We start from the raw sequence: 138,887 nt of genomic DNA on the forward strand, positions 1-138,887 counted from the left end.
GGAGGAGTTGAGCTGTGGCTTGAAGAATGAATAGGCATTTGCTAAGCAGAAAAAGGGAGCTGAGGCTTGGGATTCTAAGCAGAGGAAAGACCTTGGTAAAGGCATGAGGACGTCTGAGCCTATGGAAAATAGCTTATTGAGGCTGGAGCATGAGGTATTTGGAGGCAGAGAGGCTAAAGGTGAGGCTGAACAGGAAATGTTGTCCAATCACAGAGCATCCTGAAATCATGCTTAGAGGTCTGGACTTTATCCTCAAGGTTTTAAGGCACAAGTTAAGGACTTTAACCTAAAGAGGGAGAGGAACTGATTTGCATTTTAGGAAGAAAATTGATTTGAGGAAATGTAAACGATAGTTTGGAAGGGGCTGAGACTAGAAGCAGGGAGATCTATCAGGAGGCTACTGCAATAGTCCCAATAAGAGAAGACGATCATTTGAACTAAAGCAGTACAATGTACATAGAGGGAAGAGATCTGATGGGATAACTCTATAGGAGGGAAAATCAACAGGGCTTGGTGACTGATTACATGTAGAGAATGAGAGAAAGGGAGAAGTCTAAAATATTACAATTTTCATTATTTAGGAGTACAGATGTAGAAACTATAGAAGATTGGATTATATATGTATTAAGCCTGCACTATTCCGTGGAAATTTTTTTTTATTGGGGTATAGTTGATGTACAATATTATATAAGTTTCAGGTGTACAACATAGTGATTCACAATTTTTAACGGTTATATTCCATGTATAGTAATTATAAAACATTGGCTAAAATGTTGGAGAGGGTGTGGAGAAAAGGGAACCCTCCTGCACTGTTGGTGGGAATGTAAATTGGTACAGCCACTATGGAGAACAGTATGGAGGTTCCTTAAAAAACTAAAAGTAGAACTACCATACGACCCAGCAATCCCACTACTGGGCATATACCCTGAGAAAACCATAATTCAAAAAGAGTCATGTACCACAATGTTCATCGCAGCACTATTTACAATAGCCAGGACATGGAAGCAACCTAAGTGTCCATCGACAGAGGAATGGATAAAGAATATGTGGCACATATATACAATAGAATATTACTCAGCCATAAAAAGAAACCAAATTGAGTTATTTATAGTGAGGTGGATGGACCTAGAGTCTGTCATACAGAGTGAAATAAGTCAGAAACAGAAAGACAAATACCGTATGCTAACACATATATATGGAATCTAAAAAAAAAAAAAGGTTCTGAAGAACCTAGGGGCAGGACAGGAATAAAGACGCAGACATAGAGAATGGACTTGAGGACACAGGGAGGGGGAAGGGTAAGCTGGGACTAAGTGAGAGAGTGGCATGGACATATATACACTACCAAATGTAAAAGAGATAGCTAGTGGGAAGCAGCCACATAGCACAGGGAGACCATCTCGGTGCTTTGTGACCGCCTAGAGGGGTGGGATATGGAGGGTGGGAGGGAGACACAAGAGGGAGGAGATATGGGGATATATGTATACGTATAGCTGATTCACTTTGTTATACAACAGAAACTAACACAACAATGTAAAGCAATTATACTTCAATAAAGATGCTAAAAAAATAAATAATAGGACTTCCCTGGTGGCGCAGTGGTTAAGAATCCGCCTGCCAATGCAGCAGACACGGGTTCGAGCCCTGGTCCGGGAAGATCCCATATCGCAGAGCAGCTAAGCCTGTGAGCCACAACTACTGAGCCCGTGTGCCACAACTACTGAAGCCCGTGCGCCTAGAGCCCGTGCTCCGCAACAAGAGAAGCCACCGCAATGAGAAGCAAGGGCACCGCAACGAAGAGTAGCCCCAGCTCACCGCAACTAGGGAAAGCCCAGTCGGCGCGCAGCAACAAAGACCCAACGCAGCCAAAAATAAATTAATAAAATAAAATAAATAAATAAATAAATAAGAAAATAAAGTAACACTTTGGGGGAAAAAAACCCACAGAAAACATTGGCTATATTCCCTGTGTTACAATATATCCTTGTAGTTTATTTATTTATACATAGTAGTTTGTACCTCTTAATCCCCTACCCTTATTCTTGTCCCTCCCCAGTGATAACCACTAGTTTGTTCTCTGTATCTGTGAGTCTGTTTCTTTTTTGTTAAATTCAGTAGTTTGTTGTATTTTTTAGATTCCACACATAAGTGATATCATACAGTATTTGTCTTTCTCTGTCTGACTTATTTTACCTAGCATGATACCCTCCAAGTCCATCCATGTTGTTGCAAATGGCACAACTTCATTCTTTTTATGGCTGAGTGTTATTTCATTGTATATATGTACCACATCTTCTTTATCCATTCATCTGTTGATGGATACTTAGGTTGTTCCTGGAAATGCTTTTAAAAAGAAATTCCTGATGTTAAATTATTTCTTTATAATTAATCCCTTTCTTTATATAATAGCAAAGAATGTGTGGAAAAGCATTGTTAATTTATTTTTCCAGTTATTTGATTCCAGATAATATATATCAAATATGTTTAAATCCATGAATTCACAATGATGCCGAACAAGCAAAAAAAAAAAGACAGCAAAACAGTTAAACTTGAATCTGATCAAAAGTCCAGATTTAGGGACTTCCCTGGTGTCGCAGTGGTTAAGAATTCGCCTATCAATGCAGGGGACACGGGTCCGAGCCCTGGTCCAGGAAGATCCCACATGCCGCAGAGCAACTAAGGCCGCGGGCCACAGCTAGTGAGCCTGCGCTGTAGAGCCTGCAAACCACAACTACTGAGCCCACGAGCCACAGCTACTGAAGCCTGCTCGCCTAGAGCCCATGCTCCACAACAAGAGAAGCCACCGCAATGAGAAGCCTGCGCTCCGCAACGAGGAGTAGCCCCCACTCGCCGCAACTGGAGAAAGCCCACACGCAGCAACGAAGACCCAACGCAGACAAAAATTTTTAAAAAAATTTAAAAAAAAACCCATTCTTTTGCACACGATAGGACCCCTCTTCCTTTCAACTTTGCAGTTGGAATAAAGTCTAAATCTATAAAACAAGACACTCTCAATAAGCACAGTAAGTGTTTAGCAGCTGTGCACATTTAGGCAAAATCATTTCGTTTGTGGAATCTGGCTCTTTTCCCAGAAAACAATGTTTCCATTTCACAATGTAACAGAACAGGAAGAGTGTGAACTCTTGTTACATGTAGATTCCTTGTGCTCCACTCAGATTTCCACATTTCCATTGTGGTCTGGTGTGAGAGTCCAGCTGTGCGTTGGTGGAATGACTCATTTTTCCACCAAGATGCATATTTCTTTGAATCCCAGGGGCCATTGATTGGTGTGAAAGAGCAGTCAGCACAGACTTGGTTCCTGGATCCATCATATGACTTAAGAGATATGATTTAGTTTTTTTGCATGGGCTTAAATTGAAAGAGGCAATTCAACTATTCAGATAATTCATACTCCAAAACCTTTAGTGTTTACAAGTGGTTATTAAGAGCAGCTACTTGATACCACAAGGAAATATAAAGGAAACAGAGGCAAAATTATGTCCTTTGGGTGTTTAATAATCTGATCAAGGAAATAGATGCACAAGAAGTGTAAAGATTTCCAAATGCGTAGATGATATCCAGCACAAGTGTATGTAAAATATATCCATCAGTGTTTAGGAGCCCTAGAATAATAGAGTGATCAAAATGGAAAGAGGCTATCTGGAAACTTTTTTTCTGTAATTTACAAAAAAATTTTTTTTAATAAATAAACTAATTAATTAATTTTTGGCTGCACTGGGTCTTCATTGCTGCACGCAGACTTTTCTCTAGTTGCGACAAGCGGGGGCTACTCTTTGTTGCGGTGCACGGGCTTCTCATTGCGGTGGTTTCTCCTGTTGTGGAGCACGGGCTCTAGGCGCTCAGGCTTCAGCAGTTGTGGCTCGCGGGCTCTAGAGTGCAGGCTCAGTAGCTGTGGCACACAGGCTTAGTTGCCCCGCGGCATGTGGAATCTTCCCTGACGAGGGCTCTAACCCGTGTACCTTGCATTGGCAGGCGGATTCTTAACCACTGCACCACCAGGGAAGTCCTAAAAAATTTTTAAATTATTTAAAATTTACAGAAAAGTTTCTTTAAGTACAAAAAGATTATTTTTTTCTGAACCATTTGAGAGTAAATTGGCAGCCTGATGTTCCATCACCCCCCAAATACTTTAGTGTGAATTTTCTACAAACAAGGACATTCTGATACATAACCACAGTACAACCATCAAAATTAGGAAATTGATATTGATACACACCACCATCTTGTTTTCAGCAACCTATCAAATTTCATCATTTGTCCCAGTAGTGTCCTTTATAGCTTAATGATCCAATCTAAGATCACACTTTGAATTTAGTTGTCACATCTCTTTTGTCTCCTTCAATCACGAGAATAGTTCATCTTCTCCTTGACTTTCATAACATTGATGTTTTTGAAGATTACAGGACAATTATTTTGTACAAGATTATTCAGTTTGGGCTTTCTGATTTATTTTTCATGATTGGATTTAGGATTTTATCTTTGGCAGGAATAGCATGAAAGAGAGGCTGTGTTCTTTTCATTGTATCCTATCAGGTGGTACACAATTTTGATTTGCCTTTTGCTAGTACTGTTAACTTTGATCACTTAAGGTGATGTCTTTCAGACTTTTCCAGTATAAAGAAGTTACTCTTTTCTTCTTTGTCACGTGTATCTTGTAGCGTGGTATTTTGAGATTAAGTAAATATTCCATACTCCAATTTCTCAAATAGTACCAACTACCAGAACTCACCCAATATGAAATAGATAGTTTGGATAGCTCTGTAACTGTAAAGAAATTTATTTTGTAATTTAAAAGTCTAAAAAAAAAAAAAAAGGTAATATCCAGGTCCAGATGGTTTTAGTGGAGACTCTATCAAACATATAAAGAAGAATTAACACCAATTCTACATAATCTTTCCCAGAAAGTAGAAGAGAATCCTTCCCAACCCATTTTATGAGACCAGTATAACGCTGATATAGAAAACCAGACAGGGACTTCCCTGGTGGTCCAGTGGTTAAGAATCCCCCTTCCAATGCAGGGGACGCGAGTTCAATCCCTGGTCGGGGAAAAAGATCCCACATGCCGTGGGGTAGCCAAGCCCGCACGCCACAACTAGAGAGAAACCCACGCTCCACAATGAAGAGTAGCCCCCGCTCGCCGCAACTAGCGAAAGCCCACCTGCAGCAACGAAGACCCAACACAGTCAATAAATAAATTAATTTAAAAACATGCTGAGAGAGGAGTGGCCAAGATGGCAGAGTAGGAAGACCCTGAGTTCACCTCTTCTCATGGGTGGACCAAAATTATAAAGATTTACAGAACAACTATTGATGAGAAAGACCAGAAGACTAGTAGAAAAGATCTTCTACAATTAAAGATATAAAGAAAGAATCACAGTGAGACGGGTAGGAGGGGCAGAGACACAGTATAGTCAAGACCCATACACCTGGGTGGGTGACCCACAAACGGGAGGATAGTTACAATTGCAGAGGTTCTCTCCAAGGAGCGAGGGGCCCAGGCCCCACATTGTGCTCCCCAGTCCAGGGTTCCTGCACTGGGAAGATGAGCCCCTGGAACTTTTCGCTTTGAAGACCAACGGGGCTTACTTTTGGGAGAGCCAGAGGACTGTAGGAAATAGAGTCGCCACTCTTAAAGGGTGCACACAAAATCTTACACCCTCCAAGACACAGGGAAGAAGCAGTAATTTGAAAGGAGCCTGGGTCAGAACCACCTACTGATCCTGGAGAGCCTCCCAGAGAAGCAGGAGGCATCTGTAACTCACCCCATGGACATAGACACTGGCGGCAGCCGTTTGGGGAACTCATTCTCCCATGAGGACCCCAGTGCTGGCAAGATCCATTTTGGAATCCTCTCTCTAGCTTATTAGCACTAAAACCTCGACCCACCCATCAGTGTGTCCGCACCAGTACTGGGACAACTCAGACCAAACAGCTAGCCAGAAGAAGACATAGACCCACCCACCAGCAGGCCAGCTTCCTTAAGACCCTCTGACCCCCATATGCCCCAGAACCCAGCCCTGACCCCGGTGGGCCGGCACTAGCCCCAGGACCAGCCTCATCCACCAATGAGCAGGCATCAGCCCCAGGACCCCTGGGCCCTGGCCCCGCCCACCAGTGGGCCAACACCAACTCTGGGACCCACAGGACCCTGCAGTCAGAGACCCCAGGACAAGCTCCACACACCAGCAGGCTGGCAGTAGCCCAGTACCCCCGGGCTGATGCTCAAAGATGCTCAAATAACTCAGGAGGGGGACTTCCCTGATGGTCCAGTGGCTAAGACTCGGAGCTCCCAATGCAGGGGGCCCGGGTTTGATCCTGGGTCAGGGAACTAGATCCCACATGCATGCCGTAACTAAGAGTTCACATGCCACAACTAAAGATCCCACACTCAGCAACAAAGATCCCACGTGCTGCAGCTAAGACCTCGCACAGCCAAATAAATAAAACAAAACAAAACAAACTCAGGAGAAGTAAGGATGAACAGAGTGAGAAGTTAGAAATTTTTAACAAAGAGTTAGAAAATATAAAGACGAACCAAATAGAGATGAAGAAGATAATATAAAGAAGAACCAAATAGAGATGAAGAAAACAATAACTGAAATTTTAAAAATACGCCAGAAGGAATCAACAGTAGATTAGATGATACAGAGGAATGAATCAGCGAACTGGAAGACAGAGTACTGGAAGTCACTTAAACTGAACAGAAAAAAGAATTTTTAATAGATGAGGGCAGATTAAGAGATCTCTGGGACCATAGCAAGCCTACTAACATTCACATTATAGGAGTCCCAGAAAGAGAAGAGAGAGAGAAAGGGTCAGAGAACATATTTGTTCAACGTTACTAATCATCAGGGAAATGCAAAGCAAAACCACAATGAAATATCATGTCACACCTGTGAGAATGGCTATTATCAAAAAGGCAACAGATAACAAGTGTTGGTGAGGATGTGAAGAAAAGAGAACCCTCATGCACTGCTGGTGGAAATGTAAATGTAAATGCAACCACTATGGAAAACAGTATGGAGATTCCTCAAAAAGTTAAAAAATAGGGACTTCCCTGGCCGTCCAGTGGTTAAGACTCCACACTTCCACTGCAGGGGGCACAGGTTCAATCTCTGGTCAGGGAAATAAGATCCCACGTGCCGCGCAGTGCGGCCAAAAAAAAAAAAAAGGGACTACCACACAATCCAGCAATTCCTCTCCTGGATATTTATTTGAAAAAAATGAAAACACTAATTAGCAAAGATCACACCCCCTACATTCATTGTAGCATTATTTACAATAGCCAAGATATGGAAGTGCCCATCAATAGATGAATGGATAAAGAAGATGTGAGATATATATATATACGTCAATCATATATGTTATATCTATATAGATATATATAGATACATAGTTCAGCCATAAAAAAGAATGAAATCTTGCCAGTTTGCCACAGCATGGATGGACATAGAGGGTATTATGCAAGTGAAATAAGTCAGATAGAAAAAGACAAATACCGTATGATTTCACTGATATGTGGAATCTGAAAAACAAAACAAATGAACAAACATAATATAACGGAAGCAGAGTCACAGATACAGAGAACAAACAGGTGGTTTCCAGAGGGGAAGAGGGTATGGGGAGGAAAGAAATAGGTGAGGGAGATTAAGAGGAACAAACTTTCAGTTGCAAAATAAATGAGTCACGGGTATGAAATGTAGTGTGGGGAATATAGTCAATAATGATGTGATATCTTTGTATGGTGACAGATCCTAACTAGACTTATCGTGGTGATCATTTTGAAATATACTAAACTATTGAACCATTATGTTGTGTAACAGGAACTAACATAGTGTTGTAGGTCAGTTATATTTCAAAAACAAACAAACTTATAGAACCACAAAAATAATTTGTGGTTACCAGAGGTGGGGGGTGAAAGGAGGGGGAGTTGGATGAAGGCAGTCAAAAGTATAAACTTTCAGTTATAAGAAAAATAAGTGCTAGGGATGTAATGCACAACAGGATAAATATAGTTAACACTGCTGTATGCTATATATGAAAGTTGTTGAGAATATATCCTGAGTTCTCATCACAAGGAAAAAATTTTTTTCTATTTCTTTAATTTTGTATCTATATGAGATGTTCACTAAACTTATTGTGATAATCATTTCATGGTGTATGTAAGTCAAATCATCATGCTGTATACCTTAAAGTTATACAGTGCTGTATGTCAATTATATCTCAATAAAACTGTAAGGAAAAAGCATGTTGAGTTATGCTTATTTAATTTACTTTAATTTGTTCTTGTTTAATAAGCACGCTTAAAGCTATAATTATTTTTCTCGTTCTCTGAGTGCAACTTTAGTGATATCTCATGCAATTTCATATGTAGTGTTGTCATTATTGAAAGATTGATCTTTAACTCAGTCTTGAAGGAAACGATTTGCAGAGAAGTGGTGGAATCACTCCCAATGCAGGCAGAGAACAGACCAGGTTCATAGTCTGTTCACAGGCAAACACCTGCTCATCCTTTAAGACAACTCAAATTTCATCTCCTCTGTAAAGGTTTCAAAGCATACTTAGTGATACCTTTATCAGTGCATCCATAGGACTATCTATATATTACTAATAAAATCAGTATTGTATTATAGATTATGAGCTCCTTCAGGTTAGGGCCCTTGTCCAATTTCCTATATCTAGGCCTGGGTCATATCAAGCACAAAACCTTGTACTGAATGAAAGAATAGAAGAGAGGCATATAGAAGTTGACTGGAAAGCTCCTAAACTTCACTTACCTCGCAGATTTTACTCAAATGCAGTGTTGTCAATAGCTATTCATATTGCCAGAAAATTTTAAGGGCCCAAAGTATATTTTTTTAAACAGGAATAATTGTTCAGTTGTATTCAGAATCTCTAAAACTCTAAGCAAAAAGAAACTTGTAATGAAAATACAGCTCAAGGCAATATCCAACTGAAGCTTCCCTCTTGGATAACTTTCTGCTTCCCCTAAAAAAACTTTCTCCTCTGAAGATGACTCCCTTATACATCCTCCCTACAAGTTTCCTGCAGGCTCCCTTCCCCACCATTCTCCCTCCTTGAAAATACCACAAAAGCCTGGTAAGCTGCTTTTATAAAACAAAAACAACTGAAGGGTAAAGCATAGCGATCTCCAGCCTTAAATAAGTGCGTGATTGCAAATAACCTACACCAGTTTGTCACAAGTTAAGAAATTCCACAGTATGGAGGTTCCTTTAAAAACTAAAAGTAGAACTACCATACGACCCAGCAATCCCACTACTGGGCATATATCCTGAGAAAACCATAATTCAAAAAGAGTCATGTACCACAATGTTCATTGCAGCTCTATGTACAATAGCCAGGACATGGAAGCAACCTGTGTCCATCGACAGATGAATGGACAAAGAAGATGTAGCACATATATACAACGGAATATTACTCAGCCATAAAAAGAAAAGAAATTGAGTTATTTGTAGTGAGGTGGATGGAACTAGAGTCTGTCATATAGAGTGAAGTAAGTCAGAAAGAGAAAGACAAATACCGTATGCTAACACATATATATGGAATCTAAAAAAAAAAAAAAAAAAAAAAAGGTTCTGAAGAACCTAGGGGCAGGACAGGAATAAAGACGCAGATGTAGAGAATGGACTTGAGGACATGGGGAGGGGGAAGGGTAAACTGGGACGAACTGAGAGAGTGGCATGGACATATATACACTACCAAATGTAAAATAGATAGCGAGTGGGAAGCAGCCGCATAGCACAGGGAGACCAGCTTGGTGCTTTGTGACCACCTAGAGGGGTGGGAGAGGGAGGGTGGGAGGGAGACGCAAGAGGGAGGAGATATGGGGATATATGTATACGTATAGCTGATTCACTTTGTTATGCAGCAGAAACTAACACACCATTGTAAAGCAATTATACTCCAATAAAGATGTTAAAAAAATAAATTAAAAATAAATAAATAAATAAATAGAAAAGAAATTCCCAGTTTTGCTTTCTTTTAAAAATATTAAGTGTAGGGGCTTCCTGGTGGGGCAGTGGTTAAGACCCCGCCTGCCAATGCAGGGGACTCGGGTTCGAGCCCTGGTCCAGGAAGATCCCACATGCCACGGAGCAGCTAAGCCTGTGTGCCACAACTACTGAGCCTGCTCTCTAGAGCCCACGGCCACAACTGCTGAACCAGCATGCCACAACTACTGAAGTCAGTGTGCCTAGAGCCCGTGCTCTGCAACAGGAGAAGCCACCGCAATGAAGCCCGTGCACCCCAAGGAACAGTAGCCCCCGCGAGCCACAACTAGAGAAAGCCCACGTGCAGCAATGAAGACCCAATGCAGCCAAAAATAAATAAATAAATAAATTTATTTATTTTTAAAAATCTCATTTATAAAAAAATATATTAAGTGTATATTGAATGCCATGCACCAAGATAAGCAGTGGGAATACAAAAGTTCAAGGTGAATGTATCCCTTGACCATTAAATCAACCAGATTCAATGAACCTACTGGAATTTTCCCATGTATTTCTTTACTACAGATCTCACCTCCTATCTCCGAATCACTAGAAACTCAATACAGAAGCATTTGCTAGATTCTCCACTTCAGAAATCTTGAGCTAGTTTCTTGTTTACCTGGGCAAATACTTCAGGTCTAATGTCACAGAGAGGTGTCTCTACTCTCTGTCACTCAATCCTTCCCCTCCTTCCCATCTCCAGTTTTCTCAATTTGATTTCTTTAAGAAGCCTCTTTCCATGGCATTCTTAACTCCCACAAGTTAAGAAGCTTTTTGCCTCGTGTTGGTCACAAGAGTCTTAAGGGTTGCATAAAATGTCACATGCCTTAGGCTCATTCATATCCCCTTGTGGATGTAATCATTACCAGAGCTAAAGGAAGCTGACATTGCCTGAGCTTCAAAGGGAGCCTCAAGATCTACTATGAATAGATTTTTACTTAAAGACTTTTATTTGAAACATTGACAGGCTTTGCAAGTAAAAGCATAGTGTTATGTTGAGGAACTCAGAGTGAAACTGCAAAAGTAATTACATGTTTCTGTGGAGACAAAATGCTAATCAGTATTTCAAGAACAATGGTCATGGTCATGCCAGGTCACCTAAAGGTTGTGCAGGAGAAATCTCTCATCCAACACTCAAATCAGATCTTTGGTAGAATAGTTTAAGAATTAGAGTTCATTTTTATGTAAAAGGGAAAAACAAAAAAATTATTTGACTGGACACATACAATCATTACACTGCACTGCTGTCACCTCAATAAATACAGACAAGCAGAATTAACTTTTATTTATTTATTTTTATTTTTAATTTTTAAAATAAATTAATTTTATTTATTTATTTTTGGCTGTGTTGGGTCTTCATTGCTGCGCGCGGGCTTTCTCTAGTTGCAGCAAATGGGGGCTACTCTTTGTTGCGGTGCGCAGGCTTCTCATTGCAGTGGCTTCTCTTGTTGTGGAGCACGGGCTCTAGGCACGCGGGCTTCAGTAGCTGTGGCTCGCAGGCTCTAGAGCACAGGCTCAGTAGTAGTGGCACATGGGCTTCGTTGCTCCTCGGCATGTGGGATCTTCCTGGACCAGGGGTCGAACCTATGTCTCCTGCAATGGCAGGCGGACTCTTAACCACTGCGCCACCAGGGAAGCCCAGAATTAACTTTTAAATCAAAATTTTAGCTGCTAACTGCTTGCACTATTATGCAGAGCAAAATTTCCTTCCCCAAACTGGTAAGGCAAGTGTACTGGGTTGAATAGTGCTCCCCCCAAATTTATGTCCACCTGGAACAGGTGAATATGTCCTTATTTGGAAACAGTATATTTGCAGATGTGGCCAAGTTAAGATGAAGTCATACTGGATTAAGGTGGGCACTGATCCAATGACTGGTGTCCTTATCAGAAGAGGAAAATGTGGATGCAGATACAGACACACAGAAGGAAAAATGCCATGTGAAGATGAAGGCAGCCATTGGAGTGATGTATCCCTAAGCCAAAGAATGCCAAGAATTTTGGACAACCACCAGAAGCTAGGTAGAGGGAATGAAGGATTCTTCCCTAGGGCCTTTAGAAATATCATGGCCCTGTGGACACCTTGATTTCAGACTGCTGTCCTCCAGAACTATGAGAGAATAAATTTCTGTTGTTTTAGGCCACTCGGTTTGTGGTAATTTGTATGGCAGTTCTAGGAAATTAATACAGGAAGCATATGGCAGAAAGAGACACGAGCAAATATGTTTTTCAAAACACTTGGTTTAACTTTAACACTCCCATCTAGGAGCCTAAGTTGGATGAGCCACCGTGAGCTGACCTTTCACGGGTGGAAATTTAGACAATTGCTGTGCATTCATTCAAACTAAAAAAGGAAGGAAGAAAAAGGAGAAAAAACCATTTGTTTTAGTCATTTCACTACAGTGACAATTCTTGTAACTTTTTGAGACTCGGTTAGATCATTGCCTCTGTTCTCTCTTTTGTCTTGGTAGTAGAACTGATTTTTGTAACTATTGTTTAGACATTTTCACAGATGCTAAGAGATAGCTCAGTTTAGACACCCAGAATTGCATTAGTGGCTACGCCTCATATGGAATTTCTCACGTCTTCTAAGGCTGTGTGGTAACAACCTGTTTATACTGGATCTTGTTGGACATATGCTGTACTTGTTCAAATTACAGAAAGGCATAAGCACAACTTATTTCTTCCCTAGAGGAGCAAACAGGTAACTCTAGATAAAATCAACATAAATGCCTGATTATTCTGTATCAAAATATTTTAGTCAGTTTTGGGCTAAGTTGTTGTATTTGCTGACTGTGATGAAAACAACATCTGAATTTAGTTTGATATTAGTACTATTTCTGTTCTGTTAGCCTTTGCCTCCTCCTCTGAACAAACTTCTATTAATCCTTTAATACCCATCGCAAATGTCCTGTCTTCTTAAAGCCTCCTGCAAGGCCAAACAGGATTAATAACTCTTTTCTCTGGGCTTACATAGACTTCTACTTCAATTGCTGCTATATCATGTATGTTATATCACAGTTAGCTGTTTGTCTCTCTCTCCTGATAGACTGTGAGCTCCTTGCTCCTCTTTGCATTTCCAGTTTCTAACATTATGCCTGGTATAAAGTGTGCACTTAATAGATATTTGCTGAAGGAATGATGGATTTTTGATGACTAAAAGCTATTTATTAAAGTACCCATCATTGGGGAATTCCCTGGTGATCCAGTGGTTAAGACTTGGCACTTTCACTGCCGTGGATCTGGGTTCGATCCCTGATCGGGGAACTAAGATCCCGCATGCCACAGGGTGAGCCCCCCCCCCAAAAAAAAAGTACTCATCATTGAAGTTAGAGTATTTTCCTTATAGGAATGTTCCAACGTAGAATAACTTTGAGAACTGTACATGGAATACAAGCATCGGCACTATTAGTGTACTGAACTTCATGACTCTGCAAAGTTTTCACTGACTTCACACACAGTTTCTGATTCTAGCTTCTGCTTGGAACTTTTCCCTCATATCTCTGTTACAAGAATACAAGCATCTGTCACAAACTCTCTTCCCCACAGATAATGAAGTCCATAAAACGAAGGGGACAGAAAAAAGGCAGGATGTGATCATATTCCTTTTTGTCTGATAGCTGTGTTCTTTTGTTGATAGTAGATTTCTATTAGAAGGTCCCTGTTTCTTTCAGGATCATCTACCCATTCACCCATTCATTCAAGAAATGGTACTTACCATTGAATGAGTAGGCTCAGTGCTACGGGAGAAAAATCAGGTAGAAACTACTGTGTTTGGGGGAATCCCCTGGCAGTCCAGTGGTTAGGACTCCGCGCTTCTACTGCAGGGGGCACGGGTTTGATCCCTGGATGGGGAACTAAGATCCCGCATGCTGCAGGGCACGGCCAAAACAAAACAAAACCAAAAAAGCTCAGTGCTCTGTAGTGACCTAAAGGGAAGCAAACCCCAAACAGAGGGGATATATGTATACATATGGCTGATTCACTTTGCTGTACAGCAGAAACTGACACAGCAGTTAAAGCAACTATACTCCAATTTAAAAAAAAAAAAAGGAGAACACACTGCCACGAGGACCCCACTACTGACCCTGTGCAAACCTTCTAGGCCTCTGTACAAACCTCAGAAGACAGACTTAGGGCAGATTTATTTATTTATTTATTTATTTATTTATTTATTTAAATTTTTATTTATTTATTTTTATATTTATGGCTGTGCTGGGTCTTCGTTTCTGTGCGAGGGCTTTCTCCAGTTGCGGCAAGTGGGGGCCACTCTTCGCCGCGGTGCGCGCGGGCCTCCCACTGTCTCGGCCTCTCTTGTTGCGGAGCACAGGCTCCAGACGCGCAGGCTCAGTAATTGTGGCTCACGGGCCTACTTGCTCCGCAGCATGTGGGATCTTCCCAGACCAGGGCTCGAACCCGTGTGCCCTGCATTGGCAGGCAGACTCTCAACCACTGCGCCACCAGGGAAGCCCTAGGGCAGATTTATTTTTAAGCTTAATATCTATTCATACTTATTTAAAGTTTTATACTCTCTATACAAATTTTGTTCAAGAGAAAACTCAAGGGCTTCCCTGTGGCACAGTGCTTAAGAATCCACCTGCCAATGCAGGGGACACAGTTTTGAGCCCTGGTCCAGGAAGATCCCACATGCCGCGGAGCAACTAAGCCTGTGTGCCACAACTACTGAGCCTGTGCTCTAGACGTCGCAAGCCACAACTTCTGAGCCCGCGTGCCTAGAGTCCGTGCTCCGCAACAAGAGAAGCCACCGCAATGAGAAGCCTGCGCACCGCAACGAAGAGTAGCCCCCGCTCGCCGCAGCTATAGAAAGCCGCGCACAGCAACGAAGACCCAACGCAGCCAAAAATAAATAAATAAAATAAATAAATTAAAAAAAAAAAAAGAGAAAACTCAATACATAATGTTGACCAATTAGACATTCTTAGACAATTATTAGAAGAAAACATTAAACTGAAAGTGAAATTTTTACAAATTATAGAGTGGTTGCTTGATTTTTCACAATATAAATAGTAGAAATTGTTCTCAGAGATATTTTAATATCCAACTTGTGTTAATTTAGCTTGTGTTAAGTAAACAATGTTAGATAGAAAAAAAGAAAAAAAAGGATGGCTTAAGCTTGGAGCCTGGGTAACTAGGAAAACAATATGATGCCATTAGCAGGATTAAGGATCTCAGAGGAAGAGACAGTTTTTATTCAGTGAGAGCTCTAAGTCTTCAAAACTCGTGTCACCACCTCAATGTAAACTTTTCGGACATCCTCAGGTCCAATACTGAGATATAGTATTTCGTATCTCAACAATAATAATGATGATGATGATGGCTAACAGTTTTTGAATGCAGACTGAGTGCCAAGTATGTACTAAGTTCCTTTTCTTCCTTACAATAAACATATAAGGCAAGTACTATTATTAACCCTATTTTATAGAGGAGGAAACTAGGGCTTAGAGAGTCGTAAAGTGAGAGATATTAAATGACAGATCAAGATTTGAATTCAGGTTGGACTCAGAGACAGCACTCTTAACAAAGTCAGAGCAGTGCAATACTCAAGAGCACAAGAAATGGGGCCAAACTGGCTGAGTTTGAATCCTGCTTTGCTATTTATTAGCTGAGTGACTTTTGGCAAATTATTGTACCTCAATTTCACCATAACATCTGTTAAATGAAGACAATAATAGTGTCTGCCTCCTAGTATCGTTGTGAGGTTTAAATGAGTTCATATTTATAAAGCACTTAGAAAAGTGCCTGGCACGTGGGAAGTATTAATCTCATCTCACCTTTCTCTCTCTCTCTCTCTTATAATTGTTGGAACTTTATTTCTCACTGAGCTGTGAGCTCCTCTAGGATAGGAAGAGTGTCTGTTTCATTTTACTATCTCCAGCACCTAGCACCATGTCTCCGATATAGCAGACTGCCTCAGCAAACGTTGATTGCCTGAATGGCATTATTCAGGCAGCTTGAAATTCCATTTCTGAGCCTTGGAGGAATGAGGTGGATGGAAAAATAGGTATGTCTTACACATAGACATTTAAGCCTAACAATAGGCAAGACTTCCAAGGAAGAGAGCATGGAGGGAAAAGAAATAGAACACTGGAGAAAGATTGATGGCAGGAGATGAAAGGAGACAGAAAAGGAGCTCCGAGAGAATATACTTTCAAGGAAGCTGTGAAAAAAAGGTAATTCAAGGGAATTGATATGAGTCCAGATGAAAGGCTGTCTTAAAGGTAAGAGTATGAAAATTTGTGGTTAGCGAGCAGCTGACCCTGAGGTTAAAAAAATAACTTTTTTTAAAGTCTCAAAGGAAGGAAATGAGTCATTGTGTAATAGTTTATAAAACTTGGCAGGCTTTCAAATGTGGGTCCTTATCCGCCTTGCGGGGAAAGTTGAGAGAACTAGGGAGCAATTAAGCTCACAGGGAAAGGGAGGGCCTGGGGCTCTCCAAGGTGCTACTTCTCAACAAAATCGTAACGAAGTCGTTATATCTTCATTCACAATGTGAGATGAAAAATGCAAATTAAACGTTGGTATTTGCCCTTCATTATTTCCTTTAGGCTGGTAAAGCAAGATTAATGATGTTTTTGCCAGGTAGACATATCTCCGTCATTACATTTGAATCTCAATAGGGTTCCACCACCCACGAAGTATGAATAACCAGTTTTCTGAGTTTTCTAGATACGGTTCTGGTTATGACAAACAACTTGGGATCCCCACTCTTCCTTAAAAGAAGGGCAAGAAAAGGGAATCGACATCAATAGTTGAGAAAGGCGTTTTTATAAATAATAGGTAGACGTCACTTAACGCGTTTTTTAAAACTTATTCTTTTACAAATTTTGAGGAATAGAAAACTTTTAAGTGGTCAAATGGGCACACAGGAATCCATCAAACAAGATTCGAAATTAACTTTCACAACACCTGGTCTAATAAGGTTTCTGTCGAGGTCCGAACGCGGGTTGGAAAAGAATTTCCAGACACAAGGCAGACTGTAAAGAAGATAGAATTTATTAGAGGGAAGGGTCACTGCCAGAACAGCGGGCCAACTTCCTAATGGCCTGGGAGAGTCAAGCCCGAACATGTGCTATTGATCAGTTTTTATAGCCAGAAAACAAAGGAAATGGTCCGAGGTGAAAATTTCCTTTACTGATTGGTCAAGGCACATATACCTTCCTTCTTAAAGTGGGAGTGGGACAGGTCCTGTTGCCCAGGTGGGCATCGCCCAGGTGGTCTCACAAATTTCGTAACCATCGCAACATGGTGGGGAGGGCGATTAGGAGTCCGGTAGGGAGTGTAACGCTGAAACTTTTTCAGGCAGGGTCGTTCTTTGTCTTTGAAGCACCAGTTTCTCCCACTGTTAACTGGAGAAAAGTAGAACCTGGACAGTTGCTGGAAGGACTGAAGCAAATACCTTTTTAAAGAGGGGTTCTCTATTCTTAAATGAATGAGCCCCCTGATCAAGACTCCTCTACAGGATCTAGCACCTTTAGCAAGTCGCTCCCCACTCTAGGGCTCAAAATTTTTCGCCTGCATAATAAGGAAAAAGGATGTGTGTGTGCGTGCGCGCAGAATAGACTGGGGCTGGAAGCCCTTTAAAGCTCCGCTCGAGCTCTCCAGTCATTTCATGATAATCTCTCCTTCATGCTACTTCCCTCGAGGAGGAAGAAGTTGTGAATTAATTCCTTGGGTATGAAAATAAGGAAAGCAGGCAACCTGGCCTCAAGGATACATATTAGTGAGAAGGGATTCTGAAGGGCTCAAGGACTTAAGGCCTCGAGCACCTGCGCCGCCCGCCCCACACACCCGCCCTCCCGGGGCCGGCAGCCGAGGCTGCGGGAACAAGATGGCGTCAGCACGCAGGGTCTCGCCCACGCCCCCGCGACTCCGCAATGCGGCCTCCGGCCGAGGCCTCACCCCATTGGCCAACGGCAATGAGGTCATCGTGGGGGCGGAGGCCGGCGGCGGCGCGGGGGCGGGGCTTTGCGGACGCACGCACGTCGAGGTGCTGCGGCCGGGAGCTGCGGAGGCTGTGGGTTTGAGCTTCGGAGGCTGTGGGGTTGGTCTGCGGCGGCTGCATTGGCTGCGGCTGGCCCGCCCGCGGCTGGAGGTGAGCTGGGGCTGTAGGTACAGCGCGGCAGGGAGCGGCCTCCGAGGGGCACCGCAAACCCTTCTAACGGCCCCCTCGGTTGTCAAAGGAATTAGCAGGGGCTTCAGGTCTCAGAGGAAATGGGGGTTCCCCCCTCTTCGGGCACCCCTTCTCTGGGCAGAGAAACAGGAGGTTCACTCCCTTTTGGAGGCCCCGATCCCTTCCCCCATTTAAGTGGAAGGAGGAGGAACTGAAGGTTATTGGGTAGGCTGAAGAATTGGGGGGCTTCTTAAAGGGGCTCCCCATTTGAGGATTATCCCCTTTTATTCCCCACTCCAGGAGGTAGGTGTGCCTGGGCTCAGAGAATTCCTCCTTCTCACTAGGTAGACAGGAAATGAGGCAGGTGAATTTGAACACCTCGTTAGGAGGCGAGGACTGGATGACAGTCGTGAGGCAGGGCTCGGGAGCACCTTATTTGGACTCCTCTTGCGCAGGATTACTGTTTCTTCATATTTTTTTTGCGACCCCCACGCGCCCGAATTGATGTGGCCTTTTTAGTTTTCTCTTTGGTTCCAGTGGGATAGAGATGTTCTAGGGAGACTTGTAATCATTAAAGAACAGAAACAGGGAGGCAACTCATTGGAGGCTGTCATTATCGGCAGCCTGTGAACTATGCTGATCTGGCATAATTTTATGTGTTTAGAGGTTGTGGAATCTATTCTTGTTGAGGGTAGTGTGGGATCTGATAACAGCTGTTTTGGATGATTCAGGTGTAGGCAGTCTTAAAGTCAAGCTACATGATCTCTTGAGAAATTCTTGCTTATATCTGAATGCGTGGTTTTGCTGCCTTGAACGTCAAATGCACAAAGGTTTTGTCATTCACATTTCTCAAAATGTCTCCCAGGCTTCCGGAAGAATAGCTCTTCCTTTGATGCCAGTTTCACCTATCATTAGGGATGCCCTCATGATACTAAAAATACCGTACATTTTGTTGAGTTTAGATTCTGTACAGCCTGTGCCTTACAATAGCTGATTGAGAATAAATAATTGCAGTTTCAGGACCACTGATAGCGCCAATTGTCTTTCCTACCCGGTAACGGTAAGACCGACTGAAAAGGAAATCTTTATTGGCTCGTTCATGCGAAGCTTTAACAGATGGAAGAATGTAGTTAATCTTGAAGGTGGGGATAAGAAACAGAAAGCTGCGGAGGTCCAAAGCTTATTCTCTGCGACTTAAAATTGCTTTGTCATTACCATGTATTCCTGTCATGCTTGACTTGAAATTGAGCTTAATGTGTAAGCTGTTTCTGTGTTTTTCTGTTTTTGTTTTTTAAGTTAATGCTTATGTGTTTAGATTCTTTTGGGAGAAAATGGTGTTTTCTGAGGAGTTTGGAAAGTTAAACCCTTTAAGGTAGCCGTACCTTTAGGGCAGTGCTGGCTGTTAGAAATTAGCAGTAGAGGATAGAAAACTAGATGCAACGGAGACATGCTTTATGACAGGGTAACCGAGGTCTCTTCTGTTAGTTTCCTGACACAGGAAAAAAAAAAAATGTCAGCTGCCTCATAATATTGTGTCCAAGGTATTTAAAGAGCTGTTTCGGATTCCCAGTTCCTGTTTTTAATCTGAATACGTTCTTATGTATTGAGATGTCCCAAATTATTGTCATTCAATCCTGACGTAGACTGCAAAGGAAGTGACTGTTCATCAGACAGTCTTTGGGAGAAGATTCAGTAACAGCAGTTGCAATTTCTCCTTTCTGTCTTTCTAAGAAGGATGTCAAAACAGTTGTTAAAGACCTGTCAGCATGGAGTGGAGGAAATGAAATGCAAAACGGAAGAGGCTTCCTGGGGTGTTGTTTGCTCTCAGTCCTCTTGATAATTCCAAGGTCGTATAATTTTCTCTTTTTGCCTTAGGTTGGAGAGAAATCCAGGTACTCAGTTGACCGGTCCTTTCTGCTGCCATGGGGGAGCTTTTCCGGAGTGAGGAGATGACACTGGCCCAGCTTTTTCTACAGTCAGAAGCTGCTTATTGTTGTGTCAGTGAGTTAGGAGAACTCGGAAAGGTTCAGTTTCGTGATGTAAGTAGTTATGGGGCTGCTTTTTTTTTGTTTTGTTTTGTTTTTTATTTATTTTTGGCTGTGTTGGGTCTTCGTTTCTGTGCGAGGGCTTTCTCTAGTTTCGGCAAGCGGGGGCCACTCTTCATCGCGGTGCGCGGGCCTCTCACTATCGTGGCCTCTCTTGTTGCGGAGCACAGGCTCCAGACGCGCAGGCTCAGTAGTTGTGGCTCACGGGCCTAGTTGCTCCGCGGCATGTGGGATCTTCCCAGACCAGGGCTCGAACCCGTGTCCCCTGCATTAGCAGGCAGATTCTCAACCACTGCGCCACCAGGGAAGCCCTGGGGCTGCTTCTTGATTACCGCTGAACTCTATTTTTCCTGTCATGGCCAATTTGCCTTAAGACGAACGTTTTGCTTTTTATTTGCAAAAATAACATTATAGCACTGGCTTACTATTGGAAGAGTGTACATTTCAAGTTGTCTTTGTAGAGTTGAGAATGTTTTGTGCCAGTCCTTCCATACTTTCACTAGCTACCGCTTTGAGAATAATCTTAAGCATTCTCAAGGTAATTGCTTGGGATGCAGGTGGAGGACATCAAACTAACCTGTTCAAGGCTTGCAGTTTGCTTTTGGGCTCCTTGACACCCATAGTACGGTATTAAAAGAAAGTGTCATAGCTCTTTCACACAATAGGACATATTTATTACAAAATCTGAAGCATCCAGTTACAGATATATAGTATATAAGTAAGCATATACTGAATACCCATTGTTCTGAAGCATTATGCTGGGCACTGGGAGGAGATATCAAAAGAAAATGGACAGTCTAAGAATATAAAAAAAGTATGACCTATGGGGCTTGCAATCTGAAGTCACAATCTACGCTGCTGAAAGGAGGGGGCAGGTAACAATTCCTTGTTATGCAGTCTCAAAGCTCCATGTACCTCTCATTTATAGCATTCATCATAGTCGTGATTTTCCATTCATCAGTGTGACTGGCTGATTAAAGAATCGCTCTTCTACTGTGATCTAAGCACCAGGAAGACAGAGACATTCGTTATTATATCCTTAGTGCCCACATAAAAGATAATCAATATTTGTTGGAATGAATGGATGGATGAAAGAGGAGTGGTCAGAAAGAGGTGGAATTAATCAGTTTTAGCTTCCTGGAATTGGCAAGCTTTCAGGAAGTTCTCAGTCTGAGCCGAAATTGCACAAATATAATCCAGTGATGTGGTCTTATCCCTTATTCTCTTTGAACTCTTTTATATCAACTCTCTTCAAATGTCCTCCTCCCTGACTCTGGTTCCTTTTCTTACCTTTCTGAAAACTCATTGTTATCTTCCACCAACCTCTCTCTTATGTTCCTTACTCCTGCCATAGGTGGCAGTGTTCCCGAAACTCTTTTCTTTGCTCTCTCTGGTTAAGCTTCTCCGTACCCACATCTTCCCTATCACTTTTTTTTTTTTTTTTCTTTTGGTGTTCTCATCTGTCCTCAAATCTTCCATCTTTACTCAGCGAGTCCCAAAGCTGTGTCTCTGGTCCTGACCTCCCAAACACCATCCCTGAATTAACAACTCTCTAAGATTTCTGTCTAACACTACATTGTAAATTAACTGTACTTCAATTAAAAAAAATAAAATAAAATAGCTCAGAAGGCCTTTGTCCCCCCATCCCACCTCCCCCCGAAAAAGATTTTTGTCATCTCTGCTTCTCAAGCTGGTTATGTCTAAATCCCAGCACCTTGCCTTTTTAACAAACTATTTCTTCATCCTGACTTTCTAAAGATGAGCTAATGCATCAATATTCTTCCAGTTTTCTAGACTTGAAACCTAAATCAAACCAAAGTTACCCTTAATTTGCAATCCTTTATCTGGTACTATGGTGTCTCCCTACCTAACACCCATTGTGTCTCTTCAGTGTTCTTAACTTTTACTTATGCTGTATTTCAATCATACAAAACATTATAGGGACTAATACAATGAATATTTATTTTAGTTCCAGACCACTACAGTAAAGTGAGTATCTCAATAAAGCGAGTCACACAAATTTTTTGGTTTCCAGTGCATATAAAAGTTACGTTGGGAATTCCCTGGTGGTGCAGTGGTTAGGACTCCACGCTTTCACTGCCGAGGGCACAGGTTCAATCCCTGGTCGGGGAACTAAGATTCCCACAAGTTATGTTTATACTGTAGGCTATAGACTATACTATAGTCTATTAAGTGTGCAGTAGCATTATGTCTAAAAAAAAATGTACATATATTAATTAAAAAATAGTTTGTTGCTAAAAAATGCTAACCATCATCTGAGACTTCAGCAAGTCGTAATCTTTTTGCAATAAAAAGATCACTGATCACCGTATCAGATATAATACTGGAAAAGTTTGAAATACTCAGAGAATTACCAAAATGTGACACAGAGACACGAAGTGAGCAAATGCTGTTGGAATAATGGTGCTGATCAGCCCTTCCTCAGTGCAGGGTTGCCACAAACCTTCAATTTGTAAAACAAAGTGATAGCTGCAAAGTGCAGTAATGTGAAATACAGTAAAATGAGTTATGCCTGTAACTATGTTTCTACTATCTAATTAAGAGAAACATTCCACAAATAATTGAAAGCTCCTGTGTATCCTTCTTCCCTGACATTCATTTCTCTCTCCTCCCCCACAAAGGTAATCTCTACAATGATCTTTGCTTTTATCATTCCCTTGGTTTTTTTTTCCACTTTTGCTGTGTATGTATGTATGTATCACTAAATAATATATAGTATAATTTTATATGTTTTAAAACTATGTATATGGTTTCATGTTGTGTGTATCCTTCAGCAAGTACTTTTTAAATTTAATGTTTGTAAGATTTAACCATGTTGATACAGATAGTGCTAGTTCATTCCTTTAAATTGCTATATAGTTATTGTAAGAATATACAGTTTATCATTTTTTCCTTTTGATGAACATTTTGGTCGATTGCAATTCTTTGCTCTACAGTGGTGCAAGGAAGATTCATATATATGTCTTGTGGTATACATGTGTGATAGTTTCTCCAGGGCAGTGGTTCTCAAACTTTTTGGTCTAAGGACCTCTTTAGACTCTTAAAAAATTGAGGACCCCAGAGGGCTTTTATAAGAGTTACAGTTAGTGATATTATTGTACTGGAAATTAAAACTGAGAAATGTTTGAAGTATTTACTTATTAAATCATTTAAAAATTATAATAATAAACCCACTACGTGTTATCATAACATTTTTATGAAAAATAGGTATGTTTTCCAAAACAAAAAAATAGCTTCGAGAAGAGGGATATTGCTTTTACACTTTTGAAAATCTTTTAGTGTCTGAATTAGCAGAAAGCTGGATTCTCATTTGCTTCTGCAGTCAGTCTGCTGTGATGTATCTCATGAGCCTCTGGAAAGCTTCACTGAACACTCATGAGAGAATGAGAATGAAAAAGGCAAATGATGTCCTAGTGTTACAAGAAAATGGTATTGATCTCATGGACCTGCTGCTGCTCCAGGGATTATAACCAGGAGGCGCGTTGCTGAGCATCGTGTGCATCCCTAACCGTTAGATGTTATCCGAGTGAACTTCAGGGTGAACGCACCTGTTCGTGCTCCCATCGCTGGTTGAGAGTACCTGTCGTTCCACAATTGTGTCAACGCCTCTGTGCTCAGACAGAAAGAAATTTGCCAGTCTGATGGTTGCCAAGTGGTATCTTGTTGTTTTAATTTGCATTTTCTAGATTAGTACATTTAGTATCTTCTTATTTGTTTATCGGACATAATGGGTTTCATTTTCCATGAATGTCTGTCCATATTATCTGCCTGTTTTTCTATTGGGTTTGCATGTCTTCTGTATTGACTTGTAGGATTTTTTTTTCAAGTTCTTCATGTACTCTGGAAGCTAATCTTTTTTCTAATCCTCTACTGATAACTTCTTCCAGGCTGTGGCTTGTCTTTTCCCTCTGTTTTTGGTATATTTTGTCATATATATAAAGTTTATTTTTCTTTTTTTGTTATCAGTATTTTCTGTTTTCCTAAATTTTTTTTTTTAATTTATTTTTGGCTGCGCTGGGTCTTTGTTGCTGCGCACAGGCTTTCTCTAGTTGCGGCGAGCAGGGGCTACTCTTTGTTGCAGTACGCAGGCTTCTCATTGTGGTGGCTTCTCTTGGTGCAGGGCACAGGCTCTAGACGCACGGGCTTCAGTAGTTGCGGCATGTGGGCTCAGTAGTTGTGGCTCACAGGCTCTAGAGCGCAGGCTCAGTAGTTGGGGCTCATGGGCTTAGTTGCTCTGCGGCATGTGGGATCTTCCTGGACGAGGGATCGAACCCACGTCCCCTGCGTTGGCAGGTGGATTCTTCACCACTGTGCTACCAGGGAAGTCCCTCCTAAATTTTTATCTTAAAAAATTTCAAGCCTGAATACTCTAATGTAGATTCACCAGTTGTTAACATTTTGCTACATTTGATATAATCTTTTTTACTGCACTGTGAGAGAGTGAACTGTTTCTTTCAAATCCTTTCCCTTTTCTTTCTCTTATTTTACTGTATCCATTGGGACCTTTAATAACATAACTTTTTTTAAATTTATTTTTTAATATTTATTTATTTGTTTATTTTGTCTGTGCCAGGTCTCAGTTGTGGCATGCAGCGGGATCTTCCTTGTGGCCTGCGGGATTTTTAGTTGTGACATGTAGGCTCATAGTTGCAGCATGCAGCCTTCTTAGTTGCGGCATGCAGACTCTTAGTTGTGGCACGCATGCGGGATCCAGTTCCCCGACCAGGGATTGAACCTGGGCCCCCTGCATTGGGAGCTCGGAGTCCTACCCACTAGACCACCAGAGAAGTCCCAGTAACATAACGTGTTGATGAAGAGTAAGAGCAAGCTAATACTGGTTAGGATTGTGTTTAGCTGTATGTAACCGAAAACCCAAATGTTAGGGGTGTACTTTTCTCATGTAACATGAAGCCCAGCTTCACACTGTCATCAGTGTCCTAAGATCATTCTGTGTTTCTTTTTGGCCATCCTTGAGCATTTGGCTTTTGTCCTTATAGACGACCACCACAGCTCCCAGCATTTCTTCCATATTCTAGGCAGGAAGAAAGAAGTGCAAGGAGGAGGGGGAAGTACTTACATATGGAGGAAAGCAACTTTCCCAGAAACCCTCAGCAGACTTTGCTAATTTATCACTGGCCAAAATTATGGCATACTCTAGCTGCAAGGGAGTCTGGGAAATGTGGTGGTTTTCTTTTTTTTTCAGCTGAGCAGTTGCTTCCCTAAACAAAATTGGGATTATTGTTAATAAGGAAATAGGGCAAAATGCTTTGTATCTATCATGTAGTATGCCTGTCTTGCTTCTAACTTTAAGGGGAATCTTTTAAATTTTTTATAATTTAAATAAGACGTTTATTCTTAATTTTTTGGAAAATTCTATTAGATTATGCAGATTCCTTTCAATTTCTGATTTTCTGAAGTTACTGTCACAGATGGTTGTGGAATTCTATTGAATGTCTTTCCTTATTGAGGTTGCCATGTTTTTTTCTCCTTTAATCCGTTAATTTGGTGAATTACATAGCCATATTTTTTCCTACTAATTTTTTTTAACAGCTTTACTGAGATATAATTCACATACCATACAATTTATCCATTTAAAATGTACAATTTAATGACTTTTAGTATATTCACAGAATTGTACAACCATCACCACAATCAATTTTAGAACATTTTCATCACCCCAGTAAGAAACCCTGTAGCCATTAACAGTCACTCCCCATTTCCTCCCAACCCCACTCCCCACCCCCAGCCCCTGGTAACCACTAATCTTCATTGTTGCTTCTGTGGATTTGCCTATTCTTGGACATTTCATGTGAGTGGAGTCATACAATATGTAGTCTTTTGTGTCTGGCTTCTTTCATTTAACATAATGTTTTCAAGGTTCATCTATAATGTAGCATGTATCTGTACTTTTCTTTCTTTTTTTGTATCTTTTTTTAAGTATGAAAATATGCAGCATATTAAAATGAGTGGTTTCAGTATAAGAAGTGGTTTCAGTATAGAGCTAGTTGTTACTTATCTTCTATACAAAAGATATTGCCCTGGGTTTTAGAGAGACAAGACATGTTTCATTGCTCGACTTGTTCAAAATCTTCTGTGGCTTATCTGTCCCCTCATTCATTCTTCTCTTTGACATACTTCTTGTCTATTCTTCAGTCCCTTACTGTCTAACACGTAGGATCATAAGGACAATTTACATTTTTTGAATAGATGTCATGTTGAACATTTTACATTATTACTGCAGGCATTCCTACAGCAACCTGAGAAGTAGAACCTCCTTTTGAATAGTGGAACCTACCACTGTCATTTTACAGTTTAGGAACCTGCAGCACAGATGAAAATACCCCAGGGACACACAGATTTGAATCCAGGATTGTCTGATTCCACTGCCTATGTTTTTTTCAATTGAGATATACCAAAAAAGTCACCCTTTTACAGTGTACAGTTCAGTGGTATTTAGTGCATTCACATGGTTGTGTAACCATCACCACCATCTAATTCCGGAACATTTAATCGCCCCTGCAAAGAAACCCTGTACCCATAGCAGTCACTCCCCATCTCTCCCTCGCCCCAGCCCTTGGCAATCACTTAATCTACCGCTGTCTTTCTGGATTTCCCTATTCTGGATGGACATTATATATGAATGGAATCATATGATACATTGCCTTTTGTATCTTGCTTCTTTTGCTTAGCATATTGTTTTCAGGATTCATCCTGTTGTAGCATGTATCAGTGCTCACTCCATTTTATGGCTGAATATTTTCCATTGTACGTATATACCAACTTTTGTTTATTCATTCATTAGTTGCTGAACATATTTGAGTTGTTTTCACATTTTGGCTATTGTGAATAATGTTGCTATATAAACATTCATGTACAAGTATTTGTTTGAGTGCCTATTTTCACTTCTTTTTGGTATATACCCAAAGAAGTATATACCGGAGTATACCGGAGTATATATACTCCGGTACCCAGGAGTATGTACCCGGATTTGCTGGGTCATGTGGTAATTCTAACACTTTGAAAAACCTCCACACTGCTTTCCACAGCAGCCACACCACTTTACATTCCTACCAGTAATGTATGAGGGTTCCAGTTCCTTCACATCCTCACCAACACTTGTTATTTTCCTTTTTTTTTTTTTTTTTTTTTTTTATTACAGCCATCCTAATGGGTGTGAAGTGGTATCTCACAGTGGTTTTTATTTGCATTTCCCTCATGGCTAATGATGTGGAGTCTTTTTCATATCCTTACAGACCATTTGTATAGATTTTTTTAAATGTAAAATCATCCTTGTAAGCCTGGGAAACTCGGTCATGAGGTGTATTCAGAAGAATTTTAGGGTTCAATTTCCTAATAATTTTATTAGGATTTTTTCATTTATATTTATAAATGATATTGATCTGTAATTATCCTTTCTCAAACTATTCCTATCTTATTTTGGTATAAAGATTATACTGGCCAATCTCACTTATTGGTTGAGGAATGTTCCTTTCATTTGTCTCCTCATTGGAATAGTTTTTCTAAGCTTTGGGCTTATCTAGTCTTTGAAAGAACCTATCTTTAAACCTTCTAGGCCTGGTGTTTCTAGATGGGTATATTTTAACTGTTGAAATTTCTATCTGTAGTGAACTTTTTTTATTCTTATGTTTATTTGTGCCTTCTCTCAGTCTTATAAAAATTTGGTCCATTTTGTCTTTTCAAATAACCAGCTTTTAGGAAAAAATGATAACAAATAAAATGATAAAGAAGAATAAAAGAAAAAATCAGCTTTTGACTTTGTTTTCTTCAGGAACTTTTATTCATTTCTGCTCTTTTTTTTTTTTTTTTCTTTAAGTCTTTTTATTGAATTTGTTACAATATTGCTTCTGTTTTATGTTTTTTGGTTTTTTGGCCCAAGGCATGTGGGATCTTAGCTCCCCAACCAGGGATCAAATCTGCACCCCCTGCATTGGAAGGCGGAGTCTTAACCACTGGACCACCAGGGAAGTCCCAATTTCTGCTCTTTGTTGTTTTCTACTTCCTGTTATCTTTTTTTTAACTTCTTGAACACTTGACACATTAATTTTTTAGTCTTTTCTATTTGCATTTAAGTCTATAAAGTTCCCTTTAAATACCACTTTAACAGCATCCTACAAAGTTTGATCTTTACCATTTTCATTATCATTCCATTCTAAATATTTTAAGATATTTCAGGGAATTCCCTGGCAGTCCAGTGATTAGGACTGTGTGCTCTCACTGCCGAGGGCCTTGGTTTGATCCCCGGCTGGGGAACTGAGATCCCACAAGCCACGTGGCATGGCCACCGGAAAAAAAAAAAGAAGAGAGAGAGATTTTCATTATGACTTTTTCTTTGTGCTGTGAATTACTTAGGGCTATTTTAGAATTTCCAAATATGTTAAGTTGTATTTTTTTTTTTAATTAATTAATTAATTTTATGGCTGTGTTGGGTCTTCGCTTCTGTGCTAGGGCTCCCTCTAGTTGTGGCAAGCGGAGGCCACTCTTCATCGCGGTGCGCGGGCCTTTCACTATCGCGGCCTCTCTTGTTGCGGAGCACAGGCTCCAGACGCGCAGGCTCAGTAATTGTGGCTCACGGGCCCAGCTGCTCCGCGGCATGTGGGATCCTCCCAAACCAGGGCCCGAACCCGTGTCCCCTGCATTAGCAGGCAGACTCCCAACCACTGCGCCACCAGGGAAGTCCCTAAGTTGTATTTTTGATATGGATTTCTAACTTAATTGCATGATAGAGAACATTTTATGGTACCAATTCTGTACTGAGACTTGCTGTGTGACCTATTTTGTGGTCAGTTTTTATAAATGAACTCGTGAAGAGAGAACTGTTGGATGCAGTGTTAGAAAATGTGTGTGAGTGTTAGATTAAGCTGATTATGTTGTTCAAATGTTCTCTGTCCTTTATAATATTTGGCGGACTTGATGTATCAATAGCTTTAAAATTATATTAAAATTCCCTCTACGTAGACAGATTTGTCAGTTTTTTCTTGTAGTTCTGTTAATGTTTGTTTGAAATATTTTGAGAATGCCTTGCCCACATATTTCAGGACTCCTTACCCAAAGCAGGCCATGGTGTGGCTGCAGTTGAACCTTGACTCCTGCTTATGAAACCAGTAAAGTTACAATGAGTCTTGTGGCTACTTTCACTTCAGAATGTCTTGTTTATTGAAGTGGAAATTTCTGAATGAGAGGCTGAATACTGCCTGCTCAGTGAAAAAAAACAAAACAAAACAAAAACAAATAAGCATTTTATTAGGGACACACAAGTTTGGAATTGTTTCATTTTCCTGGGAATTGTTCTTATTATCATTATGTAGTGATTCTCTTAATCTCTAATAATGGTTTTTACCATAGATTCCATCTGTCTAATATTAATGTAATACATAATACCAATAATTTCCTTACTAGGTTCTCTGTTACCAGTCTCTCTCTCTCTCTTACAGTTCATTCTTTTTTTAAAAATTAATTAATTAATTAATTTATTTATGGCTGCATTGTGTTTTTTTTTTGAATTTTTAAATTTTATTTTATTTACTTTTTAAAAAATTTAGTTATTTTATTTATTTATTTTTGGCTGTGTTGGGTCCTCGTTGCTGCTCATGGGTTCTCCCCAGCTGCGGCGAGCGGGGGCCACTCCTCACCGCGGTGTGTGGGCCTCCCACTGCGGTGGCCTCTCCCGTTGCAGAGCACAGACTCTAGGCGTGTGGGCTCAGTAGTTGTGACACATGGGCTCAGCAGTTGTGGCTCACGGGCTCTAGAGCGCAGGCTCAGTAGTTGTGGCGCACGGGCTCAGCCACTCCGCAGCATGTGGGATCCTCCTGGACCAGGGCTTGAACCTGTGTCCCCTGCATTGGCAGGTGGACTCTCCACCACTGCGCCACCGGGGAAGCCCTATTTATTTTTTTATACAGCAGGTTCTTATTAGTCATCCATTTTATACACATCAGTGTATACATGTCAATCCCAATCTCCCAATTCATCCCACCACCACCACCATCACCCGCTGCTGCTTATCCCCCTTGGTGTCCATATGTTTGTTCTCTACTTCTGTGTCTCAATTTCTGCCCTGCAAACCAGTTCATCTGTACCATTTTTCTAGGTTCCACATATATGCGTTAATATGCGATATTTGTTTTTCTCTTTCTGACTTACTTCATTCTGTATGACAGTCTCTAGACTCATCCACGTCTCTACAAATGACCCAATTTCGTTCCTTTTTATGGCTGGGTAATATTCCATTGTATATATGTACCACATCTTCTTTATCCATTTGTGTGTCGATGGGCATTTAGGTTGCTCCACGACCTGGCTATTGTAAATAGTGCTGCAATGAACATTGGGGTGCATGTGTTTTTTTGAATTATGGTTTTCTCTGGGTATATGCCCAGTAGTGGGATTGCTGGGTCATATGGTAATTCTAATTCTAATTCTAATTCTTCATTGCTGCGCTCGGCTTTCTCTAGTTGCGGTGAGCGGGGGCTACTCTTTGTTGCTGTGCGTGGGCTTCTCATTGTGGTGGCTTCTCTTGCTGCAGAGCACAGGTTCAAGAGCGCAGGCTCAGTAGTTGTGGCTCACGGGCCCCAGAGCGCAGGCTCAGCAGTTGTGGCACACGGGCCCAGTTGCTCCGTGGCACGCAGGATCCTCCTGGACCAGGGCTCGAACCATGTCCCCTGCATTGGCAGGCGGATTCTCAACCACTGCGCCACCAGGGAAGTCCGGTAACCACTGTTTTGATTTCTACCATCATAGATTAGTTTTGCCTGTTTTTGAACTTTATGTAAATGAATGATACATTACAGACTCTTATGTCTGACTTCTTTCACTCAACCTTGTATTTTTGAGATTTAATCTCATTTTGTGCATATCTGTAGTTGATTCTTTTTTATTACTGAATAGCATTCTATGGTACGAACATATCACAGTATCTTTATCCAGTCTCCTGTTGATGGCATTTGGATCATTGCCAGTTTGGGTCGATTATGAATAAAGCTGCTGTAAACATTCTTTTACAAATTTCTGTGGACATGTTTTCATTCCTCTTAAGCGGGTGCCTAGCAGTAGAATGCTCAGTCATGAGGTAGGTAGATATATGTTTAACTGTATAGGAAACTGCCAACAATATTTTGCTTACTCTTTAATAACGTTTATCACAAAAGTTGTATTGATTGGTTTGTGTCTCTCTTCTGTGGGGCTGATAGCTCTTCAAAGCTAGGATATCTCGTATTCTTTATATTTATGCCAGTGCCTAATACAGTGTCTGGGACATATTTGGTGCTCCACAAATGTTGAGTAACTATAATTCTTTCTTTGTATTGCTTTTATGGAATTTATCACATGCTCTCTTATTGGTTGTATTCATCTTTCTTCTCTATTAGTTTGCAGGCTTCTTAATGAGTAGGAACTTGTTGTATTCTTATTTGCATTTCCCAGAATATCTGTCACATTGCTTTGAAAATTACTTGTGATGTATGATTGAATAAACCAGCCTATCTATCACCTAGAAGGTGAAGACCCTGGGGCAAAAGAACAAGAGAAGTTTGCCTTCTGTCTCTTCTGATTGGGAAGAAGGAGAGAAGGAAAACCAGGCAGAGCTTCTATTATATCCATTGCCCAAATGTGGGAGGTGGTTGTGCTCACTGAGACTTTTGGCCCGGGAAGAACATTTTGTGCCACTGTGCTTTGTCTAATTTGCCTCCATTCCAGGAATATGTTGCAGCAGTGAGGGAGGGGATTTTACTCTTCGTTGGTGTGACTGGTCCCAAAGCAGGTTGTGTGGATCAGTAGAAAGTTTTTATAAGTGTCGCATCATACATTGACAGTAAATTAGGTTTTCACTTTGCAGGATGTGTTGCTTATGAAAGAGGGGAAATGTAGTATTTGAATATTTGGTATTCTGTTCTTATTTTGCAGTTAAATCCAGATGTGAACGTTTTCCAGCGGAAATTTGTGAATGAAGTTAGAAGATGTGAAGAAATGGATCGAAAGCTTCGTATGTGCATTTTGGCCTTGTCTGATGTTCCTCTAGTGAGCCATTTGTCTTAAATTAGAGTCCTCTTAATAAAGGAAGAAAATACTACAGGAGGAAAAGAAGAGAGGAAAAATCTTGCAATCTGATGTAAAGATGAATTTCTTGTGCATGAGTAGACGTGTGGTGTTTGGGCTAGGTGGTGCTTAATAGAAACTTTGTTTGAGATGACAAGGCTGCAAGCTGAAAAATACTGGTTATTTTTTTATGGGAAGGGTTTTATGGCAGTACTACACTGTAGAATTCTGAGAGGTAGGACCCAGAGCACCATCAATTTTAGATCTCAGCATAGCCACCTTTTAATTTGAGCTATTTATGAGGGAAGAATCTAACATTTATTAAGGTCCTATTGAGCGTTAGGGTGTTCATATACTTTATTTTGTTCATTCCCCACAACATTCCTTCAAGATGGGTGATTTAGTACCCATATTTAGTAAACGAAGAAACCAAAGATCAGAGAGGTTAAGTGACTTGCCCAAGAACGTAAGCTGTCATGATGGGATCAGTGTTTGAATCCAGGTTGTCTGTCTTCAAAATCCAAGATCTTGCTACTATACTATGCCAGCTTTCAGTTAGCTGTTAGGTGAATTTAGTCCCCGTGCTAAAAACTAAGTCAGTAGTTATCACCTGGAACACTTTTCTCTTCTGGTGTTTTGGGGCCTTATTCTGTGCGTTGTTTTTTGTATTTTTTAAGTCAAAACTGACCTGTTTTCACATTTAATGAAACCCATGTAGGCTGGAGTTGTCTCACTAGTGTGCTAAGTTTCAAATATTCTACTGAATCGCACTCTTCTGTAGCTCTTCTCTGCCAACAGTATCTGTGACCAGAACCGTCATACAGTAGAAGTCACAAAGGGTAGAGAGCTGACACAGATGAGGACCAGTTTTAATATCAGAAGAGGGAAAGAAGACAGTAGTGGGATGATAAGCCCGTTTGGGGTAGCTATGCTTTAGAGAACCGTAGGGTAGGAGGAAGAGGAATGTGGAGAAAAAAGGATTTACACGGTCTGCCTTTTTTATGTAAAAGTGTCTTTCTTAGAACGAAGCTCTTTTTAGCCAGGTTTGGGGTCTTATTATTTTTTTCCTCAAGTATTGGCAATTCCAGACATGTGCAGCTAGACATGAATGTTTTGATTCTGTCGTTCTAGGATTTGTCGAGAAAGAGATAAGGAAAGCCAATATCCCAATTATGGACACTGGCGAAAACCCAGAGGTGCCCTTCCCCCGGGACATGATTGACTTAGAGGTAAACAGTTCTTCTGAGGAAGCCAGATAAGTTTCTTTCTATTTAAATGCATAAAGTAATTTCCTGAGTAGTTGGAGAGTAGAATAATTCTTGCTGTCCTTGTCTGTTGATTGCAACAGCATTGTCTATTGATTGCAAGTTTCTTGTGGATGGGATTAAAATGAATTTGCTTTTTTATGGTATAAAAAACACTGTGGTATCTCAAATACTATCGCATGCGACTAAATAAATGTTTATTGGCTTATTGAAACTTTATTGGATCAATGTTAATTTATCCAGTAATTTATTAATCTCATAGACTAAATGAATAGCCTTTCATTAACTTTTCAATAATTATTTTATCTATCCGAAGTCCCCTGAGGAATTTAACCAAGTGTACAACAGAATCTATAGACAAAGAAAGACGGTTTTAAGCAAAAAAGTTTTCATAAAGAAAATTGCCCTGGTAAAAACACAGTACAGTCGTCCCTCAGTATCTGAGGGGGATTGGTTCCAGGCCTTCCCTCGGATACCAGAATCTGCCGGTGCTCAAGTCCCTTATATAAAATAGCTGTAGTATTTGCATATAACCTATGCACATCCTCTCGTATACTTTAAATCATCTCTGGATTACTTATAATACCTAATACAATGTAAATGCTATGTAAGTAGTTGTAAATACAATGTAGATGCTGGGTAAAGAGTTGCTGGTGGGCAGCAGATTCAAGTTTTGCTCTTTGGAACCTTCTGGAAAATGTTTTTCCCCAAATATTTTCGAACCATGGTTAGTTGAATCCGCAGGTATGGAACCCAAGGATACGGAGGGCTGACTGTACTTGCTGTGTTGTTCAAAGATACCTTTGAACCGTCTGGGTGGCGAGCGTTCCCTGGGATGGATGAATTCATCTGTCTTTCAGAGCAAGCATTTTGAGCTTCCTTTGAGTAAATTGGTTTTTTTGTTGTTGTTGTTGTTTCTGTAGGCCAATTTTGAGAAGATTGAAAATGAACTGAAGGAAATCAACACAAACCAGGAAGCTCTGAAGAGAAATTTCCTGGAACTGACTGAATTAAAATTTATACTTCGCAAAACTCAGCAGTTTTTCGATGAGGTCAGACTATTGTTTCTTTTAATATTTGAGCAGCTGATATTACACCAGCACAAGTGGGCCATATTTTTATTCCAATAATTATTTTAATTTGCTAGTTTGAAAGCAATACCATTTCTGCACCCTGTTTTAGTTGAAGAAATGTCAGATTATGTTCCATTTTTCATGCAGTACACAGCCAGCCATGGTTTTGTATATTTTCGCATTTTCAGCAATTTTTCATCTCAAGATGGGGAAAGGAACCCTAAAGTAGTTGTATAAACATAGTTAGATGAAATTTTTACATTTTAAGGTAAGTATATGCTTAAAGTTGAAGCAACAGGAAACAGACATGAAATTATAACAAAGTTTTAATCTCCAGACCTTTTGTCGTTAAATTTTAATTTTTATCCTCTATGTTTGCTTGTCAACCTTTGAGCACATTTTTAAGTACTCCAGATTGCACATCACACTTAATTTTTCAAGAGCTTTTCTTTATGTTGTTTGGAAAATTGGTAGGATGCCTGTTTGAAATTCCTGGATTTTCATATAAACTCAACTTTATTACCTTGTAGGGAAAAAATGTTAATAAGTTCCTGGATTAAAAATGTAGGTGACTAAGTTGCCAGGTGACAGCTTGCTGAGGTGATCCCATGGAAAGGATTGGAATAAGGCTTTCAGAAGGCTTCCTTCTCCTAATTAAACCTGGGGAGGAGTCTTAGGTTTCAGCCTGGACGTGCTTTTTCTGATGGCCTAAAATATGGGTAACTCTCTTTTCAGTAGGCGTCTTTGCCACCAGATTAACAACATCAGACATTTCAGAGATTGTCCCAGTCACTCCTCAGTGTACCTTCCCCTAAGTTCTTTATTTCCTTTGCTCAACAACAACAAAAATTAGCAAAGCTTTTGAAAAATAGAAGGCCCATTTTAGTTAGCATCTTATATGTCCTCAGTTTTACTTTTAATTTCTGTCTTTTGAGGAAAGAATAACTCTCACTAGTTCTCTAGCCTGGAGCAGGGGGTTGCCAACGAGCAACGTCAGCCTCACCTGGGAACTTGTCAGAATGCAAATTTTCAGTCCTCACGGGAGACTTTTTCAATCAGAAACTCTGAGGGTGGTGCCCAGCGCAGCAATCTGTTTTCACAAGGTGATTCTGAAGCATGCTAGTGTGAGAACCAGGGGGCTAGAGAAAGTCAGCTGAAATGTGATACATTCCTTAGTAACTAAGGATTTGACTCAGAGAAGCCATGCTAATTAAAAGGCTCTGTTGGAGCCAGGGGAAGGAGAAAAGCTCATAGGAATTTAATTGCCCAGTCTTCCTGAGAATCAGGATCTGGCTACATACCAGGAGAGGGTTGGTGTGAATATTCAGTTTGCTCACTGAGTTGAGAATTTTGAGACTGATGGTAACTTCTTTCACCAGTCCCCGATATCACATTAAAGGGTGTGGGACAGTGTGATTAACTCTTTCCAGTTGTTTCAGGTCTTTTGCGACAGGCATGGCCACTTATGCCCAATGGTTTTGATGAACAAATAATCTGGAATTCCAGTGTACTCACTGTGAAAACATTATTGTGTTTATACTCATTAATTCACAGAGCATTTGAGGAGCACCTACTGTTTGTAAAGCATAAGATGGGTAAGACATGGTCCCTGTGTTCAAGGAATATGTCACTTACTCGTATCAGGAAACATCCCTGAACACAGTGCCTCCCTATGCTCACAGATGTGTGCTTTTCTATACGTGTCCGAGCTGCTGCCCACAGATCCAAAGTAAATCTGGCCTCAAGGTCAAAGCTCAGTTACTTTTATCATTATTTGGGACTTAATTCTTTTACCCTCTCCCCTCTTTCTTTCCCTTTTGATATAGCCTTTAGTTTACCGCCAGGTTTTTGCTGAGATGTATGAAAATGTTTTTCATAACCTCCTGAGTTTAAGGATTGGGATAGGCTTCCTAGTCTAGTTCATTCTGGTAGAAATTCTGAATAAAGACTGACAAATGGACTCCCTTAATGGAAATAGTTTTTTAAACTGTTAATTTTATAATTAAAAAAATAGTAAAGACAAAATAAGAGGATATATAAAATAGATAACTAATAAGGAACTACTGTATTGCACAGGGAACTCTTCTCAGTACTCTGTAATGACCTGTATGGGAAAAGAATCGTAAAAAGAGTGGATACATGTATGTGTATAACTGATACACTTTGCTGTACAGCAGAAACTAACACAACATTGTAAATCAACTATACTCCAATAAAAATTTTTTTAAAAAATAAGAGGAACCACTTGGAAAGATGATATAAGATTTTTAAATTGTAGCTATGGGTTTAGGAATTTTCTTTGTGATTAATAGGTCTAAACATGAAATACCCATCCTGAGAAGGCAGACATGACCTTCACGCCCTATCCATTTTGCATTGTTTTCCCCCTCCTACTCATGCAGAACATTTGTTTTTAATCTCTGGAAGTACTTTTGAGCACGAGGCCTTGGCTGTGAGCGGTTCTTCTGTTGCTTTCGTCATCAGTCCCTGCCACTCCCCTGTGAGGAGTCTTCTGGCAAGCACCACTCCTCCTCTTCTCTACTAGTGCCCAGTCAGTGTCTTGTCCGCTCTTACCATTAGCTCTTAGTCTCAGCCAGGTCCCTTTCACTAGCCCCTGCCCTGCTGTGGCCATACAGCAGTCTCAGCTGTCACTGCCATGATAGAAGACAAGGCCTCACAGAGTTAAGCACGTCTGCACATGCGAGTGCACGCTTTACTTAATGCAAGAGATAAGGAAACTTGGGACCCTCAAATCTCAGAGATGTAGAATTTCATGAGACTTTCTTCCATGCCTGAGATTATAATGTTTGCAAATGGCCTGAAACACTACCAATTTTAAACCCTTCTTTTTAATTTAATTTGGTGAATATGATCAGTAATTTACAATAATGAGTTAGCAGAAAATGGCTAAATCAGAAGATGATTCTTTGCATCTCCAGGCATAGGGGTTATGATTGGCCAAGTGTGTAGAAAGGGAGAAGTAAACATATATTGAATATTCTTATGATTTACAATGATTGCAAATTTGATTTAGCCATTTCTTATCCAGAGCATTTAAAATGACTTGTTAATGATTATCCTTTTCTCAGTCTTCTTGCTTATGAAGAACTGTAAGAGCTGGAGAGATTTCTCTGCATCTTTTACCATAAGCACCATAACATATGAGCGCGTAAAGAAGACTGGAAAAGTAATGGTTAATGGCATGCAGATCCCTGCCTTCCTTTCCTTCTGAGTTTTCCATCCATCTGCTTTCTTTACTTTTCTTTCCCATCTGCCATCCCCTTTGGGGCTTGAGTGAATACCTTAGGTGAAGAAATGTAATTTCTTTCTCAATGTAGATGGAAACGGAAGTGTTTTCTCTTGGTAATGTAGCTTGAACTGGATGTGCTGCTTATACTGAAGTGTAGAAATAGAACTACTGAAGTTCTGCTACTTCCTTTTTCAAGGCATGGTTTTAGTATTCTGATTGGGGGAAGGAGTAAATCAGAGGGCATAGCAAGTAATTTAGAAGAACCTTGGCAGTACTTTTATTAGAGAACCCAGATTAGTATTTAGATACTTGATGACATGGTTTTCAATATTGCTTTAAAGGCCCTCGGTTAGTGGTTGTGGACATCTAGTTTCTCATCAGGCACAATTATTTCATTTGAAAAATTTTAACTTCCCTCTCTAAGACTTAGGATTCTTAAGTATGAAATAGTGAAATTATTAATTAGAATATTATTGCAAATTTCTATTTAATTTTAATTCTGCTGGGTTTTTTTTGTTTTTTTGTTTTTTTAATTCCCAGAGAATTCTGGATATACTCTTTGGAGTAGTCTAGTTGCTAAACACTACTTGCTGTTCCATCAGTTTTCCCCTTTAGAGCACATATGTTTGCACCGAGTCTGATCTTTATGGTTTACGTAAACCAGGTCTTGTGAACCATATAGGGAAGTAGACAGGAGGCTTGTGGGTAGTAGTCAGTTTCACTGGTTTTTGGCAAGGGACATCCTAAGAGCGAGTTGAAATGCAGTAGTCACCTGGTTCCTCAAAACAAGTTGCCTGTGGCTTGCAGTCAGCTGATCTGATTTTAAGTAGAAACAAAAAGAGCCCCCTAAGCTTCCATTTGAGAGCAAGTGGTAACCTGTGCCCCCATTATCTCATCTTAAAGTTTTCCAAATCTCATGACAGTATTTCTCTGCACTTCTGGTGTACCCAGTGCCTATCCTTCCTTTTCTTTTTTTTTTTTTCCTTTTGGTTGTTGAGAGTAGATCCTGCTTCTAGAATTTACTTCCCAGACAATTGCTTTCACTTGTTTAGACTTTCAGACTTATCATCTGGTTTATACTCAGTTCCCCACCCCCCACCCTTTGACTTTACATTTATGGTCCTATGACTTCATCAAGAGGGGTTCCCACGTGGCATTTTTTTTGATAGTGGGGTTGACAGAAATAGAATCAAATTGAAATTTAGAGTGGAAATGATAGAGAAAAATTCTCCTGATTTTTTGTTTAGTTTTGCTTTTGAAAAGGAAGATTATTCTGGCTTACTTCTAGTCTTTGGTCAAACACGTAGTGCATGGATATTGAAGTTGGGGAGGTCAGTCAGTGAAGTCAGTTGGCCTTCATTTTTTAGGGTAGCTTCTCCTTCCTGATGAGAGGAAAGGTAAGATGGTAAGATGTATTATGAAGAGAGAGGCTAGGAAATGTAGACCTACATCTGAGAAGGTCCTGCTCCTCCTTCATTTTATTGTATAAACTGTCATGGTGGAAATCATTTTAAATCTAAACAATCAAACTAGTCCACATGCTCTATATTGGCTTATTATCTGTCACTTTTTCTTCACTTCACTTGATTTAGATTGTTGGCTTAAGCTGTGTTCTCAAGAATCCTTAAACTGTAAAGCCTACGTGAACTTTTTAATATTCCTAGATTCCTGGTCAGAAACTAGGACATTCAGATATGTTTTCACTTTTCCTTCCCTTTACTGATGCAATGGAGGCTCATGCCTGCCCAGCTGTTGTGCTTCTTATCGTTTTGGACAAAGAAATACTCTTTAAATCCCATGGTTTGGAGCATTTTTTACAGTGGTCATGCTGAAAGTTCTCATGTTCTGAATTTTTAAGAGCATGGAAAACTTAGAAATCTGGAGATGCCCCTTCTATCTTTCTCCTGTTCAAGACGGTGACAACGCCTTGCTTTCTTCCTTAGAAAGAGAGTCTCCATCTTTTGCATTCTTACCCAGAGAAAATTCTAGCTTGTAGCTGCCTGGAAAGTTGGTGTTGAATGTATCTGCAGAGCTGCCTTGTTTTTGCTCAAAAGGAAGAAACACTTCAGCTCCTATCCATATGCAAAGGTATTTCTTGGTACTTTCATGGCTCATTCAGGGAAACATAAGAGAAAAAATGGTTTCCACCAAGTAACAGATTTATACAGTTGTTACCATCATTTAATGTTTTTTCCTTTATTCCTTATTTCTAAAACCATTTCCCCAGATGCTTTACTGGGGCAATTCTGCTTCCTTTACCTCTTGTTTCTTTCCTTTGTTTTCTTCCCCTGTTCTTTTTGTCTTCTTTTTGTAGGTATGTCTTCTCTTTTGGTGTGTTTTTGTTTTTTTTTTTCCATCTTTATTTTCTGAACTTATCTCCTGGTTCCTCGTTCCCTGCATGCCACTAACTATTTTCATTAGATATTAATTGATTTGTGAATTCAGGCTGAATTGCATCATCAGCAGATGGCGGATCCAGACCTGTTGGAAGAATCCTCCTCCCTCTTGGAGCCAAGTGAGATGGGAAGAGGCACGCCTTTAAGACTTGGGTATGTACCACTTCAACCCTCTGTACTCAGTGGGGTCATGTTCATTTTTGCTTTTCAAAAGAGCGGTGAGGCTGGGCATTCACTGCTTCCAGGATGCCCTCTCTTCTGAGCCCATTGCGAAAAGTTGCTGAGTCGCTTTGGATTCGGTTCCTGAGTTGTTCTGTCAAACCTCTGCTGAGTCCAGGAATCAGACTTTGGCAGCCCTTTTGACATAACGATGCATATCCTCCTGTTTGGCGTCTTTGCCCCCCTGCTCTCACTTTCCTCCCATACCGTGGCGTGGAATAGTTCCCAATCTGGCATCTGGCTCTTCTCCCCACAGCTTCGTGGCTGGTGTGATTAACCGGGAGCGCATCCCTACTTTTGAGCGCATGCTTTGGCGGGTGTGCCGGGGGAATGTGTTCCTGCGGCAGGCTGAAATCGAGAACCCCCTGGAGGATCCTGTGACTGTAAGACAAGGAAATTGCATCTCATGGAGTAGGTCTTGTAAAGGGAGCTCAGAGTAGTAACGCAGCAGGTGCCACCTGAATCTGACCCTCCCATGGAGGAGCCCTTAGGTTTACTCTGCTTTGATCTATGAATTTGAAGGACTGCTCTTTTCCTCTTTACCTCCATCATATGTGTACATACAATGTATATGTGATGTATACGTATATATTTTCAAGCTTTACCTGTGTAGGTATTATTTTGATTAGAAGTATGTTTTTTCCAGTTATTTTAAACTTTAGCTTTATATGTTTTCTGTTACTTATCTGGGACCAAAAGAAATTTAACTTTCTATGAAAATTAACTTAAAGCAAGACATCTAGTTCCAAGTCTGGTAACATCTATACGTAAAAAGAGGAGGGATTTCCTAAACTGTGATCTTTATAAGTTGATGAAACTTTAATTGGTAAAGTTTTTTGTATTCTTGTTTGTTGGGAGTTTTAGGAACTTAGTTTCAAGATTTATATTGTACAAGATGGGATGATCTTCCCCACCCAATGCTTTGGAAAGTAGGAATAGCTTAGCATCTTGGCATTTGACATAATGGGACAGAGTTCTTAGCATAAACCTACATTTAGAATGGTGAGTCCTAATTTCAGGGGTGACAAGCAAAGAAGATTAAATGTTCTGCAAAAAATTCATTTCACTTTGGTATTAGTATTATTTAGAAACCTGGAGTTGGTTTTTATGTTCTCAAGTGTCTTTTGGGTTTCTTAAATTAGTATTCTTTCTTCTACCTAAGAAGAGAGGTTGAATTATGAGGCTTCTCAGAGTCGGTGGGTCATACAACTAGAAATGATCCTGGTAAATGGATCTTCTCGGTACCGAGTAGGAGTGTGGTGACACTTAGGTTACGGTGAGTGTCTCCTTACACTGAGGAGCAGTGTTATAGTCTTACTGAAGGCTGTCCTTGGGTTGTAGAGACATTGCAGTCAGCAATCACACCTAGTGTGGAGCTGTTCTCAGGAATATTCAGCCAAGTTCCTGGGCAACAGAAACATTATTTTATCAATAAATCGAGTAAGGGAGGGTCTGGATATCTACAGCAGAGCAGCTGCACAAAGAATGTGCTCCAGTTTATTCCTAGAGAACTTAGGAATTTCAGACTCTTGAGCCTTACTTTCTTCACTCCTTCACTCTTCCTCCCTCTTTATCCTTCTATAATTTTGTTTGTTTTCCTGTAATAAAAGCTCTATAGGAATAGGAGAAAATACAGGCAACCAGAGACAACCCACTATAGCTTATTTTCCTGATCTTTCCTTCTAGCCTTTGCCTCATACTTCAGGTATAAACTTGGTATTTGGAATGGATTGCCTTCCTCCCTGCCCCCTAAGGTGTAAATTGGCATGAACCATGAGATTCTACATCAACATTCTTCCCAACTACTCAGTTCCTTGTAGTTATTCAGTTCCCTTTATCTGGAGTTTCTAAGCATGGGAATAGGCAGGAATGGCTTCCTTCTCTTTCCTCTTCTCTGTACTTATGTCATTTAGGCAATATAAGATTTATTCAGTTTAAAGTTGAATTGGTAAGTAGGGCTAAATTCTGCTAAGAAGAGAATCATCTTTGCATCCGTGTCAGTCTCCTGGTTGAGTTGAAAAACAAGTACGGAAAGATTTTTGCGAATCAGAGATTACAGGGCAAATGTTCTCGTAGTGGAGCTTAAGAAATGGTTTGAGGATAATGGTTAAAATACACAGTTGCCATACCCTTAAAAGATTCCAGTTGTTTCTATATCACCAAGAAAGTAAGTTACTTAAGAAGTTTTCTTCTGGATTATAAGTCTGAATTCTTGGTTTTTGGTTTGGGGCCTAGGGAGACTACGTGCACAAGTCTGTGTTCATCATTTTCTTCCAAGGCGATCAGCTGAAAAACAGAGTCAAGAAGATCTGTGAAGGGTAAGAGGAAGGTGCCTCCCCCGAGGGTGCATCCAAGCCACCTAACTATTGTTAAGCCTAGAGAATAGAGAAACACAAACCCTGTTAGTCCACTTTGACACGGTGAATATATCTTTTAATAACGTTAAGGTTATTTTAAACAATGAGAAATGGCCTAAGTTTATTTTTTTAGGCTGTCAAAATCACAATTTCCTTTTCTTAGAAAAAGTAATTAGGACTCATGATTCATAAATTCTACATTGTTCTGGGACGGTGGGTCTTCATACCTAGCAGTGTGCCATAGGCACTGTGCCCTTAAACTCTTCTGAAATTCTGCCCATGAGATCTTTTTTCCATGCCATTTTTCTCCAGCAATTTTTAATGTAATTTGTATCACCGTTTCTTTTTCTTTTTCTTTTTTTAATCTAAAGGAATTTAATAGCTACACAGAATGTCAAAACAGTTCAAATGTTGCTGCTCTATCTGTAGGCTCCTTCCCATAAATAATTATTTTTGATTAGTGCATCAGTCTGAACTAATCCGGTTTGGGTCCTTCTAGTAAGTTAACATTACTTTCTGAGATTACTTAAATTGGCTACGTTAAGGAATTTCAGTGTTTCTCAGGCTGTGTCTGCACATTCCAGGTTCCGGGCCTCACTCTATCCCTGTCCTGAGACGCCACAGGAGAGGAAGGAGATGGCTTCTGGAGTTAATACCAGGATTGACGATCTCCAAATGGTACACAGAGGCCTGGAGGGAATTTGTTTTTGTGAAATACTACAGTAGAAGACCATTCTTCTTCCTTGAAACACGAACAGTTAGTTTTTTAGGCACCTGCAGCAGCCCAGGATACATTTCTTTTTTTGCTATTTTTAATTCATTCCCTGAAACTTTTCCCCAGCTCTCATGGGGAATGACTTAAAAATGGCATGAATCATCTTCAAATAAGACAGGGGTGCTATGCCTCTGAAATCGTTGTTGCCTAGAGTATTCGGTCCCCCTCCTCATGAGTCTGAGATATTTCTATAGTAAAGTATGCTTAGTTAAGAAAAAAATCAAATAACATAGGAGTACATATCAAGTCAATTCTGCCTCACACACACTGTCTCCAGAGCAGCCACTCTTAACAGCTTGGTGTGCATCCTTCTGGTCACCTTGAATCTGAGCCACAGAGTCTAGCCAGTGAGTCCTGGTATAAGTCTTGTACCCAAGAAGAAACGTTTACCAAATTGCAGTGTGTGTGGTTTGCACACACCATGGTTGTCACGGGGTTCTAAGCAGGGAGTCGTGATTTATGCACACATGGAAGGAAAAGGGTGCCCAGTTGGAGCTTTGTTCCCTATTGAAAGGATGTGATGATCGCCCCCTTGAAACATTAGTAAACATACTTAATCCCAAAGGCAGTTCTTTCCAGCAGTGGCAAATTGTCAAGAGATACGTTGTAACTTCCATTTCAGCATCCTTTCTCATCTTCTCCTCCGACCCCCTTTGTACATGACCCACCGACTTGACCTGTTGCCAGCTCCTTTCAGATACACTTACCTGTTTAACCAAGGGAAGAGATTTTTTAGAACTGCTGGTGGGTGATAAGCCATACTAGTACATTCTGGGTTCTAGGACTGTTCTACCCCCGCCTTATGAGGTAGGCTTGTGGTAGATTTTGAAGAGCATGTGCAATAGTCGTTATAAATGACTAGAATCTGATTTTTAAAACACCAAACTGTGTGAAGTAAAATTTTAAAAGGGATTGAATACCAAGGAATGAGATGTGTGGGCGTGGGCTGGTGGGGAAAGAGAAAAGCAAATAGAACATTGCTTGCAAGTCTATTTAGCATCCTTCCAGAAGTTTAAATAGTAATTGTGAAATTGTCAACAACCAGGAAAGAAAGTAGCTTTGTTCCTTTATTCTCAAGTGATACAAGAGTTTCCCTAGCATGCCATGGCTTTTTTTTTTTTTAAAAAAACCTCTCCTGGAAGTTACTTTCTACGGCCCAAGACAGTTTCTCAGGGAGCAGTGGCGACTTCTTTCCCATACTGACTTGAAAAGCCAGCTATGATGGAGACTTGAGCTAAAATGATTAACGTATAGTTTTTTCCTCTTCAAACAAATGTGGAGATTTAAGGTAGATTCTCATGCGCAAGTGTGAATGGTGGGGTGCTTGCCCAATTTTGGCTTAGCCCCTCTTCTGCTATAGAAATCTTAAATATTTGGTGATAAACAAGGCAGTGGAATGTAAAGTGTTTGTTCCTGGCCCTTCCTCCCACTCTATTCTTGGCAATGTGATTCCTCCGAGGGAACTCTGTACTGGTTTCCAAAGGATCAGGCTTCTTGGGGGGAAAAGAAGCCTGACAGAAGAATCAAGCCTTATCTGCTCCGTGCCGACCGTGGTATGTGGCAGTGTAAATCCCCTCTAAAGGCCGTGGTGTCTCCTCCCCCCGGCAGGCAGCCTCTCTCGGCAGAGGCAAATGCTGGTGTTCAGCAGTGCCTCTGTCCCCCCAGTCCCTGAGGCTGGCTCATGTTCAGGGCGTTCTGCAGCTTGCTGTTCTTAAGTAGGGATTTGACAGCTTGGTCAGCTCCTGGGCCTGTGATGCTGACTTCTTTGACAGGCTCCACATGGAAGGTCATTGCTCTTTCGTGAGCCAGATAAAAGCCGGTGACCTACATTGTTCTGCTGTGGATTTCGTGGTAAGATTAAATTTAGAGAGAAAAGCTAAAAACCATTTTCTCAGGTTTCGCATCAGCTTGAAGCTAAATGAATATGAATGTTAGTCACTGGAACTCTAATTTCTCATAATTTGGCCAAAAAAAAAAAAAAAAGAGAGAAAATTCTAGCCAGAGGAAGAAAAAACCCAGATCCCCACCTGCCCTTCTCAGAAAGCTGTGCCTCTTTGCCTTCATATCCTGAAATCTAAGACTGGTGTTAGAAGGGTCCCTGTCTGCTCCTTTCTCTCCCAAAAGGTTCTGAATCAAACGGAGGATCACCGCCAGAGGGTTCTGCAGGCAGCTGCTAAGAACATCCGCGTCTGGTTCATCAAAGTGCGGAAGATGAAGGCCATCTACCACACTTTGAACCTGTGCAACATAGATGTGACCCAGAAGTGCCTGATTGCGGAGGTCTGGTGCCCCGTCACTGACCTTGACTCCATCCAGTTTGCGCTCAGAAGGGGCACGGTGAGTCCCCCACAGCTAGCAGTGCAGCCTACAGCCAGGAAGAGCGGTTCCCGTCCATAGTAACATGAACCAATTACATTTGTATGGCACTTTTAGTCTCAGAGTTCTTTAATATACTCATCTTGTATCCTGACAATACATTTCGTATATGCTGATTTTTCAAATGTAGAAATTGCAGTTGAAAAAGAGATTAAATGATTTGGTCATATACCTATGATCCTTCAGGGTAGCTCAACATCAGAACATCAATTTCCTGATCCACTCTCTCTGTCCATTAGACTAGTTCCGTAATAGACCCCTCGCAGTTCCATATAGTAGTTAATTAGAGCTACTGCCCTATCCAAAGCACTGATCTAGGGTCCAGGAGGTACAGAGATGTAAAAAATAGGCCTTCAAGTATCTTATGACTTATTCTAAGAGGCTGATGTGCATACAACACAGTCTGCGCTAAGAGTAGTTTATGTGTGTGGAGGGAAGGAAGGCGCCAGCTTTTCCAACTAGGATGATCAGAAAAAGCTTCAAGAAGGTGGCATTTACTCAGGGCTTTGAAGAATGGGTAAGATGTCGACTGGCAACAATGAGAAGAAAACAGTATGGACAAAGGCAGGAAATACAGTGTGACCATGTGTGGTTGGGCCAGAACAGGGATCGTAATGGGTGAGCCGAAAGAGCAGGAGGCAAACCTAGGTCAGGGAGACTGGAACCTAATTGTCAAGGGTTGGTTTTTTCTGTTTTGTTTTTTTAATAAATTTATTTATTTATTCATTTACTTTTTGGCTCTGTTGAGTCTTCGTTGCTGCGTGCGGGCTTTTCTCTAGTTGCGGCGAGCGGGGTCTACTCTTCGTGTGGTGCGCGGGCTTCTCACTGCGGTGGCTTCTCTTGTTGCGGAGCATGGGCTCTAGGCGCGTGGGCTTCAGTACTTGTGGCACACGGGCTCAGTAGTTGTGGCTCGCGGGCTCTAGAGCGCAGGCTCAGTAGTTGTGGCGCACAGGCTTAGTTGCTCCGCGGCATGTGGGATCTTCCCGGACCAGGGCTCGAATCCGTGTCCCCTGCATTGGCAGGCGGATTCTTAATCACTGCGCCACCAGGAAAGTCCCATGAAGGGTTTTTAATACCAGGTTAGTGGGTTTAAATTTTATCCCAGAGGGAGTGGAGAGACATTGGAAGTTATTTAGCAGTGAAGGGACATGATCAAAACGGTTTTAAAAGAGTAATCCAGGGACTTCCCTGGCGGTCCAGTGGTTAGGACTCTGTGCTTCCACTGCAGGGGGCCCAGGTTTGATTCCTGCTCAGGGAACTAAGATCCCATATCCCACATGCCTCGAGGCATGGCCAAATAAATAAATAAATAAAATAAAATGAGTAATCCATTGATAGCATCTGGGTTGGATTGGGGAGTAGAGGGAGTCTACAAGTGGGGGTTCAGTTAGGAGGTTACTGTAAACACAGAGCAGTAAGTGATAATGACCCCTGCAGTAAGACTTGGCAATGGGCAAAGCAAATAATGATGAATTTGCGAGATACTCTGAAGGAGGTATCAATTGGTATATTTGGTATTTAGCAATATGCAGGAGAAATACAAGGAGAAAAAATTAAAAATGTTTCTGAGGCATCAAAGCTGGGTGGCTGGTAGAATAATAGTTTCATTGATGGAAGTAAAAGTTCAGCAAGAGAAACTGATTGATAGGAGAAAGATGATAAGTTCAGTTTCAGTCACATTGAGGGGTTGGACAGAAATCCACATGGAAATCTCAAGCAGAAAATGGGATAGGTTCTCAAAAGAAAAGGCAACATGAAAGAAATGGGATGCATGAGGTTGGAAGGGCATGAGACCTCCAAGAGAGAAAATAAGGAGCTAATAATAGAAGGTTGGGGGCCCTGCAGTGTTACAGGCAGGGGAGGAAGAGCCAGCAAAGAGACAGGAAAGGCATGGTTGGTAAGCAGAAGAGGTAGCTCTCCAGTGTCAGGGGCTTGCATATAAGAGAAAAGACCTTTGGATCCGGTGATGAGCCAGCCACTTTGGCTAAGCGTGCTCTGCTAGACTACAAGGATTAGGGAGTTAAGAGTAGGTGGCGAAGGAAGAAAGTCAGAGAATAACTTTGCTTCCTCCATAAAAGGAGAAGAGAACAATGACACTTGTAGACAGGCAGATAAGGATGTCTCCAGAGGAGGTACCACATTTTCTTTGGTTACATATTTTAGAATTAATTTTTTTTTCATGGTGAGGATAGTTTTCCCGAGACTTCATTTAAATCCTTCATTGTAAATTTTATAGCTAGTTCCAGTTTCCCCAAAGACCAGAAAGCTTGAGATGTAATTTACATAAAAGAAAATACACGTATTTTATGTGTACTGTTCGATGAGTTTTGGTAAATACATATGCCTGTGTAACCACCATCACAATTAGGAGGGTGACCTGATTCTGAAATATGTGCTTTATGTTTCCCAGGAACACAGTGGCTCCACCGTGCCCTCCATCCTGAACAGGATGCAGACAAACCAGACTCCCCCAACCTACAACAAAACCAACAAGTTCACATGTGGCTTTCAGAACATAGTGGATGCTTATGGAATTGGAACTTACCGAGAGATAAATCCAGGTAAAAAAGCTTGAATCTTTTCCCTCTTAGAGGTTTTATCCTTTGTTATTTCTTTCAGTGCCTCACTCTGAATGCAATTGAACACAATTGGCTTAAAACTAAAGATGTTGTCAAGGCCTCAGCTGTTGTGTATTTCCTGTGAGGAGGTGCCTGTTTGGATGCAGGGAGTGAGGTTTATCGCTGGGTGGCACCCCTTTAGGAGGTGGTTTTATAGGAGTTTTATAGGAATGAGCTCCATGGATTGGGTTCCTCTCTTTGCCCTCGCGGCTGTACAGCACCTGGCTTTCTCTTGCACACCATTTGCTGGAACTGCTTTAAGCAAAAAGTTTTTTCCAAGGTAATTGATATTTTAAAATAGCTTCCCTGTTCCGGGTTAGACAGAGAAAATATAGCAATTGTTGACCATTTTAGGCACAAGGCAGATTTCTCCTCCGTTCAGAGAGCTAATGATTAAATCCAGAGTCTGAGAATTCATTTTCAGTGGGAGCCTTCTGCAGGACCTGCTTTGCTCCAGGTTCTGGGCTTTCTCCCACTCACCCAGTGGCTTTTTTCAGCTGGTTACTATACAAGGGAGGAAAGCTGGCCTGCCCCAGGAGCAGTGTCCCAGGGGTGAGAGAAAGGAATCAAAGAACAAACCACACTGGTGCCAAGGCTAGAGACAGAACTTTCATTTCCTGTGTGGTTCTTTGTTGAAAATGCTGGCAGTAGCTGGGATGCCACCAGAGCTGCTCTGTGAGGCTGTGCAGATCCTGCTGTGAAAGTTATCCCCTGCGAGTCCCTCTGACCAGCAGCTTGGGAATAAGTCACCTTATATTGATCTTAGATGATGGAGAGGGATGTGATATGTTCGGAATTGCTGCGGTTTTCTGTACTTGGTCTTTTTCCTTCTTTGGTTTCTTTATAGCCCCATATACCATCATCACTTTCCCTTTCCTATTTGCTGTGATGTTTGGGGACTTTGGCCACGGCATTTTGATGACCCTTTTTGCTGTATGGATGGTGTTAAGGGAGAGCCGGATCCTCTCCCAGAAGAATGAGAATGAGGTAATGTTTTGTTTATTTTTGATAGAAACTCAGAAACATAAGATAATTTTGTTATTTTCTTGACATATTTCTAATATTTTTCTCCTATAATCTTTGGCTGCTTACTATCATCATCTCTTCCTAGGGCAACACATTTATAATAATTTTGTACAGACAGAAGGATAATTCAGTCTTTCCTCTAGCATGATTGATGGAAGTGTATTTATTATATTTTTATTTTTTATTTATTGAGATATAGTTGATTTGCAATATTATATTAGTTTCAGGTGTACAACATAGTGATTTAAAAATTTTATAGATTATACTCCACTTATAATTATTATAAAATATTGGCTCTGTTCTCTGTGCTGTACAATATATCCTTGTAGCTTATTTATTTTATACATAATAGTTTGTACCTCTTAATCCCTTACCCCTATCGTGTCCCTCCCCCGTTGCCTCTCCCCACTGGTGACCACTAGTTAATTCAAGAATGAGGTAATGTTTAAGTTACATCTGTGTTGGTCTGAAACTTTATAATTTCTCAAGCATTCATTATGAAAATTATGATCTGGAAATCTTTGATCCATGAATTTATGGAGAAGTTATAGAGACTATTTAGAGAATAGAGAAGTTATTTTCATTTTAACACTAAAGAGGTCACGTGCTGTGAAAGTAAATTTCTTGTTAGCGTTGTATTTTGGTCTTTACTTCAAGCTCTCTGACCCAGAATGGGGTAAGAGTGGTGTGAGAGGAAGGGTCTAGTATGTTCTAAATAACACTGTCATGACATTAGCTGCAGCTAATGAGTGCATTTCATTGACCTCTTTCTCCTGGCTCCCAGATGTTTAGCACTGTGTTCAGCGGACGGTACATTATTCTGCTAATGGGAGTGTTCTCCATCTACACTGGCCTCATCTACAATGATTGCTTTTCCAAGTCTCTTAATATCTTCGGGTCATCCTGGAGTGTGCGGCCAATGTTTACTTTATACAATTGGACGTAAGTTGCAAAGAAGCTGAAAGTCAAAGCTTATTCCTTTCGTGTTCGGCTCTGGTTTTCCAGACGAGTGGTAAACTAACACTTCTTTAGGAAGCGGTTGACACTGTCTCTATTCCAAAAGAATGTAGTGTCTCCTCTTATTTATGCTGCAGCCTGGGAGGTGCTTTGTGATTTGTTCAGCAGTGTTGAGGAACTGAAACTGTAAATTAGGCACATTGATTCTTTTTGTAAGTTAAAAGCGGGTTCCCCGATTTCCCTATCTGGTCTTGTATGTGTGTTTTGTTGTTTTTTTTTTTAATTTTATTTATTTATTTATGGCCGTGTCGGGTCTTCGTTTCTGTGCGAGGGCTTTCTCTAGTTGCGGCGAGCGGGGGCCACTCTTCATCGCGGTGCGCGGGCCTCTCACTATCGCAGCCTCTCTTGTTGCGGAGCACAGGCTCCAGACGCGCAGGCTCAGTAATGGTGGCTCACGGGCCTAGTCGCTCCACGGCATGTGGGATCTTCCTGGACCAGGGCTCGAACCTGTGTCCCCTGCATTGGCAGGCAGATTCTCAACCACTGCACCACCAGGGAAGCCCTGTATGTGTGTTTAATTTTTCTTTTTGTTATCTCTGATCCCTTCTCACTCTCTGATGCTAATCCCTCCTCTTTTATTGAAGAGACAAAATAGCTATAGTATCAATGGTTTCTTTGGGGATCAGTTTCTGGACCCCAGTAATTTCCCTCTCTTGAATAAAAACTAAATGCAGCTTTTCTCCTAACGTGGTAGGGAAGAGACGGTTCGGGGGAACCCTGTCCTCCAGCTAAACCCAGCTGTCCGTGGAGTTTTCGGTGGACCATATCCTTTTGGCATCGATCCAGTAAGAGCACTTCTTTTCTGTGTGTGTGACACCAAATGTTTTAACTGAAACCCAAAAGTGAGAGAATGAAAATGAAGATAAATAGTTATTTGGGTTTTAGTTAACATATTTTTAGAAAACCTCAGTGTATCTGTCCAGAGCACTTTCAAGCCGCAAGAGATCCAGATGCCTTGGGGAGCCAAGTAATTTTTCCTGCACTACTTATTTTAGAGGTGGCTAATAATACTGACTCTGGGAAGATTGATTTTCAAGACTCCTTCCCAGTTTATTTTTGTTTAACTTAGTTTGGTTTTTATTTTTAGCAGATGTTTTAATAAAGAAAAATAGCTCTTTTCTATGGATTTTAGATTTCCATTCTTATCTTTACATACTTAGACAAAAACTTATCCCAGAATTTTATTTTTTTTCAAATACTTAGGCAAGTAAAGTGTGATCAAGTCTTTTGTGTTATGTGCTTAAACAGGGGAGGCGGGGGCGGGGGGTGTGTTTGGAATTTAAGCCTGAACATTAGATTGTAAGGATTACAAAATTCCAGAGGAAAAGCAGATCATTATGGACCAGAAAGATTAAGTTTCTTGTAAAAAATGGGTATTAATCTGGCCTTTGAAAAATATTTCAGATTGTTATAGGTGAAGAGAAGTGTGTGCAAAAGCATAGACATAGGGAGATACAAAGTTAATTATTTTTATTATTATAGAAATTAATGTTACTGAAATGCTTACTGTGGCTCAGAGACTGTACTGAGCCCTCAGCATGTCTGATTTATACCCAAACAATTCTATCAGGTAGGTACTGCTATCTGTATTATACAGATACGGAAACTAAGGCTTGGAGATACTTAATAAGATTTCATATATGCATTTAACAGATGTTTACTGAATCCCTATTGTCTGCAAGGCATAGCGCCTGCTGGAGGAAACACATTATTCTAACACACAGCTCCTGCCCTCAAGTAACTTGGAATCTAATAATAATGTTATCTCACATGCAGTGTTCTGTAGTTACAGGGTTTTTTTTGCAGACATCTCATTTGGTGCTTACAGGGTAGATACTGAGTTTAAAGTGCCTGTGGGACACCCGGGTATAAATGTCCATCAGGCAGTTGGAGTTGCAGAACGTCAGGCAAGACTGGGGCTGCAGAGAGAACCAGCCACAAGTTGTCAGGTTAGAGGTCACCGAGGATGAGCTCTTCATGAGGAGGCCAGTTCAGAAAAAAAGATGCCGGGCTAGATGGTGGAAGATCTGGCTTATCAGGGTACAGAGTTTGCACTTTATCGTAGAGATGACAGTAGGGGTTCTGGGAGGTTTTAGCACAGGGAATGACTGCCTCGGAGTCACGATTTAGGAAACATAATCTGATGGCCAAGTGGAGGCAGAACTGTCAGGAAAATTTTACAGGCATCCAAGCCTTAGGTGACAAAGCATAAGGCAATTAATGTTTAAAAATAGATAGAAGGACAGCACCACTGGGTTTCAGTCAGCAAAATACAGATTGTGGGAGCATCTACAAGATAAACGTCCCAATTTCTTCAACAAATCTTTTGTAATGAATAAAAAAGGAGAGCTGGAGGGAGAACCTATAGAGACTTAAAAGCTGTATCAAGCAATCATGGTGTATAGACCTTGTCTGAACCCCACTTTGAATAAATGAATTATTTTAAAAAGTATGGATACAGTTGGGGAAATTTGAATACTAACGATTCCATGGTATTACAGAAACATTGTTAATGCTTTGGGGTATGATAACAGTATTGTGGTCATGTTTTAAAAATGAGTTCTTACCTTTTAGAGATCCATACTGAAATATTTACAGGTAAAATGACATAGTATCTGGACTTTGCCTCAAAATAATATGGAGGTGGGGAGTGGGTTGGGGATATAATGAACACGATTGACAAGGAGTCAACAAATAATCGTTGAAGCTGGGCCATAGGCACATGGGAGTTTGTCATGTTATTCTCTCTGCTTATGTATATGTTTAGAATTTTCCATAATTAAAAAAAAAACAACTATTTTTTAGAATAGGTGAATATTTTTCCATTTGAGAACTCTTTTTAATAATGCCTTTTTGTTTTCTTGGGTTGTGACAGATTTGGAACATTGCTACCAATAAACTGACCTTCCTCAACTCCTTTAAGATGAAGATGTCTGTTATCCTTGGTATCATCCACATGATGTTTGGAGTCAGCCTGAGCCTTTTCAACCATACGTGAGTCACTCTGTTTCATCATAAGAATGCACTTAGTTCAGACAGTGTTTTGCCTAAAGAAATCATAACACCTCTAAGGAGGGATTAATAACTCAGAACACTGTTCTGTGTTAAAGAAATGCTTTTATAAAAATCTTATTTGTTTGAATGAAGCTTGCTTAATATTAGTCCCTTAACAATGTACAGTCGTACTCAAGATCTTTAAAAAAAATCTTGTGTAATTTTCATCAAAATGAGAGTTATGTTCTTTTCCCTTGACGTGTAACTCACATAAACTTATGAACTGTGGTCTCAGAATGTACTAGATTTTCCCATCTCTTCCTCATGAGAGATTGATAGGGGTGGTATTGGAGCTGTTCACGGTCCAAAAGTTTGGTAGTCATAGTTAATCCTGCTTGTTTCTGTTGCCTCCAGTTCTTCTGGCTTTTGCTTCTTCACATGATAAACGTAGAGTTGAGGGTGCATTAGGTAGAAAATCTAGTATACTTGGTATAGGGGTGACCCTGGGTCTGTTCACCTTTAACATTTTTTTTCTCTCTTACTTTTTAGCTATTTCAAGAAGCCCCTGAATATCTACTTTGGATTTATTCCGGAAATAATCTTCATGACCTCTTTGTTTGGCTACTTGGTCATCCTTATTTTTTACAAGTGGACGGCCTATGATGCTCACACATCTGAGAAAGCGCCAAGCCTTCTGATCCATTTCATAAACATGTTCCTCTTTTCCTACGGGGACTCTGGTAATTCGATGCTGTATTCTGGACAGGTGCGTCAACCCAGAGGTAGACTGTCTTAGGTGGTTTTCCTAGGTCAGGAAGCCAGATGTTTCTGTGACCCTGAAAAAGCCTTAGGGACTTCCCTGGTGGTCCAGTGGTTAAGACTTTGCCTTCCAGTGCAGGGGGGTTGTGGGTTCGATGCCTGGTCGGGGAGCTGAGATCCCACATGCCTCACGGCCAAAAAACCAAAACATAAAACAGGAGCAATATTGTAACAAATTCAATAAAGACTTTAAAAATTGTCCACATCAGGGCTTCCCTGGTGGCGCAGTGGTTGAGAATCTGCCTGCCGATGCAGGGGACACGGGTTCGAGCCCTGGTCTGGAAAGATCCCACATGCCACAGAGCGGCTAGGCCCGTGAGCCACAACTACTGAGCCTGCGCGTCTGGAGCCTGTGCTCCGCAACAAGAGAGGCCACGATAGGGAGAGGCCCGCGCATCGCGATGAAGAGTGGACCCCACTTGCCGCAACTAGAGAAAGCCCTCACACAGAAACGAAGACCCAACACGGCCAAAAATAAATAATAAATAAATAATTAAAAAATTGCACCTCAGAATGACAATCAGCCAAAAAAATGTATTAAAAAAAGAAAAAATTGTCCACATCAAAAAAAAAAAAACCTTAAAAAAAAAAAAAACCTTGAAAAAAATCCCCATCAGCCCACACATCCAAATCTAAATTCAGCCCATCCTCCTCCTTTGGGTGGGTGAACTGTAACTTGTGTATGTAGAAAGGGTAGAATTTATAACTCTCATCCTATGGGACGGTCCTGGGCTTTGCCACAACATCTGCTAATTATTTTGAGGAACTGGATTGTGTTATTTATTCATAAATTGGCAGGAAAGTACTATTTTAGAGGGAATTTGTGCCGGAGTTGGAAACTGCACATTTGATTAATGTGATGTGCCTTGTCCTTCTTACTTTGCAGAAAGGAATTCAGTGTTTCCTGGTAGTGGTTGCACTGCTGTGTGTCCCTTGGATGCTGCTGTTTAAACCACTGGTCCTTCGCCATCAATATTTGAGGAGGAAGCATTTGGTGGGTGTATTTCTGTTGCTGAAAGTTACTAGATTTTTTTTTAAGATCAAGGCAATTCCTCATGGGATATAATGAGTTGTGCATAACCTGTATTCTCTTAAAATGCATTTGTGTTGTATCTCAGCATGAACACTAGACCTGCTGAAATGAAAAAAACGAAAAACAAACATGTAATTGCTGCTCAGACATCCAGATTCAGCTTTGAGTAGCCCAGGTAGCGAGGACAAGTCATAAGTTTTTACCTTTCCTGATCACGCTTTGCTCATGTTGTGCTCAGCAAAATCCAGGTCTGGGCCTGTCTCGATGCAGCATCAGCCAAAGCAAGGCTGCAAGAGCTGCAGACAGGTGAACCCACTCATGTGGTTTGCCTAGGCAACCACAGGGCTGACGCTGAGACATTTTCTTTTAAAAGGAGACCGTGATACTTTCACCAACCAAAACATCCGGGGCGGGGAAAGATTTGGTTTAAAGCACATTAACTTTTTTTCTTTTTAAGAAACAGCATACATACTTGTGTTTACTTAATGTATGTATGTGTGCATCTGAATTACACACACACATATACACACACACACTTAAGATGCCAGATGTCCATTTCTGGCTATGCAATAATGCTTACTTATTACATTGCCTGGTAAAGACCAAAAGATCTTGTTGCATGACTCATGCGGCTGTTAGATTGTTACTCCTGTTGGAGAGCAGCTGAGTTACAAGACCTGCCTTCTCCCTCTTCTGACCATCTTCATCCTTCCATGTGCCCTCATTCAGTCTCCCCTTTCACTCCCTCCCTCCTTTGTTTCCTTCTCCCTTCCTCTTTTCTTCCATTCACTATCAGGAAGGGCAACCTGTGGAGGCCCCAGTCAGCCCAACCCCAAGCCAACGGGGACTAGTGGCAGCAGCGGCTGCAACAGTGAGTGAATTAAAACCAACAAACCATCACGTTTTGTTTAAAGAGGTGGCAAACAGTGCAGCAGAATTCCTTTTAACTGTATCGAGAACATGGGACATGTGTGCTCTTGGGAAGTATGTCCTTGTTACTCATTGAGAGGATGACAGAAAAGATTTCCACCTCTTAGGAATAGATTCTGATATCATCTTTACCATTGGTCCACTAAGTTTCCATTCAGTATGTAAGTACAGGCCTGTCTATGGAAGCAGGGCGGTTGTTGTACCCTCTCCAAGTCCCATCATCTTAATCCAAGAGGGCAGCTCTTGGACTCATCCACTTTCATGTCTGTATTTTGTGACCATGTATTGGATGGGTTTTTTTAGCATGGAGTGAGAACATCTCTGTGATTCTTGAATTGATTTCCCTGCACTTTAAAGTTCTGCTTCAGAGTGATGCTTGGACATTTGGTCCATTTTAGCTGTAACTTACTCTCTTTCCAGTGGAAGCTTATGTGTGTCTACTTTTTTGTGAGAGACTCAGAAGCCCTCATGTCCTCAGCTGTTCATTGAGACCTCCACCCTGCCATGTGTCTCGTGTGTACTCTGCATCTGGTGTAATAACCAAAGTCATCTTCTGTTTTGATCTTTCCTTCTTCCAGTACTAGCTCATGATTCGGTAACAGCACTTTGAATGTTAAGCATTTCAATATTTGTCCTTAAAACATCTCTTAACCAAAATCTTATAATGCACTAATATCAGATTAGCCCAATCTATTCTAGGTAATGAATCTATGAAATTTTTAAATCTCACCAGTAGTGATTACTCATATACTATTGTGTTCTGGTAGCATCATACTCCTTTAGATAAATGAAATGTTTAGATGATGACTATTTCCTTCATTAGGTGTTCCTGATCATTTTAACTCAGAAAATTGCTATAATTATCCTTCTAGGACTAGTCTAAAAAGGCTGATATTTTGGATCAGAAGATACTTAAATGTTGCTACTTAAAATTATTTTCAAATGGGGACTTACTCTCTTCTTTCTAATGAGAGAAAAAAAAAAAAAAACCCTTAAAGCACATACTGTCCACATATTGGCGTTCTTTCCATGTGCTCTTCTTTCTGCTAGTCTTAGTTTATTTAAGATGTGCTTCTGCTGCATCAGTCTTGATGCTTTTAAGTCTGGCATCCTCTTTTATGATACTATCCAAGTTAAAAGTCCCTGGTCTGGAAACCTGCACATTCAGAGGGACTTCTTAGCGCCCTGGTTCTTTAGCCAAACATCTGTTTCTGGAGGGCAGCCCGAAGGCATCAGGATGATCATTCTACCACGGGGGTCCTAGATTCCTGACCCCAAGGGCTGAGGACATGAACACTGATCTGTTTTTGTTCTGTTTTCTGTCCTCTTGGTTGTCTGTAAGCAGTGTGTCACAATTTAATATTTTCTTTTCTTCTTCCTGCTGATGTGTGTCTCATCCCCCTTCCTGTAACTCACATCCCCTCTGTTCTGAAGGGACAGTTATTCGTGTCTGGCTGGGAGGTTTAACCTGTCTGCCCCTCACTTCATCTGCTGATTGGGGAAAGCTTCAGAAATGGCTTTCTGCTTTAGGCCTTAAAGCCTAAAGCCTGCCTCCTCGACCCTGGGATCCATCCCAAGATACTCTGGAGTCCTCTCCTGTCACCAGTGTGGTGCAGAAAGTGCTGCAGAAAAGTGCACCTGTGTTGCACCTTTAGTCCACCTTTTGTGGGTTGTCAGGTGTAATATTTGCATGAGCTGGAGGTGCCAGGCTCTTCAGTGGTTCCCAGATCTGACTACACATCAGAATCACCTGGTGAACTTTAAATTTATTTCTTAGGGCATTAAGACAGAACAGACAAGTGGAGGAAGACATAAAGATTGCCTGTAATGCCATGATCCAGACAACCCCCTACTGACATTAAAAACTAAAATCAAAGCAATAGGTGCACTTGGTTAGAGATGCAAATAGTGCTGACAGTGAAAGCCTCCCCATCCCCAGCCCTTCTCCCCCACCTTCTCCTCCAGGGTATTGTTAACAGGTGGGGAAGTTTGCCTTAAAAATTTTTTCTGCAGCTATCAGCATATATCTATCATCTATTGATAAAAATATGTATATGTGTATGTACATATATATTTAAAACACATTAGCAATTGTATATTAAATTGTAGCACTCTGCTGTCCCTTGATTAGGTTTTTTAAAATTTAGTGTCCTTAGAGATTGTTTCGTAGTGATACTCTTATAGTTGCCTAGCATTCCATAGAACATTCTGTTGGATGTGCTTAAATCATGTAATTGTTCTCTTGTTGATGGCTCTGTTGGTTGTTCCCAGTTCTTTGCTATTCCAGATAACACAGGGCACGTCCTTGTCCTTGTATCTTGATAAAACTTCACAGGCAAAGATGTTCCCAGCAGTGGACTTGCTGTCTCAAAGGGTGCATGCATTTTTTTGTGCGTGCCTTTTTTTTTTTTTCCACTTGTTATCATTTAACGAATCTCCCACCATGTGGCTTCAAGCTACCAGGACACAAGCCCCACCGACACCCTTAATCTTCTCCTCAGCTCTTCTGCTGAAGAATTTGGCCTTCACGATGACAGCCTGGTTTGGGAGCTTTCCCTTCCTCAGAACTTTGTAGTAGCCTGATGGCACCACATCAGTGATAGGAGCAGCTCCAGTCTTGTTCTTGGCGGCATTTACCCGTGTCTGCTGACTGACCAAGGTCCACAATTTATCAAGGTTGACAGCTGGGCAGAAGCTCTGGTCCCTCTTTAAGTGGTAATGCCTCATACCAACTTTCCCAAAGTATCCTGGGTGATATTTGTCGAAGTTGATCCTGTGGTGATGCATGCCACCAGCATTACCATGGCCTCCCGGGTGCTTCCGGTGTTTGCCCATGCGGCCGTGGCCGTGGCTCACGTGGCCCCTAAGTTTCCGGGTCTTCCTTAGTCTGGGTGGCATGTCGGCAGCCGAGACCAAAGAGCTGTGCATGCCTTTTCCATTTTGATAGACCCTCGAAATGATCATACAGTTTGTACTTGGGGAAATATTTTTTAAAATACAGATTTTCTAGGCCCCACCCCAGACCTACTAAATTTACAACTTCTGGGGGTGGTATTTGAGAATCTCTGCTTAATGAAATGCAACTTTCAACGTGATTCTGATGCAGCTGATTCTCTGACCACTGCTAGAAGAAGAGAGAGAATCTGCCCAAACCCTGAGGGTTGATGGTCGCAGGCTGTGGCCATAGGTGCACACCAGAGGTGAAGCTGCGAGTAGGGACCTTGGGGCAATTGACCGAAGCTGCGTGCACGTTCTGTGTGCTGCTGCTCAGGGGCCATTTTGCAGGAGAGCAGTCTTTGAACTCTTGCCTTGTTTGACTCCCCTGACAGAAACCACATGAAGTGGGTCTTGGAGCTGTTTCTTCAGCTCCTTTTCACTCTGTGGCAGGTTAGCACTAAGTGGTATCCGTCAGACTTAACCCCAGTTCTGCCTGGTTTTCGTACCCAAAAAGTCCTTTTGCCTCAGTAAACCCAAACTTTTCCAAATCAGGTTGACTTAGAAATCCTGGTCCTAGGGACCCTGCTGAAAACTGCCTGGGGAGTGAGAGGCAGCAAGCACGCAGTCAGCACCTGCCCACCTGCCTGTGGAAGAGTTGTGTTAACACTCCAGAATCCTCCACGGAAGGATAGGATCAGGTTTTTTTTGTTTTTGTTTTATTTTAAGTCAGTATTCTCTAGCTACAAGCTAATGTACATTAAGGTTTTTTTTCTTCTGTGACCTGGGAAGTCCTTTGTTCCTGGGCAGGGACCCGGTACGTTTCGGGGAGAGGTTGCTGGAAGTCTCGGGCTCCTGTTGAAATCTTAACAGACTGGGTTGCAATCACCATGTCATTTGGCTCTCCTCCCTCTTAGAAAGTCTAATCTTTAGTTCCAGAAAAACTTAGGCCATTGAACTCTTTACAGGTAGAGCTGCGCTTGTTAGGAGACTTTGTCCGTATTAAGCTTTTCACTCAAGCAGGACTCTGTCGGCGTTGGCCAAGGCAAGGTTGGTGTCTCTTGGTGCAGCAGGAACTGCCTGTTGCCTCTGATCAGGATGAGGTGGTAAATGTAGTTCGGGCTGGGCCTGGGCGGTGGTAGTTGGGATGGGAACAGTGGCTTGGTTTTACTTAGCTGTTCGATCAGTGGGTTTTGTTTTTGTTGTTAGAATATATGCTTTTCTGAGGTTTGTATGTACTAACCATCGCCCTTCCCCACATGACAGAATGTCACATTAAAGCCCAGGCAAATTCTACTCTTTCTGTTCATCTGTGTAGGGAACTCTCAACTTTGGTGGGATCAGGGTGGGCAACGGACCGACAGAGGAGGATGCTGAGATTATTCAGCATGACCAGCTCTCCACCCATTCAGAGGACGCAGAGGAGGTAAGATCAGTGGTGCGGGCTTCCTCTCCTCCCACCTCGGGTCAGCCCTAGTCTTGTGTCCCTAAGTGGCCTCACTCCTGTCCGCTCCTCGAAAAAATGAAAAGACTAATACTGAGGATCAGCTTGCTTTCTGGACCTCTTAGGGCACTACAGCTTTTTCCAGTGGTGTCTGCTCTAAACTCCAGGTGTTGCCTGCAGAGCCCGCAGCAGTTTTGTTCTGTTGTCCGGCTTCCTGAGTTCCAAGCGGCCCACAGTACCCTGCACGCAGATCTCAGTTATTGACTGCTCTCCTCGGGGCCGAGGCAGAGCTGGCCTCAGCGCCCCAGCTCTTACTACCAGAAACCCAGGCCTCTTACGGCGGCTCCTTCATCCCTTGCCCCTCCCCAGAATGGTTCCCGTTGGAACTTTAATCACTGGGACTTTTGAAGTCCTGTTCCACTAATGTGCTCTTGTTGCAGACATTTTATTGAGCCTTTAAAAAATGTGACTTGCCTACTTTTTAGCCAAGTTTAGTCTAGTTTAGCCAAGCTAGACTTTTCCTTAAACCACCATTGGATTTTTTAAAATCCAATCTCCTTGCCTGACCGTTCGTACCACAAAGCCTCTGAGCTGAACTTTTGAACCTCATCTATTCAGTATATTCTTTTTAAAACAAACAGAAAAGGAGTTGAGGACCCAGGGGACTGGACTTTGCAGTCTGACTGACCGCGTCTGCTATGTGTATGACTTTAAAAAAAAATTGCAAGGCCTGGGATGCCTTTTAAAGATTAAGTATCAACACTCTTGGCCCTGCTGACTTTGCTCTCCGTTTATGCTGAGGAGGCTTGCCTCCAATGTCAGACCATTTAACATTCACAGTCCCCACGCCCCCGCCCCCAAGAAGCAACCAGTAGCCCTGTGCTCATGACTTGTGACCTTGTGTGTGGCATGGCTTCCCACTAAGTGTAAATTTGTGTTTTCAAGCCTACCGAGGATGAAGTGGTAAGAAACAAGCTGGCTTTAGCTTCATGTTTATCTGGGGCTTCTCTTCCCGTCCTTGTGATCACTCTGCTGTCCCTGCTGCATCCTGGGGCCACACATGACACCCATGTATTCTGCATCTCACTGGCCATTTCTAACCAGTTTGTGAACCCGTGTTCTGAGAAAGCTCATCTCCATTAACTGCATCTCATGTCAGTCACCTCTGTCTTTGTTTCATTGACTTTGCTGATCTAATGCCTTGAGAATGGCTTTAAAGGAGCTACAAGTAATGTCTGCATTGGCATTCTTGAAGTGACTCCCCTTGGGAGTTAAATCCCATTGGCCCCTGCCTTCCTCTCCTGTGTTGTTATGTATGGTCGCTCTGCCCCCTGGGAATAACTGTTTCCTCCCTGCTCCTCTGAGTGCTTATGGGAAAGCTCGCCCTTCCTCCCTGTCTGAGATGCAGCCAACCTCTTCCTGCTGCCCTCATCGGCTGGATGATGCTTGGAGTGAGAATGCTGGACGTTCGCTTGGGGTCAGCTTTACCTCCACGTGACCCAGTTGGGAGGTAGACAGTTTTCAAAAGGAGGCTTTGCCTCTCAGATGCATCCCAGAAAAAACAATCCATCTGTGTGAAAGGAGTTCATATTATACCAGTCACACATAGAGGACAACAGAGAGTAGAAAGAAAGTTGGCTAAATATTCTGGCCACAGCCAGAGTAGAAGGCCTTCTAGCTCAGCAGTAGTTCATTTAGCAATATACAAGTTTTGAATTGGGTTTTTAATAGGCCTTGCTGCACTGTTTGCATCTTCCCCCCAAATTTCTCTCTAAAATACCCAGACCTGTGAACCTTTCCCTTTCCTGGCTTTCCTGGTCCTCTCTAAGGGGGCAGTGGGATGGGAATGGGAAAAACCTTTGCCGTTCTGTGTGAAAGCAGACAGTTGTCGGTCTTCCAGAAGGCCGGAGAGGCTCCTTTGCTGGCATCTAGGAGCTTCCGTATTCCTCTGGACCACTCATCTGTGCAGAGCCACAGGCTGAGCTGCCTGGAAGGTCCCTGTCAGCATAGACCTCACTTGCAGCCACGTCCCAGGGGAGTTGACATCCAAACAAGATGGACTGGAATTCCGCCTCCCCAGTCTCTGGCCCCCCAGCTCCCTCAGAGGTTCAGTTTCCCACAGCGTCCTAAGTAGTGAGGACATTTTACCATCATCAGGTACATACACAGTCTAGTTCTCTACAGCCAGATTTAGATAACTGTCTCAGTTACCTAAATACGTCACAGGTGGAAGCAGCAGTCCCGCTCCCTGGGGGATGAACAGTCCAGCTGCAAACCAGAGCCAGGCTCGTCAATTGTCTGGGAAATCTTTGAAGGCTGTAACCACTCAGCAAGGGTCAGTGGGACCTCTCCCCACTGTGTCATCTCACCAGGTACATTCATCCAACCCATCCATTCATTCACCCTCCGTGTTCCAAGCACTCTGTTTAAAGCTGCAGGAACTGAGAGAAGAAAAACAAGTCCTTGCCTTCAAGGAACTCCCAAATTTAGGACACAGTCTGGGTGACAGATGCTGTGATCAAGGTGTGCCCAGGATGCTGTGGGAGCACAGGAAGAGGGCACCTGACAAACACTGGGGTGGGGGTAGGGAAGAGGAGACCCGGAAAGGATTCCCTAAGGAAATTATGGCTGAGGTTAGTTTGGTCAAGCCGGCGTCTCTGTGGAGGGAGAGAGGGAGGGAATGCGGATGCATCAGTCTGTATAGTTATCATAAAGATACAGAGGCCTGCGTCATAAAGACACATTTTGGGAATAAACAAGTATTCAGCTTGGCTGGAGCTCGAAGTCAGGAGTTGAGGGACTGGTGAGAAGTGAGGCTAGAGGTTGGCAGACACCAGCCATAGTAGAGTGTTTAGGTAAGAAGGAGCGTCAGAGGGCAGTGAAGCTGGAAGTGACACAGCGCATGCCATTGCTGAAATACCCTAGTGGAGGGTAGGGGGTGTATTGGATGGGGGAGGGGCACAGTCTGAGAGGAGTCAGGAAAGAACTGGGAGGCCTGAAGGCATTTGCAGTGGGAGTTGGAAAGGAAGGGACCAATATGAGATGAAGGCAGTAAAAGCTGCGGGCCCCAGTGCCTTCATGAATGTAGGCAGTGAGAGTGAGTGAAAAGTCAAACTCGACTTCCAGGCTTGGGTGCCTGGGGCACTAGTAGTGACCCCCTGTTAGACATGGGACGAGGAGTAGAAGTAGGTCTTGGTGGGTCAGAGGAGAGCAATCAATGAGTTTAGTTTGGGTGGCGTCGAGTTTGAAGCACCTGTGCTGCAGCAGGAGGAGATGTGGCACAGCTGGTTGGAAACAGGCAACACGGAAATAGAGGTGTCCATTTGTAAGCCCCTCCCGGGGTGGCCGCTGAAGGCCCGAGTGGCAGTGCTACAGGAGAGACATAAGGGCTGAGGCAGGAACTCCAGCACTTAAGGAGGAACCAGGAAGGAGGCCGAGAAGGCACATCCAGAGGTAGGAGGAGAACCAAGAGGAGGTGAGCGTCCTCAAGAGGGAGGCGGACAAGGCAGTAGTGACGGACACTGCAGAGTCTCAGGTCACAGAATGTCTGTTAGACCTCCTGGCTGGGCGGTAAGGGGAGCGTGCGAAGGAGGTGTGTGGAGCTGAGGGTGCCAGAGGTGAGGAGCAGGCGTGGTGCAGCGGCGGGGAGGTGGGTAGAGAGTTAGGGCGGCGGCGGCAGTTCCTGGTCAGTCGTAGCTGACTCACACGGGGCAGTGACAGACTTCTAAGCGCTTGCCTGGGTTTCTCACTTACTTCTCGTCCCACTTAATATCTCCCTCCAATACGTAGATAAGAAAAGTTACCCAAGGTTGCAAAGCAGGAAGTTGGGAATGGAGGAGAGGAAAAAGCGAGAGCAATGCCTGGCAGGGAAGCTGTTCATGGGAGAAACTCAAGGTGGAATAAAAATGCTGAAAGGGGCTGGTTCTGAGGGAGCCCCGCACTCGCTTCTTTCTCAGAGCTCTTAGTTAAAGCCCTGCGCTCCTTGGAGCTGGGGGCCCGTCCTTCCTCAGAACGTGGGCTTTGGTGCGACGGCCAGCAGTGGTGGCAGAGAGCTCTTAACAGCACGTTGGGGTTCCGGTGACTGTGATTACCCTAGTTTTCAGGGTAACTAGGAGACTTGGAAGAGCCTGTTTCAGAAGAAAAGCCCAGAAGTACTCTGGGTGTAGATAGTCAGAGGTGAGAGAAAATGAGGCGGTCGCCCAGAGATGGCGAGTTGGAGCTGGCCCCTCTCCCCACTGGCCATGCCTGTGAGGCCTGGGCCGTTAGCGCCTTACCAGCCAGCCCTCCTCTCCTGGCCCCATGTGATTTCTCAAGACAGTTCTTGTATCTTTTGGGGGTGACGTCATGTGAGTCTGCAAAGAAACTGGTGAAAAACAGACTCTGACCTGTGGGCAGGGCAAGCTGGGGAGGCCCACTGGGCAGTGGCCCTGTGCTCCTGGAGTCTGGTCTGGACCACGTGGGGAGGGGCGGGGAGGCCCCCGGGAGGGGAATGGCCCACCTCCTGGCCTTCAGTGGCTGTGGCCCCACCCAGGAGGGTGAGGCCCAGAAGCGTGCCTGCGGCTTCTCAGGCAGCCTGGCTTGGAGCAGCCCTAACAGGGAGCTCCCGGAAGCTCGCTCCAGCCCCTCCGCTTTATGCTGCAGATAATTTCTGATGTTGAGACAAAAACTGGAAGAAAGGGAGCGTGAGGAAAACAGAAACAACAATACACGTTCTGTTCAGTCTTCATCATGTGTCCAAGTAGGAATTTGTAAAACTTTTGCCAAAACGTCCCTGTGTGATCTTTTCAGAAGTCTCAAAAGTAAAAGGAGGTTATCTTGCCGCCAACGTGTTGTGAAAATAAGAAGTGGCTGCAGAGGTTTAGCCTTCTCCAGGCGGTTTCCAGCCTGGTGGCCTGTCCCCTGACGTACGACCCCGGGCAGAGCCCTTCCTGCCCTCCTGGCTCGTTCGGAGGAGGGCGCTCGGCTCTCAGGCTCCGTGAGGTGGAAGTCAGCCAGAGCGGGTGCTCCCAGACAGCTCTTAGCTCAACGTGCAGCCCACTCCGGAGCTGACAGCCTAGTGGGGAGAGAGAGCAGATGTGTTGAGAAGAGTCTCATTAAGACGTAGTTCATTAAAATGTGATGTATTGAGGGGCATGGGGTGTCCCAGTCGGGGGCTCAGCCAGGCAGGATTTCTGGGGACGGCACAGCTGAAATCCCCACCAGGAGTTTAGCAGCGGGGGCTCCAGGCCCATGTAGCCGTTCGTGCCAGCGCTCAGAGCCCTGCACACTCCCCTCCCAGCCTTATATCTTCTCTCTGGTTTCCTCCCATGACAGTTTGATTTTGGGGACACCATGGTCCACCAGGCCATCCACACCATTGAGTACTGCCTGGGCTGCATCTCCAACACCGCCTCCTACCTGCGGCTCTGGGCCCTCAGCCTCGCTCATGCACGTGAGTGTATTTCTCTCAGGTCAAAAACTATGTTTCTCCCCTTCTCCGGGCACTCCCTCAGGTGGGGGCTTAAAGAGAGTGGACATTATGTAAAGCCTCTGGAATTACTGACTCCTGAATCCAGAGAGAATGATGTCCAGATGGGAGGATCAGTGCTTTTGCCAGGTTAGCTGATGAGGTCTCAGAAAGCCAGGGGGCAAGGAAGACTGCGGTTGAGGGATGGCAGAGCAAAACGCAAGGCCTGCAGCACCCCTGGCCCAACTGAACCGGATGTCATGTCTCTCCCCGTTCCGCAGAGCTGTCGGAGGTGCTTTGGACCATGGTGATCCACATTGGCCTAAGCGTGAAGAGCTTGGCGGGAGGTTTGGCGCTGTTCTTCATCTTCGCCGCCTTCGCCACCCTGACTGTGGCCATCCTCCTGATCATGGAGGGCCTCTCAGCCTTCCTCCACGCGCTGCGGTTACACTGGTGAGGGGCAGCGCGGGGCCGAGGGTGGGGACGTGTCCTTAGCGGCACTGAGGGCAGTCTTACTCCTGTCCAGAATCCAGAGACACTAGGAAGTATCTGCTTTCACATCCTCATACCCCAGGACGTACTTGGTAGTGAGCCTCAGGAAATGTCCACAGAAAAGCACAGCTCGCTCTCACAGCCGCCAGGGAGGACTCTCTGGTGAGTGCTGTCACAGTTGCTCTCCCTGTCTCCAGCCTTCTTCAGTGCTCTTGATGATGGCTTAAAAGATCTGCTGGGGTTTTTTGTTTGTTTGGGGGTTTTTCGCACTGGCATATAACTCTCTCCTGTCTTCAGAGCAATGAAAGCAGCTCTGGAATAGATTCTACGTCCAGGAAAGTGCTAGAGCACACTGTGCCCTCATTTCGTCCCCCTTATTCTGTCATCGTGCCAGTGTCTTTGGGTAGGACCCCTGGCAGCTCTATGTGAGTAGGGGGATTCTTGGCTCCATAGCACGCTAGCTCAGTACACTGAAGCAGCTTCTTCGGAAGGGCAGGTTTTGGATTTGTTAGTTTTCTTTAATGTCGTTTTTGGCTCTTAATGGCTCTGCATGGAGATAGCTCAGCCCCAGGCAGTGGGAGATCTGGGGTCTGGTCTGGACCGTGACTCCATGACCTCAAAGTAAGGTTGCCAGGTTTAGCAAGTAAAATTACAGAGCACTCAGTTACGTTTGGATTTCAGGTAAACAATGAATATTTTTTTACTGTATTTCCCGAATGTCCGTGGGACATACTTATACTAAAAACTGGGCATCCCGTACTTTATCTGGCTACCCTACCTCAAACCCTACATCTTCGAGTCTCCACTTCCGCCTTCACGTTATGATTCTCCCTCTCTTTTGGGGTCCAGTGGCTCTGGAAGCTCCAGACCCTCTCCTCAGAGAAACACCCCCTCAACGTGTGCACACACAGTTTTAACCAGTTTAGGGGCTCACAAACTCACTGACCCTACCTTAGGACTCCCTAGACGAGATGATCTGTGGTGTTAATGACCTCAAGGTCAGAAGAGGGCCGTGACTGTCTCTTTCCATCACTTCTCGAAACCTGAAGAAAACCAAAATCTGAAGCTGAGAAACCTCTTCCCCACTCCCTTTATCTTTGATTTTTCTCCTGGCTTGGTTACAGCTGAGCCTGCTCAAAGATTCCACCGTTTGTTGTTCTGAATTACAGAGGTGGGACGTGAGGCATGTAAGGGTGAGCCGTGGCCGGGACTTACCCTTCTCTCAAAAGCTCCTCTAGAAGACTCTGTCCTGCTGCGTCAGTACGCGGTGCTTTCTCAGGCCTAGCCCTCTCCTCCCGCCTCCCGTCCCCTCCCCGCCCAGCTGCTGTTTACTGGGAGCCGGGAGGCTGGCCACGCCACCGGCTCTCAGCTTATCAGCGCACGCTCACCCGGGCACACTTCCTACCACTCAGTGCGAGGGGACGTCTGTGCTGCCACCCTGGGGTGACTCACTTTTTCTTGCCCTCTCGGCTTCCTTTCCTGTTCCCTTCCCGTCTCCTGAGCCCTGGGCTTGAGGGAGCAGTTACCACGCCACCTTGACTGCAGCCCAAGTGGGGAGCCTGTCGCATCCTCCCTGGGTGGTGGGAGCAGCCAAGGAGCTGGAACAGACCTGTCAGAGCAGTGAGCCAGGCACACCGCGGAGCACGGAGGGCCGCCTGCGCTCAGGCCTGTTGTCCAGAATGAGCTGAGGCGATTGGGAGGTCATGCTTTGCTACCTGCAGGATTACTTCTTCCTCGGGCTCACCTGCGGCCTTCGAGTGAAGGTGTCTTCCCACGTCCTCGTGAACGAGCCCAGGGAAGTGACAGGTGGCGAGAGAGCAGGCTTCAGAATCGGGTGACCCGAGTTTAAATTCCAGCTCTGCCCGTGCTGGCTGGGTGACCCTGAGGAAAGCACTTAACCTCTCTGAACCTCACTTGCTCTCGTGTGAAAAGAGAGGATAATGTACACGTGACAAGGTTGCTGTGATTAAGTAGGAAATAATGCACAGACCAAGTGACTGCCGCGGTGCCCTGGCACACCGTAAACCTGTGTTCAGTTGCAGACGCGGCTGCCCTGCGGAGAGGGCTGTGGCCCCTGTAGAGATCTGCTTCCGGTCTGTTAGAGAGAAGGGAGACCCCAGGGGGATGCACGTGATACCACTTGAATGCCTCGCAGATGCAGTTTGCAAGGAGTACTTGCAGCGTGGTGGGTGGATGCTGTTGTTTGGTAGTGGAAATATTGGGTAGAAGAGAAAAAACAGTGAAAACTCCTTTGTGCAGCTTTCAGAATCCCGTCACTGGGGGCCTGTTTGGAGCATCTCCCCCCCCCCACCAGGAAGGAGTGAATGAAATTGGTGCTCTTGCACCCCCTCCTGGCCGAGTGTGGGTATGCCTCAAGGATTCCTGGGTCTTAGTCCAGCAGGACTGCAGGAATTCTGTGTTGAGGCCATCCTCTTGGGGGTGGGAATAGCTGGGCCCACTGAAAATGGCTGCAGGGACATTGCTGCGATTTTTCCTGGCGTCCGGCCTGGGCATCTTCATACCTGTCACTTTACCCCTGGTGCTCAGCTGGGGTTTCTTGATTCTGATGCAAGGGCTGCCCCATTACACAAGTTCTGGGTTTTTTTGGTGGGGACAAGAAGAAGAACATGTGATTTGAAAGCAAGGATAAACCACAGGTCTGAGGTTCATGTAGGGTCATGAGGAGGCAGGTGACATCTGGAAACAGCAGTGAGCGGGTTCATGCGCCTGCTAATTCTGTCTCCTCCTGAGTTACATCCGTCTCTTTTCCTCCTACCAACTGTGTGTACTGTGCTTGGTTTTCTTGGCTACCATAATGAGATGTCTTTTCTTCCTCAGAAAAGGCAAAGGCAGGGGTGTGAGTTGTGGTTTTCACTGTGGACACCGGAGTGCTATTAGCAGAAAGACTGCTGCCCCATGGCCTGCCTTCACAGGAAGCTCATCCCTTCCTAGCTAACAGATTCCACGTGAACACTCACAGACTGGGGGCTAACGGGACAGATTTGGGGACCAGTGTGGTGTAAGGAACTCAGTGGCACCACAGCAGGACCCCGCGGGGTGGCTGAAGGAGTGGCCGCTCAGGAGCACGAGAACACCTGAAATGTGACCTCATGGCCCCAGCACTGCGCAGAGAGGGACAGAGCCATCTTTCTAAAACTGCCTCCCCTCGGTCACATCGCCACAGGCAAGGGAAGAGGCCCAGGCTTTCCCCCTTCATTCACTTGAGAAGACATGGCTTCTGTCACGTAGCAGGAGAACTCTGTCTCTGGACTTCCAGTTAGTCCTTCTGGGCCACTGGGTTGCCTTTTCCAGGTGCGGGAGCTGGCAGGGGTGACAGAGAACCCCATCTGACTGCCTGAGGCTCTCCTCACATCTGCTGAATCCTGAGATGCGTTTTAGTGGCCTGGGGCGTGGCAAGGTCCATGGAGGCGCCCCGAGCAGAGCCCCTCAAGAAGGAAGAACTTGCAGGGCAGCCAGCGGGGCCCCACTGTGCCCCGGCGCAGAGAACTTCATGTTTATACTTTCTCAGGAAGCACACAGTTCCCTGGCTGGGAGGGAGGAGAGGGCGGGGAGACCAACAGGGAAACTGCTTTCTAGCTTTGTGCTGGGAGGTTAGGATGAGCACGGATGAGAAGGGAGGCGAAGTCAGGCTGATGCTGAGATACCCAAGATGTCCCTGGTGGGGGCCACCCTAAGTCCCTAACCTCGAGCAGCAGCTGGTGGGCGAGGTGGTGTCAGGTGGTGTGTCAGAGGGACCGCCCATCTGCTCACACAGCAGAATTTATGTGCCCCCATCCCAGGCGCGTGTCCCCTGATGTAGATGAGGCAGGCAGGGTGATGCCAAGAGAAGGGTGGTGATCCCTCAGGCGTCTGAGAACGTCTGCAGCTTCTCCATTCACCCAGTCTGGAGTTAGCATTGTTTGTGTGATGAGCCAGCCAGAGGTCAAAGTTCCGGATACCTCACAGACCCCAAGGTGAGCTGCCCACCGGCTGGGTGTACACTATTGAACAAAGTGAAATACCATTGCCGCGCGTGCAGACACAGCCTACCCAGCGTGGAGGATTCAGTCGTCACCGCAGGGGTCAGGAAGCAGGAACCTGCCCCCATCCCCACCGCATTCCCCCAGAGGAGGCCTCAGGAGCTGGGCCCTCTTCTCCAGGTGTTGGGACACAGGGCTGAGTTCTGTGACCGACTGCAGTTTGAAATACCCCCTCCTGGATCCCATTTTCTCTGAGGGAGGCTTGGCCAAGACACTGATGGGAATCCTCCAGGGGCCGGGAGGCTTTGGGGGCCTTGGTGCGGCCCCTGGAATGCGGGGTCGGGGAGAAGGCTGCCTGTTCTTACGGCCGCACAGAAAATTCTCTTCCCCTCTTCTCCCCAGCGGGTGGAGCTGGCGGCTCTGCAGTCAGGGTCCTCAGCCAGCGCCCCAGGGCTGAAGGGGCCTCTGAGGACCTCTCGGGGCCACCAGCAGACAGTCCTCTTCCCACTCCCTTTTCACTGATTCCTCCCTTATCTTGGAGGGAGGCCACCCTGGCTGAAGGCTGAAGGCTGAAGGCTGAGTGAGGGGCATGAAGGTGGAGAGCGTCTTGGCGCCCTGCTGTGCAGTCAAACCGCTGCCTGCAGCCTGCCCCGGACCCAGCGCAGCCTGCTATCGCAGGGATCTCGGGCCCCCAGGGTCACACGGCACTGAGTGGAAACTATTCCTCAGGGCAGCTCTCCTTGGCTTTTTTATCCTCTGAATCATGCATTTTTCTGCCCATATTTGGTGGTGATTTGGTTGCTGGGCAGACATCCAGGGCGAACTCGCAGCCTGGCTCTGCATACAGGCGTGGACTCCTTCCTGCCCCCTCAGAGTTTGAAGGGTCCAGAGAGACCATCAGGGATGGATGCTGGGCTGCCGGGGAAGGGAGCTAAAGCTGTTTTTCCTTTCAGTCCCCAAGAGAAGAATTCTTTCTTAGATGTTTTTGTAGTTGGAGAATATTTTTGCCATTGCTTTGAGAAGACTTCCCCTCCTAACTTCCCCCTTTCCTGGGAATTTCCTCCCTAAGTCGAAAGCCTCCACCGTTCACTAGCAACCCTCCCTTCTCCTTCCTCCCCCGAGAAGAGAAATAAACAAGAAAACAGTGGCGCCTGCCAGGGTTCCTTGCGCTGAGCTGGTGGCTACTCAGGCTTCCCTTGGAGGTCCGCTGCAGGCCCTGCCAGGAAGCGGGTGTTGGGGGGACTCTTCTTCATCGTTAGAGACTCAGGTCAACTGAACGTTTTTTGCACGTGGCCCTCTGCAGAGAGTTTTGCATAAACACACTCTCTGCTGAGCAGGACGGAGCAGGAACTGAGGCCAAACCGTTGCACTGGTGTGCACTCTTGCCGCGGGCAGGCCCTGGGCGTCACGAGTGGGAGGTTGTGTTAGGATTAGGGTCGTGTGCGCCATGAGCAGGACGAGGTCTGGGCTTTGTGGGCGGCAGGAGGCTCGGGGAGCTTGGGGTTGGGTCATCCTTCTGGCCCAACTGTGGAGTCCCAGAAGGTTTCTGTGGAATGACTCTCCTCTTCTCTTTCTCCAGGGTGGAATTCCAGAATAAATTCTACAGCGGGACGGGTTTCAAGTTCCTACCCTTCTCCTTCGAGCACATCCGAGAAGGGAAGTTTGACGAATGAGCCCCTCCCTCAGGGGCGCTGTGCGCCCTCTGCCCTCCCCGCTCCCTCCACGGTGATTAGCTGTGCTCCGCTTTCCTGTTGGTTGTGAGCCCTGGGTATCAGGGCATCTGAGTCATCCCTGCCACCCTTCCCCCAGCCACCTGTGAGTCACTTAGACAGACCCAGCCCTTCCTGGGTCCCCCGCCACCTCCAGCTTTGTGTGTTGTAGTGCAGTGATTTTCTGGAGAGAAGCGGGCCCGAGCCGTCACTCAAACCCACTCCCGCTGGGCACCCTCCTTGCCCTCCCAGCCTCTGTCCAGCCCTTCCTGTGCCCCCTGGTGGTGAAGCAGTTTGTGCATTTACACAGGAGCCCAGAGCGCTTGGAGGGAGCGCCTTCACCGTCCACACCCAGACTCTGAGCTCCCTGCTCCTGCCACTCTCCTTCCCGGTGGGGGATGGGGTGCTCTTTAACACTCCCCACTCTTGGATTAGCAGGGGTGGGTCCAGGAAGATGGTGTTTCTGTCCTCCGCCCACCCCCTCCGGTCTTCAGTGCGCTCGTTAATCAGGAATTCAGCTGGACCCAACTGTGCCAGCGTGCGTGGCTTCTCCCTGGCAGCCCCAAGGGTCCCTGGATACCCTGCACCACCTTCCTGACCCCCACCCTAAACTCACACCCTCTCCTCCTCCTTCCCAGAATGCCCTTTTAGCACCCAGCATAACATGCACAGCGGGGAGGACCCAAAGCAGAGGTCCTGGCTGGCTCTGGTGACTGCTTCTCAGGCCGTGCATGGGCCGCAAGCACGCCCTCGGGACAGAGGGTCCAAGTCCATGCTCTTTCCTGGTGCAGACCCGGAGACCTTTCCCCACCCCCAGTCACGAGTCTTGAGTGCAGAACTGTAGTCATTAGGGGTGGTTCTGCCTGCAGACCAGCCTTGCTCTGCCCACCGGTGCCCCTCCCCACTTCCACACCGACCCCAAGTGGAGCAAGTGGGTCCTGGGCAGGGAAAGTCAACGTCATTTACCATTTGCTGATTGGAGGCAGCTGGCAGGGCCGCCAGTGCGTGCAGTTGTGAGAGCTGCGTGGCCCTGGCCTGTGGGCTGGTGGGGAGCGCCCCCAAAGGGCCGCCGCCCCGTCACCCCCACACCAGGATGTGGATCTTGGGGCCTTTTAATCATGCGTTGGCACAGCAGCCCTGGCTGCTTCAGCTAAATTGATCCCTGTGCCTTCAGTGGGCGAGAGGACCCCCTCAATTGGTCGGCCCCTTCCCACCCCACCCCACCCCACCCCTACCCCCTGCTTGTCTGGGAGCTGCTTAGCACTGCTCACTGGACTCTCCCAGGCTGGGCCACCGCCCCAGTTTCACCGCGCAGTAGCCAGTGTGACCCGACCCAGCCCTTGTGCAGAGCCCCCTCCCGTCCGGTCCCTCCCTCCCCGTGGTTTACATGATGATCTTTGCTCTGTTTACAGCGGCAGGAGTTTGAAGCAGAGTTCTTTATCAGGAATCCTGCCCAAGGCCCTTCTGTTCAGACATTCCCATGCGGAATAAAGTGTGTTTGACTCTATCAGGGAGGCTGCTTGTCTGCGTGCCCACAGCCCCTAGCCCCTGCGTCACTCAAGGCTCAGCCCTCCTGAGCCCACCCAGTATCCTTACACCTGCCACTTCCCTCTGTCAGCATTTCTGCTTTTTCCTCTGATCAAAGACCGCAGTTGCAGTGGCCCTGGCCAGGCAGTTAGTGAAATTCTCACCTTATCTCAAGTTTCCCAGGGGCCTTCCCACTCCCTGAGCCAAGGCAGCTTTTCAGACACTACCCATGTGGGGGAGGGGACTTGGGGACCCATCTCCGTCCCGCTTTCTGCACCACACACCCAAACAGCCGGGGGAAGCAGGGACCTGGACGTCTGCCCACCCTCCTCTCCCTCTTCTGCCAGCGTGCTCTCCAAGGCTCAGCAGCCTGGCTATTTTGAGCCCTGATTGCCTTTGGCCTTGGTGTAGGCGGAGGCTCAGCGTAAGGTTGGTTCCTCAGGGCAGCTGGAAAACTCGAGGTGCTGAGGCAGGCAGCCCAAGAGCCCAACGGGATGTCCTGGCAGGCGGGGTGGGCAGGGCGGGCGCCTTCTCCCTCCTCACTGCCATGTAAGGTGACCGCATTCTTTCTCAGCCCTCCCTCTCCATTCCTCCCTCCTGGGGCCTCCAGGGCAGGGGCTGCCCAGGAATGTGAGCAGCAGCAGGCCACCAACTGCTGCTCCAGGAGGGGCGGGAACACCCCGTTCATTCCATGCTCCGCAAACCCTCTCCTCCCTGACGGGCCACCTGCCCTGGAGCAGCCCTGGGTACAACACCCAGCATCCACTCCTCAAAAAGTTGCGGGTGGACATTCAGGAAAATGAGCCCTTTTAACCTCTTCTCTGTTACTGACTCAGATAGATAACTAGGAATCAATGGACTAGAATTGAGAGTTCAGAAACAAACCCTAACGTGTATAGTCCACTGGTTTTCCACACGGGGGCCAAGATAATTCACTGGGGAAAAAACAGTCTTTTCAACAGATGGTGTTAGTACAACTGGGTACCCACATGGAAACGAACAAATCTGGACTGCTATCCACTGTATACAAAAATTAACTCGAAATGGATCACTGACCTAAACAGAAGAGAAGTCTTAGAGGAAATCATAGGAGTACATCTTCCTGACCCTGGGTTAGGCAGTGGTTTTTAGGTATGACGTCAGAAGCACGAGTGATAAAAAAGAAGATAAAAGATAAGTTCGGTTAGCAAAATTAAAAACTTTTGTGCTTCGAAGGACAGGATCAAGACAACCCTCACACTGGAAGAAAATATTTGCAAAGCATGTATCTCATAAGGAGCTTGCATCTGGAATATATACAGAACTTTTACAACTCAGTAATAAAGACAAATACCTCAGTTTTTAAAAGGACAAAGGATCTGAACAGGCATTTCTCCAAAGAAAACACGAATAGCCAATAAACCCATGAAAAGGTACTCAGTATCATTAGTCATTAGGAAAACGCAAATCAAAACCACGAGACACCACATCACACCCACTAAAAAGGCAATAATTTTAAAAAGACAATTAAGTTTAGGGACTTCCCTGGTGGCGCAGTGGTTAAGAATCCGCCTGCCGATGCAGGGGACATGGGTTCAAGCCCTGGTCCGGGAAGATCCCACATGCCGCAGAGCAACTAAGCCCGTGTGCCACAACTACTGAGCCTGCGCTCTAGAGCCCACGAGGCACAACTACTGAGCCCATGTGCCACAACAACTGAAGCCAGTATGCCTAGAGCCCGTGCTCCGCAACAAGAGAAGCCACCACAATGAGAAGCCCAAGCACCACAACTAGAGAAAGCCCGTGCACAGCAACAAAGACCCAACGCAGCCAAAGATTAAAAAAAAAAAAAAAAAAAAATTACAAGTGTTGACAAGAATGTGGAGAAACTGGAACCCCCATCCACTGCTGGTGGGACTGTAAAATGGTGCAGCAGCTTTGGAAAGCAGCCTGGCAGTTTCTCAAAATGTTAAACGTAGGATTAACTTAGGACCCAGCAATTTGACTTCTAGATTTCTACTCAAGAAAAATGAAAAAATGTGCACACAAACTTGTGCACAAGTGTTCATAGGGGCATTATTCATAATAGCCCTAAATGGAAACAACCCAAATGTTTATCAGCTGATGAATGGGTAAACAAAAGGCAGTATATCCATACAATGGGTATTATTCTACAATAAAAAGGAATGACGTACCGATACATGCTGCAACAAGAATGGACCTCAGACACAAGGCCACATAATGTATAATTCCATTTATGTGAAATGTCTAGAATGGGCATATGTGTAGAGACAGAAAGTAGATGGGTGGTTGCCTAGGACCAGCTGCTGGATGGGGTTGGGGGCAGGGTTTCTTTTGGGGGATGATGAAATGTAAAATTAGATTATGGTGGCAGTTGCACAACTCTGTGGCCATACTAAAAAACTACTGAGTTGTACACTTTAAACTGGTAAACTTTCTGGTATAGATCAATAAAATGGGGCTGGGGAGGGAGGACTAGGACCTCCCGGGGAAGAAATTCCTCCCTAGCCTGGATGAGAAGACCTGGGCCAGTGGGTCATTGGCTAAGCTGAGCTTCCAGGATCTAGGGCCTTGGGCTGCTTCCAGCCCAGCCAGCTAAAGATGGGACCAACTGGGAACTGAGCCCTGGAGGGTGTGGGAATTCCCAGGAGCCCTGGGGTGGGGGTGGGGAACAGGATGGCTCCATTGCTCCTATTTTTAAGAGTCTTGGCCTTTACCCTGATCCCCTCCTGTGGAATCCCTGGACCCCAGGCATCTGCTTAGTGAGTCTGTGCCCCCAACCAGCGAATTCTTCCCATCCTAGAACCAATGTGGAGAGGGTGACTTTGGGCCTGCTCAGTATTATAAAGATAGGGGACAATTCCATCACCACCTTCCGAACCCCTCCCCCCTTTCCTGTCCCTCACTGGGGACCTGGGTAGTACTGTGCCTCTTTCTACCCAGGAGCCCTGGGTGGAAAGGGCATTGGAGCTCCCCTCAGATCTGAGCCTGTTTGCCTGCCCTTCCCTCTCCAGCCTACCCAAGGCAAGGCGTAGGCTGCTCCCTGGTGGCCAGACAGGGAAGGACTCGTTCCTCCCCACAGGTAAGATGGGTGGGATCCTAGCAGGGCTGTGACAGGCAGGCAACTGGATTGGCAAGGCAGAGGGACAAGGGATCTGGAGGGATTCTGGGGTGCCTAGACAGAGGGGAGGCTGGCAGGAACGAAAGAGATGAGATAGGAGCGGAGAGAAAAAGTAATAAAATATATCACGTGGTAAAAGGATCAAACAGTACAAAAGGCCCTATTATAAAAGTAAGTCTTCTGCTCCAGCGTCCCAGTACCTCATCCGAAGCGAGCACTATTTACATAGCCTTAAAAAAACACAACAACAAATGGGATGTACTATACCCAGTGATTTGACATCTTTTTTTTTATAAACTCAATATTTAGCTGGTTTTTTTAAATATTTTATTTATTTATTTAGGCTGCATCGAGTCTTAGTTGCGGCACGCGGTATCTTTGTTGCGACATGTTTAGTTGCGGCATGCAGGCTTTTAGTTGCCGCATGAGAACTCTTAGTTGCAGCATGCGTGCAGGGTCTAGCTCCCCGACCAGGGATCGAACCTGGTCGAACTACCCTGCATTGGGAGTGCGGAGTCTCACCCACTAGACCACCAGGGAAGTCCTGATTTGACATCTTTTTAATTTTTTTTTTTTTTTTTTGGCCGTGCGGCTTGTGAGATCTTAGTTCCCCGACCAGGGATTGAACCCCGGGCCCTCGGCAGTGAAAGTGCTGAGTCTTAACCACTCGACCACCAGGGAATTCCTTGCCCTCTTTTTAAAAAATATACTTTGCAGAACATTCCGGATCAGCACCAACACATCTTCCTCACTTTTCTTTTTTTTTTTAGCAAATGCTTGGTATTTCATCCTATTGATGCAACTTAATTTCTTCAACCAGCCCCCTATTGTCCTCAAAGAGTTCCCAGCTTGGTGGGGAAGATGAGAAAGACAGTGTGACACACTCGGAGTAATCGGTGACACTCTTGCCAAGCATCCATGAGCTCAGGCTGTGAATGTGCTACCAACCCCCCGGGATGGTGTCCCCAACCTGCTGCCCCTGCCAGCAGCCGTCTGCCATTCTGGATGAATCCAGACCCCACAGAGAGGCACCCTGAGCCTGACGGTGGACCTGCAGCCCAATTCCCCCAAGCAATGTGTTCCCTAAGATCCAAATTGCTGGTAAAACAGGTCCTGGGAGGAGGAGAGTCCGACAAATCTCACCTGAAGCCAGAGGTGTTTGGAAGGGGGTGTTGGAGGGAGTGTAGAGAGGCCTGGGGGGGCCACAAGCTATAGCTCCATGAGGGCCCATCTCTCTGGGCAGGTCTAGGAGCTGCTCTCTGGGAAAAGCTGAGAACCTTCTGATATTAGGAACTGGGTGGAACAGGGTTGCACCTCCTGAACTAGCTGCTCGCTGAGCTGGGAACAAGGCAGGGGGCACTGCAGCTTGAGTCTGCAGCTGGGGGCAGGGGGCGGAGGGGCAGAGCAAGCTCAGTGGACTCCCATGTTCTCTTTCAGTCCAGGCTCTGGATTTCCTGGCTTGGCAACCCTCCTCTGACCGCTTCCCTGTCTCTAAGCAGCTGCACTCAGGCCTGACAATCTGGAAAAATCTACACCTGCCTCCAAAAGGACTCAGAATCCCTTTAGAAAGTGCAGTCTTTATAAAAGGGCCCACCACTCCTGGCCACCACACAGCCCCACTTAAACCCTCCCTGCTGGTAAGCAGCCTGAAAAGTTGCATCTCTTGGGGGATAGTGGCAAAAACACTTATCTGAGAGTTAAGAGTTCCTGCTTCTAGTCCCAGACCTGCTGTCTTACTGGTCACTGATCTTCGCAGAGTCACTTCCTATCTCTGGCCCTCAGTTTCCCAGGATGTAAAATGAAGATAACTCCCATCCTGTTCAGCTGCTGCTACCGCTTACAGATCACATGAGAGCCCTTGTCACACCCACTAGGCCCTGCCCCCTGGCCAGTCCAGGCTCACATGGCACATCCCTCCTCCAACTTCCCGACCTTTTAGTTCCTCAGATCTGCTCAGCTCTTTCTTTACCCTTCCTGGGTCTTCATATATGCATTTTTTTCTTCACGGAATGGTATTCTCCTAGTCAATCCCAACTTAATTCAGATTAAATGCCACTTCCTTTTGGAAGCCTTTGGCTGGGAACCGTGCACAGCGTCACAAGCACAGTGGACCCCTGAACAACACGGGTTTGAACTGCCCGGGTCCACTTATACAGGAATTTTTTTCCATAAATACGTGCTACAGTACTACATGGTCCGCGGATGCGGTACCCTGGATACAGGAGGGCTGACTGTAAAGTTATATTTTGGCTGCCGGAGGGTCGGCCCTCCTAACACACATGCAAAGTTTAAGGGTCAACTGCATAATGTAAATCTTTGTTTATATAAGTACTTGGTTTGTAGGTCTCCCCGGAAGAGGGGTGGCAGTGCCTGGTACAAAATCAACTTCAAATATTTATTGGATGGTAGGATGGACGGAAGGAAAGTGATCTGCATGTGAAAGCGCGTTGTACCTGAAGGCATTTGTGAAGGACTACGAGTCACATCCGGCCCCGGACTTTTGAAGTCACCAGAGTCACGCGCTCTTGCACCACGCGTGGTCAGAAAACACCCTCAGGAGCTGGTGTGGAACCCGGAAGCTGGTCTCTCAGCCGCCGGCCGGTGCTTTAACCTTCAGTTCCGCGTGACCTGAGGTCCGCAGCTGATTGGACGCGGCCGTCACGCCCCTGATCCCGAGTCGCCATTGGTGCCCAGCGGGCTGAGACCGCTGTACCATGGAGGCCGTGGCGGTGGCCGCGGCTCTGGGGTTCCTGCTCCTGACCGCGGCGGGGGGCTCGGCCGGGGACGAGGCCCGGGAAGCGGCGGCCGTGAGGGAGCTGCTGGCCCGGCTTCTGGGACCCGGGCCGGCGGCCGCCTTCTCTGTGTCGGTGGAGCGCGCCCTGGCGGCCGAGTCCGGCCTGGACACCTACCGCCTGAGCGGCGGCGGCGTCGGGGCGCGGGTGCGGGTGCTCGGCTCCACGGGCGTGGCCGCCGCCGCGGGGCTGCACCGCTACCTGCGCGACTTCTGCGGCTGCCACGTGGCCTGGTCGGGCTCTCAGCTGCGCTTGCCGCAGCCGCTGCCCGCGGTGCCGGAGGAACTGACCGAGGCCACGCCCAACAGGTACCGCGGCCGGACCGCGCCCCTCGGCTCCCGTGCAGCTCCCCGCCGCCTCCACTCCCCCGGGCGCCAGCCCAAGCTGAAGTCCCCGCCCCTCCCCACCCCACCCCCAGCGCCGGGCTGCCAGCAAGCGCTGGCCTTAGGGTCGCACGACCTGGTTTCAGACCCCAGGTCTGATTCTAAAAGCCTTGTATCTTTGAGCAAGTCACTTAGCCTCTCTGAGCCTCGGCTGGCTCATCTGAAAAATGGAAATAATGTCATCTACCGTGCAGTGGTGCCGCTTTGATTGTGAGGATTTGCACGGTGCGGGGTGTAGAATTTGTGGTGCATAATCGGTGATCGGTAAATGCCATTCCTTTCCTACCCCACCCCTCTCTTCGAAGATGCTTACTGAGGAATGACCCCCAGCCCTGTCACAGGCCTCTGTTCTAGCGTTTGCCCCACTGCACCGAGGTGATGCATTCACACAGCTGCCTCCCCATTAGACTGTGGGGAGAGGGATACCCCCCTTCAGGACAGGGGCCAACTTTGCCATATGGCACTTAAACACTGTACACAGAGTAGGAATGAAAACGGAATATGTTCTTCCAAATATCTGGGAGGCTAGGGAGCTGAGTGCTGGGCGCAGGTGGGTGGGCACCTCAGAAGCTCAAGCTCCACCTGGAGTGGATCCTGGAGTGAAGCAGTAGAGGCCACGTCTGGAGCCACTCCTTTCTGGGTTAGATCTGGGTGGTGTGGAGAGCTGTTCCAGGACCGGGCTGCCCTCCAAGTTCTTCCCCAGGCTGTGGACCCTCAGGGGTGAGGGACATCCTTTTTGCCCCCAGGGCCACGCCCCAGCTCACGCCCCAGCTCACGCCCCTGCCTGCAGGTACCGCTATTACCAGAACGTGTGCACACAAAGCTACTCCTTCGTGTGGTGGGACTGGGCCCGTTGGGAGCAGGAGATTGACTGGATGGCGCTGAACGGCATCAACCTGGCGCTGGCCTGGAGCGGCCAGGAGGCCATCTGGCAGCGGGTGCGTGCCCACCATACCCCAGGCATCCCGCCTCCCCCACATCAACGCAGTATCTGGCACACAGAGACTAGGGCTCCAGAAGCGTTGGTAGCAGGAGTGATGGCTCCAGCCTCCCAGCTTCCATGGTTTGAGACAAACACACAGGAGCACTTACCCAGGGCTGGACCCCAGCACCCTACTGTAAACACTCTAAGAAGCCGGCCTCACCTCTCTCCCCACCCCCACGTGGGTCAGTCAGCTGCTTCTGTGGATTCTGTCTCATTAGCAGCTCTTGATCTGCCTTGTCCTCTCCATCCTTATCCGTGGCCCCAGTTCAGGCTCTCATCCCCTCTGCCTGGACCCCAGTCTGCCAGAGCCTCTGAACAGCGTCAACCAAAAAATAATGCAGGAGGCTGCAAATAAGAAGAGTTTATCTGGGGTCTTTACTAATTGCAATTTGGGAAACACGGGCTCGGGTAATCCTGAAAGAGTGTTCTGAGGAAGTAAAAGAGGGGCTAATTTTTTTTTTAAAGCCATGAGATTGTTAACTGCCTCGTGAGAATTGTGACTGACTCTGACGTTAGCTGGAAAATATTTGTTCATAAGGAATTGAGAGTTATTTTAGGGTAAGAGTCCAATAAGTATCTTGAATTTCTAGTAGGCTCTTTGGATAACTTGATCAGATCAAAAGGTCAGATTCCATCCAGTCTGAGACACGCAAAACTACACTGCCTTAATGGCCTCCCGGCCATGAGAGCTTAGAGAGCTCTCTAAGTAATATGTTCCTTTCAAAACAAGACTCCTGACTCTCCAAGTTCCACCAGAGTGTCCTTTCTGAATTGCAAATCTGGTGGAGACCTTCCACTATTAACACACTCAAGAGCTCCCCATTGCCTTCAGGCTTTTGCCCGGCCTCGAGCTTCCATACCTGAGCCCTGAGTGCTCTGGCTGCACCTGGGGCTGCTTAAGCTCCCTGCAGAGCTGCCCTCACCCATCATTCTAGCCCTCCTTGCTCCATGAAGCCTTCTAAGGCCCCTTCCACATTTTGGGGAGAACCCCTTTGTGCCTCACCTCACCCATGCAACAAGGGTGACATATTTGCAAACTTACCTGGTCACGGATCTGTTTCTCCCAGACTTTGGGCTCCTCGCAGGCAGGGATCGGATTTTGTCTTAGTAACTCTAGGGTGCAGCCCAGAGAAGAGATGAATGTGTGTTTGTTGAGTGAATGGATCAATGAATAGAGATAAACGATTTACATGTGTGGGGCTCGGCCTCCTCCTCAGGTGTATCTGGCCTTGGGCCTGACCCAGACAGAGATCGATGAGTACTTCACTGGTCCTGCCTTCCTGGCCTGGGGGCGCATGGGCAACCTGCACACCTGGAGTGGCCCCCTGCCCCCCTCCTGGCACCTCAAGCAGCTTTACCTGCAGGTAAAAGGATGGGGAAGGGAAGGAGCAGAATTGGTGCTGGACAGTCACAGGCCTGGGGTCGGGAGTGGTGTTTGGCCCACCCCGGGGCTCTTAACTGAACGGTGGGGACTCCGTGTGCCCTGAGAGAGTGAAGGCCTCCCGCTTCGGGGGACCGTGCTCACCGCCGCCCCTCCCGTTCCTCACAGCATCGGATCCTTGACCGGATGCGCTCGTTTGGCATGATCCCCGTGTTGCCAGCGTTCGCAGGGCATGTCCCCAAGGCTCTCACAAGGTGATGTCCCCCCTCACCCTCCATTCAGCTCAGAGAATTTATGTTCCCCTGCAAGACATGATTTAAAGAAAAACTTAAGCTCTGGATGTAGGCCTGGGCTTGATTCCTGGCTCTGTTACTGACTAGCTATGTGACCTTGGACAGATTACGTGACTGCTCTGTGCCTTAGTTTCCTCACTTGTAAAATGTATATATGGCTTGGCATGGAGTCTTAGCAAATGGCAGCTCTTAGTGATGGTAGGGGTGCACTGGTCTCCTCTGTCCTTCCTGCCCCTCTGTTCCTCTGTGCTACCCACCCATCCTCTCCTGCGGCTGGCAAAATTCTTCAAGGCCCAGCTGAGACCTCCTCTCCTTCAGGAAGCCTTGCGGGGAGGGGGGGGCCCAGCATCGGTTACCACCTCCCTCATGCACATGAGCACCTGGTTCCCGCCACTTTCAGCGCTCAGCACACGTGGCCGGCCTCACTGGCCACTCCTTGGCCTCCCCAACTGGACAGCAGGAACCTCATTCGTACATTCAGCCAACGTTTGTCAGGCTCTCCGGGGCTGCCCAACCAGGCCCTGTGCTGGGGCCTGGGGATGCAGCCACAAAGGTGCACAGAGGCCCCGCCCCCAGCGGGAGATACATTGCCAGGGGGATACAATACAGTGATAAGGGCAGGAATATATGTGGGCCCAATTCTCTGTCAAGGTCACTTCTGCTTGGGGAAGGGAGGGTGCAGCAAGGGCTCAGAGCAGACGTGATGTCATTTGTTTCAGCCAGTGGGAGGGGGAGAGACAGCAAAAGCTTTCCAGACAGGTGAAACTTAAAGGATGTCGAGGAGAAGCCAGATGCATAAGCAGGGAGGGAGGAGGAAAGGGCTCCAGGCACAGGGCACAGTATGTGCAAAGGCACAGAGGCATGAACGACCCAGGAACTGCAGAAGTTAGTGAGGCTGGAGATGACTACTGTGTCAGCCTCCAGTAAATGTCTGAACTGTCACACACACACCCCCAACTAGGGTGTTCCCTCAGATCAATATCACCCAGATGGGCAGTTGGGGACATTTCAACTGCTCCTACTCCTGCTCCTTCCTCCTGGCTCCGGAAGACCCCCTATTCCCCATCGTGGGGAGCCTCTTCCTGCGGGAGCTGACCAAAGAGTTTGGCACGGATCACATCTATGGGGCCGATACTTTCAACGAGATGCAGCCACCGTCCTCGGAGCCCTCCTACCTGGCTGCAGCCACCGCCACTGTCTACCAGGCCATGATTGCAGGTTCGGTGCCAGGGGAGGTCGGAAAGGGGAGCCCCCCCAGACCCTCAGGGAGATGGGGGTGGCAGAGGTCAGTGGGGGGTGGGAGGAGGGACTGGGAATAATAACACCTCACAGTGACACACAGCACTTTACAGTTTACCAAGCACTTCTACACACACACATCATCTCATTTAATCACACGGTGGTTGAGAGGTGAGCTCTGGAGCCGGATACCCTGCTCCAACGCAGGCACTGCCACTTCCTGCCTGTGAGACTTGCGACGACTCACATCCCTCCCAGTACCTCAGCTACTTCATCTGCAAAATGGGCTACCTTATAAGTAGAATAATGCCTGGCCCAGAGTAAAGTGTCATTAAGTGCTAGCTATTGAAAATATTTAATCTGGTCTCTACCTCCATGCTGAAGTAGGTAACACAGGCCAGAGGTTAGGGGATGTGCCCCAAGCTGGTAGGTGCCCTTCTAGGTGCACAAATGTGAACCCAGCTCTCCTTCCTGCCACTTACAGGAGAAGGGCAGAGAGGGGCCAGGTCAGGAATGGCTTGGGAGGCCTCTGTGTCAGCCAGGAAGGAGCATAGGCTCAGGCTTTGAGCAGCAGTGCTCCAGGTGTGACCCGGGACCAGCAGCTTCAGAATCACCCTGGAGCCCTGGATGTGCAAATCTCAGCACCTCCCCTACCTCCTGAATCAGAATGACTGGGGCTGGGGCCCAGCCCTCTGGGTAATTCTGATGCTCTATAAAGCTTTATAGCACTACCCTGGCACTCCCAGTGGGAGGAGGAGGAGATGGGAAGGACGTGTGTTGTGGAATGCCCTGGCCGCGGGGGGCGGGGGTGTGTGTGTGTGGGTTTCAGGGGAAGGAGTGTCCTGTGATAGAGTCATTTAGCTTCTCTGGACCTCTGTTTCCTCATCTGTACAATGGGGTGAATGCTCTCCTGCCCCCTCTCCTCTTACCACCCTCTTTTCTGTCCCCACTGTCCCACCACAGTGGACCCTGACGCCGTATGGCTGCTCCAAGGCTGGCTCTTCCAGCACCAGCCCGAGTTCTGGGGGCCCGCCCAGGTGGGGGCTGTGCTGGGGGCCGTGCCCCGTGGCCGCCTCCTGGTTCTGGACCTGTTTGCTGAGAGCCAGCCCGTGTACGTCCGCACAGCCTCCTTCCAGGGCCAGCCCTTTATCTGGTGCATGCTGCATAACTTCGGGGGCAACCACGGCTTGTTTGGGGCCCTGGAGTCTGTGAACCGAGGCCCCACAGCCGCCCGCCTCTTCCCCAACTCCACCATGGTAGGCACGGGCATGGCCCCTGAGGGCATCGGCCAGAACGAGGTGGTCTACGCCCTCATGGCTGAGCTGGGCTGGCGGAAGGACCCAGTGGCAGATTTGGGGGCCTGGGTGACGGGCTTTGCAGCCCGGCGGTACGGGGTCTCCCACGGGGACGCAGAGGCAGCGTGGAGGCTGCTTCTCAGGAGTGTCTACAACTGCTCTGGCGAGGGCTGCAGTGGACACAATCGCAGCCCACTGGTCAGGCGGCCATCCCTACAGATGGCTACCGCTGTCTGGTACAACCGATCGGATGTACTGGAGGCGTGGCGGCTGCTGCTGGCAGCCACGCCTACCCTGGCCACCAGCCCGGCCTTCTGCTACGACCTGGTGGATGTCACTCGCCAGGCAGTCCAGGAGCTGGTCAGCTTGTACTACGAAGAGGCGAGGACCGCCTATCTGAACAAGGAGCTGGTTCCCCTGATGAGGGCAGGAGGCGTCCTGGCCTATGAGCTCCTGCCCGCGCTGGACAAGGTGCTGGCTAGTGACAGCCACTTCCTGCTGGGCAGCTGGCTGGAGCGGGCCCGGGTGGCTGCCGTCAGTGAGACTGAGGCCCGCTTCTATGAGCAGAACAGCCGCTACCAGCTGACCCTGTGGGGGCCAGAGGGCAACATCCTAGACTATGCCAACAAGCAGCTGGCGGGACTGGTGGCCGACTACTACGCCCCCCGCTGGCGGCTCTTCATGGAGACACTGGTTGAGAGCTTGGTCCGAGGCATCCCCTTCCAACAGCACCAGTTTGACAAGAACGCCTTCCAGCTGGAACAGACCTTCGTCCTCAGCACAAGGAGGTATCCTAGCCAGCCCCAAGGAGACACAGTGGACTTGGCCAAGAAGCTCTTCCTCAAATATTACCCCCGGTGGGTGGCTGGTGCCTTGTGACAGATTAACCACGCTTGGGCCACGTTTTCCCCAAACTCCAGGCCTGGGCAGGTTCCCAGGGCCTGGGGCTAGGCAAGCATCACAGGAGTTCCCCAGGCCTGGGTGAAGGAATTCATGCTGATGGAATCAAGCATGGAAGGTTTGGAGGGAGCTGAGCCGCCTTCCTCCACCATCCCAAATGTGGGATCAAAGTACTGTTTTAATACAACTTAATAAACTGACGAATCACCTCGACCTGTGTGTCAGAATGTCAATGCCATGATGCCGGGGAGGACTCAGGGCTATAGCATGGACACTGGTGAGGTCAGGTCTCCCTGCTCCCTTACCTCAGCTTCCTCGGGTGTTTTGTTTGTTTGTTTCATTTCATCAGTTTTATTGGTCATATATCCAGAATTCATTATATAAATCTTTCAAAATAACTAAATATTACAAGAATATCTACAATTCAGCTCTGATTGCGCAAATACTTGACACAGGAAACCATTTTTACAAATACTTATTTTTCTTATAAGAATACTTTAGTACAACACTGCCATATTTAAAATGGATAACCAACAAGGACCTACCATATAGCACAGGGAACTCTGCTCAATGTTACGTGTCAGCCTGGATGGTAGGGGAGTTTGAGGGAGAATGGATACATGCCTAGATATGGCTGAGTAGCTTTGCTATGCATCTGAAACTATCACAACATTGTTAATCGGCTATGCTCCAATATAAAATAAAAAGTTTTTAAAAAAAGAATAGTACAGAAAATAAGTCTCTATATATCTTACAGCAAATTTTATGCAGTTGTTTTTTTACCAATTCAACCATCATTTCAGGTTACCTATCATAGCACATCCATCACATCCCATAAACCAAATTATAATCTGCTGCTGCTTCTCATTTTCATTTACCACTGAGAGTCACATTGTTAAGAGTTTTTAGGCTTCTTTTTCTAATCTTTCCTGATCTGAAAGAATTCATGTATTCAGGCTAGAAGAAGTAATTTAAACAACATTCCTTCTAAATCTAACTTGTATCGGGTTAATCACTGTGCTTGGTGAAGAATCTTTTCACTTTTCTCTTAGGCTAGACTGGCTAGTAGTTCACCCCTGCTGTATCAAGCAGAAGGGATAAAGTCCTAATATTCCTAAACGTTTCTAAACTGCAAAAACAAAACCCTAGAAACAAGAGTTAAATACAAATATTTAGAAAGCTAAAACATTTGCTAATGATGAGAAATAGAGAATACTTTTAGATTTGAGGTCTCTCCTAGGTTGAAGAAGACATAAAAGAAAGTATAAGGATGTGGCAGTAGTTTTATATTGATGAAATATTGAAAAACTGAAAAAAGTGAATCACTTAGGTCAGTGGTGTGGTGTTTCCATAGTGCCAGGAGATACAGGATCTTAGACTCTGTGGCTAGCTGAACTATTTGACATTCTTCGGATGCTGTGACTTTGAAATAGCCTAATAAATACCTTGGTCAGAACAAGTAATCATTTAGGCCAGGGTAACTTCACAGAATACTGACCATGTTTCCCTGAAGAGACAGGACACCTCCCCAGGGGAAACATTTAGCATTCACTAAATGTATGTCCAGTTAGCAAAAGCTTGTCTTACTTTTCATGTAGCATGAATTAAAACCAAGAGCCTGGCAGCAGTCAAGTTCCTGAGTGCTCAGCTCCAATTATCCAATATGCTTTTTTTAAATTAATTAATTAATTTGTTTGCGGCACGCCGCAAGTGGGGGCTACTCCTCGTTGCGGTGCGCGGGCTTCTCATTGCGGTGGCTTCCCTTGTTGCGGAGCATGGGTTCTAGGCGTGCGGGTTTCAGTAGTTGTGGCACATGGGCTCTAGAGTGCAGGCTCAGTACTTATGGCGCACGGGGTTAGTTGCTCCGCGGCAGGTGGGATCTTCCCGGACCAGGGCTCGAACCCATGTCCCCTGCATTGGCAGGCGGATTCTTAACCACTGTGCCACCAGGGAAGCCCCCCTCAGTTTTAAACTAACCCCTGACCTTTGAACTGAGAACCCCCTTCCAAAACATTTACTTTCACACCCTCAGCAACAAACTTTGGCAACTATAATTGTCCCTGTGGGACAGAGGCTTGCCAGGCAAAGATCTGCCCAGGGCGCTCAGTGCCCACATGGGAGCCCACACCTCCTGTTTGCAAAGCTTCACCCTCCCTCTGACTAGCAACTTAAGAAGGGGTGTTTTAAGTAGTGGCCTCATCTCTGCCTTGACCTAGAGTAGGTTGAGGAGAGAAGGCCAGGGACCCACGGGAGGTCTCAGCCTTGAGATTGTGCTGCAGACATAACAAGGGGTGGGGACCCCGGCGGGCAGGGGCGGGGCGAAGCAGGTGATATCCATCCCAGAGACCAGCGCCCAGCAGTCTCGGGGCCGCTCCCTACGCACAGTTCCATGGACCGCACCGTGGTGCTCATCACTGGCTGTTCCTCTGGCATTGGCCTACACCTGGCCCTGCGCCTGGCGTCCGACCCATCCCAGAGCTTCAAAGGTACATGAGGGGACTGGGGTGGAGAGACCAGCTCCTTCCTGGTCCAAGGGGGCCTAGGTAGGATTGTAAGCCCGAAATTCAGAGCCTCGTCCTCTCCCTGAACCTCCAGTGTACGCCACGCTGAGGGACCTGACGACACAGGGCCCACTTTGGGAGGCCACCCGGTCCCGAGGGTGCCCCCCCGGCTCCCTGGAGATGTTGCAGCTGGACGTGAGGGACGCAGATTCCATAGCCGCTGCCCGGGCACGCGTGACCGAGGGCCGCGTGGACGTGCTGGGTGAGTCTCCCTGCAAAACTAGTGCAGGAGCCTTCCTCACCCTGTGTCCAAACCAAGACGTCCCGAGGCCCAGGGAACACGAGGGGACAGGCGGGGAGGAGGGCCGTGCGTGAGGCGGGCGGAGTCCGGTGTCTCTCCCCGCAGTATGTAACGCAGGCCGGGGCCTGGTGGGGCCGCTGGAGGCACACGAGGAGGGCACCGTGGGCTCCGTGCTGGACGTGAACCTGACCGGGACCGTGCGGATGCTGCAGGCCTTCCTGCCGGACATGAAGCGGCGACGCTCGGGACGCATATTGGTGACCGGGAGCGTGGGAGGCTTGATGGGTGAGTGGAAGCCGGGGAAGAACCAGAGGCGCGCAGGAGGCGGGGCTCAACGGGAGAGTCGGGGGTCTAATAAAAGGGGTGGGACCTGGTGAAACTGCCCCGGGCCCCTCCCGCTCCCCGCGGCTCCCCTCCCCGACGCGCCTCAGCAGCCTCCTGTCGCCTCCAAGCTCTTCCCTTCAACGCCGTTTACTGCGCCAGCAAGTTTGCAATCGAGGGTTTGTGCGAGAGTCTGGCGATTCTGCTGCAGCCCTTCGGGGTCCAGTGAGTCACCGCCCCGCCCCCGGGACCCTCTGAGCCCTGCCTTTGGGAACCCCAGCACCCTGTTTTGTTGGAACCGCTCTCAGGCGTTCTCCCTGGACCCTCCTTAGTGCGGCTCCCGTTTGTTGTGTGCCAGGCACAGTACTGGGCGTTTGGCACCCGCCCTCTCACTCCACCTGCCGACCTAGCTGGTGAGGTGTCGGTATTGTTAGTGGGAAGCTCAGGCCCAGAGAGGTTCGGTGACTGGCCCAAGGTCACACAGCTGTAAGCGACCCAGCCAGGGTGGCATAATGACGCCAGAGCCTCTCTCACACCCTCCAAGGGACGTGGGGGCGCTTTTCCGGCAGTAAACCGCTTTCAAACGCTCGGGTTACCCTAAGCGCCCGCCAGCCGGGCGCAGCCCCCCTCCGGCCCTCCCTCCCGGACTCGCATTCGTCCCCGCCCACTCGCCGCTCTCCCGCCGGCAGCTTGAGCCTCATCGAGTGCGGCCCGGTGCACACCGCCTTCCCCGAGAAGCTGGAGGGCGGCCTGGGCGGGATGCTGGACCGCGCGGACGCCGAGACCCGCGACCTCTTCTCCCGCTACCTGAGCCACTCCGAGCAGATCTTTCTTGAGGCGGGGCAGGACCCGGAGGACGTGACCGAGGTGAGCGCCGGGCCGGACTGCGGGAGCGGGGGCAGCGCTCCGGTTCCCCAGCCCAGCCCCGGCCAGCGCGCCTCTCCCGCCGCTGCAGGTCTTCCTCCAGGCGCTGCGCGCCCCGCGCCCGGCCCTGCGCTACTTCACCACCGAGCGCTTCCTGCCCCTGATACAGCTGCGCTTCTCCGACCCCAGCGGCTGCAGTTATGTCGCTGCTGCGCACCAAGCAGTGTTCGGCGACCAGGCCGCCGAGGGCTCAGACGGCGCCGGGGCGGAGGCCGGAGCCGGAGAAGTGGGGACACCTGAGCTCGGAGCGCCTCTTGCCGCCCCGAAATAAAGGCCTGGTTCGCCGCTGTCTCCCGCGCTCTCCTTTGCGGCCCCGGGGTGTGCGGTTTGGGGATGAAAAGGGACTTTTCACTGCACCGCACTTGTGTGATCACTGGCGAGCGCGGCGGGTGGATAATCAGGAAAGAAGGTGTTAGCCTAGGTTATACCTACGGAAACCGAGGTCCAGAAAGGGAAGGAGCTAGCCCAAGGTCACGCCTCAAGTGCGCCTCAGGGCAGGGAGAGCGGTCCCTGGATTCCCGAGGGGTGTCTGCAGCAGTAGGAGTTAGGTGGACTTGGGTGCGGGGAGAGTCGGTTTGTGACTTGGCTCCCACGAGTCATGGGACCTTAGGCAACGTCCTACCCTCTCCGAGTCCGTTTTTCTTACCTGCAAAACGGGTATAATACCTATGTCGTGGATTGTGATAAGAATTAATTGAGATCATGCCCAAAAGTGCTGGTATAGAAGTCTTAATAGCAGGCCCTGACTATTATTATTACTACTAGTGGTATTACTATTGTAATTGTGTTCCCATGTGGAAGCCAGATGTGTAAGGAAGAAACAAGGCTAAATGAGCCAAAAGGAGACAGCCCCACTCACCCCCCTTCTTGCCCCCTGCCCTAAGACAACACTCAGCAGGAGAGATCCCCACTCGCCCAGAAGCTGCCTCTCACCAGGGGGTCAAGCTGAGGCTCCAGATCTGCCCTGCGGTCCACGTCTTCCTTCCGGAAGCCAGCAGAAGGAGCTGGAGTGGCAGCAGCCACTTAAAGGGCCTGCAGGGTTGCAGAGCCAATCTCCCTCTAACTTGCTCTGAGGTTGGGTGCTGGAGGAGGGGTGGAGATAGAGACTAGGTGAGGAGGCTGCAGGCTGACGAAGGCAGTAGGGGTGCCGCAGGAGGGGCTTAGTAAAGAACATACATTAGCGGACTCTTCAGGTACACAACACTCTGGATAATGGCACAGGTGCCTCCTTGCGTGGCAGTAATAATGTCCGAAGGCATCCTGTTTTGGAGGACAGCTTTCTCATTAGAGACCTAAGGACAGGCTTCGTTGGTTATCATTTAAGGCTTGCTGGATGCAGTCAGTTAGTAAGGGCACCTGTGTGTGCTGTAACATCCCCCAGGCCAATGGAGGGAAACAAGAGAGCGGCCAAATGACTGCAACAGTGGAAAACAGAACGTGCCCACCCGGCCTTGAGGAGAGGGAGGTGGCAGCTTTAGGCACTTGACCTGGTTGTGCATACCATACATGTTGGCTGGGGAGCCAACACTGTCAGTTGTGAGGATGGGGGCGGGGGTGGGGCCCACGTGGTGGGATATGCCAGGCCAGACCTTCACCTTCTCTCCTCTTTTTTTTTTTTTGGCCGCAAGGCTTGCGGAACCTTAATTCCTCAACCAGGGATGGAACCCATGCCCTCAGCAGTGAAAGCTCAAAGTCCTAACCACTGGACCACCAGGGAATTCCCACCTTCTCCCCTCTTTTAATGGTGCATGTTCCATTCCAAGTGTAGCATGTTTCAACAGCCAATCCCTCACTGGTTGGGAACTCCGATGCATACCCCCAGACTCCTTTGGCAGTTGCTTCGGGCATTGTTTAGAACACATAGGTCATGATGTTACTGCATTAACCAAGTCACCATATTTCAAGGGCAATCAGGTATCCTTGGCAATATGCCATCCCACCCAGGCTTTACAGTGGCTGCTTTTTCAATGCACCCAGTCTGCTGTATCTACTGAAGGGTCAGTTGCTAGGGCTTGTACCCTGGCTAGGGCATCAGCTTTCTGATTGCCAGGGGATGTCAGTGCCTTATGAGCCAGGATGTGGAAGACAGTGAGGACTGCCTCAGACTCTTGCAGATGAACTCAAATGTCTTTTCACACATCTTGTACAAGGGCTGATTTCTGGATCATCCATCTCTCAGCTTCCCTTTGTCCAAGCCATAGGGTTAATCCCTTTAGAACAGCCCAACTGTTCTGAGTTCAGCCCATTGGCTGCTGCAGTTCGTTCCTGTTTCCATCCAGATGGTGTCAGTGTTGGGCAGAATAGCAACTGCAGTCCATGTGGGTGGGTTGCCCCGACTAGACCCAACTGTATACCAGGCATCAGCGGGGATCCCTGCCCCCACTCCGCCTCTCCACAGGCTGCAGGGGCCACCCCAGGTACAGAGGCAGGGGAATTTGGAGGATCTACATACTCTTCAGGGCCTAGTAGCACTTGAATTTCTAGAGACAGTGGGCTGGCAGGCAGGGTGCCCCTCTGTTGCAATTGGGCCACTTAGTCAACGTGGGGGTTGAGCCATGGCAGAGGTGGGTCCATAGAACGTAGTCTCAACCCCGCCCTTGATAGGAAGGGACGTTCTTACCATGATATGCTGTTCTTTCGTGAGAGGCTATAGCTGGTGGGGTGTTCTGTGTACGTTGCTAGGGGTATGAGGGGTGCATTGGGGTTTCTGTCCCCCCCCCCCCAGAGCTGGGACCAAAATCCTAAGGGTGCTCTCCTCTCCTTCTGTTGTCTCTGCCACAGTGTGTTCCGGAGTCACAGACACATCTAACTTAAACGGTTGCCCTGCTTGGGAGGTGCCCAGAGCTGCCATCTGCTTCACTAGTATTTTTTCCATCTCAAAGGCAGCTTGCTGCCCTGATCCCCAGTCCCACGTGCGCCTTCTCTTCATCAGGCGGCATAAGGGATGGAGGCACTGTGCCAGGGGGGGAATAAAAGTCCCCCCAAACCCCAAAATCCCTGCAAAAGCTTGCACCTCTTTCTTTTTTTTAAAATATATACTTATTTATTTATTTACTTATTTTTGGCTGCGTTGGGTCTTCGTTGCTGCATGGGGGCTTTCTCTAGTTGCGGAGAGCGGGGGCTACTCTTCGTTGCAGTGCGCAGGCTTCTCATGGTGGTGGCTTCTCTTGTTGTGGAGCATGAGCTCTAGGCGCGCAGGCTTCAGTAGTTGTGGCAGGCAGGCTCAGTAGTTGTGGCTCGCGGGCTCTAGAGCGCAGGCTCAGTAGTTGTGGTGCACGGGCTTAGTTGCTCCGCGGCATGTGGGATCTTCCCGGACCAGGGCTCGAACCCGTGTCCCCTACATTGGCAGGCGGACTCTTAACCACTGCGCCACCGGGGAACTCCCGCTTGCACCTCTTTCCTATTCTTAGGGGTTGGATAGGCTTGTACCTTATCAATCACAGCTTCTGGAACAATGCGTGTCTTACCCCACCAAACAACTCCCCAAAACTTTACGGGGGTGCCTGGGCCTTGAATTTTCTGAGGGCTCACCACCCATCCTCGTCCTCACAGATGTTCCAGCAAAGTCTGCAGAAGGTCCTGCAGCAGAGGCAAGTCTTCACACGTTAACATCACCTCATCAATGTAATGAGCCCATTTTACTGATGTGGGGAAGGAGAATAGGGACAGGTCTTAGGCTACCATCCCATGATATGTGGTGGGGCTGTGCAGGTGGCCTTGAGGAAGCACTTGGAAGGTCCATTGTTGCTCCTCCCACATGAAGGCAAATTGATGTTGTGACTCAGTGGCCAGGTGTAGACTGAAAAAAGCATTCACTAAGTCAGGTACCGCATGGTACGTTCCTAGGACGGCGGCCAAGGTATAGAAGACGGTGGCACTGTTGGGCACAGACACATGGATGGGGGCTTGTTCAACTCTCCGTAGTCCACGGTTATCCGCCATGAGCCATCTGGCTTTTTTACCAGCCATACCAGGCTGTCGAACGTACTATGGGCAGAACGTACCATTCCCACTCAGTGCAGTTCTGGAATAGTCTCTTCTATTTCCTTAAGCCCCACCCACCCAGGCAATTTATATTGTTTGACAGTTTCCACTCTTCCCCGGGGGTGGCAGGCTTACCGTTCCCAGTTGGTGTTCCCCTCATCACTGGTTTGATGACTCTAACCCAGAGGCAGATTCGCAGACATAGGTTTGCAGAGCTTGACCTTGTAGGATATCAATGCCCACTATATTCTCTGGTATTAGAGTGATAAAACTCTCATATTCTCCCTAGAAAAATGGTGCAGATGAACCGGTCTGCAGGGCAGAAATAGAGACACAGATGTAGAGCACAAACATATGGACACCAAGGGGGGAAAGTGGTGGGGGAGGTGGTGGTGGGATGAATTGGGAGATTAGGATTGACATGTATACACTAATATGTATAAAATGGATAACTAATAAGAACCTGCTGTATAAAAAATAAAATAAAATTCAAAAAAATATCTCATATTCTCGGGGTGTGGAGGGGCAGGGAGAACACGCAATTTGCTGTATGAAAAGGACCTTCCTGACTATAACCATTTGCGCTCTGTAATTCAGTGGCGCTGAGGGGGCCAGAAAACTTCTGAGGGTGACCGTGTATTACAGTACATCTGGGGAAATTCCCTGGCGGTCCAGTGGTTAGGACTCGGTGCTTTCACTGCTGTGGCCCGGGTTCAATGATAAGTTGGAGACATTACTGTGCGGTTTACAAAGCTAGCAGCTCGAGAGCTGCTTCAAATTAAGGTCCAAACGCTTTTGACAAAGCCCGACTGGACGCTAAGAGGTGGAATCCCCAGGAAAGTGAAGAGAGGGAAGGGGAGGGTGTGGAACTAAGATCCAGCAAGCTGTGCGGCACAGCCAAAAAAAAAAAAAGGAAGGAAGAAAAAAAAGAAATTAGAGTACATCCGGCTCCAGTATCCACCAGAGCTGTACTTTTTAAAAAAAAAAAAAAAAAATTTATTTATTTATTTGGCTGCACCGGGTCTTAGTTGTGGTATGCAGGGTCTAGCTCCCTGACCAGGGATCGAACCTGGGCCCCCTGCGTTGGGAGCGTGGAGTCTTAATCACTGGACCACAGGGAAGTCCCCAGAGCTGTCACCTTTTGTTTATTTCTGGAAGGTCAACCAGTAGTGAGCTCCACAGGAGGCCTCCGATTGCCTCCAGTGGGCCTCACCTGGAAGCAGTCTTGCCCTGCATCCTATAACCTGGGCACGTGGAAAGCACCCACCTCAAACAGGAGAACCCCTGAGGCCTCTGCTGGAGCGGGCAGGGCGTCAGGGATGGTAGGGCCAAGTGGGCAGTTCTGAAATGTTATGCAGGTTTTAAGGCTTTCCACAGGCCAACCAACACAGCACTGGATGGCCGATGTATCTTTTCAGTTGTGTTCCCAGCAGCAATGAGGTCAAACCACATTTGTTTCCGGGTTACTTTAACCAAACCCTTTACAGCCCTTCAGGATAGCCTTTTGGCTTTTCGAGCTCCCTCTCTGTCTTGGGTCTTTCCTGCAGGCCGGTATGTAACTGTTCCTGGGATTTGTTGGTTTCCTCTAGATCAGCAATGGATTGCCCAACATCACGAATGTCTTGTCCCGCAGCTGGGCTCAGCGTGGATATTAGTGTCCCATACCAGGTGATGGGGGCGGACTGGAGTATCTTGGCTTTCATTCCTGCAGTGAACGTGGCCTGATCAGGCCCTTCAAAGATAGGAGCATAGATGGCCTGTCTCATTCTCAACTCCCTAAGGAGTTGTTGCACCTCCTCTATAGACTTCCAGGGTCCCACATGCCCAGGGAGACCCCCCATATTGGGACAAGTCTCCCTGCAGGTTAGAATAATCCAATCTATAAGGAAGTGAGGACCTCGAGCCCCCAAGTCCTATGCAGATGCTTCAGGAGGGCAGGCTGTGTGGTGATGTTGCTCATTTTCTCTGCCTCCTGCCCAGCCAGGGAAATCATCCCCACGCCCCCCAACCCCATAGCCACACTAACCATGCTTGGATACTTTCCCTGGCCTTTTGCTGGAATTTGGCAGCTATATCACTAATCTCAGTGGACGTTTATTCTCTCATCATGAACGTTTCCTGAATGGGGGCTGCCCCGCTGGCTGGGCTGGTCATCGCCTGGTTTTTGTTTTCTTCTGCATAGGGGTCCTGTGGCGTGGGGTGTTTCGTGTGTTTTACTGTCAATCACAACACCCTCCCCTTCCCTCTCTTCACTTTCCTGGGGATTCCACCGCTTAGCGTCCAGTCGGGCTTTGTCAAAAGCATTTGGACCTTAATTTGAGGCAGCTCTCGAGCTGCTAGCTTTGTAAACTGCACAGTAATGTCTCCAATTTATCATCCCGCTGCCCCACCCCGCCTGCCAGCCCCGAAGTGAGCAGAACAGTGGACAATGCACGTCCTTCTCTAACCTCAGCTCTTCTTCCAGGTTTCCAACTTGAGTTTCAGCCTCTAGTTGGGCATCAGTGGCCAGCCCACCCTGCAGACATTCATCTCCTGTCTTCGCCGCGGTTCGCCCTGCACAGTTCCTCAAACAAGCACATTAGACCAGCCTGCGTTTCCCAAGATTGCCCATGCAGGTGCCTCTTTCCCAAGGCCCATTTCTTCGGTCTCCTGGCAGCCTTGCCAATGTTGATTTGTAAACTGGCCCCATACACGGAGGGCAAAGAGAGACTGAAGAAAGAGACAGCCACTCCAGATTGGTAGGTGGCAGGTTTAATAAGCAAGGGAACTTACGTACGAGGCTTGTCCTGGGCAGTGCTAGAAGAGTAGATCTCCGCACCTGCCCACCAGAATCTTCAAGTTTCTACAGAGGCCTTAACTGGGTTCAGTCACGTAAACCATCCAGTTGGTCGCAACAACACATTGCCCTCTCAAGTCTGTGTCCTTGAAACAGCTCTCACTGTGGGAATCGTGGGCAGACTACATTCCAAGGACACGGAAGGGGTGAGCAGCCTCTGACTGCCTGTGTCCAGCTCAAGGGTCAACTGGCAGTCACGTCCTCCAGATGACCTCCTCCAACAATGTCTCCGTAGGCATGCGAGACTGTGTGTCCAAATGTTTCAGGGAATTTCCTGACCGTCTTCGCGGTTTGCTTCTTCAACTGGTCCTCTCTTTAAAACCCAACTTAAGATGTCTTCGCAAGAATCCTGGTCTCAAGGCCTTTGTGGCACTAAAACTCTTCCATCCTTGACTCCAGGACCAAATGCAGGTTCTGTGGAGCCAGAGGCTTATACGCTTTGGGAGACCTCTTTAGGAATACAAAAACCACAAAATTAAGTATGAAAGTGAGCATTTATTTAGTTTGGGAAAAGAAACTACAGCACATTACTGCAGTGGAATCCTGGACATTGGTTTCCCTCCTTTTTGAGATCGTCCTGGATAATTTACCCGAAATGTTTCCTGATGGCAACCTGGCTTTGTCCTCCCACCGAGACTACCAATTCCAGCCTCTCCAGCACTCATTAGCTTCACGTTAAACCCTAGGCACTAAGTCCCACCCCTCTCCCCCCCACCCCCGCCGCCCCCTTTTCTCCCGTCCATAGGGACCATTCTCTGGCAGCTCTACTGAGCTCACACGCAGAGCTCTCCTCCTCTTCCTCTCTCTCCGTAAAAATCTGTCATATCACTGGTTCTGGGTGATGTGGAGAGCACTGCACGGGAGCCACGACACATGGCCTCTATCCTTACCTCCCCAGATGTCCCTGGAACACACAGGGCGTCAATTTTTCCATCTGTGAAATGGGGGCTTGGACAGAATTGTCCTGTGACCTCCCACATGAGGCTCCTCAGACTGGGAGGACGCCAGGAGGGCTCTGGGGACGCCGAGCCCTAATTTAAGTGCTACCCTACGACCCCCGCCTCCGTCCCCGCGATTTACGCAGGTGTTAGTTCCGCCTTTGCCGCTGTCTCCTGAGGGACCTGGCTGAAGCCAATCTCTTCTCTCAGAGTCTGAAGGGCACCCGTGAAACGGGCTTTCAAGTCCGCCTTGCCCTACTCGGCCCAGGTCCCGTGACGCTCGGTTTTGGAAATAAGTTTCCGCGGATCTCCCAAGCCCCCGACCTCTGCTCCTTAGCAATGCAGACGCCCCACCCCATGAGAAATCTCGCGAGAATCCCTAGCCGAACCGAAGTTGAGATGTTTGGCCTTTCTCAGGTTCCGTAGCTCGGAGTCGCAGCACCGGAACTAATGTTAACTGGTCGCGGCTGGGGAAGCCTTCGCGGTGGTGCAAGCGGAACCAAGGCCAGGAGGTCTCAGTAAGTAGTACCCGAGCCTGAGCGTCCCCCTTTAGTACCCTCCTCCGATTCCTTGAAGATCCTGGTGCCGCTCAGCAAGAGCGCCCAGGATTTCTGGATCCCCAGCTTTATGACTCAGGGGCTCCTGCCGAGTTTTCCCCTCCCAGGATTTCGATGCAATTCAGTGAATTCACCGCTGCCTCTGAGAAATGATAAAACCGAGATTTAGAGCACAGGCCCGAGGCGCCGTTTGCCAGGTCCTGTCCCCTCCCCCGGGTTCCTCTCGATCCGCACTGGGAACGCCATCCCTGCTCCAGGTCTCCCTCTCTGGGGTCCGAGTCCCCCCTACAGTCTTCGGCCTCAGACACATACCACTCAGTCACCCTCGCCTCGTCTCCCTGACTGTCCGCAGGCCTGGGCAGCATGGCCGTATTCCGGTCGGGCCTCCTGGTGTTGACAACGCCGCTGACCTCCCTGGCCCCTCGCCTGGCCCCCATCCTGACCTCGGCGGCCCGGTTGGTGAATCACACGCTTTATGTACACCTGCAACCGGGCATGAGCCTGGGGGGCCCGGCTCAGCCCCAGTCCAGCCCCGTGCAGGCCACGTTTGAAGTTATCGATTTCATCACGCACCTCTACGCTGGCGCCGACGTCCACAGGCACCTGGACGTTAGAATTCTGCTGACCAATATCCGAACCAAGAGCTTTCTCCCTCCCCTGACCAGCTCAGTCCAGAACCTGGCCCACCCGCCGGAAGTGGTGCTGACCGACTTCCAGACCCTGGATGGAAGCCAGTACAACCCAGCCAAGCAACAGCTAGAGCGTTATGCTACCAGTTGTTACAGCTGTTGTCCACAACTGTCTTCGGTGCTGCTATACCCCGATTATGGGCCTGGAGTTCTGCCCGTGGGGTCCCTGGACGTCCCCTTACCCTCCACCATCAGCCCAGCCTCCCCCGTGGGCAGGTCTGCCAAGCAGCCAGTGCGTGGCCACCAGCGCGGTGCTGTGGGTGGCACCTTTGACCGCCTGCACAATGCCCACAAGGTGTTGCTCAGCGTCGCATGCCTCCTGGCTCAGGAGCAGCTTGTGGTGGGAGTAGCAGACAAAGACCTGTTGAAGAGTGAGTGAGACTGAGTTAGGGCAGTCTTACCCTCCCCCCAGGCCAAGACTGAGGAAGGGTGGGGCCATCCGTTACTTCCCACCCCTCCCAAATGTCACAGAGCCTGGCACTCAGGTGGCACTGAGGGAATTTGGTTAAATGAATAAATGCAGCTTTCTAGGTGTGTGGTCTAGTCACCATTCAATCAGGATCTCCCAAATATGTAGCCAAGGAACCTGCACTTTTAAACATATTCTCCAGGTGATGAATCCTAAAGTTTGAGTCCCTGGGAATAAATGGATGAGTAAGATGTAGGTAGCAGTGCCATAGGCAGTCAGAGGAGCCTCTCAGAATTCTCTGGCTCTTGGAATTCTCCATCTGACTCTGATGCCTCCTGACACTGCTAGTTCTCTGCACACGCGCCAGCCCTTGCAGCACTATTGTGCTTGCCTGCTGCCTCCTCATAGCTCCCAGCTCCCCTCTGGAGATAGGATGCTTAGGGACACTCTCCCCTAAACTGGCCCACACTCTTCCTCCCCAGTAAAAAGATCTCACTGTTCTTCTGGGCTCCTTCCCCAGGCAAGTTGCTCCCTGAGCTGCTCCAACCGTACGCAGAACGCGTGGAACATCTGAGTGAGTTCCTGGTGGACATCAAGCCCTCCTTGACTTTTGATATCATCCCCCTGCTGGACCCCTATGGGCCCGCTGGCTCTGACCCCTCTCTGGAGTTCCTGGTGGTCAGCGAGGAGACCTACCGTGGGGGGATGGCCGTCAACCGCTTCCGCCTTGAGAATGTAACCCCTGAGGGAGACTGGCAGAGGGAGTGGATGGGGATGGGGAAGGCCACTGGGGGCTGTTGGAAGTACATGACCCCAGAGGAGGGAAGAGAGGGCTCAAGGTGGCGGGAAGAGGCAAGGAGGAACTTCCCAGCTTGCCCTCCGAGGCAAGCTTTACCTCTGGGTAGGCAAGGAAGGATAAGGCGATAGATCTGTCCTCATCTCACTCCTTCTCTCTCCTCACTCTTCCTTTGCCTCAGGACCTGGAGGAGCTCACCTTGTACCAGATCCAGCTGCTGAAGGACCTAAACCACAAGGAAAACGAAGAGGACAAAGTCAGCTCCTCCAGCTTCCGCCAACAAATGCTGGGAAACCTGCTCCGGCCTCCACACGTAAGCCTAACTCACCCCGCCTCCCACCCCTTCCCCCGGCATGGGTGGGCTGGGAATGCTGGAGAGGAGAGACTGAAGGGTTCAGCCTCAAACCTGAGTCTGGGGACCCTAGTAACTGTGAGGTTCCCTCTTATCTACCCGTAGAAGAGGCCAGAGCTCCCCCCAGGTTTCTACGTGATTGGGCTGACGGGCATCAGTGGCTCTGGGAAGAGCTCAGTAGCTCAGCGGCTGAAGGGCCTGGGGGCATATGTTATCGACAGTGACCACCTGGGCCACCGGGCCTATGCCCCGGGCGGTCCTGCCTACCAGCCGGTTGTGGAAGCCTTCGGAACAGGTAATAACTGGGGAGGGCTGGAGGTGGCCTGAAGTGAGGAGGTGGCCTGGCCTCCTTGCCCAATCCTCTGTCTCTGTCATCCAGATATTCTCCATAAAGATGGCATTATCAACAGGAAGGTCCTAGGGAGCCGGGTGTTTGGGAACAAGGTAAACACACACCTCTCCAAGGGCTCTGCAGCTGCTACTAGACCCAGAGGTTGGGACCCAGTGGACCTCTCTGGTCTGGCCCAGAATGCCAGTTTCCACTCAACTGTTCCTAACTACCTCCTCCCTCGGGCTGGCTCCGTCTCCTCCGGGGGAGGGTAAACTCTGCCCACCCCTTCCATTCCCTTTCTCAGAAGCAGCTGAAGATACTCACGGACATTATGTGGCCAGTTATCGCAAAGCTGGCCAGAGAGGAAATGGAGCAGGCTATGGCTGAGGGTGAGTGAGCAGCCCAGGGGAACAGCTGAGCAGAATCTACCCCGGGAGCTTCCCCACCCTAAATCAGACCATCCACTTTCCCTGGGATTGTGTTTCCTTGGCTCTCTGACTGGTAGCAAGTGGCAAGGTGCTGCTGGTAGTGACTGGGGTCTCCCCACAGGAAAGCATGTGTGCGTGATTGATGCCGCCATGCTGCTTGAAGCAGGCTGGCAGAACATGGTCCATGAGGTGTGGACCGTTGTCATCCCTGAGACTGAGGTATCTGGATCCCACCCCCCACTCTATCCCCATTGTAGCCCGCATCCTGCTCTGAACCAGTGGGCTGATGAATGCCTTGTCTGCCCAGGCTGTACGACGCATTGTGGAGAGGGATGGCCTGAGTGAGGATGCGGCTCAAAGCCGGCTGCAGAGCCAGATGAGTGGGCAGCAGCTTGTGGACCAGAGCCACGTGGTGCTGAGCACCTTGTGGGAGCCACATGTCACCCAGCGCCAGGTTGGTGCCCAGGGAAAGGCTGGGTTGTGGGGAGGGAGTCTCCAGTGGATGCTTGTATGACCCTGTCCTCTTTTCTTCCCAACATTCTGGCCTGTCCAAAGGTGGAGAAAGCCTGGGCCCTCCTGCAGAAGCGCATCTCCGAGGCACCATCAGGCCCATGACTGACAATGAGTTCTCTGTGGGGCCATACTGACCCCTGGAGCTGACAAGAGATCCGGTGATGACGGCGAATTGGGGCCTTGAAGCTCACCCTAGTTTGGGCCTAGAGGGCTCTGTGCTAAGCTGGGCAGGGCAGGGCTGGGCCTGCTGGACACAGGAAGCCTACCCAGCTTGCCAGTGTCTGGCCAACACTGAGAATGTGGCTCATGGGGGAGCAGGCCCCCTAGCGTTGTTCCATCCTCGCTCTTGCCCACACATCTGTGGCACCCATGGTGGGCTGGGGCCGGGGCAAACACTGAAACTTGTTACAGAATTAAAGGTGAACGTTGCCAGGTGCTGCCTGTATGGTGTTTACTTCCTGCTCCAATGCCTCTGGGTATCTTTGCGACCCTTTGGCCCAGGCCTGAGTTGGAAGCCAGGAATGCAGTGGTTAAGAGCGTGGCTTTTGAAGCTAGCCGGACTGAGACCAGTCTTGGCCCTATCACTGACTAGCTGTTTGCTTTTGGATACGTTCTGTACTTTGTAGGTACCTCAGTTTGCTTAGCTTACAAAGTAGCATGACTTGGCTAACAGGCTCTTTGAAAGCGTCAATTCCACAACTATCCTGCCAGACTCTGGGCTGGGCGTTGGAGGAGCATCCTGCAACAAGCCACGCGGGGCCTCTGGCCTCACAGAGGTTGCACCCCGGAGGGGTAGGACGAGGTGACCAAGACTGCAGGTCCGGGGAACTCGTCCCGGTCCTCGGGAGCTGGCTGGCCTCGGCAGTGCGCGCAACTCTGCGACACTGTGCGGACAAGCCTTTTGAGGGGACCCCGTTTCACCGAATGTGCTTCATGTCGCGGCAGCTGGGACGCCTGCCCTGAGGAAGGGCAGGGACGGGCGGGTAGGACGGCCCCAAGACCGCCGGTGTCAACGCCGCCACCAAGCCGGACTCCAGGTCTCCACCGGCCGCGGCAGGGGTGTCCGGGGGCGTTTTCCGGGTCGCGCATGCGCTGCCGCCCCGCCCCGCCCCCCGCCTCTGGGCCGCGGGTTGGTGGGTTTGGGTCACGTGGGCGCGCCTCGCCGCTTCCTCGCCGCAGGGGGCCAGCCCGCGGGCAGGTTTCCGGTTCGGTGGGTCGGAGATGACGGAGCCGGGCGCCTCTCCGGAGGACCCCTGGGTCAAGGCAAGCCCCGTGGGCGCGCACGCCGGCGAGGGGAGGGCGGGTCGGGCTCGTGCACGTAGGGGGTCCGGAAGACGAGGGGACTCCCTGAAGTCCCCAGAGCTACTCCCGCTCTCCGGGCCCCGGGGCTGCAGAGAAGACCGCTCTCACCCCGCGTGTGCCAAGGTGGGAAGACAACTGAGGCGTGTGCGCGTGGGTGTGAGGGGACGGGGCTGGAGGGCTGGGGGTGTGGAGTGGGCGGACGGCGTCCTGCCGAGGGGCGGCGCTCCCGCGGCCTAGCCAGGGGGAATCCTGCGGCTGCTCGCGCACCCCAGGTGTGTGTGTGTGTGTGTGTGTGTGTGTGTGTGAATCCTGCGGCTGCTCGCGCACCCCAGGTGTGTGTGTGTGTGTGTGTGTCTGTGGGAATCCTGCGGCTGCTCGCGCACCCCAGGTGTGTGTGTGTGTGTGTGTGTGTGTGTGTCTGTGGGAATCCTGCGGCTGCTCGCGCACCCCAGGTGTGTGTGTGTGTGTGTGTGTGTCTGTGGGAATCCTGCGGCTGCTCGCGCACCCCAGGTGTGTGTGTGTGTGTGTCTGTGGGAATCCTGCGGCTGCTCGCGCACCCCAGGTGTGTGTGTGTGTGTGTGTCTGTGGGAATCCTGCGGCTGCTCGCGCACCCCAGGTGTGTGTGTGTGTGTGTCTGTGGGAATCCTGCGGCTGCTCGCGCACCCCAGGTGTGTGTGTGTGTGTGTGTGTGTGTGTGTCTGTGGGAATCCTGCGGCTGCTCGCGCACCCCAGGTGTGTGTGTGTGTGTGTGTGTGTGTGTGTCTGTGGGAATCCTGCGGCTGCTCGCGCACCCCAGGTGTGTGTGTCTGTCTGGGGGAATCCTGCGGCTGCTCGCGCACCCCAGGTGTGTGTGTGTACACACGCGCGCAGGGGCGGAGGTCTGACGGGCTTCTCCCTTGCTCGGTGCCGCAGGTCGAGTATGCGTACAGCGACAATAGCCTGGACCCCGGTGAGTGCCTCCCCCACCGTCTTCAGCTCTGGAGGGACACTCCCACCTCAGCCCTATAGATTTAAGTGGCCTTGCCAGTCACACCTGAGCACAGTCCACTGCCCTTGAGCTGAGGGGGGCCTGAGCAGCGAGGGAGGAGGAGCTGGAGGACGGGGGCAGGAAGCATCCGAGGGTGACACCTAGTTCCCTATGTCCTGGAGCAGGGATGTGATGGAAGTAGTGACAGCTGGTCACTCACCATCATCACGCCCAGATGCCACTTTGTGAGCCAGGAGGTATCACTGCAGGTCTGTGGAGCAGTGTAGACACTAGAGACAGGAGCACTGTGGAATGGCACGACAGGAAGTGGGTGGCCCAGTATGGCTGGCTTTTGGGTTGAAGGGGAGAGGTCAGTATTTAAGGCCCAGGAAGCCATTATGCCCACAGGTGTCTGAGGGCCTAGCAGGGCCCCTCCCTCTATCCTACCCCTTAGTGATTGGGGCTTCTCTTTTCCAGGGCTTTTTGTAGAAAGCACCCGCAAGGGGAGTGTAGTGTCCAGAGCTAATAGCATCGGTTCCACCAGTGCCTCTTCTGTCCCCAACACAGGTAGGCAGCAACGTCCCCCCCACTCGGGGGAACCAGATATGCCTTCATTTTAGTATCTTTCCTAGACAGGGCAGCTCCAGCCATCCACGTGGAGGCGCTGGAACCCTAGTGCTAGAAGCAGGGTATCGCCATCTCTCACCTCATCTGGGATATTAGATTCTTGTATCTCTCTGCCATCTCTGGGTACCAGGTTCTTCTTCCCAGCTGGGAAAAAGTGGGCTAGATGGGCCCCACTGGGCCCCAGAATGACCTCTTCCTGCCCCCAACTCTGAGCGTAGATGACGAGGACAGCGATTACCACCAGGAATCCTACAAGGAGTCCTACAAGGACCGGCGGCGGCGAGCACACACTCAGGCTGAGCAGAAGAGGAGGGATGCCATCAAGGTGATTGGGGAGGCCTGCACCTCAGCCAGCGCAGGAGGGCGCTGCACACTTCAGATCCACTCTGCCCTGACCCCGTCAGGCAGTCCCAAGCAGGCTTGGGGGCAGCTAGTCTAGGCCCTGGACATGAACTTCTCCCTCCTTCCCACCCCCCTTTGAGTGAGTGAGCATGGAACTTGGTATCATGGAGGAAAAACTTTGTGCCCATTTGCCTTAACCCCTCAGTTAAGGAACCCATGTCCCCTGCTCTCTCCACAGAGAGGCTATGATGACCTACAGACCATCGTTCCCACCTGCCAGCAGCAGGACTTCTCCATTGGCTCCCAAAAGCTCAGCAAGGCCATCGTTCTGCAGAAGAGTATGGCCAGGAGAGCAGTGGAGGGCTTGGAGCCAAGGGGGCTGTGAAGGCTAGCGCCTCAGAGCCGCTTTTGGCCTGTCCCTGGTGGGGTGGTTGTAACAGGAGAGGTGGGGTCTGGGGGAAGGGGAAACACAATCAGCCTGGTCCTTCTGGTTGTGCCCACCCCCTCTTCCCTCCCCCACTCCAGCCATTGACTACATCCAGTTTTTGCACAAGGAGAAGAAAAAGCAGGAGGAGGAGGTATCCACGCTACGCAAGGACGTCATGGCCCTAAAGATCATGAAAGTGTAAGGGGGGTGCTGGGCTGGGGGAACCAGGGCTTCTGGTTCTGAGGGGACTCTGAGGCCTCTTCAGTTCACGCCCTTCCCTTTGTTCAAAGGCCACGTCAGATAATATTCTCACTCATGTGGTAGGCAGGACTCTATCCCAACTGTAGCAGATACTCTGGAAACGCCTGTGGGATTAATGAAGGGAAGGTTGGAGAGGGTGGGTCACCACTTCTGACCTAGAAGCAATATCTAGCTGATGTTGAATACCTCCCCAAGGCTCTCTGGGAATCTCCTTCCCAGGGGAGTACGTAGGGTAGCGCTGTTATTCTTCCTGGGCCGGTAGAGCTGCTGCAGCCCCTTAGGCCTGGCCTGTTCGCTTTCAGGAACTATGAGCAGATTGTGAAGGCACACCAGGACAACCCCCATGAGGGGGAGGACCAGGTCTCTGACCAGGTGAAGTTCAATGTGTTTCAAGGCATCATGGACTCCCTCTTCCAGTCCTTCAATGCCTCTATCTCCGTGGCCAGCTTCCAGGAGCTGTCGGCCTGTGTCTTCAGCTGGATTGAGGAGCACTGTAAGCCTCAGGTATGGGGCAGCAGTGGACACGGGGTTGGGGGGTCTTCCCTCAGGCACAGTGGCCCAAGCCATTGTTTGTTCAGAGAGACAGGGTAGCAGGTTTTAGGTTTCTTGAGGATATTTCTACAACTTTCAGTATTCTTGTTTCCCCCTTTGCTTTCTAGCCCAGTTTTTCCTGTTAAGGTTTCATTTGGCAAGAAGGATTTGAGCACTCACTAATGCAAGGCCTAGCTCTTGGCCTTTGTTTCGCCCACATAGTGGCAAGTAATGGCAGCCTCAGGCACTCCTCCTCGGCCGCCCAGCACGTAAGCCCTGATCACTTGCTGCACACTTACTTGGGGTTTTTGGAAAGATTCCTGGCCCCCACCCCCAGGCCCACTAAAGTAGCTTTCCATGGGGTTTCTAATTATTATTTGTAATGGAGAGTGTGTTAATGGTTGCACTGAGTCTTCCATTTTTGAGGCCTGGTTGCTTTTTCTGAGGCTTGACTTGTATCGGAGATTCTCACTTTTTTGTTTCCCAACATTTTTTTAAATGTAGTTTTTAAAAGTTACACTGCATTTACAGTTATTACAAAAAACATTGGCTACATTCCCCATGTTGTACAATACTTCCTTGCAGCCTTACACCCAGTAGTTTGTACCTCCCACTCCCCAACCCCAATATTGCCCCTCAGCCCCACCCCCCACTGGTAACCACTAGTTTGTTCTCTGTATCTGTGAGTCTGCTGCTTTTTTGTTATATTCACTAGTTTGTTGTATTTTTTTAGTTTCCACATATAAGTAATGTCATACACTTATATGTGGAATCTTTCTCTGACTTATTTCACTTAGTATAGTCCATCCATGTTGCTGCAGATGGCAAAATTTCATTTTTCTTTTTGGCTGAGGAGTATTCCATTGTGTGTGTGTGTGTGTGTGTGTGTGTGTGTGTATACTACATCTTCTTTATCCATTCATCTCGGTTTTTTGCAGGGTTTTTTTGGTACTTTTAAAAATTTTATTGAAGTACAGTTGATTTACAGTGTTGTGTTAATTTCTGCCATACAGGAAAGTGACTGAGTTTTATATATTCTTTTTCATATTCTTTTCCATTATGGTTTGTCACAAGATATTCAATATAGTTCCCTGTGCTCTACAGTGGGATCTTGTTGTTTATGCATCCATCCTATATACAGAAGTTTGCCTCTGCTAATCCCAAACTCCCACTCCTTCCCTTCCCTACCTCCCCAACCCCCGCAGCCTCAAGGCTGTTCTCTGTGTCTGAGAGTCTGTTTCTGTTTCGTAGAGATGTTGATTTGTGTCATACTTAGATTCCACATATAAGTGATATCATATGGTATTTGTTTTTCTCTTTCTGACCTACTTTGCTTAGTATGATAATCTCTAGGTCCATCCATGTTGCTTCAAATGGCATTATTTCATTCTTTTTTTTATGGCTGAGTAATATTACATTGTATATATATACACCACATTTTCTTTATCCATTCACCTGTTGCTGGATGCTGAGGTTGCTTCCGTATCTTGGCAGTTGTAAATAATGCTGCTGGAACATTGGGTTGTGTATATCTTTTCAAATTAGTGTTTCTGGTTTTTTTGGATATATACCTGGGAGTGGAATTGCTGGATCATATGGTAGCTCTATTTTTAGTTTTTTGAGAAACCTCCATACTGTTTTCCACAGTGGCTGCACCAGTTTACATTCCTACCAACAGGGTGCAAGGGTCCCCTTTCCTCCATATCCCCACCAACGTTTGTTATTTGTGTTCTTTTTGATGATCGCCATTCTCACAGACGTGAGGTGATATCTCATTGAGGTTTTTTTTTTTCTAGCTGCGCTGGGTCCATTGCAGCATGCGGGTTCTTCTTCATTGCAGCGCATGGGCTCAAGCTCACGGGCTCAGTAGTTGTGGCGCTTGGGCTTAGTTGCCCTGTGGCATGTGGGATCTTAGTTCCCCGACCAGATCTTACCCGCGTCCTCTGCATTGGAAGGCGGATTCTTAACCACTGGACCGTCAGGGAAGTCCCTCATTGTGGTTTTGATTTGCATTTCTCTGATGATTAGCGATGTTGAGCATCTTTTCTTGTGCCTGTTGGCCATCTGCATTTCCTCTTTGGAAAAATGTCTATTCAGTTCTGCCCATTTTAATCGGGTTGTTTTTTGTTTTTTGGCCACACCATGTGGCTCGCGGGATCTTAAGTTCCCCAACCAGGGATAGAACCCGGGCCACGGCAGTGAAAGTGCCGCGTCCTAACCACTGGACTGCCAGGGAATTCCTTGGTTATTTTCTTGTTGTTGAGTTGTATGAGCTGTTTATATATGTTGGATATTAACCCCTTATCAGTCATATCATTTGCCAGTATTTTCTCCCATTCAGTAGATTGTCCTTTCGTTTTGTCAATGGTTTCCTTTGCAGTGCAAAAGCTTTTAAGTTTAATTAGGTCCCATTTGTTTATTTTCACTTTTATTTCCTTTAGGAGATGGATCCAAAAAATATTGCTGCAGTTTATGTCCTGAGTGTTCTGCATATGTTTCCCTTTAGGAGTTTTATAGTATCCAGTCTTACATTTAGATCTTTAATCTATTATACTTTTGTATATGGTGTGAGAAAATGGTCTAATTTCATTCTTTTACATGTAGCTGTCCAGTTTTCCCAGCACCACTTAGTGAACAGGCTTTTTCTCCATTGTATTTTCTTGCCTCCTTTGTTGTAGATGAATTGACCATGAGTGTGTGGGTTTATTTCTGAGCTCTGTATTCTGTTCCATTGATCTCTGTGTTTTTGTGCCAGTACCATACTGTTTTTTTTGGTTTTTTTAATTTTATTTATTTTTGGCTGCTTTGGGTCTTTGTTGCTGCGCGTGGGCTTTCTCTAGTTGCGGTGAGCGGGGGCTACTCTTCATTGCGGTGTGCGGGCTTCTCATTGCGGTGGCTTCCCTTGTTGCGGAGCATGGGTTCTAGGCGCGCAGGCTTCAGGAGTTGTGGCACACAGGCTCAGTAGTTGTGGCTCACGGGCTCTAGAGCGCAGGCTCACTAGTTGTGGCACACGGGCTTAGTTGCTCTGCAGCATGTGGGATCTTCCTGGACCAGGGATCGAACCTGTGTCCCCTGCATTGGCAGGTGGATTCTTAACCACTGTGCCACCAGGGAAGCCCACCATACTGTTTTGATTACTGTAGCTTTGTAGTATAGTCTGAAGCCAGGGAGCATGATACCTCCAGCTCTGTTCTTCTTTCTCAAGATTATATTGCCTATTTGGGTTCTTTTGTCTTTCCATACAAATTTTAAAATTATTTGTTCTAGTTCTGTGAAAAATGCCATTGGTATTTTGACAGGGATCGCAATGAATCTGTAGATTGCCTTGGGTAGTATGGTCGTTGTAACAATATCGATTCTTCCAATCAAAGAACATGGTATATCTTTCTATCTGTTTGTGTCATCTTCAATTTCTATCAGAGTACAGGTCTTTTACCTCCTTAGGTAGGTTTATTCCTAGGTATTTTATTCTTTTTAATGTGATGGTAAATGGGATTTTTTCTTAATTTTTCTTTGATACTTAAATGCAAGAGATTTCTGTACATTAATTTTATACCCTGCAACTTTACCAGATTCGTTGCTGAGCTTTAGTAGTTTTCTGCTGGCATCTTTAGGACTTTCCATGTTTAGTATTGTGTCATCTGCAAACAGTGATATTTTATTTCTTCCTTTCCAATTTGGATTCCTTTTTTTTTTTTTTCCTTTTTCTTTTTCTGGATTCCTTTTATTTCTTCTTCTCTGATTGCCATGGCTAGGGCTTCCAAAACTATGTTGAATAAAAGTGGTGAAAGTGGGCATCCTTGTCTTGTTTCTGATCTTAGAGGAAATGCTTTCAGCTGAAAGCATGTCCCAACAACATTTTTATTGTGAAACACTGTAAACATACTGCAGCACTGAGAGAATTTTATAATGAACACTCATATATCACCCACCTAAAGTTTATCATTAACCTTTTTTGTATTTGCTTTATCACATAGTAATGCATCTCTCCATCCCTGACTGACTGACTCCATCCTGTTTTGGGGGCATTTGCAAACTGTAGACATCAGTGCTTCCCAGGTTTTTTGTTTTAACTGTATTCTAAAGAGCACACCTGGCTCAGGCAGGCGTCACTGAGCGGCTCTCTGCCCTCGCTGAGCGGCTCTCTGCCCTCCATGAGCGTGATCTCTCTCTTTCTCTGCTGCCCCTACCAGACCCTACGGGAGATTGTGATTGGTGTTCTACATCAATTGAAGAACCAGCTTTACTGACCAGCTCTTGGAACCTGCAGAACAGCCAGCAAGAGGCCTTGAGTCTCCTACCTGGCCGTGGAGCCACTGGGCTTATGAGATTGGACTGTGACACTGCACACCAGTCAGCTGCTTTCTCCTCAGTGTTTGGCTCCCCAGCTCCCCCCTCCCCCTCGGCCCCATCTTCAGTGGGGCTGGGGAGGGGGGAGGGTTATTATGAAAGCTTTGATTAATTTATTATACTGACCATAGATCTCAAACCTACCTAGTCTTTCCCCCTCCCCATAGAAGTCCTCGGGATGGGGTCTGCTCTGGGAACCCTAAAAAGCTCCTGGCCTCTCCCTTTTTCTAAGCCTCAGATTTCTGCTCACGTTTGGTAACTACTGTTTGCCTGTTTTGGTCTCTCTGCCAACATTTAGCCCAAGTTTGGCCATTTTGGCAGTAGTTGGATGGGAAGAAAGGAGTAAGAGAAAATACTCTCACAGCCTTGAAGGGTGAAAGGTGGCGTCATGCCTAGGCTAGGGCTGCCTGGTCAGCCCGAGGTGAGGCCAGAGCTTTCTCTGGCCAGCTCAGGGCAGGGCTGCCAGGTTCCTGCCCTTGCCCTCTACTCTGGGTGGTAGAGGGAAGCAACCTCCTCACCCACTCCTGCCCTCTTGTGTCCCCACAGGCAGTAGCACTGCACAGCAAAGTCGAATGTGACACAACACTACGTATTAAATTTTTTAATTTTTCTAAACACCAACAATGCAATTTTGCTAAAGTTACAATTTTGGAAAATTGGCCTCAAGACCACTCCCAGGCTTTCTGTCAGGTGTATCTGGGTCTCTACCATCTCAGGGCTGCCTGTATTTCTCCCAGGACTTGGGGTGGGGTGAAGGTGGGTAGAGAAGATTTTCTAAAGGTCTCCTGGAGTGTAGAGCCCAGGAGAGTCCTGGGTGAGGCCCTGGGCTCCTTGAATGCTGTGTATAGTAGCCTCTCTCTGCCCTTGTCCCCCAAGCTCTCTTTTGCCTTCCTCAGGTTTGATATCTGGGAGGTTTGATTATCCAGAGGAAATTAAATATTTTTATATCAAATTATATTACAATAAATATTGCCAAACGCTTTCCTTTTGCATTGTTCCCCATCTAACTGTTAAGTTCAGGCAGTCAAAATGTGGGCAATGAAATGAGTGAAACCATCCTCCCCGGGCCACCAGTGCTCCACCCAGCACTTTGGTGTGTGCTCAAAAGTGGCCAGCAGCAGCAACAACAACAAAGCTGACCTAAACAAGGCAGCCAGGCCAGGACATCTCCGTTCCCAGGCCTGCCGGAGGGCCTCAGGGATCTGGGAGCTTGAGGTTGTAATCTTCATCTGTCTCTATCCCAACTTCCTCCTGGGGGGGCAGCGAGACAAATGAATGAGACCTCCCTGGACTCAAGCCCCAGGGGAGCAAGGAAGGGAGAACACCACTTACAAAAAACTGCTTCTTGCTCTTGGGGTATCCTTCAAGGATTGCATCAGACAGCTCTGTTGCCTGACAAGAAACAAAACCGCCCCCTTTCAGATGGGCAGTACTCGGCATGCGTGACGGGTCCATGATACGGGGCAGCTGTTTCCCCGGTGGCTGCCATCGTCCAGGGCCTGCCTAGAGTTCCCCCGCACTTACCATCCTCTTGCGCTTCCTCCACTCCTTGCAGTACCTCTGCCTCTCTCTGTACACCTAGACAGGGAAACAGGTTCTTCTGACACCCTCAGCCCCACAGCAGCTGCTGGGGTCAACCCTCCTCACTTTGAACCTGCACAGGCAGCCCTCCCTGCTCCCCACTCCCTCCCCACCCACCTGCTCTTTCTCTTCTGGAGTCACGTGGTTGGTGGCCGCTTTGATGGTCTTCAGTCTCTCTGTGTAGCCAGCACATTCCTTCTTTAACTCCTGGATCTCTTTCTGCATCTCCGGTGTGGTCAGGGCACTAGTTAACTCCTTCAGCTCTAAAACCACATCCCCCGGAGAGGTCACTGGCTACCCTGAGGTAGAAGACCAGGCCTCCACCTTGCTCTGGGCTCTACACACAGGGTCCAGAATGGGTCCCGTATTCTGGAAATCCTCAAGAGATTAAGGCTTACAGAATTGTCAGTTTATTCTAGTTTTCTTTCCTTCCCCATCTACACAGTTGAGGGGAATGAGTTTGAGTAGACTGTTAGCTGTAGTCAGTTAAAGAAGCAGAGTAAAGGGAAGTGTGGGAACTGTATACTGATACAGTAGGGAAGGCAAATACCTGTCTTGCCCATTTGTCTTCAAGAGCCGTTAGTTGTTAGACACTGATTTTAAGGTAATGCCTATGGCAGCCCAGCAAAGGGATCTTGGCTGCAAGAAGACAACACTGCAGTCAACAAACGCTTCACTTGGTAATTCCTGACCTCAGACTGACCCGACCCTGACACTAGGGGTACCTTCTGGGGGTTGCCCAGTCCTACCAGCCTCTGTGTGGCGGCAGCTCTGCTGCAAGCTCTGCACCTTAGCAGTGAGGGCCACGATTCTGGCATCCAGGGCTTGGAGGTCAGCATCACTAACCATGTCAAATTGTTCCTGCCAGAGACAAAAGGAAGAATAGAAGCAGGCTGATGGGAGAAACAAGAAGGGAACCCACATTTGGGAGGGCAACATTCATACACACTCGAGAATCTGGGACTCCTCAACCCTCCAGAGGGCCTGGGAAGATAGTGAGAGGGTACTTTTGAGCATTCACTTTAGTACCAGTCCACTCAAAAAAAGCTGTAAAAGAACAAGTTGAAACCTGATACTTGTCCTCAAGGGGTTTCGAGGTGCAGGATACTGAATAATAGGACAGGAATATCTTTCAGGTTACTGGCAAAACCACTCACTGGGCTGAAGGAGTAAAGGAACATTCGTCTCAAGGTGATGATACCTAATTATGGGCTTCCACAATAGGAAGAAATCTGGACAGGTGAAGAGGCATGGTGGGAGGTATTTAGATAAAGGATACCAGTGAAGTCTGAGGAACCCCTCCCATGAGACCACAGCTAGAAAAGGCCTGTGCTGGGGCTCAGTGGGGTCTTGTCAGTGGTGATGGGAAGCAGAATGGAAAGGATGGGAATACCAGCCCGGGCAGTTTGGACTCTACATTCAGGTGAGGTAAACCATTAGGGCAGGAGGCAGCAAACTACAACCTGCAGGCCAAATCCTGCCAGATGCATGTTTTTGAAAAAAATTTTTGGAAACGTAGCCACATCCACTTGCTCACATATCGTCCATGGCTGGTTTTGCTCTACAGTGGCAGACTTGAGTACTAGTGACAGTTGTGTAACTGGGACAAGAGACCATCTGACCTGCAAAGCATAAAAATATTAACTGTCTGGCCCTTTGCAGAAAAAAAAAAAAATCTGCCAACTTCTTTAAGGGATCTTCAATAGAGCAGTAATATAATGAAACCTATTTTAGGATAATTAGCCTTGACGGTGGATGTTAAATCCTGTGGGGTTACTGAGTAAAGGAAGATGAGAAATGGGGTCTGCCCCAGAACAGCTTCAGTTTTGTGAGGGAGACAAGTGATAAGTCAATTACAATAGAGTATGCCTCAAAAGAGGTAAGTGCCCGAAGAAGGCAGTTAGCTCATAGCATTCAGGGAAGGTTTCTGGAGGTGATGCCTGCGTGAAATCCTAAGGGATGAGTAAGAGTTAGCCGGGCGAAGAGAAAGAAGGGACTCAAAAACTCTGAGCAGAGGAAGGAAAATGAGCAAAGGCCACAGGAGTAAAACTAGACCATCTAAATGGTCTAGTATTGATGGAGAAATAACAGGGACAGGAGAGGCTAGAGGCAGGCTGGGGCCAGGTCTCCAAGTGCCTTTTATCTGTTCTAGGGAGCACTAGACTTTTCAGTAGGGAAATGGCATGACTAGATTTGTATGTACATAGATTATTCTGGCTGCAATGTTTAAGATATGTTTAAGGAGGCCAAGAGTTAGGAGGATATTGCAATAGATGAGGAGTACCTGAACTAGAGCAGTGGTGGCAGCTGGAGAAGGAGAGGATGGATTCAAGAAGAGGAAAACAACTGGACTTGATGGCTGACTAGGCATGTGAAATAAGGGAAGTTAAGAATGATTCCCTGGGACTTCCCTGGTGGCGCAGTGGTTAAGAATCTGCCTAACAATGCAAGGGACACAGGTTTGATCCCTGGTCCAGGAAGATCCCACATGCCACAGAGCAACTAAGCCCGTGCGCCACAACTATTGAGCCTGCGCTCTAGAGCCCGTGAGCCACAACTACTGAGCCTACGTGCTGCAACTACTTAAGTCCACGCACCTAGAGCCTGTGCTCCGCAACAAGAGAAGCCACCGCAATGAGAAGCCCACACACCGCAACGAAGAGTAGCCCCCACTCGCCGCAACTAGAGAAAGCCCGCACGCAGCACGCAGCAACGAAGACCCAACGCAGAAATAAATAAACGAATGAATGAATGACTCCAGGGACTTCCCTGGTGGTCCAGTGGTTAAGAATCCGCCTTCCAATGCAGGGGATGGGGGTTCGATCCCTGGTCGGGGAACTAAGATCCCTCGTGCGGGGGGGCGAGGGGCAATTAAGCCCCCCACCGCAACTAAGACCCAATGCAGCCAAAATAAACAAATTAAAAAAAAAAAAGAATGACTCCCCAGTCTCTGGCCTGGGTGAAGAGCGATTCCATTAAGGGAGAAGAATACAAGAGGAACCAGTTTAGGGGAGAGATGAGGCATTCTACTTTGGCAATATTGATTCTGAACGGCTTGAAAGGCATCCAGGTTGGGGGGGTCTGGGCTGGAGATAAAAAGTTAATGTCACATGTGTTTACGGAAGAGGGTGGAGACAGAAGGAAAATAATTTGGCAGACGGTGGTTCTCATCTAGATGATTGGGAATAAGAACTTCCAAGGATAAATGGACCTCGATAGCAACAACTCAGGATCTTCTGTCCTCTATCATATTTCAAGTCTGGAAATCTCGTGAAGTTTGGATGACAGCAAAGGGAGTCCGCACTTTGACATAAAGGCTGGCTGGGACCCTTTTAATGGCCTAAGACTGGTGAATTTCACAGGATGCTTCAATTCTCCCAAAGAGAGTTCATACCAGGGACTGATTCACCTAATGACGGACTCTCACACACGTGCTAATCTGCGCGTTTCCCTCACCTGGTCAGCAAAGTATATCTTCTGCTTGCCGTACATCTTCTCTTTGATCTTGCCTTGTTGGGCCAGCTGGTCCAGCGCCTTCACCACCGCCTGGCAGAGGGGAGGGGGCGGAGAAGTCGGGGGAGTGACTACGGGCCCGGGCTGGGGAATGTCACCAATGATGCGGGAAGCGCCCGAAGAGCCTTAGGAAGGCCAAGCCTAGAATGGCAGCCTCGGGAGGGGAGGAACCCAGGCTGATTCGAGGGGTCCCAGGGGAGGAATCCCAGGAGAGGGTCCTCACCGCCTTGCCCAGTCCGTGTTCCCGCTGCAGGTTCCCGAACACGTCCTGGGCGCTGTAGGGCCGGTTCTGCTCCTGTAGGTACCTCAGCAGGATCCCGGAGGCTACGGAGAGAGACGAGGCAGGGAGAGGCTCCCTCAGCCGACCCCTGCCCGCCCTCCTCCGAGGTCTCCCGGCGCCCACGGCCGTTACCTCCCGCCACGGCTTCCGCCCGGCCTTTACTCATGTCCTTTACCGCCACCAAACTCCGAAAGCCGGAAGTTGCAGTTGCTCGGGGCAACGACTCCTTCCGGCGATGTACAGGGCTGGCCTCAAGTGGTGATTGGCGGAGGGAAGCTTTCGCGAGAAGCGAAGCAGCCCTTCCCGGACACCGTAGTTCAGCTCGGCCGGGAACTCGGGAGCCCGGGTCTCGCCTGCCGGGTCCCGGTCTCTGCCGAAGAGGCGGGGCGCGCGCTTCGAACCTCTCCCTTACTCCCCTTGGAACCAGGGCTGTAGGGAATCACGCGCTGAAGTTTCGGGACCCAGTTCTAGCGGCCGCTGAGCACTCGTGACCTTGAACTGGGCTGAGTATTCGAACGGAAAGAAACCTCAGCATCAACTCCCGCTGGGCAAGCGACTTGCTGAAGGTCACAGGGCCAGTTACCTACGGACGTGTCCCCTCCCACGGCCCAAACCTTTCAGTCGGTTTTCCTCATTTTTTGTAAAACGGCAACAAGAGGTGTTTCCAGGAGGGGGGGTTATGAAGACAATAGAACGGGTAAGCGCCCTGGAAAGAATAACGCTGCCTTTATTTGCCCGTTACCGAGCTTCGCACACAGGGGGCGCTCAGCACATGCTGTGGTTGAAGGTAGGGTTGGGAGGGGGCTGCTCTTAAGCCACAATGCTTGTAGAAGTTTCCTCTTGGCCGAGATAATCTGATGGCAACACCTGGCAGGTGCTTTCCACTCCTGCCCACATCGGCCAATGGGACACAGCCTGAAATAAGTATTTCTAGTTTCTGAGGTCAGCTGAAGGCCAAAGAGCAGCTGTTGAGTTGCAGGCTCAAACAATCCAGAGGGGCATGGTGCTACTTTTTAAAGCTTCTATTACCTAAAATCTCATTAGCCTTTGAAACCTGTGCTTGTCTTCACACGTTTAGGGGACAATATTCAGAATTAGAAATGACGGAACTGCAGGCTAGATGCCAGCCAAGAGTGCTGGTTATGCTCACATCTGGGCTCTCCTGGAGAGGGGAAGTAGCCTCCCACCATGGTGATTGTTCTGGCCATCACAGAAGGAAAAACAGGGATGGGCAGGTGGGTCCCTCGCACATGGGCTTCCTCTTTTGAGGCTATCACCTCCTCAAATTAATATCATCTCAGATTAACAAGACCTATCAAGGATAAGGCACCATTCAACATCAGTCTCTTAAAGATGGTTCTCATACAAGATTTATTCCCCAGCACCCCTCCCTCCCTCATCCCCAACCCAATTCACAGTGGAGGACTAAGGAGATTCAGAGCAGGATCCGCAGGTACAAGAAACACCTTCCAAAGATTTTGCTCTCCTTCCCTCCCTCTTGCCAATTCCCAAGGCCCGAAGCTAAACACGCTCATGCAAACACACAAAGTCCCACTCCTTTCCCACACCTCCTGCTTTTTTCCACATCAGAGCTCACTTGTAAGACATCTGGGCTCTGGGAAGAGAGACGGTCTCCAAAGTCTGTTTGAGAACACTAAAGTGGGGAGAGGCCATTACCCTAACCTTCCACAAAGGGAAGTGACTATGAATCAGACACCTAGCTCTTCTCCCTTCTCACCGTTGACTATTTTCACTCCCTGGCCTCTATCCTGCCCATCAACCAAGAGCAAACATGTTAGCACACTCCCACCTGCAGCACATGAAAATAGGCTCTGTCCAACATCCCTCACCCAGGTATAGGGGTGTTGGGGGAGTGGTCCCTGAGGATCAGCAAAGGGTTAATGCAGAGGGAAAGAGGACAGAAGAGTTCAGCTTGAGCTCTGATTGGGGAGGCACAGGTTGAGAACTAATGACCTTTTTAATTTTTTGTCTCACGTGATTTTATTAGGGGCAGTAGAACAGATACCCCTTACAGGGGTCTCTGCTGATTATAGACACATTCTTGCTAACTGGGTTCATCCTTAAAAGAAGCCCTGCCAAACTGGGAAGGAGTTGAAAACAAAATTATTAAAGGAGCTGAACAAGGAGGAAGAATAGCTGGTGCAAGAAGAGCTGGTGGCTCCTGGGATGAATGCCACTGAGCCATTTGTAAAGTGCTACTCTGACATCGCCCATGTGGGATTATTGCTTCTCCAAAGGAGGAGCAGGGGAAGGAACAGGAACATGGAAACGGGTATGGTATGGTATTGATTGCTTTGCTCACTGCTCAGGCTGATGGGCAAATGGAGCCAGGGGTTAGCAGCACCAAAAATAACCAGGCAGCTCCAAAAGATTCAGTGAGACCATGAGATATAGAGGCACCCACCCTCCCAGCCAGCTGACCCCATGGCCCAAAGTAATGTAGAAGAGGCCCACCCCCACCTCATGTTCACATTCTTAAATTTCACAAGCAATATTTTGGAGCACTGCAGGTTAGGCCTCAAGAAATGAGGATGGGCTGGGGCAGAGGGAACAGGCCTGCTCTGCAGAACCAAAGGACAAGCTTGCTTAGAAAAAGGCAAATCAAAGCATGGCTTAGCAAAAGAGGAAGATGACAGTGTAACTCTCCCAGCTGCCTGACTTGAAGCTCTCGGGAGATGATAAAGGGAGGAAGGAAGGAACGGATCTATCACTGAGGGCTTCTGAGCACCCATACTTAGAAGCACACAGCAGCATCCCCTCAAAAGGGAACCAATACCCCTGACTACTTTGTTCCCCCAAAATACCACCATCCTGATGGAGAGAAGTGTCCCTCAGGGGAGCACACTCTCACTTCAGTGACTTGAGCTCAGAATCAGTGTCCAGCTGGTAGCAGAGGAGTGAGTATCCTCTCTCATCAGGCCTCTGAGCATCTGCCAGGCCACTGAGCATACATATATAATTCAGGGGCTGGGACCTGGGTTCCTCCCTTGCCCCTTCACCTTAAGTGGAATGGGGAGAAAAAAAAACCTAAACCACAACGACCCCCAAGGGGAGTCTCTGCCTCAGTGGCTCCTGGAACTGGCAGGGTCCAGCTGATTCAGCTCTGACTGGTCCAGAAGTTCAAAGTCATCCCCCTCAGCATCAGTGTCCAGGTCTGAACTGGGGGCCCGGAGGACACCTCTTGTGGCTCTCCGGGGAGGTAGGCCAGCAGGGCCTGGCTGGGAGGCCCCTGACAGGGCCAGCTGGATCATGCCCTGGGAGACCAGGCTAGCAAGGTTGCTGGTGAGGTTGGATCCTGCAGGCAGGGCGCCAAGCAAAAGCTCCGGCAGTGCAGCCTCGTCCCGGCTGGCCGGGAGGCCCTGAGGCTCCTCGGCCCCTGGTGGGGAACGGTACATCAAGCTGGGCATCCCGATGCTGGTATCGTCCTCATCATCCAGGCCAGCAGGATCCACATTAATGGAAGGAAAGTCTGGAAGGTCTCTGGCAAAGGATTCCTCTGGATCACTGTGACCATCTAGGTCTGGGAGAACAGAGGAGTGTCTGAGACATGGCAACTGCCTGGCCTTCCTGTGCCCCAGCCCCACCAAGTCATCTCCAAGCAACCAGATGTTTCCACCCTGGATTTCTGGCACTGGTCAGCGTTCCCCCTCCACTTATAGACTGCTGTGACCTCTACTGGCCAGAGAACTCCCCCTTTCTTCCTCTGCTATGTCCCCCATAAGCCTAGAATCTGAGGCTACTAAGGGACTGAGGATTTCTAGGACAGCAGCAGTGCCATCTGGCTGGAGCCATACCCCTAAAGCTGCTCTGCCACCTGATCCACAGCTCAGAAAACAGGAAAAGCGGGGGCAGTATCCCCGCTGCCCGGGAAGCTGAGAGGCAACAGTCAGGGCCAATATCAGCTTGGGTCCAAGGTTCCTCTACCTTCAGAGCCTTCTGTTAGAGGTGTCTGGCCCCGTGAAAGATTGAATGTGCCGTTGTCTGTACAGGAGACCTCAGCATCCGAGTGCTCAGAGTCTGTGATGGCCAATTCCCTGGCAACAGTAGAATCATCCATCTTAGGAAAAGAAAAGACCAACACGCCTGAAGAGATGGTGCCATTAGAAACAAGCGCAGTTCCCCAGTTACAGCTTCACCAGTGAGCTGGCCCTAAAGGCAACCCTAAGGCCAACAGTGTAACCAGGCATCCACGGGGACTTGAGTCAAAATCTTGACCCCCTTTTAGGCTGCTCCCCTAGAGAAAACACCCTTTTTCATCAGTCTTGAGCACAGGAAGGAAAGCAGTCTTGGGTGTCAATCAGCCACTTACTCTTAAGCAAATAATTGATCCAGAGAATACTTTTCACAGGTGGCCAGGAGGATACACACATTGCCTGACCTAAGGCGAGCTGGGCTGTTTAAAAAATGATCACGCCAGCTGCAGAAGTTCTGCCATGATGGCAGGGGTTAAAAGGAGGCATGGAAGAGGGTGTGCTGGTCACCAGGCTCAAACTGAGATTCTACATACAAAGTCCCAATATAAAACTAGCTTCTCTCCTCACTGCTCTTGGGGCAGTGAGGTCCTTGGAAAAGGGCAAGAAGCTGGGTCCCTGGAGAGCCCACAGGGAGCTTGAAAACCTGGTTACTGTCTAAACATGAGTGCCAGATGGTTAAAAAGGAGCTAAAAAAACTGGCCAGTGATGCAGCTCCCACACCCAAGATACCTGAGGACAGAAGGCAGCAAGCTCCTCTTCACTGTCACTGTGGTTGTCCCCAGCACGTTCTGGGTGTAGACCTCTGCGGCGCACTATGTGGAAAGAGCAAAAACGCCTTGACACCTTCCCTTAAGGGGAAACCCCTGCCCCCTTTGGATTTCAAAGGCATAAAATCAGAACACAGAATGAACCCCCTAAGCCTACATAACAATGCCTGAGGGAGGAGCTGCTGAGCCTAAGTGGCAAGGTAAGCTGATAATACAGGAGAAAGATCTCTCTTGCAACATCCCTCCCTTCCTGTTCTGGTCAGATGATCAACTACCAGGCTTGTCAACAACTCTCAGGATCAGCTAGGGACAGACCAGATGTCAGCGTGTAAAGCGGACACTGTCACAGAGAGGGCAAAGGGAGATGCCCCACCTGGGCTGAATCAGCCTTTTGAGGACTGGTACTATTCAACTGGCTGCGTCAGGGGGAGCTGGGCCTTGGTGCCCACGTGCAGGGCTCTTAGAAGGCCAGGGCTTAATGAAAACCCAACCTGACCATACCACAGAAGAGAGGGAAAAGTTTGCACGACTGTCACTCGTGTGTTGGAGGATCCTGAGCTAGTACACTTCTGGCTTCTGAAGCCAGTTTTAAATCACTTTGGGAAGGCAGCTTTCAGTACTGAATGGAGGCCGGGCTTAGGAGTTTGAAAGACCTGCTCTGCCATTTACTAACTGTGAGCTTCAGTTTCCTCAACCAGAAAAAGATAATACCACCCTCTTCTCAAGGTTGTTATAAACGTTAAATAAGACAACGTATGCAGAGCAGCCAGCACATGGGACGTGCTTCATAAAAAGAAGCTAACACTGGGAATATCTTCACTGTCTGTCTTTTAGTTGACTTGGGAGAACTTTTCTCGTATTTGTTTAAAATGGGAGCGTCTAGAATTCCAAACGGGAAAAACTAGTAAGCCTGCATAGATTTCCCTGGAATAGAATGTCACTTTTACCACCAACCCCCTACACACCAACCACATCCCACTTCTCCATGTTCAAGGACCTATTATGTCAGACCTACGGGCTTCTCCTTCTCCTCCCCAAATTGCCCAAGTGGAAGGAAGCTTCCCCTTGACACTTACATTGTCTCTCTCTCTGCTTGGACATCATGTAGCCACGGACACTGAAGTCCAGCCGCTGCAGAGCTGGCTTCAGCCGTACATACACTCGATCCCACAGTCGGTGGTACACAGCAAGGGGCCACATCATGACGGTGACAACTGAGAGGAGTGGGAAAGAGTGGCAGAATGGAGAAAGGGCTGCATGAAACAGTCCTGACTGTCCCTCTGCTATCGTGTCCTTAGGGCTTGAACACAATAAATTCTAATTCTGCTGGTCATCTTCACGGATGTGAAGGTTCCGGAGGGCAGAGACTTCTGCAGTCACCTACAGGGCTGCGCATAGCAGAGTACGCTGCTGACACATCGAGGGCAGAACCAGGCAGTGCCGTCACTTGCATATGGGTGTTTCTGAGCCATAAATAAGGCCAAATGGTAACAATGCCTCAGCAAATACACAACAAATCATGTGAGCTTCTGATATATAATGGCCAGGGCCATCACTACTCAGTTCTTCCAGTCTCAGGCAGACAGAGCTCATGCCAATATGAAGCAACTAAATGTACAGAACTGTGCTCCAGGGGGAAAAAAAGTGCTCCAGGGTAAACAGAACCTAGTAGAGGATCCCCTAAGTGTTATGTTCTACTGTTATACAATACACTGACTCTAAAAATTCCCTCCTGAAATAGGGACAGACAGTCCTTTATAGCTGGTAATACAATATATGTTAGTGGACCCTCATCAGTTTTTAAAGCTGACTTGGTAAGAAAAGGACTTTATATGTGGGGAGCCTGATACAGGTAAGAAGAAAGATATTTTCATGACACTAAACAGAACATGAAAATATACAAAGGTCAGTTCCTGGAGAACCAAAATATAAAAGTCCTCTCCCTAAACCCAGAGTTAGCTATGGCTGGAAAAGCTATGAGTAGGGTAAGCTTGTGGGGGAGGTATATACCATACTTACGAATTAAGTAGGAGAGCAGGAGCCCAGGGATGTAGCGGCCCAAGACAGCCAAAAAGGTCAGTATCCCACAGCTCAGCAAGCAGAACTGGGGGTGTCAGGAAACAGTATTAAGCTTCTGCTATATGGCAGGGGACTGGGTTGGGCATGGGGGGCGGGTAAGATGGAGATGTGATAGAAATGATTCTTTATGACCTCTGAGTAAAGCATGGACATGTCAGAATGACATGTACCTAGCTACTGTTGCATCCAGTGGTGATTCTGTTTGGGAGGAAAGGGAGGATGTCCACTTCTATTCAAACTCTTCTCACATGGCTAACCCCACAGGGCTGCACCTTTCATGCTGGCAAACTGGTTTGAATAGGACTCAGCCAAAAGTTCTCTCTGAAAACAAGTGTTGGTGGTGGGCTTTTTAAGTCAAAGTAAAATAAAATAAAAAACTCAACCACCTACCACATGTTTAATGACACAGAATGCACACAAGCAAGCTTTCTTTCCCATCTTGGGGCAGGAAGATGGCCTAATCTAAGTGGCAAGCACCCAAAGAAGGAATCATCAAGCTCTTGCCTTAGTCTTAGTCAGAAGCCCCTTCCTACAACTTCCCTTGTCTATACAAACACCATGGTCTTTTCTTTCTTGAAGGAGGGTAGGTAGTAAAAGGGCTGTTTCAGTTTAGCATGAACTGAACTGAGAGCCAGAAATGAGAGTGAAAAAGGGAAGAGTCTTACCTTGCCTGGGTTTTGCTTTTTGAAAAGCAAAAGGTTCCTTATGAAAATGGTCCCACTAACCCAGACTTCAGCTACGTGGTAGCAGAGCTCGGGCACGCTGAGCAACCGAGGGTGCACAAAGCCCCAGCTATGGGAGAGAGAAGGGGGAGCTGTGAAAGGAGGGTGTTGAAGGTTCCCCCCGCATCTCACTGTGAAGGCAGCCAATCCTTCCGGGTTTAAACAGGGGCTGGGAAGTGTCTAGTCCTAGTTGCTCTGGAGGTGAAGCATGACTTTCTTCTTGGCTCACCAGGTTGAAACTGGAATTTAAGGACTAGGAGGGCAAACTTGTTCTGACAACTCCACCCTATGAGCAAGCAGCCCAATCCACGTGTGTAAACCTGCCACCAGCTCCAAGGCCCTTTGTGCTTAAAAACATCTTTCCTGGGCTCAGACCATTGCAATTCACTGTGATTGCAATCCAGGGAAAAAAGTAAAGCACAGTCTTATACCACTGCTGCAGAGGGGAGAGGCAAAGGATGTGCCCCTCAGAGAGAAAACAAAGCAAAACCAAAATAAACCACGGCAAAGAAAATTCTTTGGGTCAAATATATGAGATGAATGAATTGAGAAATGAAAGCAGGAGCTGTAAGCCACAAGGGGAATCTTTGGCTTGCTGATGCCAGGAACCAATGTGTTTTCTGACCAGGAACTTTAAACAGCCAGAGGTTACAGAAAACACTAAATGACCTGGTATAAAAGCCAGGAGACAAATGAAGTTAAGTTGCCTCTAAGTTTTCACACTAGAGCTGAATAATGCAGCCAATTACTTGGTTATGTCAGGTTATGGGGCACTGTGATGCTTCTTTCTCAGAAACATCTTTTGTAAATATCAGAGGACACTAGCCATCTTAACATATTCCTTCCTGAACTTGAGGATTTGTTAAAATGATTATTTGCAACAGACTAGGTTCTCAGCTTATACTTTGTATCTAGAACATGGAGTTAACAACCTATAACCAGAATATTACAACAAGAGAATCAATCAGAGCAACAAAAAGGGATTTAATTAGTGTTCCATACCTCTCATTGCCTAATGCGTCGGGTCTTGGCACTACAATATTAAAACAAACACCAGCATTAGTTCGTAAGGAAAACTTAAACATGAAAATGTTAGGCTGTTGGTCTGATAGCTCAAGTTTTAATAGGTTTGGGGAAAAGAAAACAGTAACAGACAATAAAAAGGAGACACCATGTTATACTGCCAGAGTTAGGGAGCTGCAGACAAGGGAATGATGGCTGATGCCTGCTCTTTTCTCTGGTGGGATGGGGTGGGGATCCAAATGGAGCATTAGGGCCCCTTCTAATTACTACAGTTGAGAGCCAAGGTGCACACAAAAAAAGGTCCATCCCACCCCTCAAGTGTGTCTGGGTTGCGTGTATCAATGTGTGCCAGGTTACGAAGGCATTATATGACTACTTCAACTCTAGAAATCTGCCTATTCTCTTTAAAAAGAGACCCATTAACTACAATCAATGATGTAAAGTCTTTTGACATTCACTAGCCATAAGACAGGTGGGTGAACTACCTGATTCCTTGAAGTCTCTGCAAAATAGGATGGGAATGTATTTAAAAGCCGTATACTCTGGTTTGAATATTCTGCCAAACCTTCAAAATGACCATGTCTGACCTACATCAATTTTCCTCTCTCTCACTCCCCACCCAAACCAACCGCCCTGCCTGACGTTGCCTACATCTAACTGTAATGCCACTGCTACTCTCCTAGCTTTGAAATCCCAAAGCTGCTGTTATCCCTTACTCTCCTAACCTCTATTTATCAGTTTGACAGGTCTTCTTTCTTCACAGCTCTCCAAGCCATCCATCGTTTGTTTCCACTGACACCTCTCTGACTACTTCTCACACGGATACAGCCAGAGTCTCCCTTCTTCGCCCTTTTCTCTTTCCATGTGGTCGGGTAAAATGCTTTCAAATTAATCTTTAATATCATCTCAGCATATAGCTCTAATAAAAGAATCATCAGGGACCACCCACTATCTATAGGATAAAGTCTAAACTTCTAAGCCTAACTTAAAGGCCCTTATAAAATCTAATCCCAACATACTTTATTTCCCAGCACTCCCTGTAATGACCTCTCCACTCCTGTGAAAATGATCAGTTCCCTGCCCTCAGGAGATGCTTTGCAGCTTCTGGTTCCTCAGACTAATCAAGCCTCTGACCCCCACAGAAACACACTTATCTCTCTACCTGTCCAAATCTTTTGTTTCATTCAAGGCTTGAGCTAGGGCCAAAATACATGACAAACATACCGATCACATGCTGCACTGTGACATCTCTGGTGCTGTTCTGTAACTTTTCTTATGTTTACGTATGTATCATCTTGGATAAAAGGAACCATATCTTAGAGGACTTTATCTAAGTCATAATACCTAACTTAGTGCTTTGCAAAGAAACAATTTAAAAGAAATTCCTCAGAGGCAAATTGATACTGTCTTGTTAATGATGTAGTACCCAGTGAGGAGAATTATTTTTTAACAACTTGAGGACTATTTATTCCTCAGGCCAATTATGAGGGCAAGAATATCTCACGTGGCGGATAAAGATTTCCTAAGCTTAATAAACAATGAGAAGGACGGAACTCAGCTCTAAGGAACTACAGATGGGGCACTAGCCCTTCAAACGTCTTCTAAAGCAAATAATTCAGACTTCAAAAGATATTCCCAGCTCCACATACTCTCCCAAAACCCCCTAAAACTAAAGGTAAAAATGACAGAAAAGCCATTTCTGGTTCAGATTGTTCTAAATGCTACCAGACTTACCTTTTATTTCAGGCCAGATTTTGCTCTTCCATTGATCTATACACACAATGATCATTGAGCTGAATGCAAGTAAAAACACAAGACGAAGGGATGTCAGGGCAAAGAACCTAAAGAGAAGGAAGAACAGAAGATCATTATCCAATTAAGCTAATTTCAGAAAAGACCATATGTGCACCACTGGTCCTGTGGTAAACAGACTTAAGTGTTAGTTATACACCTTGAGAAAAATCACTTAAACTTTCTGGACTTCAGCTATTTTACCTATGGTGCAGAGATAATAATTTGCTTCTGTAAAGGCAGAGGACTAAACCAAATAACCTCTTAAAGCCCATTTCAACTTTCAAGCCTGTGATTCTATTAATTTCAAGGAGAAATTCATTTTTTTTGTTTTTGCCACACCGCACGGCTTGTGGGACCTTAGTTCCCCGACCAGGGATTGAACCTGGGCCCTCATCAGGGAAAAACGCAGAATCCTAACCACTGGACTGCCAGGGAATTCCCAAAATTCATTCTTGTACTGACCAAGCTGTTTTGACGAAAGCAAACATCTTTCTACCAAATTAGACCCTGGTTCAGGGCAACAAACTGACAGACATGCACTAAAGAGCACCTAATTCAATTAGATATCCTTTTACAGAAGAAGAAACTAAGGCTCAAAAAAGTAAAATGAGTTGGTCAAGGTCACACAGAAAGTGAGGACTGAAGCTACATCTAAAAGCCAGTTCTCCAGAATTAACACCAACCCTTCTCAAACTCTTCCCAAAGAATTGAAAAAGAGAGAACACTTCTTGATTTATTTAATGAGGGCAACATTACTGTGATACCAAAGCCAGACAAAAACACTACAAGAAAACTAAAGTATATTGATACCTGTGACTATAGATGCAAAAATCCTCCATAAAATATTATCAAAATGAATTCAACAGCATATTAAAAGGACTACACACCATGACCAATTCCTGGGATTTACTCCAGGAATGCAAGGGTGGTTCAACATACAAAAACTCAACAGTTGTAATGTATCACATTAAGAGAATAAAGGAAGAGCTAGTTCTTACTAGAAGGCATCAACCATAAAGAGATATTTACAAAAAATCTGGGAAATCTGAACACTGACAGTACATCTGAAGATATTAAGGAATTATTGTAATTTTGGGGCTATGATGTTATGGAAGTTATGCTTTTAAAGAGTCCCTATCTTTTAGAAATACATACTAAAATATTTATGAATGAAATGATATCTGGGATTTGTGTCAAAACAATAGTTTGGCAAGGGAAAGGGTGTGAAAGAAGAGGAAACAAGATTGACTATGAGTTGATAATTGCTGAAGCTGGATGATGAGTACCTGAGATTATTTATGCTAGTCTCTCTACCTCTATATATTTAAAATCTTTCACAATAAAAAAATTTTTTCAAAAAAAGCTAGTTTTTATGAGTCTTTCTATGATCCAACTCTAAAGCCTCTAGGGCAACGCCCTGTAGAGTCTCTGTAGTCCAGTGACGTTACCAGACTGTGAGGAAATAAGTATAGAAATTGAAAGTAAGAATTTAGAAATTTTTATAGCAATTTGACCAAGTAATTTTGAATCTAAGGGTATATTTGGGCTTGTATTTTGTATGCATTTTAAACTTATCTAGTAACTCATTTATATTGTATTTTACAAAAGTATTGCTCAGAAATAGACTGGGGAAAATGACAACACTAGTCCTTCACTGCAGATGGTTTGAGAAACACTGTTCTAAGATCTTGAGGGAAGCCAAATGCATCACAAGAGGCAGTTCAGCAGGGCAGTGAGGCATGGCTTTTAGACTGACTTGAGTTTATTTCTCTGAACAGCCACTCTGAGTTGATGACCTTGAATAAATTAGCTTGACCTCTTTAAGCCTCAGTTTCCTCATCTATATGTGATGTTAACAATAACAAATCGGAGACTTTCCTGGTGGTCCAGTGGTAAAGAATCTGCCTTCCAATGCAGGGGACGCAGGTTCGATCCCTGGTCAGGGAACTAATATCCCCCTTGCCGCGGGAGGAACTAAGATCCCCCTTGCCGCGGGGGCAACTAAGCCTGCGTGCCACAACTGCTAACCTTGCGCGCCTCAACTAGAGAGAGAAAAACCCACATGCCACAACTAGAGAGAAACCCACACGCTGCAATGAAAGACCCCGCATGCCTCAATGAAGATCCCGCATGCCGCAACTAAGACCCAATGCAGACAAATAAATAAATAAATATTTTTTAAAAAAATAACAAATCATGAAAGATTATTTGTAGGTATTAGAAACAACATACTTAATCACTTATAAAAATAGCATAGTTGGGCTTCCCTGGTGGCACAGTGGTTAAGAATCTGCCTGCCAATGCAGGGGACACAGGTTCGAGCCCTGGCCTGGGAAGATCCCACATGCTGTGGAGGAACTAAGCGTGCGCCACCACTACTGAGCCCACGTGCCACAACTACTGAAGCCTGCGCGCCTAGAGCCCATGCTCTGCAACAAGAGAAGCCACGACACCGAGAAGCCTGCGCACCACAACGAAGAGTAGCCCCCGCTCACCACAACTAAAGAGAGCCCAGGCACAGCAACAAAGACCCAACACAGCCATAAATAAATAAATTAATTAATTAATTTATTTATTAAAAAAAAAGGAACAGAGAACTAGAAAAGCAGCAAGAAAACAACTAACAAAATTTAAAAAAAAAAAGAAAAAAATATCATAGTTGATCTTGCTAAAAGGACAAGAAAATACAAGGCACCTAATATATGCCTAATGTATGTCCTATTCAGTTTTACAATGTAGAAGTGTTGTTAGTTATCATCACAGCAACTGATCAAACAAGAGTAAGGATGACCAAGAGTTGGTTATAAATGACTTCTTCTCTCAACACATGACCTAATGACATATTCACAGAACACCATACTAAGAGTATAATCCTTACATTAAAAAAAAAAGCTTTCTCTGTATCTGTGAATACGTATATGCAAGCAGGAATTGTCAGAGGAACTTTAATTTTGGTCTGTATACGTTTCTGCACTGTTTTCAATAAACACGAATCTATGTCACATAATTTTTTAAACTATACAAAGAATGAGGGATGTAAGAAACCAAGAACTTAGAAATCCAGTCATCAATGACAACCCTATTCCAATATTTCCACTCCATCACTTAAAGGATATTGTAATTATATGAGATTACAGAATGAAAGCAGTTTAATAGATTTAAGCCTCTAGAGCTGCCCCAGGCCATTAATCTTCTCTCCAACGCCAGTTCATCATCCCAACAAACAAGGAAATTTAACAAGGCCAAGGAGAAGGGCTCGAGAGCATCTTGCTCCCCAGTGCTGCTGCTTCCATGTCCCAGCAGCAGGATGTGGCACGACTGTTTTCTCTGGAGTACTTGAAAGGGCTCTCTGCGGAGGCAAACCAGACTGTCTGCAACCTCTACTTCCCAAATCATGATTACTAACACAAATATAAATTGGGGTAGGGAAAGGATACTAAGCTCTCCTAAGAAAGGTCAGTTTTCCAAAGATGATGGCAATAAAAATACTGTTTCTCCAAGAGCTGGACTATTTTAGTAACCAGTTAGAGCCCCCACCTATGCTTCAACTCAGTTCAAACATTCATTAATTGCCTATTATATGCTGAGGCCTTGTGGTAAGTAGGCCAATTACAGAAAAGAGTAAAACATGGACCATACTCTCAAGTGTATTTATGTCAGTACGTATTTGTAATATAGCATGACAAGTTAACAATAACAAAGAGGACATCTAAGCTGGGATTTGAAAGATTAATGGTAAGACAACAGGGCAAAAGGGTGCAGGGAAAGAGAGGACATTCAGATAGGAAGAAGAGCCAGCTGGAATGACGTATTTAGGGAACTACAAGTAGTATGATAGAACTGAAACTTAAAGAACAGAGGGAGGGGATGAGTATGGGGAGAGAGGCAGAAGTCAGATCATGAAGGGCCTTTCATGACAAAGGGTACTGGATTTTATCTTGCAGATAAAGGTGAATCAGCAAAGAGTTTTACAAAGGATGTATTTTCTGGATCATGAAGGCTGAAACTGTGAGCATCTTCTTGAACCAGATTAATCCTGGTCCATAATTCAATTTTAGAGCCAGATATAAGATAACCTTTCCTTGAACAAGCCAATGCAGAAACTTAAGAGGAAAAAGAGTTTTTCTGTGTGGTGTAAAATAACAATTCTTGGAAAAATAGCTTCTTCCATATAGATAAAATCTTAATTAATGGAAAGACCACCTCAAACCACTAGAGTTACCTCTCCAAGGTAACTAGACAATTAATATCAAATATTATTAATTCCCTTAGGGGGTCTATCAAATATAAAAGAATATGGATAAGTGTGTGCTCCTTTCCTTCAGCCCTCAATACTAAATTCTTAAACAAAAAGGAAATATCAATCTCAGATTCATGTGTTTGGGATATACTGAAGTCACATTACACTTTTATTTTATGGAGGTAACTTGGAAGCTTACCTGTAAAAAAAACTCTGCAACTATGTACAAGGACAAGACAACATTGAAGATAAAGTACTTGTGAGATTGGTATAGGTAAGGAATGAGGAAAAATAAGGGAGGATTCCTCTGGATTAGTTTAGTCCTGCAATGTCTATTCATACAGGCCAAAAAATTCACATGCAGATATAACAGTGTACAAGTTTGATAAGACAACATGCAAAACATTTTTCAGCAACTATAATCAGCATGAGAACTTTCCAATTTAGCAAAAGTAACTACAAATGCAGTCAACTCCGGATACTCACATGTGAATTATTTAATTTGGTTACTGCCCATAGCCCATTACTCCTTCTACCCATTGTAGGCTCACAATAGATTTTTCCTTAATGATATTTATTTTTTTCATATTTCTAAAGGCAAGCATGTTTACAGGAGAAATTTTAGAAAATATAATTACTAATTAAGGAAGAAAATAAAAATAAAATTAGTACACTATCACCAGTATGAAACAGTCTTGCCAAAAAAAATTTTTTTTTGAAACTAAATCTGATCAAGACTCTAGATTTAGCTACCAATTTACAGGAAATACACAGAGGAGCACAGGGGAACGTGTTATGCCACAGGGATGCAATCAGCAAAATTCAATCTGTAGGACACTTTACAGGACAAACTGGTTTCTTCAACAAATAAATTGCAAAGAGGAAAAAAGACTGAAAGGGAACCAACAGAGTAAAAGAGATGTTAAAAACAGAACAATCGGTCACAATATGTGAACTTCATTTGGATGCAAACCCCAGAGAACTGTTTAAAAAACAAAGTGACATTTATGAGAAAATTTGAACACTGACTGGAACCATTAATTTTTTACATGTGATAATGGTAGTGATTTTTTAAAAAATCTTTATTTTTCAGGGTCACATACTGAAATACTTAAGAGATTAAATGACATGACGTCTAGGATTTCCCTCAAAACAAGAAAGGAGGCGGCAGAAAAGAACTGGGGTATAGAAGACACAAAATTGGCCATGAATTGAAAAATTTTAAAGCTGGGTACAATTGTAATACATACTATTATTCTGTCTGCTTATATATATGTTTTTAATTTTCCATAGTAAAAAGTTTAAAAAATAACCTATTATCTACACACATACCCTGAAATGGCAACAGAGGTTCTTCATTTAAAAAAATATTCAAATATAAAAACTCCATGGAAGTATATAGAATATCTGGTTTAAAAACCTCCTCCTTCGGGCTTCCCTGGTGGCGCAGTGGTTGAGAATCTGCCTGCCAATGCAGGGGACACGGGTTCGAGCCCTGGTCTGGGAAAATCCCACATGCCGCGGAGCAACTAGGCCCGTGAGCCACAATTACTGAGCCTGCGCGTCTGGAGCCTGTGCTCCGCAACAAGAGAGGCCGCGATAATGAGAGGCCCGCGCACCGTGATGAAGAGTGGCCCCCGCTTGCCGCAACTAGAGAAAGCCCTCGCACAGAAACGAAGACCCAACACAGCCATAAAAATAAATAAATAAATAAACCCAAAGTTTAAAAAAAAACACACCTCCTCCTTCATTTAAAAATACATAGGCATGTTTTCCTTCATCACCAGAAAAAGCATCCACAACTTGAAAATGATTACATCACACACAGATACAATTAGGTGGGGTTTTTTTTGTTTTTTGTTTTGGCTGCACTGGGTCTTCCTTGCTGCACGCAGGCTTTCTCTGGTTGCAGTGAGCAGGGGCTACTCTTTGTTGCGGTACGTGGGCTTCTCATTGCAGTGGCTTCTCTTGTGGTGGAGCACAGGCTATAGGCGCGCAGGCTTCAGTAGTTGTGGCACGCGGGCTCAGTAGTTGTGGCTTGTGAGCTCTAGAGCACAGGCTCAGTAGTTGTGGCACACGGGCTTAGTTGCTCCACGGCATGTTGGATCTTCCCAGACCAGGGCTCAAACCTGTCTCCTGCATTGGCAGGAGGATTCTTAACCACTGCGCCACCAGGGAAGCCCCTACAATTAGTTTTTTAAACCTTTCCCTAATTGAACTGAGATGTTTCCAATTTTTGATGTAATAAAGTAAAGTTGAACTACATATCACTGAGCATAAATCTTTGACCTTATTTATGATTAACCACTTTAAATGGAAGTACTAGGTCAAAAAGCATTAACTTTTTTTTTTGTAACAGTATTACTGAGATACAGTTTGCATACCATAAAATATATCCTTTTAAACTAATTCAATGTTTTTTAGTATATTCAGAGTTGTGTGACTATCACCATTACCTAATTTAGAACATTTTCATCACCCCAAAAAGAAACCCATGCCCATTAGCAATCACTCCCCATTTCTCCCAGCCCCTGAAGAGGTAATAACTTTTTAAGTATCTTAATACGTGTTGCTAAATTACTTTCCAGAAAGGCTGTTGAATTTATGTTCCTATCAACCATAAACCAGTTTTTCCATATTGTGCCCAGAATTAAATACTATCATTTTTAAAAACCTAATAGGCAGAAATTAGTAACTCACTGCCACTTATATTAGAATTTTTTATTACTAATACATAAAAATTTATATATCCATTGATTTATTATTATTTGGTTTTTTTTGTCTTTTTATAAACTGTCCATCCCCTTTATTATGGGCTAAAATCCAATTAATTATCAGTCTAAATAGAATACTCCTTGGAAAAACAATCTGGTGTCCAGAAAAATCATGAGAAATTTCAAAAATAAACAATTTTTTTGAGGTCAAATATACCATGGATCCTCATCATTAGTACAGGTAAATTAAAGTTTGCTATAATCATAAACAAAAGAAAGATCCCAAGTCTATTTTCAATCAAAGAAGATAATATTTCTGGGTTCCTTTGTTATTATGGAGTAAGCTTCTCTCAGTGGCACTTCAGAACAAAGCATCCCATCCTATAGGGACAGAAAGCCCATTATTGTACAGCACTTGTGGCTGTCTGGTTAATGAGCCAGTCACTGGTAAATTAGAACGAAAAAAAATTAACCCAACCAATATCATGTAGTGATAGTTGTTGCTTGCACAAAACCAGAAATGAAACCAGCTAACTGCAAATGACCTACCTTATGTTAATGGACAGAAAGCACCCAACCTATAAAAAAAAAAATAAAATAAAATTCAAAAAAAAAAAAAAGAAAGCACTCGACCTTATAATCAGAACAGATAAAAACTGATGGCAAAAGAGAGGCAAAAAAAAAAAAGTAAGCCAAGGCATCTCTGGGAGTCTTCCCTGCTATCAAAAGCAACAAGAACCCTCCAAAAACTATCATCAGAAACATTTGCTCAATAGATTTCATCTGAAATTTGACGTGTAGATTTTTTTTTTCACAGAACAAATGTTTCCACTTAAATAGGCCCTCCCTTCCATCTCCTATCTCTCACTATTACTTTTTACTCAAATTCTAACCTTTTTAAAAAATATATTTACTTATTTATTTATTTGGCTGCATCCGGTCTTAGTTGCAGCACACAGGATCTTTAGTTGCTGCATGCGGGATCTTTTAGTTGCAGCATGTAGGCTCTTAGTTGCGGCATGCGGGATGTAGTTCGCTGACCAGGGATCAAACCCTGGCCCCCTGCATTGGGAGCACTGAGTCTTAACCACTGGACCACCAGGGAAGTCCCTCAAATTCTAACCTTTTAGATCAGCATTGCGGTATACCTTTAATCACTTCTCCGGTCATTTTTTTTAAATTTGGGGGGATGGGGGGGATTGGTTAACTCAGACTAGTGACTGTAAAAGCAGATCCCAACAGAGATCTTCACAAAAAACCAGCTTGTGGATTGCTCTAAATCAATATTCCTAATTTAAAGACCATCTAGAATCACAGAATGCTAAAAACTGAAAAGGAGCTCAACAGTCATCTAGCCCTCCTTGAACCATATGTACTTCACAGGAGGCGGTGCGAGGGCTCAGAGTTCACACACGTTTCCAGGGCTCCTTTGTCCTCCCCTCATCTTATGAGTCAAACTAAAAAGTTACTGAAACTCTTCTTTTCTGATCCTGTCACGATAGACTCTTGCTGACTCATATTCTTCCCCCAAATCATTCATTTACAGGTGGTGCTGAGGCTAATGAAAATATAGGCTACTGATAAGGAAGGCCTGACATTTCTGTTATTACACTAGGGAAAATAACATATAAGTGACCAGAAGCAATACAGGCTGGAAGATTTCTAATGTGATCACTATAATTTTTCTGGAACCTGAAAATAAGAGTGAAAGCCTTGAAATACTATAGGAGCAAGGCATCCACATCTATCCCTATCTTTTATGTTGTTTTTTTATTAATATGTAAGAGGGCACATTCACAGGTACGGAAAAACCTCAAATGAGAAGACAGAACACTGAAAGTTAAGAGCTACCTACCTGAATTCTGATGATTTGTTTGTATTCCTATCCAGTCTTTTAATACCTCAAAATGTATAAAACACCTCAGTTAATGACGTATCATTATTCAAAACAAATAATGAAAGAAAAGTAAAATGTTTCAGATTTGATTTTTCTCTGACCTGAGCTAACGGATCCACCTGTGTTTCCTAAATTGCTTTTTTAAATAAAGTGAGAACAAAGCAGTTACTCTTCGACATTCCTAAGCAAAACGTCAACACCCATATTCAATTTGATGCTACTGGAATGTGAAGTCTAACTTTTATTTTGAACCTCACACTACCTTCCAAGGAAGTTCATTTCCTAAAACAAACAATCCTGTGAACTCCAATGCTAAAACTACCCTAGCCTCTGGGGTCAGTCATTTTGTACCCTTCACAGGTATGAGTCTTCTTCAAAAATGGCATACCCAATTGCTCTTTCATTCTCAAGAGTCACACCCTCATTTTGCTACACCTCTCCCTCAGCTACTTAGAGCCTGAGGGGAATGTAACAGGAGTAACTGCATTCTGGATACACAACAGGCAAGCTACCAGGAAATGCCAGAGATAAAGACCAATCACACTGATGCTTTAAGAGACTCAGAGTAGGAAAAGGGGATCTGAGTGAGATTCTAAACACAGCATATTAGTAAACTTAAGTAAATACTATTGGGAGCCAGTACATTAAAGACAACTAACATTTAAAGATGTGTCTCTGTCAGAGCGGCTCCTTATGTGCAGACCTCAACCCCACATTCTACTTTGAAAACTCTCTCAGGCAAGGGGGATGTGGAAAGCCCTCTCCTCAAAAATAACAACACACATGTTACTGATCTATTTGCATTAATAAACCCTTGGTTTATCAGGATTCATTTAAATTCTGATAAAGTTTTTATATATCAGTCACACTCTGATACAAACTGGTTTATGATCAACTTTTTTCCTAGGAGTACAAACCCAATGTAGGAAATGAAGTTCTGACTAAATGGTCTGGGGTTAGAGGTTGGGACGGGGAGGTGAGAGGAAAAGAAGAAAAGGGCATTTTGGAAAATGCTCCAGAATGAGGTGCTACAGTTAAGGTTTTTGACAGACAGCCAAGGAGAGAAGTAGGTACGTGGGGATCAAGGAAGAAGCACTATCAAAAATAAATGAGGGACTTCCCTTGTGGCGCAGTGGTTAAGAATCCGCTTGCCAATGCAGGGGACATGGGTTTGAGCCCTGGTCCGGGAAGATCCCACATGCTGCGGAGCAACTAAGCCCGTGCGCCACAACTACTGAGCCTGCACTCTAGAGCCCGCGAGCCACAACTACTGAGCCCGAGTGCCACAACTACTGAAGACTGCGTGCCTAGAGCCCGTGCTCTGCAACAAGAGAAGCTACCACAATGAGAAGCCTGCACACCACAACAAAGAGTAGCCCCTGCTTGCCACAACTAGAGAAAGCCCGCGGGCAGCAATGAAGACCCAACGCAGCCAAAAATAAATAAATAAATAAATTTTTAAATAAATAAATAAATAAATAAATAAAGACGGGCAGGGGACACGGGTTCGGGCCCTGGTCCGGGAAGATCCCACATGCCACGGAGCAACTAAGCCCGTGCACCACAACTACTGAGCCTGCACTCTAGAGCCCACGAGCCACAACTACTGAAGCCTGTGCACCTACAGCCCATGCTCTGCAACAAGAGAAGCCACCGCAATGAGAAGCCCGCACACCGCAATGAAGAGTAGCCCCCGCTCGCTGCAACTAGAGAAGGCCTGCGCGCAGCAACAAAGACCCAACGCAGCCATAAATAAATAAATAAACAAATTTATTTTTTAAAATAACAAAATAAATAAATAAATGGGGCTTCCCTGGTGGCGCAGTGGTTAAGAATCTGCCTGCCAATGCAGGGGACACGGGTTCGAGCCCTGGTCCGGGAAGATCCCACATGCCGCGGAGCAACTAAGCCTGTGCGCCACAACTACTGAGCCTGTGCTCTAGAGCCCGCGAGCCACAACTACTGAGCCCACGTGCCAAAAGCCCGTGCTCCACAACAAGAGAAGCTACCGCAATGAGAAGCCCGCACACCACAACGAAGAGTAGCCCCCACTCGCCACAACTAGAAACGCCCACGCCCAGCAACGAAGACCCAAAGCAGCCAAAAATAAATTAATTAAATAAATTTTTTTAAAAAAGAACCCTCTTTAAAAAAGTCATGAGGGGGCTTCCCTGGTGGTACAGTGGTTGAGAGTCCGCCTGCCAATGCAGGGGACACGGGTTCGAGCCCTGGTCTGGGAAGATCCCACATGCCGCGGAGCAACTAGGCCCGTGGGCCACAATTGCTGAGCCTGCGCGTCTGGAGCTTGTGCTCCGCAACAAGAGAGGCCGCAATAGTGAGAGGCCCGCGCACCGCGATGAAGAGTGGCCCCCGCTCGCCGCAACTAAAGAAAGCCCTCGCACAGAAACGAAGACCCAACACAACCAAAAATAAAAATAAAATAAATAAATTTATATAAAAAAAAAAAGTCATGAGGGACACAAAATAATTTAAAAATAAATAAATGAATGAATGAATGAATGAAGAATGCTGTAGAAGTTTCTCATCAAGTTTGCTCAAGACTCTAGAAGCAACAACTGCTGTGACACCTCTAACCTGAGTCTCCTTCAAACTGTGAGAGGATTAACGTAATAAGCACCAGTGTGTCTTCCTGTCAATGAACTTGGAATTATTCGTTTTGCTCCAGCTCACTGAAAGTCTTCTTTCATACAAAGGATAATAAATGTTTTGGTTTTAAAACCAAGAATTTCAAGAGGAAATCTATTTTTAGCAAAAACAATTTTGTTTTGGAAACACACACTTTGTTCTGTTTCAGACTTATCCAGAACAGCTTTATTTCAACTCAGCTGTAGACGCCACCCTACACTTCAGTTCCCTTGGAATTTGATCAATAATACTTCCCTAGTTATTAATAAATCCAAACTCTGCTTGGCAGATCTTATGAAGACCTAAGTCCACTTTAGGTGATGACAACTCAGAGAAGCAGCAGTTCCATTTTCACAGAGCATGACACAGACAGATTCTTAAAGCATACTTGTAGCCCCACTTTTCCAGCTCAGGAAAACACACACTATTAGACACCCTCAATTTCCCTGGCTATAAACCGTGGCTAAGGATGCCTCTCTAATTCCCTGGAACAGGGAGGACTTGCCGTCATACGTGACTCTGAAACCGGTGAAATCTCACAATCACTATTTCATAACTGTTCTTTAAAAGCTTACAATTTTCTTTCAAGTTGCAGCTATGGAGG

The 138,887-nt window shown here is 46.5% G+C and overlaps 8 protein-coding genes across 15 annotated transcripts in view; 5 read left to right on the forward strand and 3 right to left on the reverse strand.

Moving 5' to 3' along the window:
- The first annotated feature begins 18,028 nt into the window (after positions 1-18,028).
- On the forward strand, positions 18,029-73,936 carry ATP6V0A1 (ATPase H+ transporting V0 subunit a1). 2 transcript variants are annotated; one of them, XM_068531499.1, is made up of 21 exons: positions 18,029-18,141; positions 20,035-20,198; positions 32,145-32,223; positions 33,408-33,505; positions 34,465-34,593; positions 40,310-40,413; positions 40,736-40,862; positions 42,715-42,797; positions 43,421-43,514; positions 45,736-45,948; positions 48,398-48,548; positions 49,453-49,592; positions 50,416-50,573; positions 51,343-51,433; positions 53,524-53,642; positions 54,192-54,408; positions 55,348-55,455; positions 60,677-60,784; positions 66,116-66,233; positions 66,530-66,701; positions 72,300-73,936. In XM_068531499.1, the coding sequence occupies exons 2-21, from the start codon at positions 20,082-20,084 to the stop codon at positions 72,391-72,393; spliced, it is 2,520 nt and encodes an 839-aa protein (XP_068387600.1). In that variant the 5' UTR covers positions 18,029-18,141; positions 20,035-20,081; the 3' UTR covers positions 72,394-73,936. The 2 variants fall into 2 exon arrangements, with proteins under 2 accessions (XP_068387600.1, XP_068387601.1); XM_068531500.1 differs by having other exon boundaries at positions 40,331-40,413.
- Positions 58,864-59,322, reverse strand: LOC137755364 (large ribosomal subunit protein uL15-like). The gene has a single exon (XM_068531501.1). The coding sequence runs from the start codon at positions 59,320-59,322 to the stop codon at positions 58,876-58,878; it is 447 nt and encodes a 148-aa protein (XP_068387602.1). The 3' UTR covers positions 58,864-58,875.
- Positions 73,937-79,727: 5,791 nt separating the features above from the next.
- NAGLU (N-acetyl-alpha-glucosaminidase) lies at positions 79,728-86,748 on the forward strand. Its single transcript, XM_068530519.1, has 6 exons — positions 79,728-80,177; positions 81,043-81,190; positions 82,455-82,601; positions 82,787-82,872; positions 83,873-84,129; positions 85,114-86,748. Exons 1-6 carry the CDS (start codon positions 79,792-79,794, stop codon positions 86,322-86,324), a joined length of 2,235 nt encoding a protein of 744 aa, XP_068386620.1. The 5' UTR covers positions 79,728-79,791; the 3' UTR covers positions 86,325-86,748.
- Positions 86,749-88,734: 1,986 nt separating this feature from the next.
- HSD17B1 (hydroxysteroid 17-beta dehydrogenase 1) lies at positions 88,735-90,663 on the forward strand. The gene is made up of 6 exons (XM_068530963.1): positions 88,735-88,831; positions 88,941-89,108; positions 89,253-89,432; positions 89,600-89,693; positions 90,158-90,335; positions 90,424-90,663. The coding sequence occupies exons 1-6, from the start codon at positions 88,735-88,737 to the stop codon at positions 90,661-90,663; spliced, it is 957 nt and encodes a 318-aa protein (XP_068387064.1).
- Positions 90,664-98,578: 7,915 nt separating this feature from the next.
- COASY (Coenzyme A synthase) lies at positions 98,579-102,660 on the forward strand. Of its 2 annotated transcripts, XM_068531303.1 has the most exons (10): positions 98,579-98,668; positions 99,060-99,767; positions 100,326-100,540; positions 100,783-100,914; positions 101,059-101,248; positions 101,333-101,397; positions 101,589-101,673; positions 101,834-101,931; positions 102,020-102,166; positions 102,268-102,660. In XM_068531303.1, exons 2-10 carry the CDS (start codon positions 99,071-99,073, stop codon positions 102,325-102,327), a joined length of 1,689 nt encoding a protein of 562 aa, XP_068387404.1. In that variant the 5' UTR covers positions 98,579-98,668; positions 99,060-99,070; the 3' UTR covers positions 102,328-102,660. The 2 variants fall into 2 exon arrangements, with proteins under 2 accessions (XP_068387404.1, XP_068387405.1); XM_068531304.1 differs by lacking the exons at positions 101,834-101,931; positions 102,268-102,660 and having other exon boundaries at positions 101,970-102,106.
- Positions 102,661-103,403: 743 nt separating this feature from the next.
- On the forward strand, positions 103,404-112,013 carry MLX (MAX dimerization protein MLX). Of its 4 annotated transcripts, none has more exons than XM_068530568.1 (8): positions 103,404-103,488; positions 104,440-104,476; positions 104,972-105,061; positions 105,340-105,446; positions 105,702-105,801; positions 105,989-106,088; positions 106,454-106,655; positions 110,876-112,013. In XM_068530568.1, exons 1-8 carry the CDS (start codon positions 103,447-103,449, stop codon positions 110,930-110,932), a joined length of 735 nt encoding a protein of 244 aa, XP_068386669.1. In that variant the 5' UTR covers positions 103,404-103,446; the 3' UTR covers positions 110,933-112,013. The 4 variants fall into 4 exon arrangements, with proteins under 4 accessions (XP_068386669.1, XP_068386670.1, XP_068386667.1 ...); XM_068530566.1 differs by having other exon boundaries at positions 103,406-103,650; XM_068530569.1 differs by lacking the exon at positions 104,972-105,061.
- On the reverse strand, positions 111,619-116,591 carry PSMC3IP (PSMC3 interacting protein). The gene is made up of 8 exons (XM_068530570.1): positions 116,539-116,591; positions 116,350-116,450; positions 116,070-116,159; positions 113,363-113,474; positions 112,731-112,876; positions 112,557-112,610; positions 112,365-112,424; positions 111,619-112,283 (listed from the first exon to the last, which is right to left on the reverse strand). The coding sequence occupies exons 1-8, from the start codon at positions 116,570-116,572 to the stop codon at positions 112,227-112,229; spliced, it is 654 nt and encodes a 217-aa protein (XP_068386671.1). The 5' UTR covers positions 116,573-116,591; the 3' UTR covers positions 111,619-112,226.
- Positions 116,592-117,775: 1,184 nt separating this feature from the next.
- The window catches only part of RETREG3 (reticulophagy regulator family member 3), a 21,939-nt gene continuing 827 nt past the window's right edge, over positions 117,776-138,887 (reverse strand). Inside the window, exons 1-10 of one of the 3 annotated variants that reach the window (XM_068530720.1) lie at positions 135,596-135,616; positions 134,290-134,318; positions 126,727-126,833; positions 124,972-125,002; positions 123,913-124,039; positions 123,188-123,272; positions 122,245-122,382; positions 121,131-121,213; positions 120,352-120,484; positions 117,776-119,947 (exon numbers count right to left, since the gene is read on the reverse strand). In XM_068530720.1, the coding sequence (XP_068386821.1) occupies positions 119,490-119,947; positions 120,352-120,484; positions 121,131-121,213; positions 122,245-122,382; positions 123,188-123,272; positions 123,913-124,039; positions 124,972-125,002; positions 126,727-126,781 (1,110 nt within the window). In that variant the 5' untranslated portion in view covers positions 126,782-126,833; positions 134,290-134,318; positions 135,596-135,616 and the 3' untranslated portion in view covers positions 117,776-119,489. Of the gene's footprint in view, positions 119,948-120,351; positions 120,485-121,130; positions 121,214-122,244; positions 122,383-123,187; positions 123,273-123,912; positions 124,040-124,971; positions 125,003-126,726; positions 126,834-134,289; positions 134,319-135,595; positions 135,617-138,887 lie in introns of those variants that run through there. The other 2 variants (XM_068530719.1, XM_068530718.1) reach the window with 2 other exon arrangements.

The sequence above is a fragment of the Eschrichtius robustus genome, chromosome 20 (genome assembly GCF_028021215.1).
Source record: "Eschrichtius robustus isolate mEscRob2 chromosome 20, mEscRob2.pri, whole genome shotgun sequence".
In the NCBI taxonomy this organism is placed as follows: Eukaryota; Metazoa; Chordata; class Mammalia; order Artiodactyla; family Eschrichtiidae; genus Eschrichtius; species Eschrichtius robustus.

Bases quoted from the DNA above. Each gene is read 5' to 3' on its own strand.
- ATP6V0A1 (XM_068531499.1), top strand. From the start codon at position 20,082: ATGGGGGAGCTTTTCCGGAGTGAGGAGATGACACTGGCCCAGCTTTTT. The intron at 66,234-66,529 runs GTGAGTGTATTT...CCCGTTCCGCAG, and splicing joins CCTCAGCCTCGCTCATGCAC to AGCTGTCGGAGGTGCTTTGG. The intron at 66,702-72,299 runs GTGAGGGGCAGC...CTCTTTCTCCAG, and splicing joins CACGCGCTGCGGTTACACTG to GGTGGAATTCCAGAATAAAT.
- LOC137755364 (XM_068531501.1), bottom strand. From the start codon at position 59,322: ATGCCACCCAGACTAAGGAAGACCCGGAAACTTAGGGGCCACGTGAGC.
- NAGLU (XM_068530519.1), top strand. From the start codon at position 79,792: ATGGAGGCCGTGGCGGTGGCCGCGGCTCTGGGGTTCCTGCTCCTGACC. The intron at 80,178-81,042 runs GTACCGCGGCCG...CCCTGCCTGCAG, and splicing joins ACCGAGGCCACGCCCAACAG to GTACCGCTATTACCAGAACG. The intron at 82,873-83,872 runs GTGATGTCCCCC...ACCCCCAACTAG, and splicing joins GTCCCCAAGGCTCTCACAAG to GGTGTTCCCTCAGATCAATA.
- HSD17B1 (XM_068530963.1), top strand. From the start codon at position 88,735: ATGGACCGCACCGTGGTGCTCATCACTGGCTGTTCCTCTGGCATTGGC. The intron at 88,832-88,940 runs GTACATGAGGGG...CTGAACCTCCAG, and splicing joins CCCATCCCAGAGCTTCAAAG to TGTACGCCACGCTGAGGGAC. The intron at 89,109-89,252 runs GTGAGTCTCCCT...CTCTCCCCGCAG, and splicing joins GGGCCGCGTGGACGTGCTGG to TATGTAACGCAGGCCGGGGC.
- COASY (XM_068531303.1), top strand. From the start codon at position 99,071: ATGGCCGTATTCCGGTCGGGCCTCCTGGTGTTGACAACGCCGCTGACC. The intron at 99,768-100,325 runs GTGAGTGAGACT...CTCCTTCCCCAG, and splicing joins AGACAAAGACCTGTTGAAGA to GCAAGTTGCTCCCTGAGCTG. The intron at 101,249-101,332 runs GTAATAACTGGG...TCTGTCATCCAG, and splicing joins TGTGGAAGCCTTCGGAACAG to ATATTCTCCATAAAGATGGC.
- MLX (XM_068530566.1), top strand. From the start codon at position 103,447: ATGACGGAGCCGGGCGCCTCTCCGGAGGACCCCTGGGTCAAGGCAAGC. The intron at 104,477-104,971 runs GTGAGTGCCTCC...TCTCTTTTCCAG, and splicing joins CGACAATAGCCTGGACCCCG to GGCTTTTTGTAGAAAGCACC. The intron at 106,089-106,453 runs GTAAGGGGGGTG...GTTCGCTTTCAG, and splicing joins GCCCTAAAGATCATGAAAGT to GAACTATGAGCAGATTGTGA.
- PSMC3IP (XM_068530570.1), bottom strand. From the start codon at position 116,572: ATGAGTAAAGGCCGGGCGGAAGCCGTGGCGGGAG. The intron at 112,877-113,362 runs GTAGGACTGGGC...ATGTGGTTTTAG, and splicing joins CTGCCGCCACACAGAGGCTG to AGCTGAAGGAGTTAACTAGT. The intron at 112,611-112,730 runs GTGGGTGGGGAG...TTCCCTGTCTAG, and splicing joins CTCCAGAAGAGAAAGAGCAG to GTGTACAGAGAGAGGCAGAG.